The sequence below is a fragment of the Poecilia mexicana genome, unplaced genomic scaffold (assembly GCF_051168715.1).
Source record: "Poecilia mexicana isolate PSO_F unplaced genomic scaffold, ASM5116871v1 scaffold_22, whole genome shotgun sequence".
NCBI classification, from domain to species: Eukaryota; Metazoa; Chordata; class Actinopteri; order Cyprinodontiformes; family Poeciliidae; genus Poecilia; species Poecilia mexicana.
In genome coordinates, this window is record NW_028263391.1 from 19,083,780 (window position 1) to 19,205,675 (window position 121,896).

At 39.0% G+C, this 121,896-nt stretch overlaps 6 protein-coding genes across 6 annotated transcripts; 4 read left to right on the plus strand and 2 right to left on the minus strand.

Annotated features, from left to right (window-relative positions):
• Positions 1 to 13,993: 13,993 nt before the first annotated feature.
• Positions 13,994 to 47,039, plus strand: gabrb1 (gamma-aminobutyric acid type A receptor subunit beta1). The gene is made up of 9 exons (XM_015000738.2): positions 13,994 to 14,590; positions 14,693 to 14,784; positions 14,861 to 14,928; positions 29,642 to 29,862; positions 37,391 to 37,473; positions 42,940 to 43,083; positions 43,296 to 43,448; positions 44,360 to 44,613; positions 44,989 to 47,039. The coding sequence occupies exons 1-9, from the start codon at positions 14,496 to 14,498 to the stop codon at positions 45,328 to 45,330; spliced, it is 1,452 nt and encodes a 483-aa protein (XP_014856224.2). The 5' UTR covers positions 13,994 to 14,495; the 3' UTR covers positions 45,331 to 47,039.
• A 5,251-nt stretch (positions 47,040 to 52,290) lies between these two features.
• commd8 (COMM domain containing 8) lies at positions 52,291 to 55,701 on the minus strand. Its single transcript, XM_015000735.2, has 5 exons — positions 55,495 to 55,701; positions 53,494 to 53,649; positions 53,261 to 53,413; positions 52,804 to 52,959; positions 52,291 to 52,411 (listed from the first exon to the last, which is right to left on the minus strand). The coding sequence occupies exons 1-5, from the start codon at positions 55,537 to 55,539 to the stop codon at positions 52,391 to 52,393; spliced, it is 531 nt and encodes a 176-aa protein (XP_014856221.1). The 5' UTR covers positions 55,540 to 55,701; the 3' UTR covers positions 52,291 to 52,390.
• A 16-nt stretch (positions 55,702 to 55,717) lies between these two features.
• atp10d (ATPase phospholipid transporting 10D) lies at positions 55,718 to 83,620 on the plus strand. Its single transcript, XM_015000732.2, has 23 exons — positions 55,718 to 55,938; positions 60,035 to 60,384; positions 62,511 to 62,705; positions 68,896 to 69,100; positions 71,596 to 71,681; positions 71,782 to 71,888; positions 72,807 to 72,938; positions 73,073 to 73,185; positions 74,267 to 74,519; positions 74,635 to 74,852; positions 75,781 to 75,972; positions 76,047 to 76,716; positions 77,045 to 77,151; positions 77,297 to 77,423; positions 77,872 to 78,056; positions 78,144 to 78,414; positions 78,497 to 78,573; positions 78,689 to 78,814; positions 78,977 to 79,177; positions 80,833 to 80,913; positions 81,015 to 81,119; positions 81,231 to 81,418; positions 82,738 to 83,620. Exons 2-23 carry the CDS (start codon positions 60,116 to 60,118, stop codon positions 82,931 to 82,933), a joined length of 4,104 nt encoding a protein of 1,367 aa, XP_014856218.2. The 5' UTR covers positions 55,718 to 55,938; positions 60,035 to 60,115; the 3' UTR covers positions 82,934 to 83,620.
• A 1,943-nt stretch (positions 83,621 to 85,563) lies between these two features.
• Positions 85,564 to 95,968, plus strand: dapp1 (dual adaptor of phosphotyrosine and 3-phosphoinositides). Its single transcript, XM_015000734.2, has 9 exons — positions 85,564 to 85,722; positions 90,503 to 90,625; positions 90,885 to 91,018; positions 91,927 to 92,057; positions 92,731 to 92,778; positions 92,948 to 93,010; positions 93,158 to 93,243; positions 94,769 to 94,856; positions 95,395 to 95,968. Exons 1-9 carry the CDS (start codon positions 85,664 to 85,666, stop codon positions 95,416 to 95,418), a joined length of 756 nt encoding a protein of 251 aa, XP_014856220.1. The 5' UTR covers positions 85,564 to 85,663; the 3' UTR covers positions 95,419 to 95,968.
• Positions 95,969 to 96,179: 211 nt separating this feature from the next.
• Positions 96,180 to 99,222, minus strand: lamtor3 (late endosomal/lysosomal adaptor, MAPK and MTOR activator 3). The gene is made up of 7 exons (XM_015000736.2): positions 99,117 to 99,222; positions 98,860 to 98,897; positions 97,938 to 97,972; positions 97,801 to 97,859; positions 97,535 to 97,668; positions 96,533 to 96,596; positions 96,180 to 96,460 (listed from the first exon to the last, which is right to left on the minus strand). The coding sequence occupies exons 2-7, from the start codon at positions 98,866 to 98,868 to the stop codon at positions 96,387 to 96,389; spliced, it is 375 nt and encodes a 124-aa protein (XP_014856222.1). The 5' UTR covers positions 98,869 to 98,897; positions 99,117 to 99,222; the 3' UTR covers positions 96,180 to 96,386.
• Positions 99,223 to 113,107: 13,885 nt separating this feature from the next.
• dio2 (iodothyronine deiodinase 2) lies at positions 113,108 to 121,399 on the plus strand. Its single transcript, XM_015000739.2, has 2 exons — positions 113,108 to 113,464; positions 117,537 to 121,399. The coding sequence occupies exons 1-2, from the start codon at positions 113,240 to 113,242 to the stop codon at positions 118,110 to 118,112; spliced, it is 801 nt and encodes a 266-aa protein (XP_014856225.2). The 5' UTR covers positions 113,108 to 113,239; the 3' UTR covers positions 118,113 to 121,399.
• The last annotated feature ends 497 nt before the right edge of the window (positions 121,400 to 121,896 follow it).

Below are 121,896 nucleotides of genomic sequence, written 5' to 3' on the forward strand. Positions count from 1 at the left end.
ATTATACAGATGGATTACATCACCTTTGTCTGTCTATCCTGCAAATGCTGCACTTTAAATGAAAGATTACTCTAATTATTTACTTTTCACAGAGGGTTGAAATATTTTTTCTAAATATTTTTAAATAACACATGTAGATCCGGGATGTTCACCGCATAGATGATTTACGGTGCAAAGAATTATTTGTGTGGCCACATCTGCATTTGAAAAATTATGCAATGGTACTGGATCTTAGCCCAATAAAGCCCTTATATCATTCTAGCAGTGTGAGATCTTCAAGTTTGTAGTTGTATCCACAAGCAGATTAAAGTAGCATCATGTTAAGAAGATGCAAATGAAAGAATACATGAGAGAGAAGAAAAAATATGAAAGAGGTTTTCCAATTTACCTTCCACCTGTTCAGTTTACTCAAAATTTGAACATCTATATATAAATGGTATCATATAAACAGTGTTTTGTATTTCTATAAAGAGGCAGTTGGAAGGGTTCCAGTTTCAGTTTCGAAATACCTCCAATCTAATGCAAACTCGTTTTGACTGCAGGACCAGAACAATCCACTGCTATGAGATAAAAAATGGTGAAACGGGGAAAGGTCAAATGCTGTGTCATTTAGATAAAGTCAGCTCTGCATCTGTGGCATTTCATAAAAATATTTAAGGTCATAAAATGCAGCTTAATTTCCAAGGAAACTAAGCTCCCTACTCAGTTGTACTGTAGCTGGGTAAATAAAAATTGACAAGACATTGAAGCAATAAACACAACACCCTGAATGATCAGAGACATTCTAATAGGCTGTGTGGGTTTTTGCATTTGCCTTGTGTTTGTATCCTTATTATTTTTTTTTTTTGTTTTGTTTTTTTAACTCCGACTCATGGCCTGTTTTTGAGAAATATGGTTGAAAATAACATGCCTAAAATTAATTGAATGTATCTCAAGAACTACAGAGTTTATTTTAATTGTTTTTGTATCAAAATAAAGGCAAGACCCTAGAGAATATGTTACAGCTCTAAAAACCATCCTGCCTGTTACTGAGGAAAGTGAATAAATATGACACACTGCAGAAATTAAGCAAAATATCTATTTCCGCCAAAAAAAAAAAAATACAGTTCAATATATGAAGATTCCTTTCAAAGCATGTAGTATTGTTTACTAAGACATGTAGTAAACAATACTACACAATCTGACCTTTTACTGTGCCAAGTTTAATTAAAAAAAAAATTATATGAGTTCTAGAGAGGTACTACTTGATAAAAATCTAGGCGGACCTTCCAAATTAGCCATTTTGGCACAATTTGTGCCATTTGAACTTTCTCAGGTTTTTTTCTGTAGGTTCTCTTTCAATTATTTATTCTTACTTGTCATAGATAAGTAATTACATCGAATAACAATTGTTTTTTGGGGTTCCTTTGAAAAATCCACATTGCATTCATTCATAAAACGAGAACAAATAGACAAATTGCAATAAAATGGAACAGATTTATTCACAATAACATTTCAAATACAATGAAAATGCAAATAGCAATGAAAACTGATTTGTCAAAATGATATGATCACAGGAAGAAACCGATATATCTCACAATTATATTACAATAACAATGCAACAGCAATAGGTTTTCTTTTTTTTTTCCTTTTTGTGGCTCTAGTGGTTTTTGTTTGACTATAAACATATGGAAAGTGGAGGAAAAAGCCTCCATATATTGGTTGCATACTCCATATCTCTGCCACTGACACATCCTTGGACTAACAAATACAAACCTTCACTGTGACAGCACAGTTGTAAACAACAAGTCAAAAGTCAAAAGCAGCGCGAAAAAAATTCCTGCTGGACTCTCTGTCTGCGCTCTGCGCGTAAAATCATCCAGTTATCCATTCAGATATTCGAAATTACGCTGGACAGTTTCTCGGGAACCCATTGGCCAATTTTGATGATTGACATGTCTTTCGAACCGTCAGAGCCAATAGAATCCGAGGACGTTGACATTAATACGGAACCTAAAGCCATTCACCAATAGGGTATATGCCACGAGAGGTGGTGACGTATTTCCGTTTGAATTTATTCCACATAGGTTGGTTCCAGGTCCTGCTTGCTCCTATTGTTCTTGGCCGAAGCTGCAAGATCTGTACCATGAAAAAGATGCAAAACTTAAAATATCTGTGAGCTGCTGGTACAACAACTGAGTTTTGTGGTGTTCCATTGTGTCCAGTAATTAGTCGGTACCATCCAGTGCTTAGTTTTTTCATTTTCCAGCTGATATCAGACTGTAGCCAAAACTTAGCCACTACAACACGCGGTTTGTAGCTGCCTGCTATTTCAAAGCTTGAGGATATTGAAGATCCAGCGTCAGAAATGGGAAGATGGGGGATATAAAGGGAGTTGTACGTGGCTCGTTTAGTGGAATAATTTGTTGGAGGAAAATAATGCCAGAGGAAATCCACTGCAACGGGAACAGGCTGAGAACAGAGGCAGCGATTCGGCACAAGGTAAGTCAATACGTGTGTGTTGATGTGCGTTTATGTTATATGGAGTATGAAATAATTTTTAGGCAACTCCTTAGTTTTTGTTTATGTGACAGTTATATAAAATACATTTAACATGCAGTCGGAGCGATACTGAGCACGGTAATTTAAAAACAGCCGAGAGCAGCAACGCTCCAAACCACACAAGAAGTCAGTCAGATTAAGGTCCAAAACCTTCGCTTTACAGCCGTTTAATTGGCACCGACCCACATAAAAAACCCACAGAACAAATGGTGCAAATCACGTATTTCGCGAATCCCGAATATATGATTAACTACCTTTGCTGTTTCATCATTATTATCCACGTTAGAGTGATTTTTTCCACTTGGCTGCTATAATCTGTTCTTGTGTTAGACAAAGTAATTTCTCTTTTTCTCCCTCTGAGATTCTGCTTAGAAAATAAGGTTATGAAGTTGCATCCTCCTGCTGCTTTTTGTTTTTAAAATGGTTAACGGTTACTGTGGGCAAATCCAGCAAGGACCAAGTGAAAAACTCCATCTCTAACACAGAGTGACCTGTGCACCGGAAGCAGGCTAAGTGGGAAAAAAATGCGAAGTGCTAAAACGGAAGTCCGTGGCATATACCCCATTACAGCGAGGAAAACGAATGTGGCGTAGATTGACGGTGTTCGCCTCTAGATTTTGTTTATGGTAGCTAGGAGACGTAAAGGCTCTGGGCAGAGCCAAAAACAATGTGAGATGGACGCAGGGAATATGGATTATCAAACCAAGTGGAAATATTTACTCTAATAAGGATTATGACCACGAAACAGCAAAGGTAGGACTGGATTTATGCTTTTAGCTTCGTGAAATTAGCTTTTTTTTCTTCTTTAGCTGCTGGTTCAGTGAGTTTTGCACGTAGCGTGGTGACTCTGGTATTGTTGGAAACGGCAGAGCTTCGGCTTTACTCTGATCGGTAGTTTGTGGGCATTGAGAATCGCTGCTCTTTCACTGTTGCTTTTTTACCGGGTATGCCTCGTTAGCCTCGTTAGCATCTAATTACGTTTCTTTTTATCAAGCTGCTTCGTGTTCAAGCTGGGTGTTGTTGAGGTAGAAAATATTGTTTCTATCATTTAGAAGAGCTTTTCCCCGATCCGTGGATATGCAATACGTCTATATTTATAAATGTATAGCATGTGTTTTCAACCGATCTTGTTGCGGCAAGCGCCGAGGACCCTGACTAGGTTTTAATAGCGCTTGTGTGTGTGTTTTTTTTTTTTTTTTTTTATATCTAAGTTTTTACATCTTAATATATATAATGATAGTTTAGATTCTGTGTGAGACTTATTTGTCACAGAATATAGCGGAGGACAAGCAAGATTTTAATCTAGATACAACAGTAACGGCCAAAAGCGACAACTTGTAATCATTTCGTTGAGCTGAAAATTTCTTTTTGTTTTATTGTTTTGCCATCTTATTTTCAGAACAACAACCAACATGCTTGTGCAACATGTGCAAAAAAATCTGAGAATTTTGGAGCAAACAGACATCAAAAGAAATACAAACTCTTCTGCAGAAGAGAAACACTTCTTCTGCAGAAGACAAATATGAATTTGATGATCACGTTTGAAGAAACTATTGCAGATAAAAATCCAGTGAGCTGACTTGTACCCTGACTAAACAAAGTGTATTACGACTGCAAATCTCCTTGGGATCAGATACAGAAAAGTGTCTAAAGTCTGGAGATAAACTGTGCTTTAAAACCTGCACACAAGGTTCCACAAGAAAATGATAGATCTGGTTCAGCCTCGTTTCTCTACTGATGACTGTTAGCATTCTGAACTGCAGGTTTCTGTCTTCTTACAGTAAAGCTTTACTTCATGGAGTCACACATGGTGGATCCAGGCATCCACAATGTGGATGCAACTTTATCAAAGATGCAGTTACAGCGACCTGACCTGACAAAAGACAGCAAGCACCGGATGTGAAAGTGTTTGGGTGTTGAGGCAATGATGGGAAAATATTCCATAGGAAATGTTTTTTGACCTCATCTAGAAGACATTCCCTGTGGTAATAAATTCAGTTTTATTCGTAATGAGCAGCTGGAGCTGAAGATGTGATTCCGTTTGACATCATTTTTAATATTTATACTTTGCTGTCTACCTCAGCGAAACACAGCTTCATTTCATCTTTAATATCTACACTCCTCACACAGAACTCATGTCTTCAGTCTGAGTGAGTCATTCAAACAGGAACACAACGCATTTGCATTTTTCCACATTATTCAAGTTATGTTTAGAGTCATAATGTTCCATAGACTGTGAGAACGGGTTCATGCAGAATCAAAGCTATACTGACTTTCTGCCAGAGTAGCAGGAAGTCAATGTAGTCTTTTAGACTAAGACTAAGACTACCTCAGGTTAAAACTTCAATCTCTAACATATAAATGTTTACTTTGTTTACCTGATAAAGACAAAATGAAAGTAGTTATGTGAATGATTATTAGTTAATGCCCTTTGTTAATAGATAAATTTAATTAATTAATTAATTAACTTATTTCTTTATAGAGTTTATTGATCATTCTCTATATATTTTTTATGTACTTGTTTGGTCTTTTGCATTTGTATTTTAACAAAACTGTACTGTTCGAAATGTTTTGAGTTTATAGTCCCGTTTTAATAATTAATTGTCTATAAGATTCAATGTTTTCTTTGCTTATTTTCGTTGTGTATTATATTATCTATATTAATTTGGATTTTATTTATTTGCTACATACAAATAAATGTTGTAGTTTATTTGTATGTAAGGTTTGCTTTTCCTTTATTTAGTCATTTATTTTCATTAGTTTTTAATTTGTCATTTAATCATTAACTCAAATTTATACAAACAAAGTTGTACAACACGATTTGTGTTAATTTTGTGTCATAATTATTGTTGAGAAAATAAATTTAAAATAAGCTAGTTTTAAAACTTAACATGTCTTGATTCAAATGGCCTAATTGTGGTTTTTAATTTAGTAATGTATTCTGGCCTATTGACCTTTATTTTACCTGTAGTTCCAGCAGATGGTTTGCTAGGATCGTTTGAACTGCCTTTTGTCTGTGGGAAAACAATACAGTAGAAGTTGTAGCTTTTCACACTCATCTGTGAAAGGCCGTAAACACGGCAGGGGTTTCTGGCTTGAGAGAGGGTCAGAGATAGCTCCTGGTTGGAGGAGCAAAGATACGCCTTATTTGAATAAATTAAAGATAAGAATACGCCTTTTACTATAAAACTTTCTACACAGAAGTGACAAATCAGATTTGCTCTTGCAATTCTCCAAAGATGTCTTTGCACGTCTTTGCTTTTCTTCCTTTCCTTCTTTTCCAAGTCTGTCAGGTAAATGAATGTATGTCTCCGTTGTTCTGCAGTTTCTGGTGTAAGTTTGTGCATTGTCTTACTTCTAAGTTTATGCATTGTCTTATATTGGATTAAACTGTAATTCTGTGACATCAACACACATTGTTGTTTTCCTTGTGGCCACACGTGGCCCGCTGAGAGGACCTGGGATCCAGAGGAAGAGAGAGCCAAACTTTTTTCCAAAGTTAACTATTTAGAAATGTCTTCCTTAACATTATCTAGTTGTTTCATGTATTATATAGTTCTAGTCTGTTTTGTCAAATTGTTTATTTGGTTATTTTGAGAATGTTTTTTCTCTTTTTTCAGAAAGAGCTCTTTTTATTTTGCATTTTGATGTTTTATTTTTGGTCATTTGCTAATGCAAATAGAGTTTTTTTTTCTTTATTTGAATTAGTCTGTTGCAAATAATAAACAAATTGTAGATTTAAAGGTCAACTATTACAATGACATCTCTACTGTCAATGATTTGGACCATGGGAGGAAATAAGATAAATGTTGGCTTTGATATCAGATTGTAGGATTTCCCCTTTTATGTTGGTGGGATTGACTAAATTGTGTTTTTGTGTTCAGATTATTAAAAGCAATTGTTCAAGATACTTTAATTTGGATATTAGAACATAACATGATGGTCATTGAAACGTGTAACATGACCTTCGTGAGCATTTGTTAACTAAGTTGGTCCACTTTGTCATTGTGCTAAACAAAACTTCCCAGAGTTTTGCTCTCAGATTCAGTATCATTCTTAATTCTAGCAAAACCTTTGAGTGCTCTCTAGAGCCTGTGAGTGTGGTTGAAAATACCTGAAACACACACAAATTCAAAGAAGACTTAACACACTTTGTCATGCTACGTAACCCCTGCAGGGAGTATATTATATCGGAAGGAATAAAAATACTACTGGTTTCATTATTAGTTAGATCGGCTGTGATGAATGAAAGGATTTTTCTTGTTTCTGTCCTCCACTGGCTCTCTCACTACCACTGAGTCACATATTTACTCTGACCATCTAAACATGTTTGACCTCTGGTGGAGATTTAGCCCCTCCACATCTTTAGAGCCTTGTGCATTTGGTCCACTTTACCCCAAACCAGATGAAATCCTGTTCCTCTGGGCTCTAAAAGTTCACATTCATGAAAACAAGAGGACCCCAAAGGAGGGCAACACAAACAGAGAGAGAGAGAGAGTCAAGAGTTATTTACAAAAACTGGACAGTATGAAGAAAAATTGAACGCTTGAGGCTGAATTACAAAAACTGCTTTTTGACTCCATGAGGTGAAAGTAAAAATGTTATCCCATCTTTGATGGCCTTCATCTGCTGCATTAAATTGCGATCCATTCGTTACATTTACGGCACTGATGAGCTCTGATTTCTCAACACAGCTCATCGTCACACTTCCGAGCAGCAGACAGATGATTTTCTAGTTATAATCTGTTTATGCAAAGTGGACATTTTTAATGAGCTTTATGTTTTAAAAAATGGTCTAAAGATCTTTTAGGCCATATCAGATTTACAGTTTTCCTCAGTCGCTTTGGAACATTTTTCAGAACAGATTTGAAAGGTTCAAAACTACTCGCTCAATATCATTGTGCCAAAGAGAAGAAAAGGAGGAAGAGGTGTGAGGCCGTGGCGGAGGAGTTAGGAGGCAAAACAGATGAAGAGGCAGGAGAGGCTGACGACATAATCCCAGTTTCCATCGCTTCAACATCATTACGATATGGTTGGTGACCCACAAGACACCCTACTCCTCATTTCTTAAACCCACTGAGGAATTTTTCTCAGCATATTCATTGAGACATATGGTTACTTTTGATGACGTAAGAATTTTGACAAAGAGACTTTGTTTTGCAGGTAATCCATGGCGTTTTGATGTTTGTACCAATTGTTTTGAGACTCACTGTACTCACTGTTTTGTAAGTTTCGAGGATGATTTGAAAAATCCAACGAAGCAACTGAGAAAATCTGTAATCAAACAAGGAGGACAGGAAACTGGATGTTAACTGGACTGAAGCACTATAGTGGGATCTTCCAGAAGCTGTGCAGAAACAAATGTTGCCAGATTCAATCAATAAGCAATTTCTCTGATAAGCTCTGGTAACATCGAAGACAACAACTACTTGGAGATTTTTCTGCTGAATGTTGCCTGTAAGCTCTTGCATTGTGGTGTGCACTTTCTTTTTGTTTATTATTATATTTGTTTAGTTCCGATATTAATGTTTATTACTTAGTGAATAGTAATAACACATAGGCAGATTTAGTTTCATTCCAAAAAGCAGCACTTCTTCTGTGAGCCGCAACACTGATGTCATCTTAAAATGAAAATCCCACAATTTATCTTCTGCCCTCTCTGCTTTCCCCTTCACACACACACACACTAAATTTTGAACACCTTTTTGCAAAATAAATTGATTTTACATTACGAGCTGACTCATAAACAACCAAGGTCCATTTTCCACCATGAGGTCCACTTCCTCCCCTCCCCCCTTTTCTCTCCTCTTTTACTTTTTCTCCCCCAAACACTTGAATCCCTGCAGATTTTCTGAATGGCACTGTATGTGCCCTTCATGTGCGTGCATAAATAACCATTCTGCAAGTTCTCTATGGTTTTGCTCTTCCACAAACATGTTTATGTAAGAGGAGTTGTCATGGAGATGGACAGATCCATGACAACATGTTTTTAGCTTTCACATAGTCTACTCTCATTTAATCATGCTAGAGTCAGAACAGGAATATTTAGTGATTCACCATATCTGTGATAGATTTATATGATTTATTCTTGTTTTTAGTGTCATTTTCTAAATTATTTGGTTAATCCCCTATTGGTTAATTCAACAAATGATGTTATAAAGAGATAAAAAATAAATAAATAATAGAACACTATTTAAAAACCAATTTCTTTTGGGTTCCTGAATGAGAATCTCTGTTTTACTCTTTTTCTATTGATACGTTTCTCTTTTTTCTCAAGTATACTTGTTCATTATTAGCCTGGTACACTTTGCTTAGTACAGAGTCTTTGGGCTGTAGCCTATGGCTGTAGCCTGTTAAGAAACGATTGGTTCCTGGAGGTGTGGACTTTGTTGCGGGCAGACGACTACAGTTCTAAAACGGCGAAGAAAATCGACGTCATCGTTCACAACTTCTCTTTCCGTTCGCTGATTGGCCTGGTCAAAAAATCGTTCGTAGATAATCCGAGGCTGGGGGAGAACGTAGAATGTGCTGGAAGCAACATTTTCTTTTCTTTGCTCAAGGAGGCTAGTAGATTATGAGTGTCCAAAGTTTTTCTGGAGACCATTTGTGATACTTCTAGGATTTTTATGCAAAAAACCCATAGATGACATGTTTGCAGGTTATTGCTATTACTGTGATATGTTCTCCCTTCCTTCTGGTAGACTCTAGGGCGCGTGGCTAAGCAGGGAGCCGGTGGCACACCTGAATTTAATCACTTCCTGCATATAATGAGCAGTCAGACGAGCCTATCTGTTTGAATGTTGAACCACAGCGGTCGCATCAAACTACTTGTCTCTTGGAGCAGTGTTTTTATGCCAAGTCTTTCAGGGGTTCAGTTTTCAAAACATTGTGCACACAGCTCCCCCTGCTGGACAAAGACGGTTTAACATCCAGAGACATGACGGGTAAAATGTTTCTTTAACACACTGAAGGCTTTTTTTTTTTTTTTGTGGTTGTGTAGATATGAAAACTACGGAAAATTAAGCGAAATCAATAAATCTTAATAAATGCTATTCATGGTTCGTTCATTCATATGTGCAGAATTTATTAATAAATTTGTCAAAGACTTAATGACCTACAAGGACAAAGTTTAGGTAAGGTCAATTAAATAAAATTGAGTTGTATTTGTTGTTTTTTTTCCTAGACAGAAGTGATTTTGTTGTCCTTGTTTAGATGTTTTTACCTCACTGAGTGTAAACCACACGATGCCAGTGTTGCGTAAGGTCTTAACTGGTGGCAAAATTCTTTAGATGAATATGGGTTTTGAAAAAGAAAATATTTTTTTTAGATAAATAAGACAAACTAAACGAATGAATATGGAAAACATAATATTTCTATCACTGCAAAATCTAACAAAAACGGGACAAAATGTGTTGGTTAGCTGTAGTGAGCTACTTTTATCACAAGATGGCACCAACGACGCATCAAATTCCACGCATTTATCCTCATCAGCCGTGAAAATGTAATCATGTAAAAATCTTGTACGTTTCAAGTAAGACGTTTTGAAAGGCATTTAAAAATTGCTAGACAAACTTAAACATTTTAGCAAATCGATCTTCTTTGGCTTCTAACATTTTAGCTCTAACACATTTTGATTTGCATAAATTTGGGTACATTTTAAATTAAAATATTCTGATCTTTAGATTCTACAATTATGTAAGTCTAAATATTGCTGAACAAAAACACAAAACGGATTCAATGCTGTCATCATTGAATTAGCAGTGATAAAACCACAAGTTGAGTTAGAAAGTTTTAATGACCTCTTAAAGCCACTGGGTAACACTAATAATGAGTTTATTCAAAAGGCAAAGTGAAAATCAAACATGCAAATAACCCAGCAGCTCATCAGGAGTGCTCTGATTTACTGCAACAATCACATGTTGGTTCTTGTGTGGGTGCAGAGAAAATCTGTTGATTGGTAATGATTAGAAATGAACAGAGCGCGGAAAGAAATATTAAAGGGAGAGCAGCAGGAGAATGGCGACAGCAGCTTCCCAGGGACGAGGAGATTCCCTGAGAAAGCAGGCAGCCGTGCTTCCTTGAAAATCAAAACTGCTTCAGATGTCATTATCGCAAGGATAAATAACAGGAAAAACACCTTAATTTCATATAAATATTTTCTAAAGCTTGTAAGTCCTGAATATCGTATTGTCTAACCTACAAGTAAAATAATGAATACCTAACGTTTATTTTTAGAAAACAACTTCCATGCACTTTTAACCGTAAATGAACTTAAAAATACAGCAATTCTAAATCCTTATTTAGTTTTTCATCATTTTAGCACTAGAGGCAAGAGGCTCTGACAGTGTTTTGTGGACAGAGAGAGGACGATCAGGAGTTGACAGATGGAGGAAACTCAGCAGCAGAAGGACGACTGAGTGGTGGAGAGCAAAATGATGAGTAGCAAATGATCTGGTTATGTGGGTGACACGTCGAGGTGACAACTCGGGGGGTGACACTTCAGGATAACACCTCGAGGTGACATAGCGGGATGACATGGATGAAGAGAAGGGAGAAAAAAAACACTCCATGCTCAAAAAAAAAATAAAAAATGAAGTCTTCAGGCTCTGAAGAGACTGCTGCTGTGACACGTGCAGAAACAAAATGTTTACATTTCTCCACCGAGTCTGCGCTTCACCGAATCCTGAGGACTTGAGAAGGGGTAGGTGTCTTATTGTAGGATGGTGGAAGGAGATAAATCATCTGCAGAAGAACCCTGCTCCAATCTGTCAAGGAGTTGGATGAACCTTGAGATTTACAAACTTCACCTACGATCAGGAAATATGGAACACGATCAGATGAACGAGATCATTAAAACAGATTGATGGACCACTTTTATTTGCCTGGGGATCATTTTGCACCTTCTGGTGGTAGCTCATTTCTGGATTCTGAAAGAGTTTGGTTTAAGTTGGGGCTATGAAAAAAAAATTATACCTACTAAATAAAAAACATATTTTTTTTACTCATGCACTGTAGCCTTCATCCTCCAGGGTTGCACTGCTAAATACGCTTAACTCAGTCTTTCACACCTGATCTCTGCTTTGTGTCAACATTTGACTCACATAGTGCCAGAAAAGTTGAATGTTCCACGAGATCAAGCAGAAATTACATTTTATATCAAAAGAAATATCTGACATTTGAAGGGTATGTGTATGATCTGTCACTCCTTCAAAGGAATGAGTGTTCCTAGTACAGCTTTTTACTTCCACTCAACTTTCTATGAATATGCTTTTTTTTTGGACAATGTTTTAAATGCAGTTAGAATGAAAATGTTTAGAAAATCCAATTTAAAGTCAATTTAAATCTAAAGCCAGAAAGATTTTTTTTTCATTAGTCTGAGAACAATCAAAGCGCTCGTGTGTGCATTTTGGGTGACAGATATTTTCCACATACCCACTGACCTTGCTGATGGTGGTGAGTGAAACTTTCTTTCATCTCAGCACGAGACACACAATGCTTCTGCTGCTGCAGCCTTGGAGGCGTGCTGCCTGCTGGGTAAGTGCTGTTGTCAGGGCAGCTTCATCTCAGTGTTGGACACCTCCCTACAGCCAGCAGCAAACCAGACTCCTGCTGCATGGCTTCACTCAGTCATATGAGAGAGCTCTGGCTGCAGTGGCGCTTGGCTGTGGACACGCCATCATGCACATGCAAGATATCGCTTTGAATTGTCTTATTCCTGTGTTTAGGGAATATTCAGAAATTTACAGAAAACGTAATTTATGTGGGGTGATTCTGTCGCATTTGGTCTGTTCCAGTGTGTGCCAATTTATGAATAAAGATGTGCTCAATCCTCTTGTAGTTATAAATCTGTGAACCTGGCATTTGCAATATTACTAATTTCATGAATTTGAAAATGACTCCTTATTCAAATTGTCACGGTGTGACAATTTGTCAGTGAAATATTTCACAAAAAATTGTGAAATTCTTTAAAAACGCAAAAAAAGACATCAGGGTGATGCTTTCAGTCTGTCCTGGTGAAGAAGAGGCAGCTGCATGAGCTGAAAAGTGATGGATTGACTGGTTCATCAACCCCATCCCCAGGTTAAAAAGATGATCATTTAAGGAATAAGATCATGGGTGCAAGGAGCTGAAATTAGCTTCCTGAATAGGTGGGCTGGGAGCTGAGCTCCTAATTTTCCACAAAGTATTGCTGAAATCTGGTCTTGTTTTTATAAACCAAATGTTGTGTGTTGTATTGGATGCATCTTTACCAATTCTTCACATGCAGTTGATGTTACCCCGGTACATAAGAAAAATATATGTTTTTTTTTAAATTTTTTTTTAATCGTGGTTCTTCAGTGCAGCAATTTCTCTATTCTCCTATTTTTTATATTAAATTAGATTTTTTTTTTTCAGTTACTTTTTTCACATTTCCTGCTGTTAGTTTTGCTTCCTGTTGCTAGTAGGAAGCAAGATTGTAACTAACCTGGTCTGTATTACTGACGATCTTCCTCTTTATAAAGTCTGACTCCTCTCTGTGGTCGTGGTTTAGTTTCTGTCTGTAGAATAGCTTTTGTTCTGCATGTAGGAGCTCTTATTTAGTCAATTTCATTTCCTCCCTTTTTTTCTTCCCTGCATCAAGGTTAATGAGTGAGTTCACCTTTTGCTTTCTCCCTTTATCCTTCAGTCTTGCTGAGGTTTCTCTACCTTCAGGCTCTCACTCATCACTAGGCTGAGCAGAAGTGGTCTTCAGTTTTCTAACATGCCAGGCCATGCAGAGAACTTTATACGGTTAGCAAATTAAACTAAAAAATATATCTTTAAAATAATGTTTTGAATGAATATACACAATGATCTATTGAATGAAACAACCCACATGAAAACAGATAGCAAACATATAAATGCAAATGTTCCTGCTATCTGTCTGTCTTCTAAGCTTTGCCAATATTTTAGACATTTTCTCTTGATTTTTGCTGAGATTCCCTTCCTTTATTCAATCCCAGTCTCTGTGTGACTAAACTAAAGTAAGTAATTTATCTCAATTAAACTAATTTGTTTCACTCTATCATAAACGGAAACTGGCTTATCCATTTTTTGTCTTTATTCATTGATGTGGATTTTTTTTCCTTCAAGATGCCCATTTTTGAACATCTGTCTCTCACTTCTAGGACCACACTTCAGTCTAAAAGTCCAGAGATAAGAAAGTGGAATAAAGAATGTTCTGAAGTGCCCAATCTGCTGATATTTTTTGCTTTACCACCTCTTGAGAAATGAATAGATCAGGTTGTTTAAAGAAATAATAAGAAATATTATTTAACCTTAGTTTTAACATATACAATTCCCAAGCTTCTACTATAGTTTTTGGTTTTCTTGCCCCCCCCCCCTCTCCTCCAATCCCGTTCTGACTACCCCTTAAAAACTTTGTGGATGTGCCCCTGCTCAATAACTGATTAATCAGGTTATTAATCGGTAATTAATAACCTGATTCCCTGTAAGCTCCCATGGTCGATCAGTCACAGATCAGCGTGCATCAGTCCCTTTGCTATTTCTGTGCATCCCGCCACGCCGCCAGGAGTTGTGCGCAGCTCCCCGGACGTGCTCGCGTCGCGCCGCGCCTCCCCCTCCTCTCCTCCGGTTCTCTCTCTCTCTCTCGTTCCCTCCCTCCAAAGGTGACCGGGGAGTCGCGCTCCGTGCCCGTTATTTACCGTGCCGAAGTTGAAGCGGAACCTGACGCAGATCAGCTGATGGAGGTTCTCTGCTTGGCGTGCAGCTCCTCTCTCCATCCTTCCCCTCTGCAGGTGAATCGTTCCTCACATGTTCGTCTCTGCGCTGCCGCGCTCTTCTTCGCCGGGGCTTCGTCTTCATCCAAAGTCATGTCCCCCCTGACGCTCAGATGTTGGTGAAAGGACGCGCATGCGTTGATTTATTTTGGAATACTAATTTTGCCTCCTAAGTTGCGTCCCTGCGAGGATCCGATGTGGAAGCCGCTGGCCGCATCAGAGTTGCCAGCAATGTGGATTACAGTCTGCAGCGTGTCTCTGCTCATCACTGTGGTCTGCGGTGCGCAAAGGTGAGATCTGACAGCAGCACCTCTGATTCCACACAGCCCTGAGCTTATTTTAAGTAAATCTGAACTGGAAATGCTTTCTCTGCTCCCCTCCCAATCTTTTAGCGCAAACGAACCCAGCAACATGTCCTACGTGAAAGCGACTGTTGACAAGTTGCTGAAGGGCTATGACATCCGTCTGCGGCCTGATTTTGGAGGTAAACTGCAGCCGGTTGCCATGTGGGGCTCAGCGGGGCTGCTGCGCCGCCTCCTAACGCTCTGCTGTCTCCACAGGAGCTCCGGTGGATGTGGGAATGAGCATAGACATCGCCAGCATTGACATGGTGTCTGAAGTCAACATGGTAAGTTTGAAAGCAGCGCAGGGTGGAAATGTGTGTTTTGCTTTGGTGCAGCGTTGCTCCTGAAGGAACTCCCCTCACTGCCCCCATCCGCCCCCACCCCAAAAAACAAAAAAAACAAAAAAAAACAATTCCCCTCCCTCCTTTTCCTCCTCGTCGTCTTCCTCCTGCTTTTCCCTTCAGCACCGTGATGAGATCCGCAATGTGTCAGCCCCAATCCGCATGCATCAAGTCCTTCCCCGCGGTGTCACAGCCGGCGGTGGCTGAGAATTAACAAGGCAGGCAGCTGAGAGGCTGCTTAGTGATTCCACGCACGATCTGCGGCCTCAGCGCGGCGTGTGGGACAGAGAAGGTGATCAGAACCGCACAGACGGGGTGGGGGGTAAAAAAATAAATACGAATCTTTTTTTTTTTTTTTTTCTGTGCGTGCTCTGCTTGTTTTTAGCCTCAGCGCAGTAATTGCATAACGGCTGTCAGACAGCAGGCAGCGGGGCTGCAAGTCTGTCTGCAGAATATGATGTGACCACTTCATACAGAGCATGAGTACAGCGCTGCCAAGGTGCACAGAGGCTGAGAGAGTCTGACAGATTCACACGTTTCCCCTCCCCACGCACTCTGGCATAAACACACTTTGACTGCTGCATGTTTGACTGAATGGAGATGTAACCCAAACACACTCACGCACACACGCACACACACGCAGAGTTGAAATGAGGGTGAATCGGACAAAAGTTTGAAGTCAAAGCTGATGGGCTGGTTTATTGAACCTTTCTTCTAAGGTTGTACCACTGATGTTGACCAAATGACTTGAAAGGATAAAAAAAATGAAAAGTGGCAGGCTTCATAGTTTATCTAAACGAACCTGAAGTAACACTGTCATAACTGTGCAAATGCCTTTTGCTTTTTTGCATACTTCTCACCTTAGTTCTACTTACACTCCACATATTTATGTACGCATCTTCAACCCATCTAGGCGTGATGAAGAAGTCTCACTAAATTTCAAGTCTAGTATCTGAAAAATGGAATACAATTTGAGCAATTCCAAATGAAGGTGGTTTTGAATCTCTCATGTAACAACCAAAGCAATGCTACTGATCTGTCCTGGTGAAAACCAGCCCCTTGTTCGAAGTTATCGGGTCTGAACCCTTGGCACTTGAGAAATTATTGCTTCCTCTATTGAAGTTTTAAATGTTACTCAACTGCTAATATTTGCCTCTGACATGTAAGGCGCCACTTCAACGCTACAAAACTTACTGAAAATTGCCTGCAGTTTAAACAACCATTGTCCACCGTGAAACTGAACCAGATGGCTGTTAATGTTATTTCAATGTTTGGAGGCGTGGCAAATGTGGACTGGTTGGCTTTGTTCACTTCCTCCACTGGTTGACAACAGTGAGCCAAATAACCATGTAAGATGGTTCTAACACCACCACACTGCATGTCACCAATACAATTATAATAGTAATGCAGTACCAAGTAAGTATTGTCAATTGATAAAATCTATTTAAAGGAAGCTATGTGGATTACATTAAGTTATCAACGTTACAGCAGTTCCTCATACTGAGCAAGTGTCAGTAGAAAGCAGCAAACCCCTTTCAAGCACTTTGAAAGCACTTTGAATTGCCTTGTTGCTGAAAATGTGGTATATAAATAAAATTACCTTACCTTGCCTTACCTTTCAACATTAGCAAACCTTCATTCATTTGAGTATTTAAGATGTAAAAAAAACAAAAAAACAAAAAAACAAAAAACAAAACTGGTGACTAAAACTCATAGTTCAGGAGTACTTTCTAAGTTCTGAGTACAAAGAGCAGTAGATGCTCCAGTAATATCAAGGAGTAAAGTTGTCCTATCCTACCCCAATAATTAACACATGTGGACAATAGGAACATTGTTAATGTTCTCAAACCCTGCCCTCTGATAGTTTAAGCAGTTGTTACCTGACTGGTTTGAAAGAATTAGTAACTTCAGTAGTGCTTTGATAGCTCCCAATATTTTCCATTTTCAGCTTTGAATTCAGAATTCCAAATTAAAGGCAGCAACTGTTGACTGAATTTCCCTCCTAAGTGGAGATGTTGACTTAGAAAAAGAGACCTCCAAACCCCAAATAGCTGCTTTGGGGTTTAATGTGTAAAATTCAGTAATAAACGGTTTATTTGCTCTGCTGCCAGTTTGAGTCTCATTATATCATCACGCTCACAGTGCTGTCTAACCTTAGTTAGTGAACATCTTGTTTGAATGCATAAAAAGCAGAGTAATGTGCTATTACTTGTTTATGCTGCTAATCGTTGCCAACTCCATCAACACCTTATGCTGATTTTCTGACTTGCAACTGCAAAACTGTTGTGTGATTCACTTCCACAACTGATGCAGACGTGAGACTGTGAGTGGTTTTTACAGTCTAACTTTGGAACGAAGAACTCTAACCTTGATTTTTAGAGCTTTTTAATTGCTTGTTTTTGCAAAAAACTAGACTGTTTTCCAACCTAAAAGGTTTTGGAGAGGAAAAGGGAGTATGGTTTGTACAAGAAGATATGGGACAGACGTTCCTTTTGCTAAACTTTCTCTATCCTTTGTCTGTCCTTCTCTATTTATCCCCTGGGTTTGTGATCCGGCGCCCTGCCAGGCTGCTGACAATAGAGACGAACAGTCAAGGGAACCTCATGGAGATAACTTATGTCGGCTGTTAGTCTTCCATGATTCTGCCTCCTGTACCCCAGCTGGAAGTTCTCCTAAATATCTTTTAATGAGTCTGGAAAAGTGGCTTGTAATCTAATTTTATCTAATCTGATTTCAGGGTTTTCTTGGATGCATCTCTTTAAATGTTTCTTTTTTTTTTTTCTCCTGGGAATAACCCGTTAAGAGGAGGATCAGGAACTCTGAAGGAACTAGAGTGCTGTGAAAATTTATTTACATACTTTTTCTGTTTGTGGTTGTTATGTTTAAATTTTAAGATCACCAAAGAAATGTCCATTTCAAATTTGAGTAAGCCTTGATGCAGAAAGGATTTTTGAATTTTTGATGCTTTAATTCATTAAGGGGGAAAAAAAAAGTTTAAACCAGTCGGGCCCTATTTGAAAAAGTAATTGCGCCACCGTTCATGGGAATGACTTCCATCATGTGTTTGAGATAACTGGCTGTGTGTTTTTTGCATTTCTGTAAATTAATTTTGAGCCACTCATCTTTGCAGAAGACTGGAGAGTAAATTTTGACTATGCCACGCCACATGATTATTTTACTCATTGTGCTTTTCTTTTCCTGAGCCTTTCAGAGGTGAACTTGCTGGTATAGTTCAGACCATTGTCCTGAGGCATTACCCAAGCGCTGTTGAGCTTAAGGTCCTGTAATGATGGTCGAACAATCTGGTGTAGGAACTAGAGAGCATAAATCATGGTTCCATAGTTTACTGAAAACTGTTTCAATGTGAAGACAAAAAGCAGCTCCTGTCTATAATATTACCCTGAAACACTTGAAAGTTTTTGAGATGTTCAAGTCTCACCCAAGGATGCAGTTCTTACCCTCTTTCTTTCTTTCTTTCTTTCTTTCTTTCTTTCTTTCTTTCTTTCTTTCTTTCTTTCTTTCTTTCTTTCTTTCTTTCTTTCTTTCTTTCTTTCTTTCTTTCTTTCTTTCTTTCTTTCCTTCCTTCCTTCCTTCCTTCCTTCCTTCCTTCCTTCTTTCTTTCTTTCTTTTACTTTTGGTGCACCATAAAGTTTTCCCAGGCTGGAAGACATGCACAGTCTCTCCAGTGAGTTCTCAGTTTGAGCCATCCCTGTGTCTGTTTTTTGTAGAAAGGTGCAAGGAAAGATACCGATTTCAGTTCAAAAATACTTTATTGATTCCAGAGAGCAATTAAATTAAAATAAAATACATCCAGAGTGCAGCTGGGTCCTAAACCCTAAAAGAAAACTCCTTTTTATACCTACATGAAAGCAGCCACATGTTTCCTTCAGTTAAAAGATTGCTAAACTTGTGAACAGATGGGGCGCTTCAGTTTTATTTTTAACAGAAAAGAAATGTGACGAAGGTAGTTTTATCTAACCTTCTCTGTCCTTCGTACATTTCGAAGAACTTCAGCAGGCTTATTACTTCAGGCTTTTGGAACAAAAGACTTTGTAGTTTTTGTATTTTATCTCATGCTAGATCTGTTAAAATTTTTCTTCGATTCATGCGAGCTGAAACAGTGATTCACAATTCTTTGCAAGTCTTGATTTACTCATCATCACTTTGACTCTGGTGCACAAATATGGAAATGAGCTACAGTCAGTTTCAGCTCACGGAGCCTTAAAGAGTCTCGGTGGCGAGTTCTAGCAGCTACTGCCCGGCCCAGCCACGAAACCAGGATTCATTAATTCATCCTGCTGCAATTGTGTGGGCTTTTAACGCTGTTTAAATTCACATTTGCACCTACTAAGGCTGTGATATCACAGTAGTTTCTGCACGTCTAACACCACCGCTGCTGTGCGAGTTAGAACAAACCGTGAGTGAAACTGAGGTGTTCGTCAGAAGATGTTCAGATAGGAAGAGTTGGGTTTAAATCCGATTCTGTTATGGTTCGTACCGGGCATAAATCCAGTTTGTAAATATTGTATTACGCATTGCTAGAAAATATTATAGCAGTCTGTATTGGGCTGCATGTGTGTTTTTTTTTTTTTTTTTGCAGGGGGGGTTCCAATTCTAGTGGAGCAGTGAACTTAAAGGATGTAGGTCGGCATTTTTACTTTTTACCTTTTCTCTTCAGTTGTCTGTTCAGTTTATGACTCAGTAATATTCAATAGAGATCAGAAACACATCAAAAAGAAAAAAAAGCAAACAAACTAGCACATGATGGCCTAGAGTGCTGCTGAAGACTGATTGGTTTGGTCTGGATCTCGTTTAAGTTGTTAAATTTAATTTGTTTCATAATTCAGGAGAAAAAAATATATATTTCCAACAGTTTTTGATGGGTGAGAAGAAATGAGCTCTTCCTACCTGTGTTTACTTGTATGCAGCTAAACTGTGTTTGTTTACTTCAAAATAGGATCTTCACACCTAAATTGCTCATGCCATCCTTTTTCTGTCACCAGTAAGCAGCCAACCATTCATCTGACATATCCTCATTAAAGTAGCATAATTTTCTCCATGAAAACAATCTGTTCTGTCAGTACTAAAAGACACTGCCAAACGGTCTGTTTCCAGAGCTCATAGCTATATAAGGTAGTGCTTCGCTGTTTTAACAGGTGTGGTTCAAAATGTTTATTGTTTTTTCTAACAGGTTTTAAGATCATTTTCCCAAGATCACTTTCTTTCTTTCTTCCATGATTTGTTCGTTTTCTGGTTCCAAAATATTGTGATATATCCTTTGTGATGGAAAAAATGAATGTGAAGAAATATGACTTGCCAAATAGCACTTAAGATTTTTTTTTTTTTTTTTTGCTTTAGCACCCTTTAATTTATACTTGGCTTCTCATGCACTTATTTGGTGGTTACACCTCATCACTTGTTCAGCCGAAGGTCAGCAGGGAAAGAGGTGGAAGGTTCAGTCCCTGGCCTCGCCATGATTTAACCTTTCTTGGCAGTCTCAGGTTATGCATGTCTAAAATAGGAGGTCTAATAATCCTCTAATAAACTCACTTCACTCTTAGACCTAATATGTCTGGATTTGACGCTACGTCTGCAGTTAATGCAGATCTCATTTCCACAAAACAAAACTCAGCAGGTAAGAGATGTTCAAGGAGAATTTGGGAGAATTTGTTTCAGTTTATTCCTCATTTAGGAAAATGAGTACAATACAAAAAAGAAAAAAACAAGTACATGGACAAGTAGTCTTTTTTTGTTTTGTTTTCCCTCTTCCTTATTTTCACTAATAACTTTACAGATGAATCCTTTAACATATGGACAAAGGACAAAGCAGCTCACTCAGCGATCCCTGAGGACACGTCTCATGTCATTTTGAGACAAATCAAGCACTCTCGTCCCTGACACTGACGCGACCCCGGTGGACAGGGCCTGTACCAGTCGTGAGGCACAAGTGGACCTGGCAGTTAGTGAACAGATTACAGGCGGGTTTTCAGATCATTGTCAGATCTCTGCTGGTCTAAGTCATCAGACATGGTGTGCTGTCAGAAGAGAGGGCAGCTGGGGAGGTAAAATAACAGTGATGCAGCGTGATGTTTGCCTAAGAGTGATGAAATGTGGCACCCTGTGGGGGGTACAGGACTTAAGAAAAAGACATGAGCATGCAAATGTGTTTTAGGCTTGCAAAGGCATGTGCATCCAAACATTTTGGTCCAGCCATGTAGATTCGGTGTGAAAAGCTGAAGAGTCTGGGAATACATTGCAACTCTCCGTCTAATCTCAGTTCTCAGATGTATTATTGTCACCAGTTTCACATATTTAATTCATTAATGTCTTATTTTCAGAGATGTGTGTGTGTGTGTGTTTCAGATATGTGTGTGAAATACAGTGATATGTATTTTAATACACATCGCTGTTTTTGTCATTAAAAGATTTTGGACAGTTTTGCGACCTGTTTATCATTTTAATCCACACCATATGAAGATTTTTATTTTTTGCTAGTGCTGAGGAAAATATCATCCAGGAGGATTTAGTGTGTTCTTGTTGTTTTGGCTGCTGTGTGAAATGACGAAATATCCTCTGGCAGAAAACCTCATCCAAGATGCTTTAGGAGGCTTGCGTCTGAAAAAAAAATCGATGCAATCAGCACATGGCCAATAGAAAACTTGTTAGCTGCTAATGAAAATTACATTAAGTCAGGATCAAATTCCCACTTTTACTGCTTAAAAGCAAAATGCATAAAATAAATTTGAATGCCTTCTACACATTTCCTCTCGACATTTTGAGAGTGTGCATTGTTTTCAGAGCGAGTCATGGGTTTTGCGTTCATCCACCCAGTTGGTGCTATCGATCAGGACAGAGGAGTGATGGGTCGAGCGCCGCTGTGGGATTAGGATTTATGAGAAGCGGTGCGGACCTCTCTTCATCTCTGCATGGAGAAGATATCAGGGTGTCAGAGGAAGATATCAAGGTGTCAGGATTTGCTCAGTTAGACACATGAGGTTAGGGGCTGGGGGGGCGACCAGGCACGAGTAGTTCTAAGGCTCTGAATAGAAACTCATGTCCTTTTGTTTTTTTAAGTTTAGAAATGTGTGAACATCCACATAAAGCATGATTTCATTTACCTTTTGTTTATCAAAGGGTAAGTAAAAATTATGCTTTAATCAACTTTATTAAAACATCTTATTTTACCGCAAACACTTAATTGGAGGCAGCTGAGATGGAACAAAGCCACTACTCTAATGTCTAATTAGGACTTAATTTCAATAGATATATAGTAACTTGAATATATTCTTACTAAAAATAAACCTTTTTAAAGAAAACTTTTTTCTATAAAGAACTCGACAGTCTCAGATTTACACACAGAAGAGAAACAGGTCAAGTCAAAGCTACCAGTGTGATAATCACAGCCTCATATGTCACTGCAGCTCTGCTTGCTCGGAATAAAGATGCCGTGCCTGACCACCTGATCAAATGAAGCCCCATTAACCTCCTGTTTAACGTCTCTGTCTGTCTGCTCAGACTGGAAAGTGGAAACCAGAGAACTCAAACCAGAGCATGCAGACTGAGAGCCACTTTTCTCCTGGTTTTAACAACTTCATTTGTCAACCATATGAACTATAGAATCTCACATTGTCAATGCATGGTCTTCCACAGTGCTTAATTTGTAAATCAAACAGCGGTCCATGTGAGACAAGGATTAACTGAGGTCAACACGGACACCGGAACTCACCAGCAACAAAATGTTTAGGTTTACATGATGCTCTAACGTTTAGAAAAAATTTTTTCAGGCTGTTCATTGTGATTATTTTGTCGCTCACCCACACCTCTCGCACCTGCTCCAGATCTCTATTCCCACTGCCTTTGTGCCCAAATTAAGCCCTGGTCTTCCACTACAAGATTGGCTTGTGGGTGTAAAAGGTTCAGGTAGGAAAGTCCTCGCCTTAAAACTTGCCTTGGACAATCGCTTAAACGGTGAGTTGCCAGTTTGAACATCCTCTCCGTCAGTCTTAGTTGTGTTCTTAGACAAGCTTCTTCACTTGACTCGTCTGCTGATGGTGATCAGAGGGCCCAGTGGTGCCGGTGCATGGCAGCCTGGTTTCTGTCAGAGTCCCTCAGGGCAACTTACCATCGAATGTGTGAGTGAATGACTGTAGTGTGATGTGGTTTGGAGGAAGCCCAGTGCTACTACTTACCATTTCATAACCTGAAAATAGTTGTCAGTTTTTGAGGCTTGCATTACGAGTCAGTTAGGAATCAACTTTGGTTGGATTGCATTAACATGCAACCACCCATTCTTGGTTGGCCTTCTGTCGGCAGTGAAATAGCTGCCTCAAGGTTTCTACATGTGGAACCTTCTCTATGGTGGCAGCCACTGAGTATTTTCACCAGATGTCCAATCTGGCTCCTTGTGTAGAAACAGACTTGACTTTGAGCTCCAATCCCTAAGGTGAGATCAGTCTAATTTCACCTCTTTGTATTTATCTCATTCTTCTGGTTGTTACCCACAACTCATGACTACAAAGTCAAGTTATGACCCCAGTCTTTCTATTGGTATCCTGGTTCATTTTTCTTCAATCATGGACACTTTCCTGATCCTTCCTCAAATCGCCAAATTCTCAAGTAACAAGGGTCTCTCAGCATTTTAATTTCTCAGTGAAACATCAGACAAAATGTAATTCAGTTATTCAAAATGTCAAAGAAAGTTCCTTTTCTGGAATAGGCATATTGGCATCTCATTCTGGAGACCGTCCAATGTGAAATCATGCTGGTAACGGATTGTGTGTTCACCTTCAGTCTGAATGACCTCAAGAGACCACATTCGTGTGAACTCACCACTGATAGCAGGCATAGTTGGGACTACTGAAACTTTGACTGGATAGCAGTCATTTTGGGCCTCGGTTCAATTGGTAGTTGTTGAAACTTGGTTTAAGACAGACGTTTTAAACTTTTATCTGTAGTTATTTAAATACCCAACAAAAGGAAAAGAGCATGCTCTTCTTTTGCTGTGGGAGTGATATCAGCAGGGCTTTTCTCCAGCTTCTGTCCCAGAGCCAAAGTGTTAAACTTTGCTTTCAGCAAACTGTCTACATGATTAATGTTTTACACTTTGCTTTGCATGAGCAGCAAACTACAAACTCACTTTATCCGCTAACTAAGAAACGTAGTCGCCCTAGGGGACATCTGATTGACACAAATGTGTATTGATTGATTCCACCAGTGAGTAGTGGAGTAGAACAGGGAAATGGGTGGCAGCAGTCATGGGAGCCAATGTGATTGGGCCCTTCAGGAAGTCACAGGAAATCTGTTTGGCACACAGGAAAGGTTCTGTGCTAAATTAATCCTACAGAGGGCTCAGCACTAATTTGTTAAACTTCAAGGATTCTGGTAATAACTGTAAACTATTGACTCCTATGTATTTAAATCACTTAAGACACTGGTACCAGTATAAACAACCAATCTCTCAAATAAAACACATTCCTTTTTGCTTCATATTTGGACTAACTTGATTTGTCCTTGTGATTGTTTCTTCCAGAATCTTGATTTGTAGTGATTTGTCTCTGTCTACCTGTATGGGAGAGAGCTGGGGTTGGCATGGAAACAAGGAAAAGGATGCTGGTTGGTTTGGCAACAGTGAAAGCCCTGATGGGTGGAAGACAGCAGATGATTAGCATCTGTATTCTTATTGATTTTCACATCACTGGTTTTTGCTGTGTTAGAGGATTTCTGGATCTTTGGTCCGACCACAGGATTCAGGAAGGCAACATGTGCTCTGTTTACTATGTTATCATTTATGGTAAAACCGAATCAGCCGGTCACGTCAATCCAAGCTTTATTTCTTGTGTTGTTTCAAGAGCCCAGCATGGTTGGACTGACATGTCAAAATCGGTTCTCATTATCGCAGTTGTGTGATGAAAATTGTCATTTTGTTCCGAGCTTCATGTCATCCACTCCTTCTTTTCACAACCTTTCCAATGAGCATTTTGCCCCCCTCTGCATGCAAAACAATTGTGTGATTGACCTGAATTTTGTGGGTGTGTTTATGCAGAAAATATAAATGGACGAAATGGTGGGATAAACCTACTGACAGGCTGGCACCTACAAACCGACTACTAGAAGTCGGTTTTATCATCTATAATAAGATGGATCATTTGTGGAGTCGTTGTCGGAGGCAGTGAGGAATTGTGAACTGTTGAACCAAAACACCAAACTACCCATGCTTTCTGTTGTTTTTTGGCTTCCAGTAACATGTAGAAAAATAGATTTTCCAGCTTTTTACATTCAGCTTTTTGCCAGGAAGTGTTTATGTTCCAGAGCTGCAAACCCCTGGTTATTACTTTGATATGTCAGGAGTTCATAGTTTCATTTGCCTGACTTGTGATCGGGATGTGTTTTACATCATGTGCCCTGGTCCTGCTGTGGCTTCAGTATTTTTCTGATTAGAAAGTGATGTTGCCTTTCCTCCTACCTCACTTTGTAATCCCTTTTCTGATGTTTGCTCAGTTTCCGCCAAAGATGGTTATAGATAAGGAGGAATTAGGTCAAACCGTAGCACACTGCAGTGAGGTTATTGCAGCACAAGACCCTTTGCCGCATTAAGATGAAAATATAAGGGTAAGTCAGACCCACAGGATGAAAGAAATGGAACAAGTGTAATAGTGTTACAGAGACATAAATGTGTAAAAGGAAGCAAGGCTTCAACATTTGGCCTGCCCACGAGGTGCAGGTCAGTGTGGTTTCACTGCAGTGAGAAAGCACCTCCTCTCCCTGATTCTAGACTGTAAATACTCAGTATTTGGTTCACGTTTAGGCTATCACTCAGCCTCCGAAACACCAAGGTGCCACCTTGATGATGGACAAGTGGGTGCTGAGGGGAACAGCTGCTTCTAATAATAGTTCCATCCCCAAAGAGACTGTAAACCCACCCTCGCATAACACCAGCAGGTCGCTCTGCTTCATATTCTGTGTTCTCAGCTTTATGAGGCAGCACTTTCCCACTGCTGCCTCATGAGACGTAATGTCATCTCTAGTTTATTATTGCAACTAACAGTTCCAGTGGCTGGCTGAATGACTAATTCTTGTTTTATTGCTTCTATTAAGCTGGATGTTTGGATGTAACATTCTGTCGGTTTAAACTGGATCCCAGTGCTGAGACTGCTCAGGATTTACAAGCTCATATTTGCGGAGTTTGACAGTATTGAAGACTACCTCTGCAGGAGTCAGATGGCATTTGACACACATTGATTTAAAAGTGCAGAAAGGTTCTCACTGCAGGAAGTGTTCTTGTGCGTGCAAATTAAAATCTGAATCAAAAGCAAAGTTAGTAAAAACATGGTGACAAAAATGAAACAGAAATAAAACCTTTTAAAAGTTTCATTTTAGATTGATACCACATCAGTTTGCATGGATCTAACCAGACTAAAAGCAGCAATGCAACCTCTCTGTAGATGTCTGGTCCTTGGTGGTTGTAAAAATAATTTCTAAAGAATGTTACCGTCACATTTTTTCACCTCTTGGACATCTCTATTTCTAAAAAATGATAGGAAAACCAATTTAGTTCTTCCACAAAACATTGGCTCATGTCTTGACTTTCAGTCCTTTCTAAAAACTCTGAAAGACCTTTGAAAAGCACAGAGAATGACAGATCAAGAGCAATTATCCTCACCTGTCTACTTGTCCAGAATTTCACACTTCAAACCTTTTTGTTTCGCTTCACGAATTATAAATGTTGTTTTATCTTTTATTTGAACTTGCAATTAAAGTTTATTTTAAAATGACAACAAAGTAGAAAGCTTTAAAAACTACACACTAGTTCAGTAGAGCAGCTTACCTCATTCTCCCTTTGTATTGTCATTTGCTACACTCCAGTTTTCTATGTTGGTCATTTATTTATTTTTTTACCTTTTCACTATGTGTATTTGACATGTTTTTATCACCTGCTTTCACAAAACTGGCTGAAGATTTTCTTTTGATTGAAGCTTCTGCTGCTGAGAAAAATAAGGACATTCAGCTGACTTCCTACTATATGACTTGCTTTTGATTAAAATTTTTGTTTTATCTTTGCAGCCATGTAGTTTAAATCTGCAAATCTGTTTGTTCTACAGCCTGCAATCTCCCTACAGTCTCTGTGTTCTAGTTAAAGTATTTATCAGGCCAAAGCAGTTGCAGTGGTTGCCTTATTTTTTGCTATAGCCACGCTCATCTTGGTGTTGAACGGTGACCTCTGAAGGTACAGATGGCCCTCAAACACACACATGCATTTTTTTTTTTTTTTTCAGAAAGTTAGTTTCCCTCGAGCTTCCTGAGAAATGCACACATAAGCATCTTGGCAAAGTGCAACGGATGCTGAAAACGCTGAATAGCTGTGAGAAGAATCTCAACGGCTGCTCGTCTCCCAGATTAGATCAACCGAAACCTGGTGATTTTTCCTCTAAATGCTACCAGCTCTCAGCTGAGACATTTTGATGACTTGTTTGTTGAAACATTTTAGATGGTCTGAATCCCTGTACTATCACAGGAAATCGAATTACTTGACCTTATCTAACATGGACCACTGATGTTCTAAAGTAAGATTCATCCATCCAGCCATACACATTTTTCCGCTTATCCGGAGTCGGGTTTCAGGCTTCCGGTAAAGTAAGATTGTTGATTTTTAAATCAACAATCAACATTTTTAAATCAACATCTGGTAGCAAAGTCTTGCTACCAGATGCATGTATAGGTGCTACTGGAGAGACTGGGCTCCAGACTTGGCTTTGGGGGATGTGGTTACGTTGCTGGGTGAGGTGTCAGGTGCCCTGCCCGCTGCAGACCTACCACTGTGTCGGACTCATCGCCATCCTGTGTAGGTGCCTAAAGTTTTTCTGCTCAGGTATGCTGCAGCTTTGTGGGTCAAAACTGCATCCTGGTGCACTCTGGCACATGGTGGAAATCAACTTATTCCTGTGGTAAGCTATAGCTAAAATATAGACAGTGGAGATGCAAAAAAAAAAAAAAAAAAAAAAAAAGCCAGATAGTATTGCAGTGTGGCTAATTAGTTTGTGATTTAACATTTTGTTAAATCACATAGGCCCAAGTTGGTTTGGGATAGCTTTTATCTCCTCAAAATACCTAGGATACCTCAGGAGAAGCTGAAGGATGCTCTCTTATGGAAAGGATGTCTGACTTTTCCTCTTACCTCCATTGTACATAAGTAGAAGATAATATATGGTCAGACAAGAAACATTAGATTTGCCTGTTACGTAAACATGCCTTAAAGAAGTCTACAAATCTTAACATGTTGTTAAATCAGATTTTATGACTCTAGCCTCTTCTTTTCATGACATCACTTCCCTGGCTTCCTCATTTGTTCCAGTCAGCAGCTAATTCGAATGCTTGAACACCTCGTGGATTCAAAGCCCCAACAAAATGCAATTTGAAGGGTTAGAATTACATAAAAGGAGGAAGCGCACAGGACTCCACCAGCATTTTAATGGACCCGGCTGGAAAGTGAGAACATGAGTGGAGTGCCTTCCCGATGTTAAGATGTTAACTCTGAAAGCAAGAGACAGCAATGAAACACGTGTTCCCCGAGGCTCAGACATCAACCCTCAGCAGCAAAAAAAAAAGAAAACAGACGATTCATCCCGTTTAAGGTACTTCTAGAAGTCCTACTGTTGAGTGTTTTATGTATCAGATGGCTTAATCTGGTCCAACTTCATGCAAATGTTTATATTGTCTGTGTCTTTGAATGCTCTTTGACAACTCTTATGTAAAATGGGTTCATCTGACATTAGATGTAGACTAAGCTCAGTGATGCTGTAAAAACAAGAAATCATCCCAAGTTATTTTTATTCACATCGAAGCAAATAAATTCTTCTATTGCATTATTCCACCATTCCTGACTGAGTCACAGCAAGAAATGACTGGTGCAGCGGTTGCAGAGTCGAGGCTGATGCAGGAACGGGAGCCTCTGAGGAGCAGGTGAAGCTGGGAGTTCCAGCTGTCTGAGTCTCAGAACTGGAGCATGGAGGCCAGTGACTTTCCCCACTGCTTAATAAGAGCTGACATCACACAACATAACTCGCTTCTGCAGTCTGTTCTGCTGCTGGAACACTTTGTGTTTTTTATGAGGGAGGAACAGTGGGAGCTGAATGGTTTGGATCCCACATTGTGTGTTAGTTGCACCGATAACCCACACAGCTGTTTCAGTAATTAAATACTCGGGCTAGTAAACGTTAATCCTTCCATGTGAACTTTGACACAGTTCAGACTAGAAGAGGAAATCAATCCATGATGTTTTCATCTGGCATAAGGCTAATTATTTTAAACATATATCTGGAGATGTCAGAAATATTCAGAGAAGAGCTGAAAAATGCCTGGCAAAGTTTTCACAGATTACTTCTGTGTCATTTTGAGTTTTATTCAGTTAAAAGTAAACATAAGAATCAAGAGTAAAACAGAGATCAAAGCACACAGTTTCTCACAAGCTGGAAAAGCTAGCTGCCTGACAGCAGGTTTTTTTTTTTCCAACACTGCTATATTCTGAGAAATAAGTTGAACTTATTTGAATACAAACCAGACTCTCAACACTGGAATAGACAAAAAAAAAAACGCTGCATGCTGGTTGGATGTCAAACGGATATTAAGGAACTAAAGTCCTTCTGTCTCTGTGCCCCATCAGGACTACACCATCACCATGTATTTCCAGCAGTCTTGGAGAGACAAGCGGCTGTCCTACACAGGCATTCCCCTAAACCTGACCCTGGACAACCGGGTGGCTGACCAGCTCTGGGTTCCTGACACCTACTTTATTAATGACAAGAAGTCTTTTGTCCATGGGGTGACGGTCAAGAACAGGATGATCCGGCTACACCCTGACGGAACTGTGCTTTACGGCCTCAGGTAACAATTAATTCTGACCTTTTTGTTGAAAGCTTAAAAGGGTTTTCAGACTGTCGCCTTCTTTTTGGCACATTTTCCTCTTGGTCCTCTGTAAAACATCCTGCATCATTTAAAACTGATGCTTTTGACAATAACCAATCTGCACCTCTCTGCCAGTTGCTTAAAAAGAATCTTAGATATTTTTCTAGCTTTCCACAAAGGAACCTATTAGGTACGTAAGAATAGCACAAAGAAGAAAAAAATATTACTTTTTGTAATGACGCACATAAAACATTTCAAGTTTAAAGCTGTCAATTACGTATGGTGCAGTATTGCTCTAAATTCTTAGGTTTTCTATCTTCTGGGAAACATGAGATTTTGAGAAATGTTGAGGATGTTTGTACTAAAGACAAGGTTTTCTTCCAACGACATAAATGCATTCACACAAATCCCAGATTGGAAAATATAAGATATTCCATATTTCAACAAGCTTGAAGTCTCTCGCTCTAACAGAGGTTGATTTAAAACTGTAGATTGTACATATAAAAGGGATTTAGGGACCAGGTTTTAATGAGGAACAGTGCTGCCTCCGGGATGTTTGTGTTTCCAAAAGACTTCTGTTCAAAGCATGCAAATCTTTCCTGGGGAATACTAAGCCAATTAATTGCTGCAATTGTTGCAAAACCCAAATTCAGTTTGGATCAATGTGTTGGTGTTACCAGTGTGTAGCTTCAAAGAGATGATTAATCCACTAAGAATCCGTGAGGCTGAAACGATTTTGCTGCAAAAGACGGGGACATTTAAAATGCCAAATTGTAACAGAAGGTCAGTGGATTTATTTATTTTTTTTTGTGCTTTTGTGTTTGGGTTGTAACCTCTTAGACCAAAGATAATGCAAAGTTAATGAAAAAAATAAATACTCAGACACAATATCAGTCTTTACTTGAAATAAAAATGGTGAGAATTAGTTCTTTAAAGGCTGAGTAATCTTTTATTTAGTTTTTTAATGGGCACAAAGATTATTCAAATAGAGAGTCAGGTTTGACTTTTAAATGTTAAACCCATCAGCATTGTGGGTACATATTTTTGTGTTCACCTTTTTCAGATCTAACTTCATAATTTCCTCCTCAGTTACAGAAGTTGTGTTTATGGTTGTGGTTAATATATCATCGTTAAACATTTCTCACAAGATGAAACTTGCCTGTTATCACAGAGCTTCCAGAGCAAAATAAAACATTCATTTTGATTCTAAAGAAAAATGATTGAAACCATGGATATTTCTGTCAGCGATGCACCAATCCTAACCCATACCATGGAGGATTTGGTGAAGCGATGCCAGGTGGCTGAGCAGCAGGGCTCTGACTGTTGACCAGAGCAGGATACAAAACCAACATGGTTTTCATGGCAACCCTTCATTTAACTGGAAATCCTTTGGTACACTGCTCCCCGGGACGCAGAATAAGGAAAGGATGCGAATGCACTCGTAGACATATGCCTTTCAGTATGGTTCAAGTCAAACTGCAACACTGGCATACGGCATCAGCTGCCCAGTGAGTAATTGTTTCCTTAGTCTCATATGTTGTTCTGCTGTGAATAAACAGATACAGAACTATATATATAGTCAGCATAGATACATTTTGGTATAGTAAAGAAAAATCCATAACAGTTATTTAATTTGAAAGACTTGTACTTACAATTTCATAACATTTCTGTTGAGATTGGCTGTTTCCAAAGCTTCTTCCTAACCTCATTGATTCTCCTCAGTGGTCAGTTTGGTTTTTGAGAACTAGTCAGATGGTTGAATAAGATCAGGGAATTTTTTCTGATCACAGGTGCAAAATGTCAACGTTTGGATATTTGAGCTGCTTCTTTGTCTTGTCTCGACACGACGGTTCGTTGTGTTGTGAAATCAGCCAATTTGGTTTGTCCTGATCTTAATTTTTGCCCCAATACTGATCCTTTTTTTTTGTTTTACAAATGGGCACTGGAAGATACAGACTCTCAGTTTAATACCTGATTAAAGTTAATAAATGTGATGCCAGGTTTTGAAAGACACATTGCTTTTCTTTTGTAACACACTTTCTTCCTTTGCTAATGGGATTCAGGATGCTGCAGTTTATCAAAAGCAACAAATATGTTGCTTTAACAGTTGTGGAACATCTGTAGTATGCCTCTTCAGCACAGGTTACATTTGGTAAGAATGTTATAATATCCTAATAAAACTTCACCTGCAGAGCTCAGACACGACTTGATTTGTTTTTTTGGGGTTTTTTTTTCTGACTTTACAATCATCTAGAATCTTGGTCCTACTTACAGGATTTGCTCTGAGAGCATTTTGCTGCAATGCAAGGCTAATTGATGACTCCTTAGCATAATGCGATGACTCTTTCGTAATTCAGCTCGTAACATATGTTTCGACACGGTTTTATTTAATTGTGTGCAGGTAAAACCTGAACATTCCCTGCTTTTTTAAACTTTGTTTTTAAAGTTTTAAAGTGTTTAATTCACACTAAGCACAGCTTCTTCTGCTACACAAGCCCCTTTCACAAAATATTGTTGTGATAACCCCTCGAAGACAAGCTGCCTCTGAGCTCCCTCTGGGCATTTATAGATCACAAGATATTCCACATAGCTGTTCGCTTCCAATAATAAAGCCAGCAGTGCTGGACGACAGGAGGTGTGGGGCTACATCGCCGTAAGCACTACTCATAAAATATGCATTCTTAGTTTTTGCATCCTATCTTTTTTTATTTTTCAAAACATTAACTCAGACAAAATATGCATCATCCTATAGTGGCAGAGGAAACGCTTAAAATTAAACCTGTATATCTCGCCTTTTTATTGTTTCATCTAATGAGTTCTGAGTTTTAGTTACAGTTTTAAAACTTTCTAGTGACTGGTTGCACATCAGTGAGAACTTCGCTTAGCAAGTTAGGATGCAACAGAGGTGGGTTTGACGTCTGTATCGTTCCATTGACAAAACACATGGAGTCCAAAAGACAGCTTAACCCTCCTTGAAGTGTTGTGTGAAGGGGGCTCTGGCCTCCGTCTGTATATGTCCTAGCAGCTGGCAGAGAAGATTATGAACAAACTGTGGAACAGATGTGATTTACAGTGACACCAAAATACAATAAAACAAGCTATAATAAACATGGAATTCGAAACATGCCATGCAGTTGACAAAATCACAGACACCAGACTAATGATTAGTGGGTTTTTAGTCAGGGATAATGATTTGGGGGGATCCAAATCCCATCAAATTGTTTTGTTACTTTAATCTCTTTATTTTCAAGTCTGTACGGTTCCATCATGGTGGAAAATGAAATTACAAGGGGTCCAACAAATTGGACCAGATTGTTGGTAGAAGTTGCTCTTGCTTAGTATTTTCATCGGTTTTCTTACCAGTCGGTCTCATGTGGCAGCATTCGCCTTCTCTGCTCTAGATGAACCAAACAATTTCTCTGTTATTCACAAGAGAAAATAACAGGTTTTAACTGGACATCCTTGAACTTCCTGCAGCTGTGATGTATATTGTTGCTGCCCTATTCATTTAAAAGTCACGATTTGTGCACACTTGCACAAATCGTGACACCGTCACACTTGCTGACGGTGTCAAGCAACCTTGCGCTGTTGGCAACACTCGACAAACAGTTGCATTATTGTGCTAATAAATGACACTATGTTACTGGAAAATACATAAGAGAACCAGTGGCTGTGGTTTTTCTCCAGGTATGCCGTCAACAAGTCAGATTCTGTGCAATCCGCTCTAATACATTAACAAATTTCATTGAATTAGTTGATTAGTTTGTTCGGTTTATTTGGTCCAAATGCCTTCATGCTTCTTAGGTGTCATTATCCTTCACATCACATTGTTACTATTACACTTTTTTTTTGTACACTTTAGCAAACTTGAAATTTGTGGGCTTTTATGGTTTTTAGGAGCATTTAGCCTGAGACGCTGGTGTTATTTTTGTGTCTGGAGGAGCTGTCTGCTCAGATCAGGGTTTTTTAAGGTCCACATAGAAGCAGCTTTTCAAAGACAGAAACAGGGATACAATGAGAGAGGAAAGCAGAAAGCATTAAGTCAGACCTGAAGCAGGCCGATGAAAAGGACAGGGAGGCCGGATTTACCCAGAAACAACTCTTCTTTTGAGGCTGAATGAACATGGGCCTTGCGGGCTGTTTTCAGCACTCTGTCCCTTCCTAAAGTGAAGCAATTCTCAGTGTATTCAGATAGACAAGACTTTACTTCCCTCTAAGCTAGTTTCCTTCCTCCGTTTAATCTCCAGTGCTCATAGTTTTCATTTCCCTCACTCTTTTTGACCTTTTCACCCCAACCCTGGACCAGAATTTCCATCTTAAATAATATGTGTGTTTCCAGAACAATATAAAATGTAATTATTACAGAATATTTCCACTGTTCTAATTGTTTGGATGAAAACCATGAAACCAATTTGTAATCTTTGTAAGCACTCAATTGCCATGCTCTAGATCATGGGTGTTAAAGTGCAACCCCTGCCCCCGTGGTTGGGGTTTGTCATATTTCTTTTTAAGCTTTAAGCACATGCAAAATACTCACAGGAGATTCAAGTAAAGGTTTAACAAATGTATTGAATGCAATGAATGGATGACTCAAAGGTCTTGGTCCAGGAGGTTTTCCCTGCAATGCTGGGAGTATATTTCTCCTTTCTTCTCTACTTTGGCCCCAGAATCTGAAGGACTGATGATCATATCTTTCACACTGCTCTGCTGCAGAATCATTATCCCCCAAAGGCTCCGACAATTATTCATCCAGTGTTCTCGCTGCTGAGACAAGGGCTATATTTAGGTTTCCCAAAATGACCTCAGCTTTGATTGGCACTCTCACATCCCAATTATTGGAAATTCAGCACCTTGGAATAATGAAGACAACATCAAAGACCTGTTTATCTCCTCATCATCGTCAGCGGCAGATCTTTTGTATGGTCACAACTAAGAGAAAGCTCTTCTCGGCAAGGGAAAGAAAAGATGACACAGAGGCTAAGTTTAGTCTGCGCTGCTGGGCCTGAGCCGATGCAGAGTCTGAAAAGCTTCTGTTTAACGAGTCATTGTGATCACGAGGCCACGTGTGGGGAAATCACAGTAAAAAGTCAGAGGTTATTAAATAAATACACATTACTTTACAACCACTGCACTTGTTTTGTCATATAACAAGCGCAAACATGCATTTTATTTGTTCATTTATAAGATAGAACAACAGAAACCTGTGCATAATAGTGAATTGTTAATGATAAATACAGGGTACATGGCTCAGGAGGAGGATGTGTCCAGCAGGAGTTAATGAAGAAGTTTTCAAGACACAGCTTCTATTTTTGATTGTCCACTTCAGCACATTAGCAAGCAAACGTGCATGCATTTAGCTATAAACTAGCAATTTAGTTTGTAAATCAAATATTTGGCTGGCTAAGAACTAAATTTTTAGCTTGCTAACATTATATTTTGTTAGGACTCAAATACTCAAGTTGAAACTGTGACATTGATAAATGAGTGGATAACATGCAGGACCCCATATCAGACTGGCACCACTTGCTGGTAGACGAAAATGTATTTATTTGTATCATTTATTTGTGTTTATTTGCAATTTTATTATGGTTTCTGTCTTTGGACGTTTTCCTAAGGCTTTGTGCTTCAGAAAATATTTTCTGAAAGGAGGCTGAAAATAGCATATCCAGGGATTCCAGGATGACTTGTGAAAATGAAAAATAATCCTTTAATACCTCCTTTCTCTGACAGTTAAAGTTCAGCTGTCTTTACGTTTTCCCAGCTCTTACACTGTCATGGACGCTAAAAGCCCATAAAAACATAAATATTTATCCCTTACCTTCTGAATATTCCTGGCTGTTCATCTTTTTCTTGAACACGCTGAACACTTTAGGAAGCTTTGGACGCGTCTTAAAGCTGGTGGAGAGGCATGGACAGACAGTACAAATGGAAAGTGTCCATTCACTGACTTGTAAGGAGAAGGCTGCAGTTCTGTTTTCATAGTTGTGAATCCCTTAGAGTCACGCAGCTGGGTGCACAAACTAGAGCCCAAGAATGTTTTAGAGTTTATGTTATGCCAGGACAGAATAGCTTTTTCTCCAAATTAAGAGAAAACAATGGGATCTTGGAGAATTTGTTGCAGCTCCCCTATTATTTTTGTAAACATTGTGGTTCTGTTGGTGTTTTGAAGTCTTGATTGGATCACAGTTAGTTGAGCATTAAGCAGCAAGAATGAGACAACACTTCCCAATATGAGATACAGATAATGACAGAACAAAGACCTAAATTCAGCGGTCAGGTTATACATGGGAACCTCCTGGTTGCTTCTTTTTAAAATGTTTGTAGATGTGACTGATCGGAAGAAGAGACGGGGGCAGAACCAGAGCTGAATGGAGGTATTAAATATATTATATACTGACCCGTGAACCCTGTAGGATTACCCATTCCATTTTACACATTGAACAAATCTACAGGTGACAAGATGAGGTGCAGCGTGGAGGATCTCTGACGAGACAAACCTGTTCAGCCGCCACCAAATGTTGACCAAAGTGGAAAAAGTTCATTTCCACAACTGCTTTGAACCAAAGTGCTTACTCACATTATTGTTTTGTTGCATTTTTACTATGAAAAGATAATCAGGACAAAGTGAAAAGAAGTTCATTTTCTCCACAACAAAGAAAAAACGAAACCAAACATTTAAATGATTATTCCATTCATATAGTGGTGTATTTATTTTTTTTCCTCATCTTGGGGTGGGGTTGGCTCGAAAATGTTGTCTAAATAGCTTCATATCTGCTGCCCTAATTGTACATTGAGGATTCCCAAATGTGCATGTCAGTAAATAACCATAAAAAAAATGAATAGGAATGCTTTATTTTGTACAGAGTGTATTTCAATTGACAATAAATACTTTTTAATAAGCTTCACTGGGTATAATGCAGTTTTACGTATGTCTAATTAAAGTCTATGAAGCGTGCAGGGATCGTTTGTGTGCTCCACGTATTCCCTACGCCGCCAGATTTTCTGTCTGAATGAGTATAAGTGCAGGTCACCCAGAAAAATGCCTGTAATTTATCCTTCCATTTCAGCACATTAATTATAATCTACCTACATGCTACAGTGGATATCTGGGATGACCTTTAATCGTGTTTTCTGTCGTACACACAGATTATGAGGCTGTAAATAAGGTGTGGCTCCATCCGTACGGAGAACAGTTTGTGATGGTTGTTGCTTCGGCTGTAAAACTTCACTGAGAGTTTCATCCGGTTTTATTGTTAACTCCTAATTACTGCCTGCTATAATTGAGATTTAAACACAAAGCTTTACAAAGGGAGAAGAGCTGCAGACGTCAATTCAGCACAGCAAAGGCAATTATGGGAACGAGACGGATAGTTTCGCTCCACTCAAGGTTTAAAAGGATTTGTGTAATTCGAGGTTTAGAAGGTCGGTTCTGTGAGTTAGGCTCTACCCTTAAACTTCAAGAAATCAAATGAACATTTCTTTTGTTGTTGTTGTTGTTTTCACCAAGGATCACCACGACAGCCGCCTGCATGATGGACCTTCGCAGATACCCGCTGGACGAGCAGAACTGCACCTTGGAGATCGAGAGCTGTAAGCAACACAGTCTTTGTGTGCAAACTGATTCAAGAGATGCTGAGTGAACCTGGACAGATCGGTTTGTTTTCAGACATCACACAACTCTGACACAAGAACCTGTCATGATCTTCATGTGGTGAAGACACCTGATTTTCATCAGGCTAACCAGAGATGAAGAAAGCCACAATAATGTAAAACAAAGGATCAGTTCACAGATCTAGAAAGAGTTTTATGTAAACCTGTCACTACATGCTCCAGGAGCTAAAACCAGGTGTTAGGGAAGCTATAGAGAATCCATGTGATAAAAACTGACAAAAGTCTGAAGATAAAAGAATCATAAAATCCAAAGAAAACACAGCTTGTCAGAGCACCTCTTATAAATCTGATATAATCATAATTCTGATTAATAAAGCAGGAATTTAACTACATGGTCAATCATATAGCTTAACTGCAGACGTACAACATTAGGATCTCAACTGCTAGTTAATAAACACACATTACATTTGACTGTCCATCCAACCATTTTTCCATCCTTGTTTCAGTCTTGGTCCAGCCATGTTTCCATCCATCCATTCTTCATTTTTCCATCTGTCTGTATCCCTCCTCTTGGAAATCCATAGGTGTTCATGACTGTGGGTCCTCCCTGTGTTTTTTTTTGTTTGTTTGTTTTTTTCAGTAAATTGATTATACCACCCAGACCATATTTGTTCTGGTTGTGGTTCTTTTTCAGTTTTTCTATTGAAATGTTTCTCAACCTACACACTAAAAGAGGCTTGATGATATTGTATTTTTTTTTAAAATTAAAATTAGCTTAAACATCAGTTTCGCAGGTCAGAATCATCTGAGATTGTTAAGGTCACATTCAGCTTAAAGCCATCTAATGTGAACTGACAGTTCCTGTTTGACTGGACCTGTCCGGAGTGCCTCAGTTAAATAATTAACAATGCTGACATGAATAGTTAAAGTCTCACACATTATACAGTATATGTCTACATTTAGAGAGGGTGGAGCGCCTTTCTGCCTGGAGCTTCATGCATAAGTCATGCATATGCAACAAAGCCTCATGAGCTCTCCAAAAACTCACTAATATACATCAGTTTATTTTATGATTGTTTGTTTTTAGTTTTCTATAGACGTTTGAGCCATGATCAGGTCTGCAAATTAACCTTTGGCTAGACACGATGTATAAAGCAACAGATGAAGTTGAAATTCTGGCAATGAGCAAATCTTTATTCTAATGGATGATGGAATGGATTACAGCTGCTTGCATCTTAGTCAAAATCTAAATTTTATGAATGTTTTAAGTTAGTTTGGGTACAGATGGAGCAGTTAAATCAAAGTTTACCCTTTCAGATGAATTTTTTTGTTACCACCACAGACTAAAGCAACAATCTCCCTACACTCCCTAATCATCCACATATTCCTGATGTCTATTAAAGATAAATAAAATGGGTTTTCTCTAATGGTAAGAGGGAATGCTCACTAGCTGTACTTGTGCCTGTTAAATTATAACTTTCTCGCTTCTCAATTCTCTAACAGATTAAACTGATGCAGGCTCAGAATTTGTTTTATGCCATAGTTTTAGAGCCTTGTTCTTTGGTAACATTGGGTATAGAAATAAGGCTCTTTGCCATGGTCCAAGTTCCTCAAATTTACTGTGTCTAACAGATATCAGCTGTCTTTAATAATCGAACAGAAGCATGCTCATGCATGCTCCTCTGGGCTGTCTTATTGAATCTAGTCAGTGTAAAATAAAAAAGATGTTACGTTTGAGCATGAAAATTAAGTGTGCAAACGTGGTAGCTCTGAATCTGAAGCACACAAACATTTCATACTCAAATACAGATTGAATTAGATCAAAATGCCCAGGTCTTAAATATTAATAAAGTAACTAAAGTTTTAATTGAACTATTAGCCATTCAATGTTTCATGCCTTTATTGGAAAATAGAAATCTATTTGGCTTTCTATTTGGCAGCCAAATAGCTGTCAAATAGAAACTTCCAGTCATGAAGCAGCCATTAAATGCTCCACTGCAAACATGTGGAAGGATAAAACCATAACTTAACTTTTTGGTCCATTTGCAAAACATTGTGCGCACTTTTCTTCACACTAAGACATCACTCTCAAAAAACCAAACCCACAATAAAACATTGTGGGTTTGCATCCTGTAAGGGTGCAGGAGGGTCATTAAAGTGGGGTAATTGATTTAAAGATGCAGTGAATCTCAGACTTTTAATAACGAGCACCTAAATACCAAATTTCCCAAGTACTGCCACCATCACATATTTCAAAACAATACCACCTTTTTTTAGTTATGCCATATAAACAAAATTAGCCATTTTTAGTTTATGATCGATTGAATATTTCGATTTTATCATGTTTTCTTATTTAGAAGGTATATTTTTTCAGGTTTTGAGTTGAAAATTAATATAAATGTCCCTCATTATACATTTTGAGCCGAAGTAGACAAGGTGTCTACCTACTATTCATGAACATAATTAGGAGATGGTTTCACAAAGGAAGAGATTATATTTGAAAAAAAAGTACTCAGGTGTGAAGATATGGAGCCTTTTTTATTTATAATACATGCTGTAGGTAAAAACACAAACTCAAGCTGAATTTAGTTCAATAAATCAGGAGATATTCGATTCCCTTTGGAAGAACTGACATTATAATAGGCAATTCTCCTTTTGAATCATTCAGCGTGTTCAAATTATTCTAATTGTTCACTTAAGCCATTTCTAAAATGCTCCTCTTCATACTGAAAAGGGATGAGAAAAATGAAGTAAAAGCATAATGAAGCTCTTCCGCTCTTGATAAGCTGTTAATTCCCAGAAATCCTTCAACTGCCTGCAGATAAGATGGAGAGTTTGAAAAGAGAAACACATTGGCCCAATTAAATGGGTCTAATTACCGATGGGGCATTGGGGGCCGGGTCACTCTGTTTCAGCCTGTAGATGTAGCCCAGAGACCTGCCAGGGAAAGTGAAGGGAAAGGCTTTATTTCTTGTCCAACTCAGCCTCTGGGAAACTGGAGGATGTCCAGCAGCTGGAAGGAAGCATGAATTTATTAAAATACAGTCAGTTTTGAGTTTAAAGGACAAATGATATGAGATGCCACATTTAGCATCAGATCTGCAGCTTTTGTGTGCTGTTTTAATGCACAGAGCAACTTGGCCAATAAAAAAGTTAGCACTTAGATCAAGTATGAAATGGAATAAAATGTTCTCCTTTGGAATAGTTGAGGAGTCGGTAATACTTCATCTGGTAGAAAATTATTTAATCAACACAGCATCTTGCTGTGTGTGTCACCATAGAGATTGCTACCATGTTTTTTTTTCTTCTTTTTTTGCAAACCTAAACCTTTTAGGCAATCAAAGAAAATCTAAGAGAATAGAAGATGCAGTATTAAAATGATTTCCTTTATTAGGCACAAAAAAGCAATTGCAGCAGTAGCTATCACTTATTACAATGGCTGGTAATGAGCCTTTTTTTCATTTCTGTGGAGGAGTCTTGAGACACTATTCTGTACAGAGCTGCTTTATTTCAGACACAGCGAAGGATTTATGAGGATTTATGAGCATATTTATAGTATTGCAACAGAATCACAATTGGATTGTGGCCGGTTCTTTGACTAGGTGACTCAAGAACCTGATTTTTCCAACTAATTTGTAGGTGGGCTTGTCTTGTACTTCCCTGGAATCTCTATGGAGACTTTTCTACTAGTGAGAACTATCTGCAACATCACCAAAAAGTAGGGCAGAACAAATAGTTGTTAAAGTGGGTCCCTCCTTATTTTCTACAAAAAAATGTGTTTTAAATGTATGTCTTAAGATCGAAAGGGAGGTTGATTACTAAACAAGAAAAACACAATATCTGTGATGGCGACATGTATTGTTCAGTCAGTATTTATGTTTTTTCAGCATTGTGCATCACAAAGTCTTGGGTAAAGTAATCACTGCAGTTACAGTGATTGCAGCCACATTTGTTCAAAGTTCTGCTGCACAGCATCCACCAAAACCTACCTGGCTTTAAAATCTAGTACCATTGACCCAACATGTGTTATACTCCTGCCTAACAAATGTCACCATTTGCTCTTCTCCAAACTGGTTGCAGCTTTCAGATAAGTTTTTTTTTTGTTCTTTTTATGTTATTTCTTAAAGGTAAAATGCTGTGCTGTCCTGCACAAAGCTGGGGCAGCATGCAATCCTACCAAACCAAAAGTTAGTTGTGCAGACCAATTTTACTTGAAATTATTTACTTTCTGGACCAATTAAAGTAAATAAATACACTGGCCTTTTCAAAATTTTTGGTTGATTTGCACATCACAATAAAAATATTATCAGTTGCAAGTTGCATGAGATAATTTGACCCTAAAGACTTCTGCATTTCCTTTGTCTGCTGAGGATTTATGAAAGTTTAATAAATCATACAAAATATTAACTTTTATTCTTTTAGACTATAGCAAATGTGAAATTTGGGGGCAGCGGGGGATAAAGAAAAATCTAGATTTCATCAGACCTTTGCATATGTTATGTTCAATATTGTTCTATGATCAAGCAAAAAGAGTCAGTGGAAGGAGGAAAGTCACCAAGCCTATAACTTATAACCAGGCTTTCACTTTTGAAAGCCAAGTATTGCAAGTACTGGTATACTTACAGCACTTGTGGTAGATTTAGAAAGAGACAGTACACAGGTTTGAAATGTTATTCTTCAGTGTCATCAATCCACCAGTAAAGGTCCTGAAATTGCTCCTCACTAAGACCAGGGACTATGCATCACTGCAAGAGCTGCCTCTGTTAACTCCTGATTTGTATCTCCAGTGAGGTGTCACATTTTTTTTTTTTTGAAACTCTTCCTGAAAGCAGTTCGCTGACTGATGAGCACCGTAAACAGTTTTCATTCTAGCTGATTCATTCCAGACTTCATGTTCTCTGAGTGTGAAAGTATTTCCCTCGAGTCATGTTTCTTAACCTGCAATATATTTTCACTCTCCTTTTTATGATGTGAAAGAATTACACTAAAACAGAAATAAAAGAGAAAACTCTGGCAGATGTTCCCAAAGGATCTGCAGCTTATGTGGGTTCACATCCTGCTGAATAAATCTGTTGACAATCCATTCAGGAGGTCACCGACAGTTCAGGTTGTTCAGTCGCTCACTAACACAGCTGTGAATCTCAAACATCAGAGAGATGATGTCAGAGTGACTTTCCTACTTCCCTCACCAGTTTCTCTTCCTAACATCCTGCTTGTTGTAGAGAAGATTGGAAAAAAGGACTAACTTTTGAGTAGAACTAGGAATGCAAACTCCCCTTCATTGAGTTTCACTGGCCTCTGGTTGTGGCCTGTGACTACCATGGGAATTGTTTCTGGACGTTCTTAAGGGCAGCTTTAATCTCTCCTTTCTTACTTGTGCAAGTAGGACAGATATCGTTGACTTTAGCGTTTTTTAAATTGTTTGTGTTTCCCTGTTTTTCCCAGATGGATACACCACAGACGACATTGAGTTTTACTGGCAGGGTGGAAGCAATGCTGGGTCAGTCACTGGAGTGGAGAACATCGAACTGCCTCAGTTTTCCATCATCGATTACCAAACCCTGTCCAAGAAAGCCGTGTTTGCCACAGGTAGCAATAAACCTTTTTTAATAAATTAAAAATAAAAATAATTGTACAATATTTTGTAAATCTTGACACTAATATTCATTATCTATACTAGAAAAGTATAATCTATGGGAGATATGATGTCATAAACATTATGTTGTGTCATTTAGTACCCATCTTTTTACCAGTCTGTAAAAAGATCATCACAGACTTATACTATATTCCTTACCATACAGGTTCGTATCCACGGCTGTCACTGAGTTTTAAACTCAAGAGGAATATTGGCTATTTCATCCTGCAGACTTACATGCCATCCATCCTGATCACCATCTTGTCCTGGGTCTCCTTCTGGATAAATTACGATGCGTCGGCTGCCAGAGTGGCTTTAGGTCAGTGACTTTTATTCATAGTTTCTCTCAGGTTCACTCAGGTTCACTCATTTTTGTTAGCTCTTATTATGTATATAGACAGCAAACTTCTATGTGTCTATGTAGAAGACAACATAGATATAAGCTTACATGATATCCATATCTCAGATTTGGAGAGCTTAAATTTATGAAGGTAGAACCAGTCTTAATGAGCAATTGTCACGTGTAAAGTCTGTTCTGTCAGTTTTTGACTTGAAAAAGCAAAATCATGCCCTGAGTATTTATTACTTTCCATCAGAATTCTCCTATTAAAAGGGGAAATATTACATTGAATTATTCAGTATTTTCTATTTCTCCAAAACAGTTCAATTTGTCAAATGTTAGTCCTTTTTAGATCTTCGTGTCTATTTTTTTTTATTTTTAGCTTGCTGTATCAATTCTCTTCTTTTAGTCATGGTCCCACATTAGATTTCATATTATTTCTCAGAAAATACTTCTAGGCTAAACTTTAAATTTCACCTTATGTGGAACAACATCTGATGACTTAAAAACAATATCACAAATTAGTATTATAGCCTCAAAATCTTTCTGAGAGATTAATTCTTGACCTCGCCTTGAAATGACCTCAACCACATAAAATCTAGTGGTCAAGTGAACCTACGACCTTACAATTTATACTTCACTAAAACTAAATCAGGAAATCCTACTTTGTAATAGTCACAAAGGAAGTGCACAACAATATTACTATGCTACTTCTACTCTACTACTAAAGAAAATGAATGAGCAATGTTGGCAACATGTTTGACTTTGGAGGAATAGCAAAATCTTGCAAAGATTGATACACAAAAAAAAAGAAAAATAGCTCTTATAAGTGAAATGTCGAATCTGAGATGTTTGCATGTCCTACTCTGTTGACTTTTGCACACCTGCAGGTATAACCACGGTGCTGACCATGACCACCATTAACACCCACCTGAGGGAGACCCTGCCAAAGATTCCCTACGTCAAGGCCATTGACATTTACCTCATGGGCTGCTTCGTCTTTGTGTTTCTGGCCCTGCTGGAGTATGCCTTTGTTAACTACATCTTTTTTGGCCGTGGTCCTCACCTACAGAAGAAAGCAGCGGAAAAGGCTGCTAAGTCCAACAATGAGAATAAGGGGCGACTGGAGAGCAGTAAAGTGCAGGTGGGTGAAGATCTGAGTGGAAAATATCAGTCACTTATGTCTAAGGCAGTTTAAAATAAGTCTGGGGCAGTCTGATGACCTATCAGAAAGGTATGAATGCTTTAAAAGTCAAATTTAGAAAACTTTAAATTACTTTTTTAAATGTAAATCTTGAAATTTAAGCCCTAACATCTAAGCTTTGCATAATGATTATTAATAGTTTAGAGATTTATGGTGGATAAGGTGTTGTTCAACACAACCCCCTCAAATTGAAAGCAAGAACTGCAACAATGACAAGGCAGAGGCCTGGAGGTGATTAGCAGATTTATTATTTTTTTATTTAACCTTCTTTTTAGTTGAAAATAAAAGTGAAATGTTGTCTTGTTCCCTTTTAAGGTCGACGCTCATGGCAACATCCTCCTGACGAACCTCCCCACTGAGATGGGGGGACCGGATATGATGGGCGCCCTCAACGATCCTCGGGCCACCATGTTCTCCTACGACAGCGCCAGCATACAGTACCGCAAGCCCATGACGAGCCGGGACCTGTATGGACGGCCAGCCCTCGACCGGCCAATTGGACACAAGAAAAGCCGCCTGCGGAGGAGAGCGTCACAGCTGAAAGTCAAGATCCCGGACCTCACAGACGTCAACGCCATAGACAAGTGGTCCCGGGTCGTCTTCCCGATCACGTTCACCTTCTTCAACTTGGTCTACTGGCTGTATTACGTCCACTAGGGCAGCGGTCGTGAGCAGGAGTGGTAGCTGATGGGTACTTTTTTGTTTGTTTGTTTTTCAAGGGAAGCTCAATCCTGTACAGTAATGAAAGTAGAAGAGTTCAGCCCATTTGTACAAATCCTCTTTTTGGAACGAGTAGTTCTGGTCTTTACAGTGTAAATACAATTTAATATATGAAATATATAAATCAATATATATATATAAAGACAGAGATATAATTTATTAAGAAATTCAATTTTGCTGTGTACATACAGTTAGTTATAGAGAAAGAAGTAGTGGTGAACTAAAGACAGTAAAGTTTCTGTATTTACAGGTTCAAAGATGCCAAAAACACATTGGTGGCTTTTGTTTGTCTTCTTTTTCTTTTAGCCCTCCTTTTGCATGTTAATAGAAGTCAACTTTTGTTTGCTCACAATGCAAAAAACAAAATAGAAACCCAACAAAAACACAAGGTAACTCAAACAGGATTAAACTCCAGCTGATTAAGGTTATTGTGGAAAAAAGAGGGACAAAACATAAAACTGATGCAGAGACAGATTAAACTCTCCATCCATCCATGCAAACTTACTACATCCGTATAGGTAATCAACCAATCCATCAATCCCTCTCTCGTCTTATAAAATCAGTGTTGCCAAGTCAGAAGGAATATACAATCCTTTCACTTCTGTTTCTGCCTCCAAGGCTCCTCCCAGTGAGTTGTACCTGGAAAGCCTTCCAGCCGAGGCCTCCTGATCAGAAGATCTTGTCTTTTAGGACATGATCCGTAACTAATGACCAAGGGTGAAGGTGGGAAAGTGGACCAGTAAATCCAGAGCTTAGCCTGAAGTTCAGCTCAGTTTGGTCTTCACCATGATAGACAGCAACAACACCTTCATTACTCCAGGCAAAGTCTAATCCATCTGTTCATTTCCTGCTCCATCTTGCCATCACTTGGGACAAAGTACCAATGTACTTCCTGAGTTCCCAGACCCAGGATCACTGGGGTACCCAGGTCCCTCCATAACATTAAAGTGGTTCTGCTGAAGGAATTTTGTGCTTGATCGAGTTCTCGCTGGTCACTGACCTTTTTTTTGTTTGTAGAAAATTGATGCACATTGAAGATTAACTAGAATTGTTAAACCTGCTAAAATTAGGCTTTTAGCAGGTTTTTAGATGATAAAAATCACCTAAAAACCTGGGCAGAATAATGCCGGCAATATTCTGCCCAAGAGCTGGAAGTTGAAGTCTGGTGTCTCACCTGACGACCTGCTGAATCAGTTCTTCATCAGGGAACCATCTGAATCGAACTTAACAGATATGTGAAAGTCAAACATTGAACCAGACTCCAGGATTTAGAGTACACATGGATGCAAACCTCTACTGTAAATTAATAACTCTGCTGCTGCTGTTTGAAACTTAAACGTCAGCTAACGTTTTGATCCCATCCAGTGAGCTTTGTGCAATTTGTGCGTTAACATTTGAGTTGCAGCTGTAGAAGGTTTCCCAGCTCAGGTTTTTCCCAGTCTATATGGTGTTTCAGTAAAGATCTGTTGTATTTTTGCCTCTCTTTCTGCTGGCCTTATGTTTATGGAGACAGTACAACTAAGTTTCATTTTATTTACAAAATGGAAACTTCTCTTTATTATGCCGCTGTTTAAAGATTTCACAGCCAGACACAGGGATATATTGGAAAACTGGTGCTTATATTTTCTACTGCACAAGTCCCACAAATTTTTATGGAAGGCGCCAAGTCATCTGCCTTTTTCAGTAGTAAAGGCCTCTTTTGGCATTTAGAACTGCGTCACGTGACTTTGGATTCTGCAGCAGAGAGAAGCGATTCATTTTGCTCATCTACATAGACAAATACTTCCTTTGGAAAAAGTCCACCGAAATAAATTCTACTCTGGTTATGCTCATATATTTTAGTTCATTTGGAGATATAGAATAGACTTTTATCATCTAAAAATGTTACTTTTTAAACTTTAAAGCGACAAATTCCAAACTATGCTTTTTTTTATCTCATTAATTTTACACTTCTTGACAAAACAGTTTAGCACCCAGGGAGTGGTGGAAATTAAATTAACTGTTGTATTGCTGTATCTCTTGCAGGGTGTGGACCTCCTTTAGGCTTGGATGTAAGGTCTGATACAGACACTGTCTTCTGCTGCAGCAGGGGGGTCCACATCTTTGCTTTGGCACTGATTCTTAGCTGATTCCTTGTATGCTTCCTGGATTGCAGAAGCTCAGAGTCCCTTATTTATAATATGATACAACTTGTCTTCAGCCCTTACCTCTCTGTGATCAAACCACTAAAAATTCAGCCGTCTTAGCTCTGTTGGTAATGCCACTCTATGCATACCATAAGACAACACAAGGTGTTGTAAAGAGTGATTCCAGAGAGGTCGTTATAATGTTTGGAGCACAATGGAGTGATCCTCATTACTGTGGTTAGTCTTGGATGACTGGAACCTTCATTTACTCTTCCCAGAGCCCATTAGTTCAAACATCTGACCACTGAAAGGTCTGTTTACTGGACTAGGTTGAGAAGACTGTGGGCCTCTGGGCTACACACTTACTATAGATTAATGTTTCTTACGTGTTTGGGGTTTGAGGGTTAGGTTAGAGCAGGGGTGGGCAACTCCAGGCCTCGAGGGTCAGTCTCCTGCAACTTTTAGATGTGTCTCTACTTCAACACACCCGAGTCAAATAATGAGGTCATTAGCAGGACTCTGGAGAATCTGACTGCAATTAGGAGGTGATTCAGCTATTGGATTCAGCTGTGTTGGACCAGGGAGACATCTAAGAGTTGCAGGACACCGGCCCTCCAGGACCAGGATTGCCCACCCCTGGGTTAGAGTCAGTGATGTGACATCATTGTCTTAAAATTGTTGCACATTGCTTATCTATATGAAAATTCAACTGATGAAAAGCACTTCATTTGATATGAGCTTAGAAGTTAAAATTCAGTGTTTGCGAAAAATCTGTTGAGTAAGACCCACCTTTTCTGAATAAGAAAATGTGGGTGATGGGGTGAAAATCTTGAGATGCTTAGCTAATCCACCTTTTAGCTCCTTTTTTTATTATCCAGCTCAGTCTTTACCATTCACATGCTGGTAATCTACATGCTACGGTTGCCTAAACTCATGCAAACAAACAATGCAAATTCATCCAGTTGTAATGCATCAGTCTTTGTCTCTTGACCTTCTCTCTTTGTTCTGACTGTCTTGTGCTCTGGTTAGTGCCAGATGCCAGCACTTATGCTCTGTGGTAGCCATTCGAAATGTTCCAACTCCATAGGAATAGAATCATGTCCATCTGTCACTGTTCTGCATGTGAACCAAATTACACCTTGATCAGGCCATTCCTTCTGGAAGCTGATCTGTTTTTTGTCAGTCAGCTTATTATAAAGTCTTTTAAAAATTAATACTTTTTTAATCCTGTTCTGAGTTATTTTTTTAATTCACTTTTCTGCATATGATTTTTCTTAAGAATCACCATTCAGTTCAAAGAAGGTAAAATTAATCCAAACATGTTTTTCTTTGTTGTTGTTTTTGTTATGTGAAAGTAATGATCCTCAGATGAAAGGCTGCAAGTTTTATGAGGGCTTTAATCACAGAGAAACAAATAAAAACCAGACAAGCTTCTGCTGGACTCGATCACAGCGGTGTGCTCTTTCTGTATGGCTGAACTTTGTGCCTTTATACCAAGAATCTCAACATTTTACAGGGTTATCTTATGAGAGGTAAGGAAAACATGTTGAGCTTTTTCTAGAACAAGATGAATTGGAAACAGAACTCATTTCTCAGACTCCAATGTATGTTACCATTATCTAAGCGTAGATTGTAGTGAGACATTCCAGCATTATGACGACAATCTTTCAAAGAAAAAAGGAACGAATGCTTGGCTTTCCTGACGGAACAAAGGAAGCACCAGAGATGGACCTCTTTTCTGTGGACGGAGGAGCTAATGGATGCAGCAACTGGTTTCCCTGCAGGCTGCAGCTTCAGACAGAGGATGAAGCTTCTGATCCTTTAAAGTGATGTTCCACGTGTGCACTCAAGTGGAACGGCCTGTGCGGATTTCAGCCAACGCCAGACACCATGTGTGACTGGCTGTGTGTGGAAGGTGAAAGAATGCCATGGACAGGCATCGTTTGTGTCAACTTACAGAGAATTAAGAGTTCAAATAAAGCTGCTGAGATCTCTGCATACAAACTGCTTTGTGGTTAATTTATTTTCACTTTGCTGTGCAAGGCCGTGTTTTTCAGCCAATTTTCCAGAAAATATTTTGTCAGCATATGCCCTCAGTCCATGCATCAAATGATTAGATGCGTCCTAATAGCTGAGTTAATGAGGCTGCTAAAAGCCTAAATGTGTCCCTGTGCACAGCTGAATGAGCAGCTTCAGCACGTTAAGTAATCATTATCTGGAGGGAGATGACGTCAGAAAATACTTGTAAAGATCTCTATTTCTCTTAAAAAAAAAAGACCAATATCACCAGTTGTGTTTGGGGTTGTGCTGTCTTGTTTCATTCGAGATGGTGACCACTACTGCCACCTGCTGTCCACAACCCACGGGTCAGGTGATTCACCACAATTCGGGAAGTAAGCCCAAAAGTTTCTTATGAGTTTGTCTGTTATATGTAACAGTAGTCCCGCCTGTATCACAGAGACAGGTTTGCGTGTGTGCTAGTTGTCTTTTGCAGAGAGATTACATGATATCAAAATAACTCTCATTCAATACAGTTTATTTGATGTGTAAGTTTTTTTATTGTTGTTCTTTTGCCATTACTCAACCAGGAACATTAAGTGTTGAAGTGTAGGATAGAAAGTGCATGCTAGATCAAAAGAAAAAAAAAAAAAAAAGAACCAAAAAATATTCTGAGCCAAAACTTGGATTTGTGCTATCAAATTGTGCTAGTCAAGGTTTCAGAGCTATTTGTTTTTATTTAAAATTTTAACAATAACTCTTTTAGAAGGGCATCTGTAAGTATTTTATAGTGAAACCTGCGGCTTGGATTCCAGCATGACTCTGCTCGTGTGAGGGGTCAGGTCTTTGCAGAAAATGAGGCAGCGTGCTGATGCCATTAGCCCAGTTAGCACGTCTGCAGCTGTCAGCACTCAGGCTCTTTCCCATGATTGACTGGACACTCTGGAGTGAAGACTAACATCATTACCACATTTAACTTGGCTCTGTCTGTCAGCATTTGTTCCAATTCTCATTAATAATCAGTCAGACTAACCGGGAAACTTTAAACATTACCTCCACCGTCTCATAGCTCCTCCTAGCTTCTACCCCTTCTTCTACCGTGTTTCCCCGAAAGTAAGACAGTGTCTTACTTTCTTTTTATCCCCAAAAGCCCCACTATGTCTTACTTTCGGGGTATGTCTTATATTGGAAAAAAATTGTTTTATAAAAGGAAGTAGAGAGGGGGACGGCGCATGCGTGGGCAGGAGGCGGCGCTCATTTGGATCAGACGGAGGCGGCAGACGCGGTGACGTATGGAGGGGGGGCGGCGCGGAAGTGGGCAGGAGGCGGCGCTCATTAAGATCAGAGGGAGGTGGCAGACGCGGCGACGTATGGAGAGGGGGACGGTGCGGACGTGGGCAGGAGGCGGCGTGCAGCTAGATGAGAGGTGTTTCCCCGAAAAGTAAGACATATGTCTTACTTTCGGGGTACGGCTTATATTAGCCGACCCCCCTGAAACCCCCGATATGTCTTACAATCGGGGAAACACGGTACTTTGTTTTCCAGCATGTTTCTTAGTGCTGTTCTTGCTGAGATCTTTGCCTGCTCTTTTGGCTTTGAAATATTTGATTTCCTTGCATACAGCTACAGTTTGTTTCCAAACCAACGGCAATTCATCTGCCAGTGGATTTTCTTTTTCTAGTAGGGCCACAATTTAAGCTCTATTGATGAATCAGTTTTTTTTTTTGTTTTTTTTTAATCAATGACTTCTGATAACTCAAGCTTCATTTAAAACATCCCAAACTGGCAACTCTGCCTCTGTGCTTCAGGTTGTACAAGGTTACTCTTTTCCTTGAACCCCATTGTTGCTTCTGTAGCAACTCTGTTGCTGTTGACCTTTTGGTTCTGTGAGCCATTACACCTTGACACATGCTTTTAGTCTGAGAGTCAGAGATCACTGTTGTTAGGGTTACATTTGTTCACTGAAATTCCTCCAAATTTCTCCCTGAATATGGTTTCATCATATTCAGGATTGTTGAGGAAGAGAGGGAAAATCCAGTCCAACTTTCTTTGACAAACATTGTTGCCAGATTGGTTTGTCAACACATTGGTTGTCTTAACAGGCAGCATAGTGGCACAATTAGTGGCGCCGTTTCATTGCAGAAAAAAGGTCCTGGGTGAATTATGGGTACGCTGGCAGCCTCCCACAGTCCAAAAAGCTGAGTTAGGTTAATTGGTTTCTAAATTAAGAGAAAGGTGTGTGTATATAAGGCAGTGTGTCCAGGATGTATTCTGTCTCTCATGCCTAATGACTGTTGTAGATATACACTGGCCTCCCAGAATGGTGATATTCTGAATAAATTTCACACTTGTGTCATTATTTCACTTTGTAATTCTAACAATCAGGACAAATAATTTTCCTAATTGTCCATTCCTTTAGATCAGGCTGATGAAAATTTGCAAATGAGTTGACGAGACGATACATGGAATATATTTAAAAATCTCTCAGTAGGCCGGGACATTCATTAACAATGGTTTCAACGTTATTTTCTGGCCAAATCTTTTTTCATATTCAAATTTCTAGAGGTCTGAATTGTTATTCAAGCTAAATGGATGGATTGTATGAAGGATGATGGAAATTTGATAAATTACAGGATTGATGGGTAGATGAATGAATGAACTGATGGAGCAGGTGGATGGACGGGTTACAACATCAATGGATCATGGAAAAATGGTGTGGATGATTGAATGACATCCTAACTTTTCGATTGATCTTCGACAAACATCCACCGAATCAGAAAGGAAAAAAATGGATTTTATTATGGAACAAAAGGCATCAAAAACATTAAGTTATTATTACATCAAAAACATCAGCTTCTTTTTGGATCAGTCCATCATTTCAGCTGCAGCACCACCTGAAAGACATTTAAAAAAAAAACGGTCACATCACTTAGGACTAGAGATGAATTCCAAAGCAACAGCTTCTGCCTTCACTCTCTTCCTCAAGAAAGACTTAGAGAGAATCTTGTGATAATGCTGCCCCCTAGTGTTTAAGCTGCATCAGTTTTCAGATGACATCGTTTAGGCACTTTAAATTGCCTTGTTGCTGAAAATGTGCTTTAAAAATGAAATCGCCTTGCCTAGGTTTAAAACCTAAACTCCATTAAGCTGAGGAGCGACATGAAAGTGTTAATCATGACTGGAGTGTTCATCAGCATGAGCCCATGTAGAGCTGCACTCAGGGTAAACAGGGTGTCATGTTTCGCAGTCACACGTTGATAAGGTGTCATGTTCCCTTTGTGCGTACCTTGTTAGCAGCCTCTAGTGAGCTGATGAGCGTGCTCACTTCCTCTCTGTTCAGCTCCATGGTGATGGGCCGAAGCGCTCCGTTCTCCCTCACATCCAGACAGAGGCTGAGGAGCGGCGTGTTCAGAGACGAGATCTTATCGCTGGACAAAGCCAGCTGCAGAGGATGAAGGGAAAGAAAGGCTTTGCAGAAAACTCAAAGCAGGCAGATTTGTGCAAAGGTTTTGTTCATTTAGTGTAAGTTTTCTGCAAGACAGTGTAGGGGATGCTTCAACATTCCTAGTGTTCCTGGTTAACGTTTGGGTTTAATGTTGGCACAAGGAGCAGAGAAACATGCTATAAGAGCCTACTTTTAATAACTAAAATAGCTTTGTTTTGAGGTGTTGATTATTACCCAAGACACCCAGTTTAACTCATTAGGGATGCAGACCAACACCAAATGCTGATGTCTGACTGACCTTCAGCTGCCAGTCAAAGTCCTGCAAGGTTGCAGAGGAGATGCTGCTGGTTCTGTCCAGCAGAGCACGCCGGATCTCCTCCCATCGTGCTCTGAGAACGCTCAGCACCGCCTCGGCGTGGCTGTGATCTGCATCCGACAGTTTAGCCAGGACCTGCACAGAACCAGCAGGACAAGATGTGACGGCCTGAGCCGAGGGGCGAAAAAAACGCCGGCCTCGCCTGCTCCGCTCACCTCTTCATCGGGGATGTCGTTCCCCACCGCCAGGCGGAACAGGCTGGTCAAGAAGTCTAGTAGCTGCAGCCACTCCTCCAGGCTCCAGGTGGTGCTGTAATCACTCCTGCATGGAGGCTCCCGCCCACACAGCCCGTCCACCACTCTGTGACACAGCTGGAAACATCAACAGCAGATCAGTGTTTCCCTTTGACTTTGGCTGATTTATATTTTAAAAGGAGAATAAAGGAAAGTTATTTTTTGCCTTCAATCTCAACTGTTCAATATTCAGAAAGAAAAAAAATAAATAATGATGCATCAAACAATCAGTCATTTTTTTCCACATGTGCTGTGATGTGCAGGTGAGACACTGAAAAACTCTTCACTGAAAACGTTTTTTCACCCTTTAATGCAACATGTTTTCTGTTGCTCAAGGAACAAATGGGACTGGATTCAAAACTACAACCACTGATGAAGTAATCTATAGCACTTTTTTAATTATTTATGTTCATAACATTAACATTAAATTAAATCAAAGTTTACATATGACTTTGAATGAGTTGTAGTTGATTACAAGAAGACCTGAAATCAGTATCATTTGGTAAAACACTGATCAGTTAATCAAAAGACACAAGCAGGTGTTTCTAGAAATGTAGATGTTTTTATTTTCAACAAAATACCAAGTATCAAGTCTGTGTACATTTTTACCCATACCTACTGTGCTTGGAAAGGCTTTCATACTGCTTCAACTTTTTCATAAGGTGTCACATTATATCCACAAATATCAGTACATTTTTTTTAAAGAATTTGTGTCTTATTATCACCACAAACTAATGCATACTTATGAATTAAAAAGAAAATCAAGATTGCATTCAATGCAACTCACTGCCTTGAATGTGAAATTTAACCTCAGTAAAAAAAAAAAATACAGATGTGGATAAAGTTGTGGAGAAATTTAAAGTTGAGTAAAGTTGTAAAACAATATCCCAATTTTTGAACGTCTCACAGAGCTTTGTTCAATCTACCATTCAAAAACAGAATATGGCACAACTGCCAACCTGGCTAGACGTAATCGTCCACCTAAATGAGGGAAATGATGTGTTTCTGCTGCTTCCACACAGCTTATTCAAATGGGTGAATTTATTTCTTCGCATGTCATTGAGATCCACAGGAATCTGGCCCATTTGTTTAGGAAAACCTCTACAAGATGCAGAACTAACTGTGAACACCTCACAAAGGGCAGGGAAGGAGAGCATTATTCAGATAAGCAGCTAAGAGGGCCATGGTGACCCTGAAAGAGTTTCAGAGATCCACACCTCTGGTGGGAAAATCAGGGCAGCTATTAGTGATCCATGTCTCAAATCTGGCCTCTATTGAAGTGATAAGAAGAAAGGTTCTGTAGTAAAAAGTAAACAAAATGCAACATTTTAGCATCCACGAGTCGAAGTAATGAAGAATACACAAAAATCTGAACACTGATATCTTTAGGGTGACGTCAGCATTATGTCATCCGAGACAGTTAAGCAGTTAAGATCATCCAGGACAATCCTGGTAGACCACAGAAGCTACACAATATTCAAGACTTGCACTGAGGTTCACCTTCCAACAGAACAACAACCCTAACAGTAGTCAGAATGACAACTGCATAGATAGATCGTGGTTCATTTGTGCGTTAGAATGAATAAACTGCGATGTATGGACCAGTCAAAGTCCACACATACATCTCGTTGTTGTTTTCCGGCAGTCTGACTGAGCTGTAGATATTTTGCAAACAATACTGGCAAATATTTTAGTCTCGAGGTGTGCAACACCGTTTGGAGATGTGTCTAAAAGCAGAACAGATCATAGCAGTGAAAGGTGGTTCTGCAAATACTGACTTCGATCACATTAGATGAGAAACAAAACGTCAGAATCTCATAGTTTAAAGTATAAATCAGGTTAATAACATTGCATTTGGTTTTGAATCTCTTCACACATATTTTATCAAACATGAATCATAACTCAAATAAGTTTCATGCTCACTTTGACACAATCTGTTGCTGATATTCTGCTCAGAATCTCCATCATATTTTCACCCTCTTCCGCCAAGCTGCTTCTGGTCAGCTGATCTCTATCACGTGACTGGACGAGCCGCGTTCACTTGCAGTAGGAAAAATACTGTCACCCCCCGTCAACCTTCAAGTCACGGGAAATAGAGCGTTGTTCAGTTCCTCTCCGAACAGAGGAGCTGTCTCATTGCCTTTTGAGACAAAGCGCCGGATGTACCAGTTCAAGTAGTTGCAAACCCGCCCGCAAAAAGAGGAGAGGAGCGTGTTCGTCACCACTTATTTACCAGGGGACGTGTCTTGCATCCTGCTTCTTTTAGTTTCAAGTCTTTTGTTGCGGCTGAAACTCCAGAGATGTGACCGAAAAGATCCAGCCGACAGCAGTCGTCGAGCCCGGCCACGGATGGAAACAAACAGCTGGGTACGTAAAGAGGAATAAGGGGTAACGGGAAGCTGGTTTCCAGGAGGGAGACATGAGTGGAGGCTCTGTGGTTTGTTTTGTTCACAGCTGCAATTCAAGTGATGCTAGACAGCAGGCCTCCGTCTGTCCGACTGTCCTGGAAGTAAACAGCGTCTTTTAGGTTCAGTAAAGCTTTTATCATGAAAAAGTCCTGACATCTTTGAAGGGGGTGCGAGGTTTACAGACTTCCTGTAGGTCTTTTAGAGATCTTATTTTCTTTTCTTTTCTTTTTTTTTTTTTTTCTTTATTTGGACTTTGGCAAATTGATGCGTAGTTTCAGTTCAGTTTCTTTAATAGATTGTTCGGGGTTTTTCTGTCAGGTTTGTACATGAAATCTTTGCCCCTTCCTTGTTTGCAAAATAAATCAGACTCAGCTATACTGGATGGAGGATGTGTAAACAGTCATTTTCAAGTGTTCTCACAGATACTCAGCTGGATTTAGTTCAGCACTTTGACTGGGCTATTCTATCGAGTAGGCTCTTGCCCTAACTGAAAGTACGTTTGGTGGAAGGGAAATCTCCAGCTTCCCTATTGTTGCTTATGAAAGGAATAGTGTTTTTTCTTAAAGGCCAAAAATGTAACGTTTTATTGTCATCTGGCCTTCTTTTATTTTGTCCCCAACATGGCTTGTCACTTTCTTTTTCAGCAATGCCTTTCTTCTTGCCACTCTTCCTTCAGGCCAGGATTTGTGGAATTCGCAACAAATACTTGTAGTATCAACAGGTTTTTACATCTGAGTTGGACATCTCTCCTCCAAAGGCTATCCTTGCCTTTAAACATCTGCAGAGCTTAATCTGTAATGTGCCTGCTGTATCTTTTGGCCGTCAGATGTTATTTGCTCACTAATAAACCTCTGAGACCTTCACAGAACGGCTGTAAAACACATCAACTCTATTAATTATATGATTTTGGAGGGACATAAAGGGTACGAAATACAAACATGCCACACTCATTCTATTTTTATCCACGAAATAGATAAGTAAAATACACATATCATTTTCTTTACAATTATGGGCTAACTTGTGCCAAAATCCAGATGAAGTAAATAGAAATTTGTTTTTATAACATGACAAATTGTGGAAAAGTTCAAAAATTACTATTGCAGGGCCCATCCCTACTATTTAAATGTCTATCTATCAAATTATTTTTTTAAAAACTTAGAAATCAAATATTCCTCAGTAATTGTCCAGGTATTATTCTGAAACTGAGGGGAAAAGCATCCATAGTAAATAACATGCATCTAGTTCATAGCTGTTGTAGATGTTAGAGCATCCAGAACAGGTTGGTATACTCTGTAAATGACATAGGGTGTGCTGTTTGCTAATGCTGAACCCTAATCCCAATGCAAACAAATGTTTAAGAAGAACAAAGACCCGTTGCTGAACCTTGGATTATGTTGAATCAGAAAAATGAAAGAACTAACCTCAGATTATCCGGAGGCTTTTATCTATCAGCTAGCCTTGACTTCAGATATGTCAGCCTCTGTTATTTAAGGAGAAATACACCAAAATCGTCTTTTGATTCAACCTTTTCCCAATGGCTGTTTATTTTCAGCTTCTCCTGATAATAAGCACGAGAAGCTGTGTATTATCACCAGTTTTAATAAGTCAGTCTCAGAACTGCACAGATAAACCCAACTGATCTTGTGACCACACTGGCTTCACTTCTCAGAAATCCTCTTTCAGTTCTGCTTTACGTCCAGTAAGCCTGGTTTGCCAAAGATAGAACTCACATCCTTTACTTAGTGCTCAATGGATTAATATGGTTTAATTCTGTCAACAGAACTTCACCTACTGCCTTTGACCTGAAACATTTGAAACCCAAACAGTGAGTTGGGGCGAGGAATTGGTTAATAATCATGATGACAGTTTCTCTTCGTGGAGTTTGACAGCATTCTTTCTGCTCAGCCAAACTCACAACAATGAAAAAGTCAGAGGAACTTGGTGAAGATCTAAAAAGGAACATTTTACATTAACACAAGCTGGGGAAAGTTTGATGGAGCCATTTCTGTGATGATCAGTTCATCCAATTGAACATAAGGGTTACAGTTAGGAAAAGTCTCCTGTTCTGGAATTGACCCCTTCAGCTTGACTAAAATATTTCAACTAACCAAAATGGAGAATTCAAATTCTTTGTGGACAAAATGTTAATGGTCAGATGACACTAAAATTGACTGATTTGGCAGTGGCCCCCCTTTGGAAGAAGACAAGGTGAGGCCTTAAACCTAAGGACACTTTACCAATTCTCAAGCAAGGTGGTGGAAGCTTCATGCTGTGGGACTGTTTCACTACTAGTTGCATTGCCTCTAGCTCATGGAATATTAAAGAAGGAATACCTCAAATAAACTGCTAAATGGGGAAAAAAACAAAAAAAAAACTGTGTTATGTGTGTAACTGGACAACATATGCTAACATACACCCAAACTTATTCAGTTCTGAGATAAAACCTTTATGGACTTTGTTTAAAAGCTGAGCCAATGCCAAGAAACCTGCCAATGAAATTGAACTTTACCATTTCAACCAAAATGAGCGGTCAAGCATCCAGCCAGAATTATGTCAGAATGTTAGCTATTGCTACATAGCATGAAGTAGGGGTGCAAATTTCTAGGAGATATTTGACCTTATACTTACAGGGATGTATACATGTTTGTTTAAATATATATTCTTAACCACATGGAAAAATCTCTAATTTAATCAAGTTTTTTTAAAATAGACCTCAAGACATTGTAAATCAAGTTAACTTCAATGCTGTGTTATTTTAGGTTTTAAAATACTACAGGGCTAGTATTTTTACAGTAAAGCATTTTATTGACGGATCCAAAATATTCCAAAGTTTAAACATTAAGCTGTGCTGCGAATTGGGGCTGCGACGTTTAAGCCCTCCTTTCCTGTGATCATCACAAACAAGAATTCTCCTTATGTCATCTGTAAATAAAGCAGATGGCATAAGTGAAGGTTAGCAGGTTTGGCCTGTTGCACGGCTGCAGAGAGTTCTGACCTAGATGAGCTTTGGACTTGAAGAAGAAAATGTCATTTGTTCTGCAGCCAAGATGGCAACTAAAGGCATTTGATTCTCATCATATGATATGACTGAAAGAGCTGCTGCTATTCTGTTCATACTGTCACCGCTGCAGGGAAAAAAAACAAAACAAAACAAAAAAGACTGCAACCATTTCCCACGTGAGAAACAGATGTTTCTGTAAAACGTGAGAAAACGGGAAAAATTAATAAAACTGATGGAATAATTTGAATATAGAAGGGTATTGGAGCTTCTGGGGAAAAAATGAATTCTGACAGTTTTCACAGAATTCTGAAGTTAATCTCAGAATTCAAACTTTGACCTTAGATTTCTAAGAATTCAGAATGTAATCTAAGGATTTAGACTTTAATTCCAGAATTATTTTGTTAAATTACCCTAATCCTCAATTTTATTAGACGGACAGTAGACAGGGGCATCTCAAAAACTTAGAATATTATGAAGTAAAACTCATTTTACAGAGATTGCAAAAAAAAAAAACATCAATTTTCTCTGAAAATGTGATTAGTATGCAAGATTGATTAAAAATAATTCAATACAAAATGTTATACTATAAAGTATGTATCACAGTACAGAATATGCATTCGATGCTTGATCAAGCCTACTTTAAAAATGAGATCTCATGTTTTAAGGTGGAGGACCTGTATCAAGATGGTTTCCTTGCTTGCTTTTTGTCTCTTTACTGTAGCTCAAACCTGTTTGCCTACATTGTTTTTATTCTAGGAACTGTCTTCCTCTGTTGGATGCAGAAATAAACGAAAACACCTTTTGTTCTAGACGAGGTCATGCTGTCATTGTGCTGAAACAAGGGAAGAAGAAAAGGGGAAATGCATCGTGATGCGGATTGTATCACATCGCAATTGAGGCATAACTTGTTATAACTTTGTGTTGTCTTTCTTTGTGAATATTCTCTGTAGGTGACAATGTTTGTCAGTTATTTAACACGCAACCTTGATTTAGACCAGGTCATTCAAAATATCGGAGAGGATTTTAAACAGATTTATTTGTTCTACGTCCGCAGAAGCACGTCATTGAGAGAGTTGAGGAAGAAGCCGGAGTTCCACGCGGGAGTGGGAGCCCGGCCGCAGCTCGGGCTGCGTAGATGGAGCGCTTCCACTGGGTGCGACATCGCTGTCGGCAGCTTCTGGCCGTAGACTCGGAGCGAGGCTGGTACTCTCCGCCTGATGGCCTTCTGAGCAAAAGCTCCCCTCACAGGGTCAGCGGCAGGAGGAGGACAGTGTTGGCCCGCCACGGCCCCCACCAGCAGGAATATGAAGCCTTGTCCCAGAAGTACAAGGGCAACGGCATCCGCACGACGAAATACACTCTGTTGACGTTTATCCCTATGAACCTGTTCCAGCAGTTCCACAGGTCAGTAATTCAAGATATTGATATTGAAAAAAAAGTGGAACCATGTTTTCTCCGATGCTAATATTATCAAGATTTATTGATAATATTCTAAAATGAAATTACTCTATGTATAAAAGGTTTGTGCTAACTGTTGACTGCACAAGCTTGCTCGTACCGTTGTTTTGGCGTACAATTTCCATTTAACAAATACAGAACACAGGAAGTTGTAAAGGTAGCATAAAACATGTAATTTGATAAAGCAGTTACTGTAAATGAAGGAAAAACGGCAAAACAATTTATGATCTAGATGAGATAAGCTTGGAAGCTGCACTGGAAGGTCTGTCTGAACTACTTGGGTAAGAACTTATTCTGGGATCTGAACAGATAATTAGCTGTGTCAGAAAGTTAGAAATCCAACCTTGGATTTGATTTCTGAATTGAGATCCTCACCTTATCTCTGAGGTGAATTCAGTCATCCCATGGAAAATCTTTTTTTTTTTTAATCCGTATAATATTCTTTCTGTTATGATCCACATCTTATGACCGTACTTGCGGGTTAAAATGTAGACTAAACAGAAATTTCAGAACATTTTGTCTCAGATCCTTCTTTATCAAGACAGATCAGAGAAATGTTATCCAGCAATCCATCTCCTGTCCCATCATGCCAACAATCAGGATTAAGACACCAAAATACTTAGTTCTCCACACAGCCATTCCAGAACCAACGTAGAAGAAGCATTACACACTTGACTTAAGGAGACTTTAAGTTATGTACAAACCCACAGTTAACCCTTAAAAAGCTAGGTGACTGCTTAAAGAAGGAGACTTAGGAAGGGAAACGTATCTCCAGTCTGACCTGAGAATGCCTTGTGAACCGGCAGGAGGAGCTGGAGTGTCACTGCAGCTCAGGATGACCCGAACTCCTTCCTAGAAACTGAAAGTTTCACAGATCTGTGTTCTTAAGGTAAACTTGGACTTTGTCAGAAAGGGGAAAAAGTGTTTGTGAACAGCATTTCCAAGTTCTCCCGCATATTCTCGGTTGGATTTGGGTCTGAACTTTCACTAGGCACAGGAAAATGCTTTGATCTCTTGAATGTTGAAGAGTGTTGTCTTGAAAGATGAACCTCTGCCCCAGTCTTATGTCTTTTAATCTCTTAAAATCTTACTTTCCAGGATTGCATTCCATTTAACTTCACTCATCTTCCCAGTTTTGAATGTAGGCCAAAAATGCAGTTATGAACACCTTCCTGTGTGATCATGTCCCGGAAGGTTTGTGGTTGTATCATACCATGTCTGTTTTCAGAAGATGGCTCTGGAAGAAGAAAGCTTGTAATATTGTTTTTAACCTAACTATGCTTCAAACCTCTCCACCACTGTCTCTCCATTGTGTGCTATGTTCCTAGGTCTTTGAGATCCTGATTGTTAAATAATGATCTCTAACAAAGCTCTGAGGCCTTCACAGACTGTTGGATTTATACTGTGATTAAATTACACACAGTTGGACTGCATTTACTAATTAGGTGACTTCCTAAGGGAATTTGCTGTACTGGGTTTTGTTGAGGGCATCAGAGTAATGATTTCATTGAGATGCACACCACACTTTTCAGATTTGTTTTTGTAAAGTACATTTCTGTCATTTAGTTCTAATATTTTTTTTTTCTATTTGATAACGTTGTGATGTTAACAACAATTTGTGGTTGTAATGGGTAAAATGGCTTGCAGTTTTCCCACAATAACATTTATCATATGATACGACTCAGCTGTCACAGCCCTACAAATCCAAATACTGCTCTTGAAAACATGGATTTGTAAAAAGGTTCTTCAGGACAACAAACCATAGGGTTTAGTGAATTTGTATCATTAATTTGTATCATTAAACTGCATACACTAGCTGTATTTAATTATATTTTCAAAATTATCAATATTTATTGATACTCCCATTGAATAAACAGCCGAGAAAAGAGCATAAATAACAATCGATAACACAGACAATTTTACGGTTTTCTATAAATTGGAATTTGTTGTGACAATGATAAATCAAAATTCTTACCATGACAAGAAATTGATCATGATAAACAAATGTTCTCCTTGATGGTCCCACTGACTACACAATCCTTGAAGATGACGCGTTCCTTTGGTCTCCACAGGGCGGCCAACCTTTACTTCCTGTTCCTGGCGTTGCTTAACTGGGTTCCGGTGGTGGAGGCCTTTGAGAAGGAGATCACAATGATCCCTCTGCTGGTGGTTCTCACGGTCATCGCCATCAAAGATGCACTGGAGGACTACAGACGGTACTTGTTCGACAAGAAGGTCAACAACAACTTGGTGCGCGTGTTCTGCGGGTGAGTTTACCCAAACTCAAATCTTCCATTTCCCTCCATCCAAAGCATTTGCAGTTTAGAAATGCTGCAGATGAATGAGCCTGTGTTATTTCAAGCAGAAGTTTAAAGTAACATGGTTTAAATGAAAGTGAGACGACTGAATTAAAACATGAGCCGAAATTGAAATTAGTTTGTTTCATTTTGATATTCAACAGAGCAAATAAAATAAAATAAAATGGTGGTTCAAACAAATCTACAACAGGAACTTTAAGATCTTAGGTGATTGTTTGCTGTCTGACAATGTTTGGGGAACATGCACACATACTTTGTGCATGTGATTAATGAAATGGCTGAATATATGCACTTGAAAAGATCAACTTTTCACACTTTTCAAGTGCATATGCTCTGTTAGGACCATATGGAGCAATCAAATCCCTGATGTTTTATGGAACTTTATGGTTAATGACTTCATATGTAAGAAAGAGAATTTTAAATTATTTTCTCAAATGAAAAAGAAGCCAATAAAGAGAAGCTGAAACTAGAGTAATTTAATCTCTCCTTTTACGGTATTATTTTTAACTTCCTGCTCGCATATGTATGCAACACTACTTGAAATAGTTTATCTGGATCTGAATTTTACAGAGATTAAAAAAGGAAGTTCTGGAAACTCACCAAGTTCAATGTCATAAGATCAAGGTTCCTTACTTTAATACTGAAAGACATGTTAATGCCATCTAGAGTTTTTTTCTTTTTTTCAGATACTGCCGTGTCTGAATTTAGCAGCAAAAAATGTAAAATCATCCAGGGTTTTATGCCACCAAGAAGATAAGCCTGGTTTTATATTGCAAATTTAATTACAGTTCTTGATAATATTTGCTAAATTTGGTGTGACGAACCTTTTATTGTACTGATGTATTACTTTTTGAGGTGAAATACAGGAAAAATACAGGATGCACCTGCAGCACTCTTGGAAGTAGTTTGTCATATTTGCCTGAAGTTTCACCCATTTTATAAAATAAGAAAAGTTTTTTGGTTGTATTCTTACTGTGTGTGCATTTTTCTGCTCCAGAGATATTAGAATTTAATCAAAGATTATGGATTGGTTTATGTGGTTGACAAAGGCTGTAGCTTCATTACTTTAGGTCTGGACAACATATCCCACAATTTCACAGCTCAGTGCTGAGAGATGTTTCTAATGGTCTGTAGGATTAAGCCAGAAAAGCACTTAAGCAGTCTGTGAGAGCTTGCTTATGGTTTCAATTAGTTTTAAGTAGTTTTCACCACAACATGCAGTTTGCACTGTAATCTACCACCTTGTTACAATAAATGAAACTGCTCTTGGCTGAATGGGCAGTATGGCTAATCCAGTTTGCTAATAGAGTTTGCAGTCTCACCATGTATAATTTTATATGAGAAAAAGTCTAGAAAAACTAATATTGCTGGTATGAAATGGTGGAGCTTGAGTTGCTTTAAATCTGATTTAATAATTATATTTATTTATTTTTTTCTGCAAATTGATTTCAATATAACTTCTGTTTGCTTGAGGTAAGGTACCAAATGGCCAGGTATGTCCTGGGACTCAGCACATACATTATACTTGCCACAGCACATGAAATTGTTGATCATTTTTTTCTGACAACTTTTAAGAAGAACTCGACACTATAAGTGCTATCACTGGAAATTCAAGTGACGTCAAAGTAACTTTTTTTACAACCTCTGTGCATGCATTTTGAACAATCTAATCTTTTTAATGAGAGAGTGCAATTTGGGTATCAGCATGATTTCCCTGGACTCCTAATTTAAGGTAATGTTGCAATATCTGTTGTGCATTGAGGGTGTCTACAAAAATGCTTTTATTCTCTCTGGACTGCTTTTCTTGAGAAGTTCTCTTGGTGGGGGTGAAAAGTGGACTCAAGGAAGGTTAGGGTAAGGATTCAAGGAAGTAGGAAAGGATCCAGATGGGCAAGATCTGGATCTTGCTTGTTCAGTTTTAAAGAAAGAAAAGACTTACAAAGTGGTCCTTAAGCATACCTTTATCCCCATCTAAGCTCCCGGAAGTTAGTTTTCCTTTTTATCTCTATGTTGATCAGGAAGTCACAGTTGATCTACAGCTTTGTATTTAATGAAAGCCATTTCTGTAGATCTGCATCTCTGATCTTTGATACGTTTCTTCAAAGTAATTGGAAGCACGTGGCCTTTTCAGCTGCTTGACACTCCCTGTTTGTTACGTTTGGTTGCGTTATCCACCAGTCTTCGGAGGTGGCTGTAAAAGTTGAACCTTGGTCTTGCTCTGTGGAGGAGTGGCATCGAAGCGCGTCATTCATGCCAGTAACTCTTCCAATCCAACCTTTTCCCGGTGTTTCTGTGCTTCAGCAGGATGTGGTGGACAGACCAAAATAATCTGATCCGGATAAAGGAAGAACAAATTCTAGATGACAACTACTCCTTTGATAGAACATTGAGAACAAGAGGGTAGGATTTCAGAATCACAGACCTCTAGGTTGGATTTTACTGCCGCAGTAGACCAATGTATAGCTTGGAGCGGCCGACTGGGACATACAAGGAACACCTGAAGAAGAGGAGGACCGTAGTACCTTCTTTCACTGAAGATGAGGAGCTGAAGCAACTTCTAAAGTTATACCAAAGCAACAGGATCCGGACCACAAAGTATTCCTTCCTGTCCTTCCTTCCCAAGAATCTGTTTGAGCAGCTCCATCGGTTTGCCAATGTTTACTTTATCTTCCTTGCTGCCTTAAACTTTATCCCGATTGTGGAGGCCTTTCAGCCAGAGGTTTCACTGATTCCCATTGTACTGGTGCTGTCGGTCACAGCCATTAAGGACATCTTTGAGGACCACCGCAGGTTTAAATCGGATCGCTTAATCAACAATTTCCTCTGTCAAGTCTACTGCAGGTTTGTCCTCTTTCAAACTTTAACAGATTTCCTGGAATTGGAAGTAAGAATCTCCCCCCTTTTACTTACCAAAACTTCTCTCCAAAAGTTAAAGACTAACTCTTCTGGCTTGAAAAGTTCTAGAAGGTAATGACAAAAAATGTATGTTTCTTAGCACAGTTAGTGCTATAAACGTGGTTTATTTTTTAACAAAGATAGCCAACAGTCCTCCACTAACCTAGAGAACAAAGGTACTAAAACTAGTTTGATCTTTTAGAGAGTCCAAATAAGCTGAGCTTGAATTTAAATGTATACAGGATGTTGATGTCTTTGATGCCAATTGAATTTGTTCTAGAAATGAAAGTATTGAAAACTAAAACTTTTTCAGCTGTTTTAGTTTTGACTCTTCTACGAAGAACAAATATACCAGAAAATAAAAGGTAAGACCGTAAGGGAACTTCTACTTAGCTATTTGTAGTACGGTCTAAAATTAATCAGACAAACAAAACAGGAAACCTTAACACTGAGTTATGAAATCTTTAGAGAAATAGATGGACCTGGACTCATTCAGTAGCAAAGTCATGCATAAATTTTTCTACTCATGATTGAAGTGTGAGCTCCTAATTTATAAAAGAATTATAGAAATAAATGACTGCTTGGAATAAAAAATGGAATAAACTATTGAATAAAAATGGAAAGTACCACAGCTATTGAGCACTTTCAAATGTATTTAGGTCCTAAGACAGTATGACTTTATTTGACCTTAAAAGTAAAATACAATTCATTTCATCCTTTTTTTTTTTTTTATAAATACACACAGCAGGACTTTGTTTTGTAAGTTGCAAGCTTTATGTTGTTTCACTGATAAAACCGGGTGTCACCAGCATCAACGTGGAAGTGAATATTAAATTTGCTGATAAGAGCAAAGTGGGAGCATGCAGAGAGAAATGTTTTCCAGGCCTTGAACTCTGAGGATCCACATAATTACCTTTTAAGCAAGAGGGAAACTCTGTGTCAAAGCAGAAAATAAAACTATCTTAAAATATTTGTTCAATGCAGTAAACAAGCCGTATTCATTGTGGACCGTCTTGATAAAGCCCCAAATGAATGGGGCTTGACCTGAGACCTATTTCTCCAGTATGTCATGGTAAATAAGTAGTTCAGCTGGATGGTGAAGTTCTGGATTTACTGGTCTTTCTGCGTTCCGACTCTCACCTGTGGTCATAAGGACTGAAAGAACAAGATCCCAGATCCAAGACCCTGAAAGTAACTTAATCTGTGGACTGCCTGGACAGTTTAGGGAATAGATGAAAAACTCCATCGTCTGGGGAATATGCAGAGTAAACCAACTGCTTATCCACATTAAAATTAGTTGTAGAAGTTGGTTCATCTGACTTTTAGACCAAAGATAACTTTAGAGTTTTTGTAAGGCACATTCTGCTGGGACTCAGTGGAAGAACAGAACTATGCTGCCAAATATATTCCCTCAACCATTTAGATGCTTGAATTGAAATGTTTCAATCACTTCCATTGAAACAGGTGTATGAATCCAGTGACATGGCTTTTTCTAAGAACATTTGTAAAAGAATGCATTGTGCATTAAGTGATTACTTTCTGTAGTCAATAGCTACAGACCTCCTGACTATACAGCACTAAAATACATTCTCTGCAGTGACAGAGCCTTCTCAGTTTGACAATACGATGGACATTTCTAGCTTTGGGTTAACAATGCAGCTTGGATCCATTTTTAATGTATTGACATGTATTTTTTCAACGTGCTTAGAAGTATCTTATAGTTGCATGCTTTTAATGTTTTGAGAACTGTTTTGGAATGGTCCCTTCCTCTTCTTCCTCTTCTTAAGGATATTTATAAGCAAGTTTAGTGGGGAAGAACTTGAATAGGATGCTCAGGGTGTTGGCTTCAGATTTATAGGACTTCTTTAGAATTAAGTGGAGTGGAGACTGGAAAATACTTTTTTTTTTTTTGTCCAACATCAGTGTCTGACCTTACTAATGCATTCCTGTAAATGCACTCCTAAATCTTATGTTTCTTAGTAGAGTTAAAGCTGTTGTAGTAGTGTGTGAGGTAAACAATTTCAGTTCATCCATAAAGTGGAGGTGAAACTATTGATCATAGTCATTCATTGATCAGTGTTTAGTATGTTTATTGGTCTTGCAGTAAACAAGAACATCCAGGTCAGTGTATTTAAAGTGTCATAAACAGGCATAACATGAGCAAACATGCACTTTGAACATACTTACAGTCTGTCCTTCGGTTGCAATGCATATGGCCGGCATGTCAAAGAAGACCTGGAAGTTTATTATCCTTACAAGATGTCTGAAGAAATCCGGGGAATGTCCAGTCAGAGCTGGACTTCCATCAGTCTGTTTTTCTAAATGTTGTTTTTGTGTTCAGTGACAGATATGTCATTGATTATTAACAAGAAGTTATCGCTGAATAACTTTGAACATCTTATCTCCACACTAAATGGTATCTGTGCGATAACAGTCTATCATCCGGCTGTGCTATTGCCTGGAAACTGTGTCAGAGAGCAAGTATAAAAATGCTCATTGATAGACAGCAACAAATTCCTTAATAAATTGTCATTACCCAGCTTATCCAGTGTGATGTTTTATAACTCTTGTTTAGTTCCTAATGTACATCTAGACTGTGATGTACATGTATAGAGTTAAGCTTACGGGCGTGGTTGGTTGTATTCATAACATTATATGGAAAACAAACAGATAAAATCAGGATGATAACCTCATTCAGCTGATGGTGATGATATGTTCTTGTTTTGTTAGTCACAGGAATTGTGCACTTTCCAGTCATGAGTTCAATATGAACTTCTCTGTGTATCAAACCATTCTAGAATAAAATGTGAGTTCATCCATTGAACAGCTGAAACTCGTCCAAGCAAAATGGGCAACGAAAATAAAATAAAGCAAAATCAACAACAAGACACAATGTGTTCCAATGTGTCATAAAATCATTGTACAGAAGTGAATGTCAGAAAATTTCAATCGACTGAAGCAACGCTGGGAAGAAGAATAGGCAGAGACAGCCAAAATACCCCATAACAATGGGTTAGGCTTTAAAGGCAACAGAAAAATTAGCTATTGAGTATCTGCTTTTGTGTTTTAGGTTAGTTTTGTGAAGTTGTGACAAAGGGCAATATGTCTTGTTGTTGTTCTGAGGTTGTATTATCATAGATATTTTTCTTCTGTTGGATGAGAGCATTTCTTTTCTGATATTTTAAAATGAGAATAAACATGTCACACATTTCTTAAATGTCTTTTTTTCTTTGTTTTACCACAGCAAGCAGAAGTCCTACATTGACCGGTGCTGGAGTGAAGTGCGAGTCGGAGACTTTGTCCGTTTGTCTTGTAATGAAATCATCCCAGCTGACCTGCTGCTGCTGTACTCCTCTGACCCCCGTGGGGTCTGTTACATTGAAACTGCAAACCTGGATGGAGAGACCAACCTGAAACAAAGGCAGGTTGTGTCAGACAGTTCTCTAGAGGTAACAACCTATTTTAACTTAATCTCTTATAGATGACTTTACTTTGAGGGGTTGTTGGTGGCAGGTTGGTTTTTAATAGTCCAAAAACTGTTAAAAGGAAATTCTTCCTTAATGAAAGTGACCAGAGAAGATAATTATTTTGGCTATACAGGGATGATAAGCTGAAAGTTCTGAGTTAGTTTGCTCAGAAAACCAAAAACATAAATTGAATGGCACTTCTGACATCAGGGAACAGAAATTAAAGTTGGTAGACATTACAAGATCTTTAATTGTGGTTAAGTCTGAAAGCTGTGGCTTTTTTGTAGTCAGCCTCTCTTCTGGACTAAATACATTGTACAACCACCTTTTATTGCAGTTACAGCTGCAAGTCTTACTTTGTGTCTTGACATCTTTAAATATGCAGCAAATACATTTTTGGTCCTTTTATTTTTTGGCAAAATACCTCAGTCTCAGTTGGATTGCACATAAAGCATCTATAAAAACACATAGGTATTTCAGTTGGATTAAGGTCTGGTTGTATGCTTAGGTTTGCATGTTTTGCTGGAAGGTGGACTTCTGTCGCAGTTTCAAGTCTTGTGCTGCTTTCAGGATTGCCCTCTATTTTGCTCCATACATCTTCTCCTTAACTCAGTCTGATTTCCTAGTCCTTGCTGGTGAAAAGCATTCCCGTAGCACTGTGCTGTCACCACTATGCCTCATGAGGATGTCGCATTCAGGGTAATTTGCGATGCAAATTCTCCGCCACACATGCCATTATAAGACTAACAGGTCAGACAGGAATGCTTGCGGGAGACGGTGTTTCAGCAGAAATGTGATAGCAGTGATACATTCCTGTTTATTTTTTTTATTTTTTAATCTTAAGTACAGTTCATTTCTCAGTCATCTTCTGTTGCTGTTAGTTTCTCTACATGACGTGAGGTTTTTACAACATTATTTTTAACACATGGGGGTTTTCCTTCATTTTCACTTTTATCTGTGTCACAATAAATGGTATTTTAATTGCAAGCAACACTAATTTATTTGTATTTTTCAGCAACAGGCAATTCAAAGTGCTTTGCATAATAACATAAAGCAACAAACGGAAAACATTGCATCGCACTGCCACAATAAAGACATTAAAAAAAGGACTACAGACTATAATTATTAATGCTCCTGTTGTTATAAATTGGAGGCAGCCCAAATTAAAGGAGTTTTTAGCCACGATTTAAAAGAACTTATCGTTTCAGCATCTTTGCAGCTTTCTGCAAGCTTATTCCAGATTGGTGGAGCATAAAAACTCAATACTGCTTCTCCATGTTTGGTTCTGAGTCTGGGGACACAGAATAGATTTGACACATTGATTTGTTCTGTGTATCTAGCCAACGGTTGAATATGTTCATAGTCACCTGGTGACATTGTAATAAAGACCTGCATATCATCTGCATAATTAAATGCTAGTTTTAGCAATTAGTCTCTCTCTCTTTTTTTTTATAAAAATAATTTGTTGTTGCTTTCATCCCTGTCATGCTGAGCCTTTGTGTATAGTTGATATAACTGTCACACGTTTTTGTTTTTTCCTGAAATTACTATTTCCATTCCTTATATGCAGGTTGATATATTTACAGCACATGAAAAATATCTGCACCCAGACTAAAACAATAAAACCTGAAATTTTAAAGGGATTTCAAGGAAACAGAATAAAGAAATTTATACAAATAGAAATTGCAATGTCTTTAGCAAAGGCATTTTCAATGGGAGTCGGGGTCACTTGAAATCATGTAGAGCCAAAAACTGTATTTCTAGAGTAAAGCAACAGTTTATGTGACAGTTCATGTGACCCATATGTGGTTGGTTTACAGTAAACATGGGCTCCTAGATTAGACTACTTTCTATACAGGCGGTTGAATTTTTTTTTTTTTTGCTACTACAGGGCTAAATTTAAAAAAGTAAAACCGAAAGCCAAACTGTGGGACATGTTCTCAGTTTGCTGGATTTTTTTTTTTTTTGATCTTATATAATATCAGAAACTAACTTTGGGATTTTATTAACTGTAAGACAGTCAGCATAAGAACATGCAGCAAAGAAGAAACTAATATTGTTGCAATTATTTGTATTTTCTTAGATAAGCTGATGGTTATCTAAGAAAACCATCAGCTTTTCTTAGATAGCTGATCTATCTAAGATCAGCTATCTAATCTTAGCTGATGTGCAAACACCAGAGGTGTTTGCACAAAGGTTCTTTGCAAACACCATCTAGTGGTCATTGGGGGTGTTGCTCTCAAAGGCTTGCTCTCTTCCCACACAGGAAGATTATATACAACCTACTAACGTAAACTTCAATTTGTATTTTTACTAACATTATTTTAGTCAGTAATAAACATTTGGATTGGATAAATTTTAAATTCTTACATATCAGGTCTCAGATTGAAACTGCCTCTCAATCACTTTGTGTTTTATTTTCTGCTTCTGCGGGTCAGACATGAACTATAGCAACCTCTGATGTGCTTATCTTATAGGGCTCAGACTTCACACCGGAAAGCTTCCACAGTCGCATCGAGTGTGAGAACCCCAACAATGACCTCAATAGGTTCAAAGGTTACATGTGGGTCTGATTTTTATTTTTTATTTTGGAGGGTTTGGAAGGGATCTGACAGGTACTGTAAACTTTATCATCGTGTCTATGTGTTTTATTTTGCTTACAGCGAGCAATCGAGTGAGGCTCGGGTGGGCCTTCACAGCAGCAACCTTCTTCTGAGGAGCTGCACCATCCGCAACACTGAGACGGTGGTCGGCATCGTGGTTTACGCTGGTGAGACCACCGCATCCCTAAAAACAGCCTCTTTAACTTGTTCCCATTTAGTGACTTTGAAATACTTTTTTGTGACTTCCTACAGCCATGAATCGGAATGAATGTAGTTTTCCCAGCTTCTGACAACATGATTACGTGCTACACTCTACCTGCTCTGTGGACTGTAAAGCATTACTGTTTGTTCTGAGAAATTCTTGACTAAATACTTACTCCACTATGACTAAAGAGGTTAAACCAAAGAATGGCTCCTGCAACTCTGAATGCAGTGTACAGTCTAAACACGACAGAGGTCACTCAGTCATGTCCTCTTTGCTGTAACCAGGCTGTTTTCAGGTCTGCTACAGATGCCTGAATACAGAAAACCTTGTGTTGGTTGGATTTTCTGTCTCAAGTTATCAATGTCTTAAATCATCGTGGAAGAATGCAGCTTATTCTTTTCACCAGTGTTGCTCATGGCGGTAAAACACTCCTTTCTTCAGGTCCTGCAAGTCTTTTAAACAGAACTTTTACAGAGCCAGTACAACAAACTGATACTGCAGATGACTCAGTTTGGACCAAGTTTCCACTGTCAGACATATTCCTCTGGAGTAGTGTATGGTCAACACATTGATTGCATGGTGCCCTGGTCATGTGGTTCTAAAAACCAAGACCACATCATCAACCCACCATTGCTTAGCACCTGGTATCAGGTGTGTGGTTAACTCCAAGTATAATGCTGCGCATTATATACAGGCATTTTTACTTTGATCTCATCTGTCTAAAGGACATTGTTCCATAAGTCTCAGGGTTCATTCCAGTGCAGCCAAAGGACTTTTTGTCACTATCCTGACATATTAATTCAAAAATACCCTTGCCTTCCTGCTTAACATTCAGAATTGCAGAGAACCAAATTGTCTGCTTTCTCTTTGTGTGACTCAGGTCATGAGACCAAGGCCATGATGAACAACAGCGGGCCGAGGTACAAGCGCAGCCAGCTAGAAAAGCGTCTGAACACAGACGTCCTATGGTGTGTTGCCCTCCTCATCGTCATGTGTCTGACTGCAGCTGTAGGTGCGTAGCAACACGCAAAACACAACACACACTGAGAACAGTGGGTTCTGATTTCAGATTAACTGATATTAGTTTCTTCAGCTATTGTCCTTTAGTGTGACGAGCTGCTCTGTGTTTTCTTTTTGCATTTTCAGGTCATGGCCTCTGGACGAAGAACTTTAGACATTCAGTGTTTCAGGTCGATGGGGAGATCTCTCCAGCCTTGGCTGGGTTCTACGTGTTCTGGACTATGATCATCGTACTCCAGGTGCGCCCAGAATGTTTATTTTAACTATCATCAACCCGTTTCAGGATAATCAGATACGCATTAGAACATTTTAAACGGTTCTAATTAAACTTAATGAATGCTATTCTTTTTCAGATCAAAATATTTTACACATATTTGGCACCAATAAATGAATAAAAACTGCTGCCAGTTTAAGTTTTTAAAGGTCAGACTTCTATTAGAAAAGTTAATAACTGAGTACATGCTGAATGTCTGGGGGTGTTTTTGATAGACTGCTCTTTATTGCATTGTGCAAGGGAGATAACGATGCGGCTGCTCTGATTGTTATTGGAAATAATCTTCTGAGAACTCTGCCAAAAGGTAACCAGAGGTACAATCTTGGACCTAAACAAAGGGAGGAGTGTCAGAGCAGTTATTGATCTTCTGACAGAGCAGTGTTTGGTAGCAGAAGGACCATCTCTGTTCCCTTGCAGTTTGGCTGACAGTCATGGAAATTGTGATTGTCAAGTCTTAATGATTTGTTTTAACCACCTGGGGAAGGCTTGTGACTGCACAAAACACTCTTTTTAGGTAGTTCTTGGAGAAGAGTAAGTGCTGGCATTGCTTTTACAGGCTCTCTTGATCCATGTATGGCAATAAGTGTATTTATTTTATTTTATTTTATTTTATTTTTTCCAGTGATGGTTGAACAAAGTCTGAAGGTAGAGTTGTGAATATGGTACCTTTTTAGAAACTTCATGGTTTCATCAGCTTTTTGTAGAGGATGTGGAGTTCTTTGGCTTCTTCTGCTTTGGCCCCTGAATCATCTCACACCTGAGATTACATTGAAGAATACAGGAGAACAGTTACCTCTTCTCAGTCTGAGGAAATAGTTTTTAACTGAACTGGGGACTCATGTACAACGTGGAAGCAGAATCCCTCCATTTTTCGATTGATTTTGGTCTTGGACCAATAAACCAAATCTATCAATTACAGTCAACTGTAATTACAATTACATGAACTGTGTTCATTAAAGACTCAAAACTGCTTTGGATAGCCACATGATGTCAGGTTAGAAAAATCATTTTTCCTTTAACATTCATCATGTTTTTCTGTCCAACAGGTGCTGATTCCCATTTCCCTTTATGTGTCCATTGAGATCGTGAAGCTGGGTCAAATCTACTTCATCCATAATGACTTGGACTTTTACAACGAACAGTTAGACTCCAGAATTCAGTGCCGGGCCCTCAATATTACAGAGGACCTGGGTCAGATCCAGTACTTGTTCTCGGACAAGACGGGAACACTGACAGAAAACAAGATGGTGTTCCGTCGATGCAGCATTTTCGGGGTGGAATATCCTCACGTGGAAAACGGTGAGATCTCTGGAATGTCTTTGCCACCTGTTGGTGAAAGATTGTTACTGCAGTGAGAAATGCAGTTGTGCTAGAAAAGCTGTCTGTTTTGCTGACCTTTGTTTCTGTGTCTCAGCTCGGAGGCTGGAGGTGTACGAGGCAGAACAGAACGAGGCAGCCGGACACACTGTGACTCTGAAGTCAGCCTGCAGTGGGAAATCTCTGAGTTGTCGCTCCCTGAGCTGCAACCGTAGCTCTGTGTCTCTGCACACGCTCACTGCCGAGTCACCTGAGGAGGAGGACCAGCTGTCCAATCATGCTGCGGCGAGGACCGGTGCCTTCTGCAGCCGCATGGTCAGACTCTTGATCGTACCATTCTGAGTTCATGATGTTTCCCAGCTCAGACGGGAGGATTTCATCTCTGGGTTCCTGTCATATGCTGATTTATTTCACAATGAGATCCTACACACTACAACCCAAATGTTTTGAAGCAACATTGAATTGCTGTACCAGGAAGGATAAGCTTCACTGTTATCCTTGGAAACAAAATAGACATAATTAATATATAATTATCCTTAACATATGCTTGGATTGTTTTTTCTTAAACTTTACTTTTTCATAATAAAGTTATTTGGCTTTAACAGCAGAATGTCTTGTATACAATGATCAAATTGTGGTTTCCTCTTGCACTTTTGTTCTGACCCTAATAATCTAAACTATAAAATTAAGTCATTCATTCAATAATTATCAAAAGCATCAAGATGTAAATAAAGGTAAATTGATTAAATCAGTGCAGATCCATGAAAAAAAAAACAAAATCAGAATTCTCCATTTACGGTTGCGAAACTGCTTCTTCTTCCTTAATAAGCATTGAACTGTCATGGTAACCATCATGGTTACTGTGTTGGTAATTATCAATCATGTAGTTATTCATTAACCTGAAAAGTTTAGTAAGAAGTCTTTCTGGGCTGAAGAATGTAAAGGGCTGTAAAAAAAATATTAACAGGAAATTTCAAAATAAAGCTCACAAATAGCCTTCAAAAACAAAGATGAGATGTGCTGGAGGTATGGTGGATTAGTTGATGTTTATTCGTATTAACATCTGTAAGAATTAGTTTCAGGTGTGTTGTTAGAATATTGAAATATTACAAAACTTCTGAAATGTCCTTTTCAAGTGTCAATTTCTTTTATATATATTTTCTTAATTTCAATTGCAAAGCAATAGATTTGCTACTTGGATGACACAAGATGCTAACGTAGCCCCTGCTGGGTTTTTGCTCAGGCGAAAGACGTGGTCCCGGACCCTGAGTTGGTGAGGAAACTGAACAGTCTTTGCTCCTCCACTCTGCGACTCAGAGACAGCTCCACTGAGAGCCTGTCCAGCCTGGAGCTCACCTACATCACCGACTTCTTTCTGGCTCTGGCCATTTGTAACAGCGTGGTGGTGTCCTCACCTAGCCAGCCCCGCCATGTAGTGAGTAGAAACTGTCCTGATTAAAGGTTTGGATCTTTTAAGAGTAATGACTAAATATTCTGTATTCCTTACAGGTTCCAGAAGCCCAAACACCTCTGAAGTCTCTGGAGGAAATTAAGTTGATGTTTCAACGCCTCAACTTCTATTCATTCTCCACTCCCCAAATCAAAGGCAGCCCTCGCAGTTTCACCAGCAAGTTGTTCAATCGTGGGAAGACTGGCTCCTTCAACTTCAGCACCCCTCCCAGCAACAGCATTGATGGGTCTAATCTGGCTCTGGACACCAGCCAAGAAACTTACACACTGAAGAGTAAAGTGGACTTTCCCGATAGATGGGACGGGGAGGATTCTGCAGCGAGGCGGAGCTCGGAGGATCTGGAGAACTTAAGGGACTTAAAAGGAGATTGTGACGGGGCCAAGCAGAACGTGGGCCTTGACAGAGACTTTCAGTCAGACGAGGACAGTGATGATGAGCTGCTGTACGAGGCGGAGAGTCCTGACGAGGCGGCTCTGGTCCACGCAGCCCGGGCGTACCACTGCACCCTGAGGGGCCGCTCGGCCGAGAGCCTGCTAGTGGAACTGCCAGGACTCGGCTCTCTGGTTGTGCAGCTGCTCCACATCCTGCCCTTTGACTCCAACAGGAAGAGGATGTCTGTGGTGGTCCGCCACCCCCTGACAGGACAGGTGGTGGTGTACACTAAGGGAGCAGACTCTGTCATCATGGACTTGGCTGAAAAACAGAGAGGTAGATAAAGACTGAAGAGACGGCCGAGAAAGATTCTGGTTAGAGTTACTTTATGAGCCCCATAAGGACTGCCTGCAAATGATGTCCAGTACATGGACCTACTTTAAAGCAGACCGATGTTTCTGCTTTTACTCTTTTCACTAATTATCATAAAAACTGAAGCTTGGGTTTTAATCAGCTGTGAGACATAATTCTAATCTAAAACCCCTAGAAAAAAACATCACACTATTAAATATATATATAAGTTCCACTTTTGTAGCTGAATTCCAGAAACACATCAACTTTTCAGTTTCCTCTTCTTCTTTACTGTGTACACTTTTGTTTCCAGGTTCAGAACAGGCTCAGGAGATCTACAAGCACATGAGGCAGCAGACCCAAAAACACCTGGATATGTACGCCAGAGAAGGCCTCCGCACACTCTGCATCGCTAAAAAGGTGACGTCCTAATTGAAGGATAATGATTCTGTCTGATATCAGGTCTGTTGGTAAGACATGTGATGTTCTTTTATGACAGAAGAGGCTTCTGATAGCCATCCAAACGATGGCCCCTTTGCTAACTTTATCTTGTTTGCATAAACAGGTTCTGGAGGAAGACGAGTATGAAGTTTGGCTTAAGAGACAGTTGCTGGCAGAGAGCAGCATCGAGAACCAAGAGGAACTGATGCTAGAGTCGGCTGAGAGGCTGGAGAACGACCTCACTCTTCTGGGTAGGAGACCTGACATTTTGACCTAATCTGAAGCAAAGCTGCAGCAGAATGATGAGGGGAAATTTTCTCCTTGGTTATCATTGAGCTTATTAAACCTACTTACTCTGTAAAGACTTTGAACATTAATGTTCATATCTTGTAAAAAGTGATTGCTGCAAATAAACAAAGGGCTGCCAGTCTTTACAATTGTCAGGCTGGGATACATTGTGTCATCTTTCCTCATCAAAAGTTTTACGATATAATGACAAGTTTCGTTTGCGTCTTTGTCTGCTTGTGCAGTTGAATGCACAGCACCCACCATATGACCGGCTTTTGTCTGGTTTTTGAACGGCTTTGCAGAAGTGCGCACACAGATTGTTTTGATGTCCGTCATGGCTGCTTTCTGAAGAGCATGGCCTTGCGTGCAGAGAGTCAGCAGTTTCTGTCTTCTAAACCTGTGTGTGCGCAGGTTGCACGGGGATCGTGGACAGGCTGCAGGAGGATGTCCCGGAGACAATCGAAGCCCTGCAGGAGGCCGGCATCAAAGTGTGGGTTCTCACCGGAGACAAACAGGAGACGGCCGTCAACATCGCCAATGCCTGCAAACTCCTCCGCTCCAACGACCGACTGCTGACCGCCAACTGTGGAAGCAAGGTCTGGGACTAAACATCTCCTGCTTGGAAGCCCATTTCAGACGTTTAAACATCTACATCACTGTTCTTCTTCTTCTTTTTCCTTCAGGATGCATGTGCAGCCCTGCTTGAGGAGCTTTTAATAGAAGTCCGACGTGAAGAAGACGGGGAGGAGTCTTCCTTCCACAGCACCGGCAGCTTCATCCTGGTAATCGACGGCCGAACGCTGGAGTGGGCTCTGCAGGACGAGCTGAAGGCCAGCTTCCTGGAGCTGAGCTGCAAATGTAAGGCGGTCATCTGCTGCCGGTCCACGCCGCTCCAGAAGAGCAAGGTGGTCCAACTGATCCGGGACAAGATCGGTGTCATGACGCTGGCTGTGGGTAAGGACACAGATGGGGCAACAAAATATAACTATCAAAACAACAGGAGAAAATTCATCTCGAGATGTTTTTGTGTTTTAAGGTGACGGAGCGAATGATGTGAGCATGATTCAGGTAGCGGACGTCGGAATCGGGATATCTGGTCAGGAGGGGATGCAGGTGAGAGAACGACGGCCGTTCAGCTGCTGCAGCTTTAACAGACACACCATGGCGGCTCTGCCAAAGAGTCTTGAAGAAATGAAACATATTTCTATCCTTTGACTTCACTCCACAGGCTGTGATGTCCAGTGACTTCGCCATATCCAGATTCAAACACCTCAAGAAGCTGCTGCTGGTTCACGGCCACTGGTGTTACCACCGCCTTGCAAACATGATCCTGTACTTCATCTACAAAAATGTGGTAAGAGTTGCTCACCAGCTATGTGAAAAGTAGCTTCATTTCTTTTTAAATTAACAGTGTCCTCTGCCTACCTAATTATGACACCCTGTCACTGGCTTTTAAAAACTTATCCCAGAAGGGATTTGTAGATTTGAGTCCAAATGCCCCTGTGTTTGTGTGCAGATGTATGTGAATCTGCTGTTCTGGTATCAGTTCTTCTGCGGGTTCTCTGGGAGCGTCATGATCAACTCCTGGGTGCTCATCCTCTTCAATCTGGTCTTCACCTCAGTTCCTCCCCTCATCTACGGCATCCTCGACCGAGACATGCCTGCAGACACTCTGATGAAGCTCCCTCAGCTCTACGGAGCTGGGGGCACCACCAAGGTGATCCCATACATCTGAGAAACAGAGAGAGAACAGGAACAGGCAGTTTTAAGATTTGATATTTCTCATAAGCCTACGTGTTTTCCTCTCACTGAAAAACTCAGATTTTTTTAAATTTCAACCAACATAAGATGAAGTTTGATCTATCTACAGTAGATCAGGTTGTTCTTGTGGGAATAAGAATTGTTTGTGTCTCTATTGGTAGTTCCGAAGGTTTTTTTTTTTTGTAAAATAAAAGATTTTAAAACTTTTCTACCTTCATTGTGACACATTTTCTATAGAATTAAAATGAATAATAACCAAAAAGGCTACAATAACCTGGTTGCACAGCCTTAAACTAATACTTTGTTGAGGCCCCTTTTTTACTCAGTTTTAATATTTAGTCTTGCCAACAGATGAGCAACAAATCTTTAGATTGCTCTAATTGTGAGGACATTTCTTGTCCATGGCCTTGTTCAGACCATAGTAAACTTTAATTTTCTACTGTTGAGGCGATTCTATTATTGTTGTGGAGGAAAACTTAAAATACTAGTGACGCTGAAGAATAACATTTCTCCTCATTTTCAGCTTTCTTGCCAGCTTTCTTGAAAAAGAGACTCTAGATTTTAATAAAGTTTTTTATCTGGTTAAATAAAGATTATTATTGGTGTAGCCTGAATGTTTTGGGTCAAATTTGATTGATATTAGGAACCCCACAGCATGATGTTGCCAACACTATACTTCAGTGTTGGCATGTTGTTCGTCTCCTGATGTGTTTTTGAAACTGCAGTTCGGTAGTTATTCCTGGCTGAACCCCCTGCAAGATTTTTGGCATATTTTAGTTGTGCTTTGATGCTCTTTTTTTTTTTTTTTTTTTCCTAAGAAAAGGCTTGTTGCTACCTTTCTCCTTTGCATTGTCTAGACATGTGTGGAATGTATAAAATTGTTGGACACCCTGAAGCTCCTTCATTGTGGTTGCCAGTTTCCTGGCAGGTTCACAGATCATTTGCAATCTCATCTTTTCATCAGTTTTTTTTTAAACACTTTATTTTGGTATTTAAAATGTTCCAGTTTGTTCTCCAGCTATTGCTGGCCGTCTTCACTTTGCCTGATGTAATGGATTTGACTCATACCTTTGTATAAATCATTTTGTTTTGTAAACTTTCATCTTAAAATAAAGCTTAACATACAAATAGTCATATGCAAAGAAACTTATACTGGAGCTGTTCAACTTTCTATACTGTTAATCAGATTTCCTATAAGTGGATTTTAAATGAATCTTCAGTTAAATATTTCAATGACTAATTCAGTTATGCAACTAGAATATTGCAGGATTTCCTTCCTCTATTACTTTAGGTTTTTTGAGCTGTACTAGATCTGTGTCACACTAAAAGTGGAAAAGTTTGGTAATGATTTCTCATCCTCTCCTTTAACTTATGCAATGAAACCTGTAATTTTACAGCAGGGAAACATTTTAAAACCACTGTAAATGTGGAGAAAATCGTAACTTAATGGATTTATTATCCAGCTGTCACCTTTCTGTTTTTGTTCATTGTCAACTTTCTGTTTTAGTTGAAGTCATGTGACAGTGTTGACCCACTTAAGAATGAACTCTAGTGCACGTTGTTTGTTTTACATTGACAACAAAATAGACTAACAGATCAGATTTCCTACAGATCTACATTCCAGCCACGCTCTGGATCACCATCCTGGATGCCTTTTACCAAAGCGTTGTTTGCTTCTTTGTCCCTTATTTTGTAAGTTTTCTCTCTAAAACCTTTCATTGGTGAGTTCAACTCAGGTTGCTTCTCACACTTAGGGTTTTCTGGATTTTTTTTTTTTTTTTTTTTTTCCCCAGGCGCTGGCCGGATCAGATGTCGGAGTGCTGTCATTTGGCTCGCCGATCAACACCTCAGCTCTTCTCATCATCCTGCTGCATCAAGTCATTGAGAGCAACACCCTGGTGAGAGGCTCCACGATAAAAAAACCCAACTCCTCTCTGCTCTCCTCGGGGTCTGTGCAGGAATGTCTCTGCAGACTGTGGATTGAACCGTGTCCTCTTTGTGTGTTGCAGACGTGGATTCACGTGCTGGTGTTGCTGCTCAGTGCCGTCCTGTATTTTGTCTTCGTGCTGCTCTATAGTGCCTTCTGCGTGGTTTGCAGCCACCCCACCAACCTGTTCAGGGTCGAAACAGTCCAGATGTCCCAGCCTCTCTTCTACATCATCTGTGCTCTCACTACCTTCACCGCTTTGTTACCAAGGTACTGAGCTTCCAGATGTTTTGAACATCACCTCACGAGCTAATGAGCTACGGTACATGGTTCTACATCATCGTTCACATTATGAGCCAAAAACAAAGCAGCACAGTGATTAACAACCTGAGGAGTGACAGAGAGATCAAAGCAGGGTCAACAAAAATACATGTAACACTGCTGTTGCACAGAATTGTCTTTTACAGGTGTTTAATGGCCAAAACATGTAAGAAAAAAATAAATTTAACAACTTTACATGTATTAAAGACCATCGAGCTTTAGTGGAGCATTCCTTGCAGGAGGTTCAGTCATGATTTCAGCATTATGTGCTAACTGAAACAGTTGGGTAAATGTCATGTTTGGAGTTAGAAGGCAGGTATAAACATCCCACAGCTTACAGTGAGGGTGATTAAATAAAGATTTTGAACATGCTTTGGGAAATTTAACCGTATTAATCAGGAATAGCATTATAACCACCTGCCTAATAAAGTGTCGGTGCACTTTTTGCTCACAAAGCGGCCCTGACCCGTTTCTTAGCAACCCCCTGAATGCATGCTTTGGTATCAAGATGTTGGCACAAGATCTATTAGCTTCTGTAAGTTGTGAGAAAAAGAATCAGAAAACAAAAACACTGCAATGCATTCCATTTTCTGACACTTTTTAATCAAAACAAGCCTTTATATCTTCAAAAATCTGAACTGCAGTAGCTCTTCTTGAATCAGAATTAGTTTTGTGATTCTAATGTATTAAGTATGAGAATAGAAATGCTCTCATTTGCTCCTTAATATATTGTTCCCACTAACAGGGTCTATGATGAAGACAGTATGGGATTTGACTTTAATCTGTCAGGGGTCATAATCTTATGCCTGATTGGAGTAAATATGGATTTCATTGTGAGGACCTTCTTCTCATGTCCAGTCACATAATCTTGAAGATTAGGCCATTTTAAGTGTTGAGACAATAGTGCCACCTAGTGAGTCAAAGTTGTCATTTTATGGGGATTTAAAAATTTGCTTTTATCTTTTTTCTAAGGGAAATAATAAACTGTAGGAAAATATATATTTTTCCTTTATTCTACTTAGTAATAGATTAAAAACTCAAACATTGATTCATGTTTCATATTGCATACTTCTACATCTTTGATTTCCCACATCAGAGCTTGACTTTAACATTTTACCCATCATCTGTAAAGCATGAAGACTGTCTATGCAGGCTGCCTTGATCTGGAAAATAAATAGGAAATTTTGATTTGTGATTTGTAGTATGTGTAGAAAGAGTCAGAGAAAATTGATGCTGAGCCTCTCCGTTCTCCCTTTTCTCTTCTGCAGAATGTTGTTCCGGGCTTTGTTCAACAGCCTTCACTCCTCCGCGGCTCTGAGATCAGCTCAAAGGGATGAGGAGGCTGCAGAGCGGTACCGCAGAAGGATGCAGCGCTGGAACTTAAAGCACACTGGCCCCAGCAACCTGCCGGCCTGCGCAGATAATCCCGGACTGGAGCCCAGCGGGGACGAAGTGGTGTCCTGACCCCACTTCAGCAGACAGACGCAGAAGCTGACACTCTAACCAACGACTGAGATTTTTGGTGCAGTAAAGTGTTAATCTTGGCAAAACTCTACGGCTTCTTACAGCTCAAAGAGGACTGATTCTGCCACGAGCTGTGAAATCCAACCAGCGGCTGAAAACCAGCCTCAGGTTTCAGCTACGAGGGAACTGGAACTGGAAAGACTGGGATGCTAGTTGGATCGTGTTTACAGACATTCATCCACACAATGTAGGAATGTTACAACTGTTTACCTGCTTGGTTCGGGTAAATGAGTTCCTTTTGGAGTCTGCCATTTATTTATTCCTGTAAAAGATTCAGGTTTTATGAGAATCAAGGCTGAAGCTCAGCTGGACAAACAAGAATCCAGTTGAATGAACACAGTCTGAATTATCTACACTTAATTCAGAAATGAAGATTTTCAAAGACTGACTGCACCGTTCCGGTGTTTATAAGTGCCTCATCGCTACTTTATCGAGAAGAATAAAAGCAATAATGAATTAAAGTGAATTGTGCGACATTTCAGTGACCTTTCAGCATCTGAGCTCTTGACATTGTCTCTTCTTATGCCAGATTGAATGCAGTTTTATTTCATGTGATAATTCAGCTTTTGTACTGGACTTTGGTTCACTGATTAGTTTTAAACTGAAATAAAATTTTCACTCACTAAACTGCTCCAGTTTGGTCAATATTTCAAGCTAATGCATGTAAAGAGCTTAACCCAATTTAAAAATGATGTATCTAAAACCATTTAGGGCAGGGGTCCCCAAACTTTTTCCTGTGAGGGCCACATAGCTGTTCCTTTCTCTGGTCGGGGGCCGGTCTTAGTTTTTGGAGAAAGAAACCTTAGAAAATTCTTGTGGGGGGGGGGGGGGGGGGGGTTGCGACGACACATTCGCGCTTTTAGATAGATTTTTACCCAGAATGCAAATGGAAAAAACCGTGAGTGAAACTGTGACTGGGACTGACTAGTATATATTCCATTGAGGGAAAGTCAATTTCACATCTGCTCAAGCCCCCTGGTGGTTGAAGAAAAATCCACATATAAACCGGAAAATACAATATATGAAAAAAAACACTGAATGCTCTCTGGTATGAGGAGGCGGGCCGGATCCGGCATTGTTCAGGGGGCCGGACCAAATGACGTGGCGGGCCGGATCCGGCCCGCGGGCCGTAGTTTGGGGACCCCTGATTTAGGGGAACAATAACTAACCTGCTGTGGTTTATCAGATATATTTATAGTTCTGGTGAGAAGTTTGTTCCTTCATCCTGTAAATAACTTTAGACTTGTTATGACTTACTTTCCAGGATGGACAAATTTTACTATATGCAGCAGCAATTATTTGTAACATCTAGAACTAACAAGCATGAATTATTTTGAGAACGTTCTCCAATTTGTCCAAGCTTTAATACATACCAAGCTGAGCATCAACCATTCACTAGTGACAGGCTTCAGTCTTCTTGTCAATGTTTGTAGAATTCATTTATACTTCTTTGTTTCCTGGAATGACTTTGACTTTTAAGCATTGCTTTGTAAATTTTCGAAAAGCTTGAGATTTGGGTGAAATTGTTGATGTGTGTTTGGCATCATTTTCCTTTTTGGAACAACTGAGTACAAAACCATTAATCTGCTGATTTATTAATATTCTTTCCACCTAGTGCAAAGCAACTGGCAGCAAACAGTCTGACAACATGACGATACTACCATCATGCTTGATAGTTGGTGAGATGTGAACCCTTAACTCCTCCAAACAGATCTTGCTGTTGTGCCAGAAGAACTCCGTATCTGTCATCTAAACACAGCTTATCTACAGAAAGAGTTGGATTCTGTATGTGGGCAGCTGTGCATTTCTGCTGAACTTACTTTGCGGCAATGTAATAAAAGAGACGAGCCTTTTAACCCTTGTTGATAAACATGTAGGCGGTCTTCCATACCTTTCCCAGGAATTACCGGAGGGATTGGGGATGGCAGTATATGTAAAGGAAATGGAAAATGTTTGTGATACGCAAGATAGATTTTGAAAATGTGACTAGATGAAGGAATTCCTGGGTTTATTTCTTAGGCTTGGAACTGCACTCCTGGGCTTTGCTTAGAATATTTTGATATTTGAGTTAACATTTCTAACATCTATGGACTTCATGTGAAGTGTGCCTTAAATGTTCCTGACAAATTATTCCAAACAAAGCCTATAATCTGAAACATTCCTTGTTAAAGTTTCACTTTAAAAATGTTTTAGAAATATTCTTGGAAATTTCTCTGATGCTTGTCTGGAGTTCACGCCAAATATAAACCTAAGGTTTTTCTTCTTCTGTTTTTATTTCTCTGTGGGTTGGTATTGTTGATTGTGTTTATTCTCAGCTGTTCCCGTCTGAGTGGTTTTAGGTGGGCGGAGAAACAGACCTGATTTAACTCGCAGGCAATTTATTTTGTACAAGAATACACATCTAAGGTTTGTGAGAATTCAGAGGTGTTTCATGGTCACAAATTATACAAGGTGCCTCAGTGTTTGCAGAGTTAGTTATTTATCTCTCGGCCAAGCTCCACCAATAAGAGCTGTGTAAATATTGCAATGTTTAAGAAGAGGGCTCTGCAGCTTCTGTGAGCTCATTTCCCTCCTGGGCGTGCCGGACTTACACTGACTGCTTTCACTTCCCTGTGCAGCTGCAGACCTTCCAGAGGATCTCAGAAGCCCGGCGTGACGGCAGACCCAGAGATGAGTGTCTATAGCGATGCTTCCAACGAGGACCTGTGTGACGAGTTGGAGACCTTGGGGTGAGCTTATTAATCTCCTGACTTTTCCTTTTACTTCATGTTCAACACAGCAAGCAGCTCAAAACTGGCCTGCCTTCTCACAAACGAATGATTTTACCCTTTGTTTCAGCCACTGAATATGGATCATATGTAGACTTGTTTTGAATACAATAATTTGTTTGCATTTGTAGATGATGTGTTGTTTTCTTTCAAGAATTGTTTTAATAAGAGGATAGCATAGGACCATGGAGCAGTGTTTTTTGTGATCATAATATTCTATGGATTTTGAAGAAATAAATCAAATTCAACTAACCAACCAAAGAGCGGTGTTCTATAATTGTTTTCTCCTGAATGAAGGAGAGCGTAATTACCATCAGGTTGTTTAAACTTTAAACCGAAAGTCATTCATTAACTCCTCTGACATGGGAATTTGGCATCTTCAGTGTGGCAGGGAAAACTAGATTGTCCTCTGAGGAGTTGTGCACTCTGGTTTGTCCTCAACTTCAGAAAGTGTTTTGTAACCATCAGATTTACACACTACTCAGCCTGCATGGAAATGTTTTCGCTTGGAAGTTGGAAAGGAGGCTCTGACCTGTTCTCAAACCTCAGATTCAAGAACAACAACAATGCCTTCGCACAGGTGCCTAAATCAGAAAAGTCAGCTGTGGTTTCTCAGGCGTCATAGATGCCTCATGACTGCCTTGATTTAAAAATTGTCCAGGTTGTGACTGATTCACCTTTGCTCAAACACGGATTTATACTACTGCTTGTAGGACATAATACTGCTATGAATTTTTCCATTTGATCTGCAATGGCTTGTATAATCACTTTTTTGTTTGTTTTGTTACATCAGAGCAGCCTGTGAACTTGTTTATGATATGAAAGTGATTCTGACTGTGAGATGTTGGTACCCTAAGTAGCTCAGCTACAAATATTAATCAGCTCTAAAACAGGCTTTTCCTCCGGATTAGTGGCATTCCTCCTCTGGAATGCTGCTCCTGGAGGATTTTCCACCTATTTGCCACTTTCTATTTGTAGCTTATATTAAAATAAAATACCATTCTTGTTATTCAATAATATAATAAGAATGTTCATCCATACACTGCTCAAAAAAAATAAAGGGAACACTCAAATAACACATCCTAGATCTGAATGAATGAAATATTCTCATTGAATGCTTTATTCTGTACAAAGTTGAATGTGCTGACAACAAAATCACACAAAAATCATCAATGGAAATCAAATTTATTAACCAATGGAGGCCTGGATTTGGAGTCACACACAAAATTAAAGTGAAATGTTCCCTTTATTTTTTTTGAGCAGTATATATTTATTTTTTTTGAGCAGTATATATATAAAAAAAAAAAATTCCCTTCTCACCCTCCGCGGGTGGTCTCTTTCATCCTCTGAGCTCGGGTCCTCTACCAGAGGCCTGGGAGCTTGAGGGTTCTGCGCAGTATCTTGGCTGTGCCTAGAACTGCACATTTCTGGACTGAGATGTCTGATGTTGTTCCTGGGATCTGTTTGAGCCACTGCTCCAGTTTGGGGGTGACTGCCCCGAGGGCCCCGATGACCACAGGCACCACTGTGGTCTTCACCTTCCAGGCCTTCTCCAGTTCCTCTCTGAGGCCCTGGTATTTCTCCAGTTTCTCGTGCTCCTTTTTCCTGATGTTGTGGTCACTTGGTATTGCTACATCCGCCACAACGGCTTTCCTCTGTTCTTTGTCCACCACCACAATGTCCAGTTGGTTCGCCATTACCATCTTGTCTGTCTGGATCTGGAAGTCCCACAGGATCTTAGCTCAGTCATTCTCCACCACCTTTGGGGGTGTTCCCCACTTTGACCTCGGGGGTCCAGTCCATATTCTGCACAGATGTTTCTGTACACTATGCCTGCCACTTGGTTATGTCGTTCCATGTACGCTTTCCCTGCCAGCATCTTGCACCCTGCTGTTATGTGCTGGACTGTCTCAGAGGCCTCCTTGCACAACCTACACCTTGGGTCTTGTCTGGTGTGGTAGATCTGAGCCTCTATTGCTCTGGTGTTTAGGCCCTGTTCCTTGGCGGCCAGGATGAGGGCCTCTGTGCTGTCCTTGAGTCCACCTTTCTCCAGCCATTGGTAGGATTTCCTGATATCAGCCACTTCAGTTATTTGTCAGTGGTACATCCCATGTAGAGGCTTGTCCTCCCATGATGGTACCTCCAGCACCTCATCCTCTGTTCCCCATTGTCTGAGACATTCGCTGAGCACATCGTCTTTTGATGCTTTGTCCTTGATGTATTTATGGATCTTGGATGTTTCATCCTGGACAGTGGCTCTCACACTCACTAGTCCTCTGCCTCCTTCCTTACGGCTCGTGTACAGTCTCAGGGTGCTGGATTTGGGGTGGAATCCTCCATGCATGGTTAGTAGCTTCCGAGTCTTAACATCCGTGGTCTTCATGTCCTGCATTGGCCAGCTAATTATTCCTGCAGGGTATCTGATTACTGGTAAGGCATAGCTGTTTATTGCACGGATCTTGTTCTTGCCATTGAGCTGGCTTATCAGGACTTGCCTTATTCGTTGGAGGTATTTGGCTGTGACTCCTTTCCTTGTGACCTCATCGAGGTTGCCATTTGCTTGTGGTATTCCCAGGTACTTGTAGCTGTCCTCAATGTCTGCTATTGTTCCTTCTGGGAGTGAGACTCCTTGAAAGCGGACGACCTTCCCTCTCTTTGTGACCATCCGGCCACACTTCTCTAGTCCGAATGACATCCCAATGTCAGTGCTGTAGATCCTGGTGGTGTGGATCAGTGAGTCAATGTCTCGCTCGCTCTTGGCGTACAGCTTGATGTCATCCATGTAGAGGAGGTGACTGATTGTGGCCCCATTCTTGAGTCGGTATCCGTAGCCCGTCATGTTGATGATTTGGCTGAGGGGGTTCAGGCCTATGCAGAACAGCAGTGGGGACAGAGCGTCTCCTTGGTATATGCCACATTTGATGGACACTTGTGCAAGTGGTTTGCAGTTGGCTTCAAGGGTGGTTTTCCACAGCCCCATTGAGTTTGCAATGAAGGCTCTTAGAGTCCTATTGATGTTGTACATCTCTAAGCATTCAATGATCCAAGTGTGTGGCATTGAGTCATAGGCTTTCTTCTAATTAATCCAAGCAGACATGAGACTCTTTCTTGGACATCTGCCACAGTGATGGTTACCGGGGCTTGTTCCGGGAGGTTGCTGTGGTCCTCTCGTAGAGAGGTAAGTCACTGTGCATTGCTGTTGTGGGACACCTCCCTTTCCCGTATGCCTTTCCAGTATTGTTCAGTCTCCAGCCTTGGTGGGTCTGCTCTGTTGTTAGTACCCTGACATTGAGAGTACACTTTAGCTGGTTGGGTGGAGAATAGCTGGTTAATCCTCCTGGCTTCATTCTCTCTTGTGTATCTCTTTAGGAGGCTGGCCAAGGCTTGGAGCCTTTGTTTGGCAGTTTCGAGTGCTTCAGGTATGGGCATCTGGCTGTACTTCTTGGGTTTCAGTTATGGTGTTGGTAGGGATCGTTCTCAATGCTGCATTCACATCTTCAATGAGACTTTCCGATGGTACTTCACTCAGCCGTTGTAATTGGCGTCGGGTTTGCCTGGTGTTCATTCGGGCCACGATTCTCTCTCTCAGGTCAGTTGCTACCTTGTTCAGCTTTGATGGTTCAATCATTACTGTGGCTACATACCCAGTTTCTGGGCAGGTAGTTGTATTTAACTCCCCTCTGACCTGGCATCCTGACTCCTCCCCTTTGCCATAGCACTTGTGTTGTACCTCGTCAATCTCAAGTTGTGATAGCAGTTGCCGTTTGCGGATTTTGGAACACTGAGCTACTAGTTGTTTGGCAGTTTGTGTTGACTGGGGATGTTGAACCAACCATTCCTCCCACATTCTTTGCATGTAGTCTCTCTGACTAGGGTTACTTGAGTAGTAGCATTCCAACAGATCCATGTTTTCACCTCTCACCCACTTTCATCTTGTTCCAGACGAAAGTGGAACAAGATGTAGCCCATTTATATATATATATATATATATATATATATATATATATATATATATATATATATATATATATATATATATATATATATATATATATGTGTTTAATAAATGTTTTTTTTTTTTTTTCGTCTTCAGACTCAACCGTTGCGTTGGTGCCGATAGCTTCTAAAATAATGAGAAAATCAACTGTGAGCGGAGGAAGGGGGACATGGATGGACCAGTAGATTGTATTTGTTTTAATTTGCCTTAATTTACTTAGACTGTCATATTTGGTTATAGTTGGGGGTAAGTAACTCATAAGAAAAAGTTTTTTTACATTCAAGTTTACAGACAATATTATGAGCTTATAAATCCGTGTACGACTGACCCAAATCAGATGAGTGTGGTTTTTTTATCGTCTTTTTCTCAAGCTAGAAATGACAGTTTGTCTTTACAGAACTCCTCCCAACCTTTGATGCAAATGAAGAACTTTCACATCCCTTTTTACCGGTTTCATTTACATCTGTGGCACATTCACACTTATGAAATCTCTCCAAATGTCATAATGGTTTGATGTGGACAAACAATTGCAAATCAAACAATATTGAATGTCCCTCGCTGTCCTGGGATAAAAAGCATCTTAAATCTCCAATCAATTTCACTTTTGAATATTTGGGATTAAACTCTATCAGGCTTCACTGTGTCTTATTGTTCAAAACTTGGTGCTGGGGAATCAGGCTGTTCAAATCAAAGTGTTTATTTCTATGAAAACAGTTTTTTTTACTTTCATGATTTTCATTGCAGGTGGTACCACTATGACCTGTCCCGGCATGCTGCAGAGGCTCTCCTCCTGTCCAATGGAGGAGATGGGAGTTATCTCCTGAGGAACAGTAATGGCACTCCTGGCTGCTTTGCCCTCTCAGTCAGGTCAGTCGCATGCCAGAACTAAAAAGAAAACACTAAAGGAGATTGTTTCTCCTAAAGGTCAGGAGATTACTAGATTACCACTAGAATGTATTTCATGTTTCTTTGTTAAACTGGAAAGAAATAAGTCTGAGCCTAAGGGCTGTAGACATTCAGGCAGTATGTACTATATGTGTTGAATCTGCGTGTTTGGCAGATGCAAAACATAAAAAAAAATCCTAAATTCTGAAATGTTTTTTTTTTCATTCTTTGAAACACACAGAGCAAAGGATTCAGTGAAGCATTTTCATGTGACACGCAGAGACAATGTCTACATCTTTGGGTTTAACGAGTTCCCAAGCCTTCAGGACTTTGTCAGCCACTTTGCCAACCAACCTCTCCTGGGAAGCGATGCAGGTATGAAGATCTAGATTTGTGATTCACCAGAGTCACCAATAAAACACCTTCTATTCCATACCTGATTTCAGTCAGTCTGAACCCCAATTTTTATACCAACAGGAAGGAGTTTTATAGGAAGTGATGCTGAGTATTAAGTGTTTTTTTTTTTTTTCCCCAGAAATTATTAAGGAAAAACAAAAATATAATGAAGCCAAACCAACACAACAAAAACTGTCTATACAAACTTACTTTCATGGTTCTGTTTATTGGTTCACCTTGAAGTATCTGCTGCAGTAAAGTTTTAAACTATTAGTATTTAGACATAATCTTTCCATGTTGAGTTTTTCCAACTTTAATGGCATAGTCTGAGTTAGTGGTGTCCGGATTAGCTTGACTCTAAACAGTAATTGGCTCTAAAACATGTTTACTTCTGGTTTAGTGACATTCTTGCATGGGAATGCTGGTGGAATTTTCCACTTTCTAACTGTAGGTGGTGTTGATATTGATCAGCAATCCGATGAGAACAATCCTCCGTCCCATGTGCTTTATTTACCCAACACTGGGTGATAAGGTTTAGGTGTTAGAAAGAACAGTCCGAGTACTCCTCTTCCCATCGGTATGTGCCTCGGAACATCGCAACCTCCTTTTAGTCGCTTGTTTCCACAATTTCGTTCCTAAATCAAATCCTATATAACTCATGATCACTCATCCATCGTGGATGGATGTATGGATTGATAGATGAGGTATTTGGAAAATTTAGCAAAGAAAACAATAATTGAACTGACAATCTCACAGTAGGCAGATAGTTACTCCAGTTAAATAATGCTATCTTCTTACAACTTATTTTGTAGAATCAAAAGTTGAGTACAAATGTATTATGGGAAAATTATGTAAAACATTTAACTTGCCCTCTGTTTTTGAACCAGGGACCCTCATCGTGCTTAAGAGTCCGTATCCGTGGCGTGTGGAAGAGCCATCCATCTATGAGTCGGTGCGAGTTCACACCGCCATACAGACGGGTCGGACACAAGATGATCTGGTCCCCAAAGCACCATCGGTATGAGGAGAAGCTTTGTTTTCATTTGTATGCATTGTTTAGGTTTATAGACTAGTAAGGTTGTGTTTGATTTAGGTGTGAAACCTTATGATTAAAAGATAACATAGAAATTAACTTTTTCACTCAATCCCAACTTGTAATAAACCTTTCATCCCTACGTTTACCCAACTTTTTGTGTATTTCAAGCTAAATTTCACGGCCAAAATATGCAGTGTCAGTCAGTCAGGCGTTTTTAAGGAAATTATGTCCAGAGGAAGTTCTACATTTGCATGTTCCTCATGTAGTCGGTGTGAATAGATGTAGAAGTGGGTTTCAGTCCTGTTTATTACATTCTGTGCTTATCTCTAATGGATCCAAGCTGTAAGACCAAGCAAAGCACCCAGATGGAGGTTCAATCAAATAATGAGTGCAGAGAGATGAAAATGCATTTCTGAGTTCGACTATTTTTGTTTGAAATATATTTCTTTGTTTATTTAATTTGTAAACCATAATAATGAATACCACAAAAAACAAAGGCTTGAAATGAAATTCTATCATTTGTGGGTCTTGGTTGGTGAATGAAATTGTCTCCAAACATTGCTTGAAGTTCATTTTACTGAAAAAGTTTTTTTTTTTTTTTTTATCTTAAACTATTACTCCTGCCTTTCTACTGACACATGGTATGTCATTACAGCTGGGCACCAAGGAAGGGTACCTGGTGAAACAAGGAGCAATTGTGAAGGTGAAATCAGGCCATCTCTACACATTAGAAAAACAATCATCAGATACTCAGATACATTTAGAATCCAAACTCAAATTTCAGTTTTACTGAGTTGGCTGCTCATACTTAAAATCTAGCATCACCTTTAATTTACAGATATATTTGAAACTTGTTTTTTTTTTTTTGACAGAATTGGAAACAAAGGTGGTTTACACTCCATAGAAATGAACTTAAGTACTTTAAAGACAAAACGGTAAGGTTATTTCACATTCCTGGTTATAAATTTGACAACTATTTGACAGGTTAATTATTTGATAAATGGTAAATGTTAGTATGTGCTATCTATTGATCAAGTTAATCCATACTTGCATCTAATCAGCTACGTTGTTCCTTGTTGCAGTGTGAGGAGCCCATACGGACGCTGGATTTAACATCTTGCTCTGCTGTCCAGTTTGACTATTCTCAGGACAAAGTCAACTGTTTCTGGTACGTAACTTACTGTGTTGGTATGAATCTTTTACTTGAGGAGCATTTGTCATTAACGAATGGAAAGAAATAGCACAATAGGGTCAAACACAAGATTTAAATAAAAACGATAATCAGCTGGAAGTCAAACGAGTTTTACAGAGAAGTACTCTGGTGTTTTCCACAACATCACAACCTTTTGGGTTTTGGGAAAAGCCCTCATTATGTCAAGACTTTTAATGATCCGACCACATATGACTTAAATAAAGACACGCCTTTCGGTGTACTCTATGTTAATACAACAGTCTCAAACACAGTGCTTCTTTGTGTGATATCATGAAAAATATCTAAATAAATCAAACAAGATAGCAGGAAGAGAACTGTGAGCTTTGATAAGTATAGTTCATCCTTGGACACAATTTCCAGATGGCTGAAGGTGCCATGTTAATGTACAAATACAGTCACCGTGGGATAGGTTCTCTGTCCTAGAGATGAACATGTTCTGGTGCACAAATATTCATCTCATTCCTAGCAAAAGAAAATCCTGACTAAAGCAGGTTGCATAGTGTCATTAATAACAAAACAAGTAATAAACTGTTCATAAACTGCAAAATAAACAGAGAAGGTTTGTGCTGTCAGTAAGACAGGCTTCACATTGTGTTACTGTTACCACTTCTGTCTCCTTAGCTGTGCTATGTTTTCTATTGCTCAACTCATGTTAAGCAAAAAAAAAAAAAAAAAAAAAAACAAAAATAAAAAGTAGCCACATTGTTTCAGTTTCTCATGGGAAAAAAAATACTTTATTTTCTTTTGGTCTGTGCTCCATCATGTGTGTTATCCTGATTGCTATCTATTATTTTACAGCAGTTTGAAACCCTCCAAAACACCTGCAAATATAAACAAAACCCTCTTCTCAGTTCTGAGTTGAACTTCCCCATATTGACTTTTTTTTTTTCAAACATTGATGTTTTTTGTGCTAATAAAGGGAAGTCTAAGGCGACAGTGGAGGAAACTGACCTACGTTCTAGATGTTGGCACAATCATTTAAATAATTTCACATTCAACCCATCTGTCTAAACAGGAAAGAACAGTTTTGTTTTTTTGTCTAACCCAGCAAAAATAGTTTGTTTGGTTTTATTCTGTAAATTGAAACATAAGAACAAGAGAAAATGAAAAACGTAAGAGTTAACAAAATTGAGAAATCTGTTGAGAAAAAAAAAGTGACATAAAGCAAAGCTGAAACTTAAAGAGGAAGCTGATGAAACAGACAAAAAACCGACAATTGAAAGAGGAAGACAAGATGACAAATAAAGTCCAAAATGAGCAAAATGTGAGAGGTGAGGAAAACAGGGCAGAAACTTTTACCAGATGAACATTTCAGAAATAAACTGGAAACAAACTGCAGCTGACTGATTTTATAAATTTTTTATTTACCATTGTTTGTTTTTACATTTCAACAGACATATTCTACTTGATTTAAAACTGCTATATTTGCTTGACGTAACTTTGTGTGTGTGTGTGTGTGTGTGTGTGTGTGTGTCCACAGTCTCGTGTTTCCCGATCGAACATTTTACCTCTGCGCAAAGACAGGAGTTGAGGCAGACGAATGGATTAAGATCCTCCACTGGAAGCTGGTGAGTTCCGTCAGACTGATTCACACGGATTATTTAATCTGTGGTACAGTCAGCAGGAAAAGAAATATAAGAATATGGACATCATTCATCTGTTTTCACTGCCAAAACTTCCAATTTCTGGGAAAAAGAAGACAATAAGAAATGCAATCCTTTGCATGGCTTATTGCAAGGGATTGCAATAAGCCATAAAATTGAATCATTGGTAAACAATGATTAGATGTTTACCAGATTTTTGTCAAACAGGGGGGATTGCATGGATTGAGCAGCTGAGGGAAAGTCAATTATTACAACACATTGCTTTTGGGTCTGAAACATTTAAGCTTACGTACCATAAATCTACTTCCTTATTACTGTAATATGATTTCCTTTCTTGCTGCTCCTCATCTCTTCTGTTTCACAACTAAATTTGCAACCATTGCTGGAAAAAGAAGAAAAAAACCAACTTGTGGCTTTTATTTTTTATTTTTTTTGAAACCATCACCATTTCTGAAACCAGTGTTCTCAAATCAGCATTTGTAATCTTTGCTTTTGCTTTCAGTCTCAGATAAGAAAAGGGCGATGATGGTCATCCATGAAGAAACAGGACAATAGCTCCATTCTCACAGAAGATGCCAGGATATCTGAAGGAATGAGGCAGATCTGGAATGTGTTGCACAACACATCTTACAAGAGGTCTTTTACCAACCTATTGAAGGATTTTGACAGTTCTGTAGAGTTCCTGGATAAAAAAAAAAATTATGGTGAACAGCAGTGCTCTCACTGAAGAAAAAAAAACAAAAAAAAACGCAAATATGTTTTATGTAAATATCAAACTAAATTCTTTTGTTACAATGTGCACTTTCAAAACAATGTTAGCTGTGAACTGAGACATGTCAGTGTAGTTTTGATGGACACACTGCAGTGCAGGAATGGTTTTGGTTATATTTGCGTTATGACTGACTTGTAGCTTTATAGACTCAACATAAATGAGGGTAGAAGCAGAATAACAGGTGCTTGAAGTGAATCAGAATGCTTTATGTTATGTTTATGTATATAATTATTTTTTTTAATTCACCTCAAGTGGGAGTAAAGCTAATTGAAATGTATCTGATTAAATAAAAACTCAAACTGTCTGTAGTATATCTATCTTTAATCTTGTTTTATAAAATGTTCACTTTTTTTCCAACAAACCTCCATTGAAGGTTTAAATTCCTGACTTTCAGTTATATGTGCTCTTTTAATTCAAAGTCCAACATACATTAAAATGTAAAATATGTGAAATATAGTACAGTAGACAATTTTAGTGACATATAGGAAGGTAAGAGAAAAAGAGGCGGCACCATATTAGTTGTCAAAATGTGAACATTTATTCAGACTTTAACTCAACAGAAGAATGAAACCTTGGCAAACGGAGCACAAAGTTTATTTAAACTGATCCATAAACAATGAGAAACTACAGAAATCTCCCCAACATGACATGAACATCTCAGCAAACCGACAGGAATATGATGAGTTGGGAGCAATTTGGTGCAATCTGCTGCCGATCTGAACTCATGTCACCTCGACCACCTGCCTCAGATTCTCTATTAGTGGAGCCAACTCCTTCTCCAGACTCATGATGAGGCCTGAGGACACAGAAACACGTCTTAGCTCAGCTGTTATCCACCTTTCAAAATGGCTGAAACAATGCATTTCACCTGTGTTGGCGTTGCTGCTGGCGATGAAGCTGATGACCAGAGGGAGCCGGTTAAACTGCACAATCTGTTCAGCACAAACATAACACGGCATCATGGAGGCAGAATATCAAATCCTATCAACGTGGACCAAAATCAAGTAATCAATATTATCAACTAAAGGGTAAGATGTGATCGGAAACTGGAGCCTTGGGTGCTGATGTGACACAATCACAAAACATTTTTGAAATAAAAAAAAAAAAACTAAATGTTTTTTGTCAATTAGGAACATTAAATGGAGATTGCACGACATCTAAATGTGCTTTTTCAGAAGGTTTTAAGAAAACACAAAATAACCACATGCAGATTTACGTATTTGAGTATTTCCAAGAAGTCATAGTTGAATCCTGACAGAAAACGCTAGGGGTTAATACTATTTGTGAAAAAAACAACAACAAAAAAACATTCACTGTTTCTAGTATTAACTCTACACTATGATTTAATCTAGTTATGGGAAACCGTCCCCCTTACAGCTACCGGTACCACCTCGTCTAACGCACTTTCAGCACAACATTTCTCTCTGACTATCAGTTTCAAATCACTATGATAGAATTTTGGCCCGCTCTTTTTCCTAGTATTGCTTGACCTCATTGAGCCTTGGAGACCCATATATGTACACATCTCTCTTGTTGTGCTCCCACTACAACATTTCATGCAGAAAGAGGTCTGGTGGAGTGATCATAGCTCATTGATGCTATTCTTTTTGCAGCCACGCTGTTGATGCTTCGTTCAAAAATAATCATCATGTGAGTAACCCACATTACGTCAAGCTTCAATTGTCAGACAGATGGCCTCACATTTCACTCGCACACACACAAGTGTTTGCGGTTGACTCAGTGGCTGCTAAACGAGCCTGAGTCTCCCGTCGTTCTTTTTGACATTGCGTAGACAAGACATTAAGAAAAAAAAAAAATGAACTGTGTTTGAGGAAGTTGTCTAACACCAGAATATGATGCATCTTCTAACCTGGTAGGAGTTGTAATAGCAGATGATGCTCTTGTTTTTAGAGAGGCCGAGCTTGCTGCCCTGATCCGTAGCAAGAGCAAAGGTGGATAAGAATCCAGGTCTCAGGGCATGGACAGGGGCGTTGTCATTGGCAACTGCAGGGACACAGCATTCATCCACATGAGAGAAAGAGAAAGAGAAACCATCTCCAGAGAAAATATATGCAACTCATAGAATACATTTAAAGGTTTTCATTACAACGGCTGTCACAGGAGGCCCGGTCTTACCTTTGATAACTGGAACGCCATCTCTGTCTGTGACAACAACAGCGTGAAGACCTTCAACACTGAGGAGAACAAATAGCTGATTTAGCAACTTTGAAGAAACCCCGAACTGCCAACCGTGATTCTTCAACACCACCAACCTTTGCAGCTGTTTGTACAGGTATCTCTTTAAATCCTGTAGAAGAAAAAAACATGTAGGTAACTGGATTAAACAACATGGTTATTAGGTCTTTCATGGGATCTAATCACAGTGAGTAAACCAGCAGAAGTGCTGAATGTCAAGGAGCAGACAGCATATTCTGTCAGTGACCACATAACAAATGAAAGATCTATATAAATTTTCTTTCCTTAAATATATGTCAGTTCAAAACTCCTGATCTAAACTAGTCCTTTATATTTTACTTCTAAGTTAGTTACCAACCTACTCTGTAACCATTTTTACACTAAATTAAATACAGACTTTTTATGGCCCCATTCTGAATCACGGATAATAATATATTAGATCCTTTGGTTGGAATTTAAATTGACTCGGTTTGAAATTCTGATAAAAAGAGTCTAGAACCCAGAAGTTCAGTGACATTGTCCCATTTTGATGGGGCTACATGGCAGCTGTGTCCTATAATGCAGTAATTGATATCATAAATTGTAATTCATCATCCTTTTTATTAATTTTTTTATGTTTCTGAAAAAAATATTTCCTTGATTCTCAGCAGCAGAGTTGAAGACTGTGAATGTTTTAGCTACTTCGATAGAGAACTCTACAGATGATTTTGCTAGAATGACTGTTAAAACAGTTGGATATATCTGGTCTGCTCTGTCTACAACCCATCATGAGACTCCTGACTGACCCAGTGATTCACGTAAACAGAAGCAAACAGCGGATTAAAGTCATTTCTTTCATGCCCCAGCATTTAGTTTTCCATCTTCACCTAAACGCACCAGGTTTTCAAGCTTAATCCCATCAGACTAAATGATATTGACGATCATTTATAGAGTTAACATATTATTATTGCGTAAAATATCTGTTGAAGCTGCTATTAGAAGTAAATAAACCATACTCACATCTGCCATGATGTGTTTTTATCTCCCTCTCTACGACTCTGTGGAGAAAGAAAATGTTTTAACAACAAGATATTATAATAAACGAGGAGAAGCTGTACGTTTCTTCTGGTGCAGCGTTTATGTTAAATATAACAAGCTAACAAGGCAGCTAAGTTTAACTTCGTTCGTTAATCAAGTTCAGCCACCAACAGCTGCTTAACCAGCATGTAGGTTTTTACAACAAAAAACAAAACAACGATTTAAAAGATTTTACCTACCTTTAATGATTTTATCTCCGATTTCTACATGCTAAACCAGAAGCTAACATCACATGACACCCTGGGCTTGTTTCCGGTATTAGAGGGTGGAGCATTTAAAGACGCTTTTCCGCATAAACGCTGAATCTTACGTCAAACCCGCACCATTTTGTGAGTGGCATTTTCAAAGCAACATCATTACAAAAATAGTGTCTAATCTCAGGCATTCACTATGGGCTGCATTTCAACTTCTGCTATCAGGATAGAGATGCACGATGACTGCGTAAAACCTATAGGCCGCAGTTAGACTCATACATTTCTTCGGGGACAATGAACTTAATTGAATAAATCAGATTATAACACGCCTTTGATTAAAGTTTGTGGTTGATTACACAAAAAGTATACAATCACGTTTTAGCCACTAGAGGGAAGTATTTCTCTGCTCTCATATGCGCACCGCGGAGGCTGAAAAGACTGGTAAAATAAAAATGCACGTATATATTTTTTTCTTTACTGCATTAGAATTACCTACTAAATAATTTTATGTCACATGAATACAGTTTTCTTGTTGTTTGTTGTTTTCTTGTTGTTTGTTTTCAGAAACATGCAAAAGGAAGCAAACAAGCAAGCAAAAAAAAAAAAAAAAAATTATTACCTGGTGTGTTCATCTCTTTTCTACTGCCTAAAAATTCTCAGGCTATTCTCAGTACATTCTAAATGGTAAAGAACCATGCAAAGACTAGTCAGGTTCTTACTTATGTTTTCTGTTCTACAAGGGTCTTTATCCACTGTAAGGAGAAAAAAAAAAGTGATAATATACCAGACATTTTATGTCAGCAAAGTTCAAGTGAACTTTTAGTTGCACATGGTTTTACTAAATGTTGCAATGCTGGAGTTTCCATATAAAGGGTAAATACATGATTACTAACTAATATTTTTTTCTAGATAGCAACAAAGTTGTAGGAGTTAAGGCTTTTTGGATTCCCATACTGAAGACCACAACATTTTATGTAAAACACTTTTTTTCTCTGAGACCATAAGCTAAAATAAATATTTATTTATTTATTTTTTTTTTTGTACAGTCCAGGTACCAGTTGAAGCAGGTAATTGTATACAATACCATGTGAAGGACACCTCGACCAGACATTAAACCAAATACATTCGATTCTCATCAAACAAATAATCAGATATGTCCGGTTGATTTCCTGCTTGCTCTGTGCCTCAGCGATATCTCTGTTTATTTGGGTGTTTGCTGTCTGTCTGTACTCCCAGACTGGTCGATATGCCTGTCATAGTCTCTGCTAAGTGCAGAAAGTATGACAGAGTTTTTCTGCTTTGAGACGATTCTTTTCTTACATTGTGATTACTGTGTCACAGACACGGTGAAAAATCTAGTATTTCCTTCCCGTTCTAACTCTGCAGTCTGATCATTTTAACAGTTATTTCTATTCCTACACTCTCAACGTGTAAAATAAGTGAGCCACTCCCACACTATCTGACGGTTCAAAAGCTGCAAAGTTTACACTACTGTTTAAAGTCTATAAAAAGGCATATGCCCACACTCTAAAGTCCAACTGTGTTTGGTTGTATCTCCACTCTGCTTATCATATGATAGCCCAACAGAAATGGAAGTTTCTAGACTAACAACATACAACAGTAAAATAAAATTTAATCAGGAAACCACAGTTCACTCAAAACCTTGAGTCAGAGTTTGGATCAACACCAAAAACGCATAGAATATTCCAGCAGCACTTAAATCACTTCACTGACTTCCTGTATGAAAAGAATAGCTTTTAAAATCATATTTGTCTATAAAGTAATGAAGAGTCTTGGGCCTAAGTCCATCTAAGATTAACAAACATATGGGAGACATATTTCCTATTGAGTGGTTTAGGAAGATGCACGATTCAAGAGAAGCTCATCCTGGAACACTCAAGGAAGAATGAGATCCAAGCTCCAAGTAAAGATAAATACCCAGACATTTTCATGTGAATTGTTTGACTGGACTAAAGTTTTACATTTTTTTAGCATTATGTGTGATTAGGATCCTGCAACTGACAGTAATAGCTATTCAAACACTTGAAAAGTTTCAAAGTTTGCGTAAAAAGTTATGACAGGAGCATAAGGCGTTGGTGCAGAAACACAGGCAGCAACGTTCACAATTACAAGTTTCAGGTTTCAGCTACAACAAGTCAAGTGCTGTGTTTGCATTTCGTGCATGAAGTCAAGCTTGTTTATTCTGCACTAACGTCTCAAACCTGGAGGAAATAACTTCCATGGCCCTGGGAATAGAATTTAAAATGCCTTATCAACTTGGTTTTAAGCCTTGTACATGCTTCATCCAGCAGGTCCTGATCTCAGTAACAGATAGACCTCCAAGTGAAGACAAAACAAAAAACAAAAATCAAAAAAGTGGAATATTGAGAACTTAATTCACATTGTCAATAATCTAACAGCTGTGCTTTGAACCAACAGCAGCTGCACCAGAGCAGCTTTGTTTAGTTAGTTGAATGATAAATTATAAGAGTTAAAAATCCATTTAACAAGTTTCAGTTTCAAAGTTAACACAATGGGATTTGATTTTGCAAAGCTTCAGAAAAAATAAAACCATGAACCCTAACCCTAACCCTATGTAAGACCTTGGGCCAAACTGAAGGGGGGACTCAAGCATGACTGATTAGTGTCTTTGATACTGTCAATTTGCAGTCTTGGAGAGGAGGGTGACTGTTCTTTGCTTTAAGCAGATGATGAAAGGAGAAATCATACGGTAGTATTAAAGTATATTATAATAAACATATAATTATAATGTGAAAATAAGAAGCTGCAGGTGCTCTAAAAATTCCTAGTTGCTTATGGAAAATTAATGTTTTTCCTTCTGTTGCATGAACAGTCTTTGTTACAGCATATGGACTCCTGATTCATCTATTCAAGTCCCATCACTCAATTACAAGACACTAAGATCTTGTAATTTATTCAATTCCTCCATGTCTCAGACTTGGAGTAACTAACAGTAATTCCAGTTGCTCCAGTTCAGGTGAAGGTCATGGTTTGGCAACAAATCATATGAAGAAGACCATGATGAGACCTGAGGTTCCTACACCAGACATCTTCAAATCCATGATAGCACCTTCTGATCTACTCCAGCAACATTTCAAAAATTACTAGGATTTGACTCTCACTCTCATACACCTATCATTCATATCAACCCCTGCTAAGCAGTTCCTTGATGCCATGCTTGTTGCCACAACATCCTGACCTGTTGAGGCATGGACTCCTCTAAAGCCATGGTGTGGTGTGGTTTCAGACAGAAAGACATTAGTGCAGATCTTTTAAGTCCTATAAGTTGCAGGGTGGGGCTTCCATGGATTGAAAAAGTCAATTTAGCATCTGTGGGATGCTGAATTGAGATGTGACCAGGGGGATTCGGAGCGCAAGAGATATAAACGTGTATGCATGCGTGTGTGGATATTTGTCCTACTTGTCTTGCTATCATAAACTTGTTCATATTCTTACATTGTCCATTTTGTTTCTACTTTTAACACAGCTTCAAGTTAAAAAGTACATTTACTGCGTCTTTATGCTGCATTAGGTGTGAATGTGGAATGTGGTTGGTCACAGTTCTGACCAATTATGAAGGCAGATTTACTATACAGCGAAAGCAGCACTTTTTCCACGTCACCAGTTCACCCAGTCATAAAATGTGTGCTGTGAAATCTCTGCCAGCGACTGAGGTCAAAATGCAGACAAACACAGAGCCGGTGTTGTGTGAATGAACTCTTCCAGTCTGGCCCCACTCTTTTGTAACATTATATAAGGTTATACCACCTACACTGACTTACTCGTTGTTACATATTTGCCAGTCGGTTCTGTAATGGAGTTCAAAGCACAGTGTCACAGTTATTGATTTCTTCTCTTTAAAGTACTGTCTCTTTATTCAGTGCATATCCCAAAAGGAGACAAAATTCCTAAAAAAAGAGCATGCACTAAAACACATGGATATTATAAGTGGTATAGTGTTTCTACCATGTTTAGGTTAATGTTAATTGTTTGGTTATGAAAACTATTATACCCAAATCTTACTTTAATATTTTTATCACAAAAGGATTTTATATTCATGAGCAAATAATTTACAAAGACATTTTTTTTTTCAAAACAAAACAAAACAAAAAAATAATAATTCTGGTGACTACTCTAGAAAACAACTGGAAATTATTGTGCACAGAAGGATTCTTTATGAGATAAAGGAAATTACAGACAACTGTGAATATTCCCATGAAAGTGCTTTACAAACAGTATCTCTAGTCAGAGGCTTTTTCAGAGTCGCTGTAATTCAGACTGCTATCCTTTGTCAGCATCTATAACAGCTCTTTGGAGAAAATTCTTAAATGTGAGTTAAACCAGCATTTAGTTTCCCTTTTTGGATTACTGATGTATTTTTGAATTTAAATTAAATAAATACATTTTTAAGTAATTCCCAGCTTTCATAACAAACAATAAAGCAAAATTTATATATATTTTTTTTAAACATTAATTTTATTTGCGTCATGCCTAAGATGATTTTTTTTCTCCCCATAAACATATAAACCATGATTGAAGTTCTCTTATCTGAGCAGAGGAAAATTTATCTGGAACAATCACCTGACTGCATTTTTTAAGCAAGTTGAAAACCCTCAAAGAAAATGAAATAATATTATTATCATCACCCTAACTGCATACTGTACCAGGAAAATACAACATTTCCCTATATTAGATTAAACTTTTTCTGGGATAAGGAAAATTTTCCAGACAAGTAAAGGATTGATTTAGGTGTTCTTACACGTCATTTGGAATGGCTGTGGCTCAGAGGGAAGAGAGGTTTTCCAAGTAGATGGTTGTGTGTTCAGTTCCAGCTTGGTGCTCCACCACAAGGCCAATTGGACGTTACTGTTAATCTGTTTGTCACCGAATTTGCATTTCTGAATGTGACTCCAATGTAACTTGTTTGAGTGGCTGTATGACTAGAAAAGCACTAAAATGGTAAATCAAGTTCATTTACCATTTGTTATGAGCCCACAGGTGAAAGAAACCAATAAAAACCTCATCACTGTAGCAAACCAAAGCTTCTCTGGCAAATTCTCAAATTGATTTTTCATTGGAAACTTCCACTGTGACAGCACTGGTAACTGACAGTAAACATGAATCGCCAACATGTTGTGCAGACATAAATGATTAACACATTAACTGATCTTTGGTTAGATAGAGTCTGATAATGGGTACCTTAAGCCTGTTTCTGCTTTTAGAGAAGTACTGGCCTATGATCTGTTTGCTGGGTACACATCCGACTTTGGTTTAGAGCCTGCCGTTACTCGATTCTCTGAATTAAATGTCTTACTCAGAATTTGAGGTATGCTTGGAAATAAAAATCTACTACAATACCAAAATGTTCCTTGACTTCATTTCTATGAACAAAATCAGTAAGCGGCAATATTTTCTTCACAATAAGTGATTTTAGAAAAATATTAAAATTGCAGCATAAACACAAAGAAAATCTTACAGAAAGCTTATTATTTGAAGGTAATTTTGCTCTTATATGTGCAGACAACAGCACAAATAAAAGTGTGATGGTATTAGAAATTTGTGAGTTCACTCATGAGAAATGAACACTACATGCTACAATCACAAGAAAATTTTGGGAAAAAAATAATATGTCGAAGTAGACATGCCCCAAGTCATGTACGGTTTGTTTACGATGGAGTCTTTTGATCAGTGACCTACTCTTACTCAGTCCCCACTCCATGTTCTGGTTCCAACTTAATGAATGCGTTTATTGAAGCAAAGTTCATCAGATGGCACAGGACGGTGGAGTGGAAACAGAAACAGGAAAACAACGTTGATTCAGTTCCATCTTGGACAAGATCAGTGTTGGTCCTCCAGCCTGTTTCATTGTTGAAGTGCAAAACATTAATTACTTTTTCAGTCAACCCCCTAACTCATGAGGTTAATTGGGTTGGCCCACAATTCCAGAAAATTTTATGAAAAGCATTTTTCCTCAGAGAAACAATTTAAAACATTTGCAGATTTCTTCTTCTGTAGGACAGAACTCATCTGGAAAAAATAAATCTGGAAAAAAATATCAAGATGTTACCTGGACGGCTGTGATTCCCAATTCAAAACACGGCACAGCATCAAGAACCAACACTCGTCAATGCCTGAAAGAAACACAGAAACAAGCAAATGCTTTGGGAAATCTCTGTCAAGCTCTACAAGCCTTGTCCAAATGCAGAATCCACCTTTGTTGCTTGGAGAAATCTGGGATAAATGGAAGAAAAAAAAAAAAACAATTTCAGTGTTAAAGCCTCCTGACTATTGGGGGCTAATAATGAGGTTGTATCAATGCTCATCTCCACATCTGTGATGGAAGAATGCAGAACATTTCTCTAGACATTTTAGAGTCCTTTCCTCAAGAGCTGTCATGCACTTTTTAGATGCATCCCTTTTCAACACAACCAAAGCCAATGAATAGGAGAATAACAGGCCTCTGCAGAACTGCATGATATGCTGATGAGGGAATTCAGGTCTGTTGGGGAAGGGATGCATCAAAAGGCCACTCAGGCAACATAAGCTGTTTTGAAGACCACAACTGGTCCACTGAGACAATGAATAACAACATTTCAATTGGATGACAGAGCAGGAAGAGGGTGGTGCTGCAGGTTGTCCTGTCCATTCCAAGTCAGGACCTGCAGTCCTGACTTGTCCCGTGAAGGGTGTCTTTCCTTCTAGAAGATGTTTTAGGAATTCAGAAAAGAAATATCAACATTAGAAAAGTTGTGTGACATTGTTTGGCTACAAGAGGTCAACAGGGTCAAAACAATGGAAATGGCACACTTGGATTTGGAATTTGGTCTTGGTGGACATACCATAGAAACTAATGACGTCTAGAGAGTTTTTAACAGTGAAATGATCAATTCACAGTACCAATCAAAGAAAACAGATAATGAATGAGCTGATTGGACCACCAAAAAACAAACAAAAAAATACTTGTTTATTCAGGATCTGGATAATTAATTTACTTTTTATTTCTTAATTGTATTAATTTGATTACTTTTAAAAAGAAGAATAAAAGGTTTGAGAGACCAAAACTTTCTTCAACTTTCATGTCAGCCCTCCTTCTTTTTTTTTTTTTTTTTTTTAAGCCAGTGGTGCATTGCTGGGTTTTTTTTTATCAATAGCCTCTTGTTAGAGAATAATAAATGGAAGATTTATCTCCTTGTCTGGGTCATAGGGTGCATTTCCCCATTTTCAAGGAATTTAAGGTCTGCTGATCATATTTGCTTTGGCGAATCTGCTTGTACCTAATAAGCAAATGGGGAACAACCAACAGACTTTGTTTAGTGATTTGATGATCTTTTAACTGTCCAAGGTCTTTCCTCAGATGAACAGGGGAATATTGGTTTTCATTACCACACCAACAGTAATCATGAATATCCAAACACCAGACGGAAGACCCAGGAGCGTTAACCAGAAAAAACAGCTCCAGACTTTCAGCCCTCTTTTGGAGACCTCCAGGTTTGAGGAATAATACTTTCACCAGTGATACCTGTAATACTTTTCATTCAATGGCCTACGTTTAAGTTAGAGCTACAAAAATACTGGAAAGGGAAGACTTTGTCTGCAGAGATCAGATAAATCAGAGGCATCTACCATTTCTTACTTTCAAATTTGAACAAACAACATGTTAGTGTTGTTTCTAACTGAAAACATATTTAACATTTAGCTCATCTTCATGACAAATTTTCACATTTTAACAACAGATGTCAAAGAAAGACCCATGTTGAGTCATGGTCACCATTTTACTTTTTTTCCCTAACAACTGCAAATTGGTATTTCTCTGTTTAGCAAGAAATCATTTTGTGAGTAAGAATGTCAGTTCCCTTACTTTTTCACTAAACTTGAAGCCAATATGGATAGAATAGAAGAACTGATGTTTAGTCTACTGGGCATATAAACACAATGAATGTTGATTCATGAGGGTCAAGTTTTTTAAGTGATAGTTTGGAATGCTTGAGGTGGGTTTTGTAGTAATTTTATATGCAAACATTGGACTTTTTTTTTTAATGTTGTGCCAAGTTTGCCTTCCAGAATTGCCACAAAATATGGATTGACAATCAAACTGTTTGCTTCTTTTTGAATTGGTCGGTTCATTTACATAGAACTTTTTGGTGGTTTGAACCAAACGCAGTGTTGTATAATCTGTCACCATCTATTTCCATGTGAAACACTTCCTGCAAACAGAACATCTGCAAACAGAGCATCTTAAGCATGACCAGACGGAGTTACTGTCTGATGTGTCCAATGTGGTGTAAAAAAAATGAAACAAATATGTTGTTTCATAAACAATTGCTTTTTTCACCATTTTAGAATTCAGGGTATATAATAATTTAACTCAAACATAAAGGCAGCTTGCAAAATAACATTACAAAGAATCACTAGGTATGTTTTGAAGACTGAAGTTATTTTAAGGTTGCAGAATTTTGCTTGACTCTTTGTAACGTTGTGACCAGGCATGCATTCATGCGTTCACTCATGGAATCTCAACAGGTCATCTATCAGCATATCTATTGGATGTAAGACACGAACACCTTTAAAAAGTCTCAGAGATGTGAAGAGGGTTTGGGTTATGTCAACCCAGCTTCATTACATAAGCAGATATTCTTATGAGATGAAATACATGGTACAAAATGACACATAAGATGAACAGGTGAGTTATGTGACCTTAACAGTCTTATTTAGTATGGTTGTCCTTTCAGCAATTTATAAGTCTGTAACACTTATCACACGATGAGATGATGAAAACTGAAGAAAGACAGATGAAATGTTTCCAAGAAACAAGGGAAGAAACCCAATTGCGTTCCATCCGTCCTCTCATCCATTTTTCCAAATGAACATGTTTTTCCCTTTTTCCAAGACTGGGCAATGGAGGTCCAGAATGGAAACAATTTTTTTTTTCTCCGCTCCTCATGGAGGATATACCGAAAGTGTTGACAGTAGACAACCACGTGGAGTCAAGCTTGAGCAGGGGTGGAGGATTACTTAACATAATTTAAAAAATGTCTACCCGTTTAGAGCTTGACCAGGACAGAACAAACGACCTTCAGAGCAACCAATTAGCGACTGGTAAAGGGGGGTGTGGAGAAAGTAGAACATGAGAAAATATTTTGCGTAAATATTACAACTGTCTTACTGCTGGCTCCTCACTGTCTAATGGTGGGCACAGACCTACAGAAATCATTGTCCAAAGCTGAAAATCCACTCAGCCATATAATAAGTTAGTTTTGGAATTTAATGAACTACACCACATCCATGTCAAAGGAAACCGTCCTGGTAGGATAACAAAACAAGTAAACGTCATCTCTGTCCTAATTCTTCCTGTCTTTGTCTTCTATTGGCTTCGTATGCATTTGTTGCCTGAAGAGGAAGTTTCTGGGAAGTCCGAACAAAGGGAAGACTATGAGGATAAACCTCATCAGCGCAAATTCATTTCGAAAGTGTGAGATGCTATAATTAAAGTGGATTTCCAAGAGAATCTGTTTGTCAAGTTGTAAATCATATTGCATGGAAACTTGTGCTCTCACAGAAAGCAAGTTTCTTCAGTTTTTTTTTGACACACCTAAATGATTGTGATCAAACAAAGATTAACATCAGACAAAGATAAATACAACAAATACAATAGCAGTTTACAAATGAGGATTTTATTTATCAAGAGAAAAAAAAAATCACCCACCCAGGCCCTGTGTGAAAATATAATCCCATTTATTATATCATAAATTTGGTGGGATTAACCACATGTTTAGTTTCAGCAGGCACACCCAGGACTCATTACAGCCTGGCATGTACAGTCAATAAATCACAAATATAACCTGTGAACAGGCTGAAAAATGTCTAAAATGAACACATCATAGCCTGATCTAAAGAAATACAGAAAAGGATAAGAGAACAAAGTCACTGTTTGGAAACTCTTGCAAAAGTATTTCTAAGTCATTGAGACTTCAGCAGCTGCAAGAGTGAAAAAGCACCAGCAGAGTAGTGTCATAAAGTAGTGTTTGTTTAATAAGAAGAAATGTAGTCAGCTACAATGGCCTCTATGCTCACTCTGGAAGGCTCCACTGCTGAAGCAAAATAATGTTGAAGCTTCTTGAAGCTTGAAAGATTTGGAGAAGCCAGTGAAATAAAGGAAGAATAACATCTGGTCAGGTCAGAGCAAACCTGATCTCTGCATGTGTCATTGCACACACACAATGTGGAATGACACACAGTGTGTCATTGCACACACACAATGTGGAATGACACACAGTGTGTCATTCCACATTGTGTGTGTGCAATGACACAGAATGATCAGAATGATCTGACTAGTATCAACTTTTAAAAAGTTAAAAACTTGGTACTAAGCGGCACATGAAGGATTTTCAGAACAAGACGCAGAAATTCTTTGTAACAGAGTGTGAAAAAATTACACCAGAGAAATGATGACTAGAATTTATTATTACCAAGAATATTTCCACAAATTATTAACTAAATTCTAGTAATTGTAATCAACATTTTTTTACTTGTACCATGCATTTTTTATTTTTTTACCCATATACTCATTTGTGGACTAATTTGATTCTATTTCACTGTGTGCGAATTATTTGGGTTGGTGCCAATATGTGGTAGGAGTTTAATGCCAATTGACACATCGGACATATTTACGTGCTTTTCTCACTGTACATGATATGCTGCTCAGACAAAACAGACCCGAATTAAAGCAGGATGTTCAAAGACAAGAAAAGGATTTATTTTAATAAAGCAAAACAAAAGCCGCTCTCTGCGGAGCCGGATGTTTGCAGGAACACTCTGACCACAGCTGACAATGAAAACAAGACCTGACATGACAAACCTCACAATGCAAGCTAGAACTAGATCTGACTGGGAACACCTTAAGCCTGGAACTACACACCCTGAGGAGGCGTGAGACTGATTCAGAGCAGGATTTGTATCCATCGCCATAGCTGCCCTTTCAAGATTATTTTTTTAAGTTACATAAATTCAGTTGGAAACTGATCATAAATCTTTAGTTTTCCCACATTTGTCACATTCCAACCATCAAGTTCAAAGTATTCATTTTGGTTTCAATGTCACAAACCAAAGCAAAACACTACATAGTTGGGAAGTGAAAGGAAAAAGATCCATGGCATTCAGAATTTTTATGAGTAGAATAAAAAATATGGCCTGCATCCAGCCCTCTTTTCTATGATGCCACTTAAAGGGGCAGTATAATGTATTCTCCAGGCACAGAGTGCAATTTAATAGCACAAGTAACTGTCTTACCTTCACATAACACATATAATTTGACTTTGTCTCTTTAAGAACCTCCTGCCCTGTCTAACACTCTCTGTTCAACACGTCATCACAACAATCCCTTTCCACTATCCAGCTTGCAACCATTTTAAGGGCTGAGATGTAGTTTATGCGATACACTCAGAAAACACGCAGTTCCACAAGATGCTTGCTAACTGCTGCTGCCACTAGTCTGGTGGAGCTCTCACAAGCTTTCGCTCTCTGAGGCGAAAGCTTGGCTGGAGACTGCAGCTCAACGGAGGAACTTTGAGGAAACAGGCAGCACTTTGTGAGAGGAAGTACCACCAGAGATTCATGGATTTCTTAAACTTGTATTAAAGAACCAAAGCAACACCGCAGGTATTTTATTGATGAGGGAATGACATTGTAACATGATGGTAAAATGGTAAATAGCTTGTACTTACATGGTGCCTTATTGAGTCCACAGGACCCAAAGGTTGTTCACATTACATTCTCATTCACCCATTCACACACACATTTGCATGCTGATGGTGGCAAGCTACTGGATTGTAGCCACACCTGCTCTATAGGGCAGTCTGACAGAGGCAAGGCTGTCGTGGGTGAAGTGTCTATATCTTATCCTGAACCCTTCCCCTTTAAGAAAATCTAGAGAAAACATCTTCCTTCAGACTTCAATTAATAGAGTCCTCCAGTGAGTTAGTAATCAAAATTGATGTTTAGCCTATGAAATTATTAATAATTATGATTAACAATGTACTATCAATGACATTATTAATAAAGTTAAAGGGGGTTGGAGGTGTTCTGAGCTTTACGTCATGTTATAAATGGTAAATGGACTGAACTTATATAGTGCTCTTCCAATCATTTTGACCACTCAAAGCGCTTTACACTAGAGTCACATTCACCCATTCGCACTCACAAACGCTCACACATTTATACACCGATACGCAGATCGGTAGGCAACTTTAGGTATTTCCCTTATCAAATACCTGAAGTGTTGCTTTGATTCTTTCATGCACGTTTGAGAAATCCCCATAGCAGCCATTCGGAGGTGCCTGAACGCTCGAAGCTGAAGTCTCCAAGCCGAGCCTTTGCCTCACAGAGCACCCCTCTCCCTCGCCTCCCCTGCTCAGCTCCACCAAACTACTGTGTTCGATTTCACCCGTGTGTCTCTGCTGTGAGAGGCTGGGCCTCAAAAGACGACTCTTATCTGTTCAGCTCCGGGTTTTATTGCAGGGCTGAGTTCTTATCTGTGACGTCTCCGATGCGATGAATTCTGAGGAATGTGATTCAGTCAGTCTGTGGATAGAATGGAAATCCAACAAGTGTGTAGCTTTTTGTAAAATCTTTTACAAACCATGTTTCATTTTCATCCCACGTTGCAATTAGAGAGTAGTTTATGTTGGACCGTGGAATAAAAGTTTCTGTTAAAAACAAACAATAACAAAAGGATGAAGAGTTCAAAGCGTTTGAATACTTTTGCAAACCACTTATATCCGCATGAGCCACTTTGCTTTGTTGAAGTTTAATAATAGATTTCATGTAAATGAAAAGCAAAATAAAAATAACTCAACCTGGCAGCAGCAAATTAAACTATCTGACGTTCACCTGGCGTCATCAGGGACATGCATTCGGTGCTGCTTTGCATGTTACATGCAAACCAAAACAAATTCTTTGAAAGGAATACACACACACTTTGTAAATACTTTTAAAAAAGCTTCCATTATACATTTTAGTGGTATATCGTAAAAAAAAAACTTTGCTCATTCTTTTTATCACAACAGTTATTGCACAGTCAGATGCTGGACACGTCATAGCCTTTTATTTTTTGATTTTTTGATTTGCTACGAGTTTATCGTGTTTCAAGTAGAAATGTACAAATGATCACAGCTTATTCTACTTTGTCTGAGCTAATCTACCTCAATCAACAGCAAAAATGACCAATCAGGAAATCGTTCCTTAGTAATTGCAACAGCCAAGAGCTAAAAAATGATCCTTTGTTGGCTTCACTTGTACATTCAGATACTGCACTGCTGTCTGTGGCATTTTATTATCTTTTCCATTGACACTAATAGCCTGAAACATGTCAAATATAATAACCTAATATTCCTTGGTATGATATTGAAAAGCTTTAATCACAACAAAACAATCCTTTGATTAAAGGTTACATGGTCTGAAAACAAACCAAGACCTGAACATTCTCCAGCCTTTATCAGGTGGACCCATTCAACTGCTTGTTGGTTGCCAATCACTAGGTGGTCTCTGCTACAGGGTCATGCAGATTATACAATCCTCAGACTTGCAAGCATCCGTGACAATGAATGTTTTGTCCCCAAAGGACACCTTGTAGACGGGAAAAGCTGGGACCAAACTGTCCAAACTGCAGATGGCTGCAGATCAAAAACTTTAATTAACAAAAGGTCGTCACATTTCTTTACTGCGACCCTGTTAGGGGGGTGCCCACAAAATTAGATTAGGAACATGGAGACCCTCTTTTATGAGATCTTTTCTTCGGTGTTTGGACAAAGTGGACAAAGGAAGGAAATCTGTTGTTTGATCCAGTAAGTCTGGACGCCTCTGAGGGAGGAGAGAAAGGAGGAGACTGGAGGTCTGCGCCGAATCTGACGTCAGGATCATTCAGCAAAGATAAGCCGTGGGACTCAACATTAACTACAGAGTCCATCCTTTCCAGGGAGGTGCTGGATATCAGAGGGGTTCGGGCGCAAAGACTGGCGCAGATCCGACACTATGAGGGCAGCAGATCAGAGCCGCGGTCTTCAGCCTCTCCACTGAACCGTCAAAAAGAGAAAATGGGAAGTGCGAGTGAAGACCTGCTTGTCACACTCCAGATCTTGCCCGGCTTCTTCTCCAACTGTCTCTTTCTGGCTCTGTACGACTCCGTGGTGCTGGTGAAGCGCGTCGTGGCGCTACTGAGCCGGTCGCGCTCCGCCGGCTGCGGAGAGTGGCGACGCATGCTGACATCCGAGGGGCTGCGCTCCATCTGGAACAGCTTCCTGCTGGACGCCTACAAACAGGTAAGACTCCTGACCCGGGTCCGGACCGGACCGGACCGCTCTCTGTGGTGCTGCACTCCGCTCAAGTTGTTTCAGCCTTCAGATTTGGGGTAGCGACACAGTAGTAAATTTCAGTTCTTCTTGCACAAAGTTTAACGTTTTTTTATTTTATTTTTTTTATTTTTAGAATTAATATTATGAGTCATCCTGATAAGATTTTTTATTTTATTTTATTTTTTTATTGAACGGTTAAAGATTTTGCTTAACTATGCTGATTTTAATCTGCGTTTTCCAGTGCAGTCACATGGAACATCGTTTCCTCACCAAGAGCCTTAGTAGTTTTGTATTCTGATAAAATCTACAAATTTGATTTTTATGTTGTAAAAAGTTAATCTTAATCGCTGCCATGTCCCCGCCCCCTCCCAACCTTCCTCATGTTGTAGACCTTCTGCTAATTAACCTAAGTATTTGTGATATGTCTGTGTAATTATTGCTTCCTGCTTTTTGTACTATGTATTCTGAAGAAACTAAAGGCAAACAATTCAGCATTAGTTTTATTATCTAATTTTTATTATCTAAAAAATGCATTGCAATGAGACTCGTTTGTCAGATTAAAAGTGAAATAACTTATGCAAGTGCTAAAGATAATTTTCATTAAGCCCACATTTCCCTACTAGATATGTTTTTATTGGGCTGACACAGTATTCTAATCTTAATATTACCATTTGTTTTATCAGAAGTCATAATTATCATGGATAAACAGGGCTTGAAAACATTAGTCAGTATGTTGTTAATCTATAATCACCAAGTGTGTCACTTAGTAAATTGAGGTACTTGTAAACGAACTTTTAAATATTCAAATTTATTAAATATGACTGCATCAGATATGGGCATCAGGCACAGTTAAACTTCACCCATCTGTTCAGATATAATAGTAATATGCTGGACATGAACGTCTGGTGCTTGAAGTATAGTATCTTATAAAGTTTGGATCCTAGCGGTCCTTTGCAGCTGTGCGATTACACACACTGATATTCCATGACGACTGCGATACTGTGCACCTCTCATCCTAATTACCCCCCTGTAGCTCAATGACTGTGTTTTGGGTCTTTGTTCTGCTCAACGATAAAATTTCACTCCTACATCCAATTTTGCAGTCTCTAACTTCATCCATGTTCCTACTACTGCCTGTCCTCAGCATCCAAACAGCATGATGTTGCATTAGCCACCACCATGTTTCATTCCGGAGATTTCTGCCAAACAGCGTTTTGCATGTTGGCCAGGTAGTTCAGTTTTCATCTCCTCCGACCAGAGCACGATCTTGTGGTGTTCCTCACATGGCAAGTGGCGAACTGCAAACAAGCCATCTTATACCACTCTTGAAGGAATGGCTTGGCATGACGCAAAGCTATGACAGATGCTCAAAGCTTGATATATTTTATTACCTAAACCTCCCTTAATCTTCTTCACGTCTTTATTTTGACATATCTGACGTGTTCCTTTATTTTTATGGCATTGTTCTCTGGCAAACTTCATGAAACAGCTGGATTTTAACTCAGATGAAATTACACACAGGTGGACTCTATTTTCTAATTAGACTACTTTTAAAGGGAATTATTTGCGGTGGATTTTATGTTGGGGAGCCGTATACAAGTCCATGTCAAACTTTTAAGATGTTGAATTAAAAGTTATGGATCCAATTATGTGCTACCTTTGTGCTGATCTAGCACATGTATTTCTATGAAAATCCACTAAAATTTGTGATTGTGGCATGACAAAGTATTGAAAACGCACTTTATATGCAACATTTTTTCTTAACCAAGAACGGATTCATACCCATAATGCAAAAAAAAAAAAAAAGTATTTATCACACATAAACGACGATCCATTTCTGTGTCCAGTCCAGTTCATTCCACTCTGTGTTTGAACTGAACTTTAGCCTGAACATAGTGTTCTATGGAATGAGAACATTGAGAATCTTTTGAGCCTGTAATGTTAGGAGCAACCTGGCTCGGATGTTAATAAACACTTTTGCAAGGCACTGCAATATGGGTATTTTAATCAGTTTCTCAACTTTGAAACACTCACAACATGGTCTGTTAATCACATGTTGCGTGATTAACAGACCACACAACATGACACTACTCTGTAAGCATCAGTATTGTTTGTCATAATGACAGGTTAAGTTTGAACTCTTAATCATTGCCATGAATCCAGTCATTCTCAAAGAGGATACATCTTAAAATTTACCCTTAGGTGTTAGGTTTTTTATTTGTGTGAAGCCCTTTCCAGTTACTCCACTGACACCATAAAGCCCATTTAACCTTTTAGCACTTCCAGATCATGGAATGTCACATCTGGAATTATATTGTGCTGAACCATTTTTTTTATTATTTAAAGCAGCCAACTTTAACACATCCTTCTCTGTGGACCAAAACAGTCACGGAAAACATTCCTTAAGGACCAAAACACAAAATCTTACCAAGTATTTTTGGTCTAGTCTCTAATGCAAATATCTTAGCGCATTGAAATAAGTCTAAATTACAAATACATTTTCAGTAAGATATAAGCTTGCTTTAGACAATAATTGCTTAATACTGATAAAAGTACTACTTCTGCTGGCAGAGTATTTTACTTATGGGAAAAATAATCTGACAGTAGAACTAATACTTTTTCATTAATAGCAAAGAATTGTTATTTTTTCTATGAACAGCTAGCCATGGCACAATGAAGCCTGGCACCTTTTTGACAGTGGAACACAGTCCATGTACTTTTTCTGCCACAGTAGAGGATCTCACATCTGGATACATCAAATCAACCTCATAGTTTCCACTGGTCTAATTTCCATCCCTTCTGATTGCAGCCATTTTTTCTCATCTCAGCTTCCATACATTGTGGTTTCTTTGTACAGGTTTTCCCACAAAGGTCTGTTTAAGCCATTCTCAAGTAAATTCCTTTCCGGAATTGACTGACTTTTATTGAATGTTAAATACCTTCATAAAACCTACAGGAGTACAGTCCGTCTGTCCATCCAACCACTCATTCTCTTCCTCTAAATTAAGATCAGATCATAGCTGTAATAGGCCCAGCAGGTAAACCCAGACATTTTCCAGCTCATCGGGGTGGATCCCAATGAATCCTGATGTCACAAAGAGTTATAGTTCCTCAAATAAGTGCTGGCTCGACCCACCCAGTGGGGCATACTTGCACCACCTCTGCTAACACCTTTGGAGGAGCTTCTAATTTCAGCTCTAAAGCAGGAATGTTCAACTTCAGTCGTCACCGCTCCTTGTCCAACATGCTTTAGATTACTGCTTGTACCAACACAGGTATTGGGAATTATTTCTTCAGCATTTCATCAAGTTCTGCAGAGGCCTGTTATTGAACAATTTTAGATGTGATGAACGAAATGTCTTAAACATAACCAACACTGGCAATGGTGGCCTGAAACAAGACATTGTTGTTGTAAGGCAAAGGCCAGTCACACTTCAGAGGGACATCATTTTATCTTCCTGTATCCAGGATTATTGTCATGATTCACATCTCATAGCAATAGCTAAATGCACTATTAATTCCACAGATTCATATTTTAGTTCAGCTTCTTCTCAACTAAAGACCAGGCCAATTAACCCATTAAGGTAGATAAGCGCTTGATCCCTTAATCCATGGCTGGCTTCTTCCTGGCATCATTTAGGAACAAGACACTGAAATTCACTTGATGCAGAGAACATCTCTGACCTGCAGGCAGTTCCTTTTTCCATTTTCCATGTGTTTGTCTATGATTCTGACTTAAAACGCTTAGGCTTTACAGATGTCATGTGTGTCATCGTATTGGTGTGAAAATACATACTGTGTCGACAAGCAAACGGTTAATATATAGAAAGTTAACCACCCAAGCACAGAACATCGTGGAGCTCTATTAATTGTTGAGAGAAAGAAACTCAAACCAGTGACACAAGTAAGACCTAAACAGTGTTCAAAACACTGCAGTGTAATAGTGTAAGTGTAATACAGACCTATGATCACACAGAATATGAGTGAATCAGAGATTGTTGTCTATAAGAAATAAATGTTAGCATTTGTACCTCCTCAGGTGAAACTTGGCTGTGAGGCACCAAACTCCAAGGTGGTGAAGGTTCCCGATGGACCTCGGTGGAGCAGCACTGTTGTCCCATGTGGGTCAAGGATCCAGACTGGAGGTGAATGTCGCCTTCTGGATTTCGAGTCAACAGATCGCCCTCTGGTGGTGAACTTTGGCTCGGCCACCTGACCCCCATTCATCAGCCACTTGCCTGCCTTCCGGCAGCTCGTGGAGGACTTCAGCGACGTGGCTGATTTCCTGTTGGTCTATATTGATGAGGCCCATCCTTCCGATGGCTGGGTAGCCCCTCCCATGGGGCAATGTTCTTTCAGTTTCCGGAAACACCAGAACCTTGAGGAGAGAATAGGAGCTGCACGCCAACTCATCGATCACTTTTCCCTACCACCACAGTGCCAGCTAGTGGCCGACTGCATGGATAACAATGCCAACATTGCTTACGGGGTGGCAAATGAACGGGTCTGCATAGTGCACCAAAGGAAGATCGCCTACCTGGGGGGAAAGGGACCATTTTTCTACAACCTGAAGGATGTGAGGCAGTGGCTGGAACAGAGTTACGGCAGACGGTAGGAGTTATGAATGACATGACAGAGGACACATGAACACAGAGCCTCATGGCTTTGTATAAGGTAAAACTGAAAAGGGTTTGTCATAAAGATGTCAGCCATCGGGCTCTAAACAACTATTTCCTGGAACTGCAGAGCACTTTTTTTTGTTTTCATACACACCGAGTGTGTTTTGTCCGCGTTTGTACCGATTTGCTGCTGAAAAACATGTTCTAAAGAAGAAAAACAGAAATTTCCAAATTTGAAAATATTTAAGAAAGATTTTGTGATTATTTTTAGAAGGATTGTATATTTTTTACATCTTTTGTAGATGTTTTTTGCACTATTCCAACAAGTTAACATTTATCTGCACCTTTACCTTCTTGATTTTCCATGCAGGACATGCTACAGCATTGTTCTCATTCATGTTTTGATATGAAACCAAAACAGATTTAATGTGGCAGACATTTGACTCAATGTGGCCTTTCCTTTTCATCCCATTGTTATTTTAAATTAAGTTCCTTCTTACAATAACTGCATGCAGAGGACATTATTCCATTGGTTAAAAAAAAAAAAAATCTAGCTTAGGGCCACAGGTCTTCATGGTTTGTCTGTATCTTATTTCCCAGTTCCACTACTTTAATACCACCTCAGGGATTCAGGGTAGCAATTGTGTGCTTTTAGTTTCAGTCTATGTGTGCTTAACTAAAACATAAAGCCCAGCTTTAATCTTATCTGGCAATTAAAACTTTCCTCCAGCTGACATGAAGCTTTGCTGTGCTCACTAACATTTAGAAACACTTCTATACGCCTTGCTGTTTTGGAGAGATTTTGTGATTTTGAAATTCCCTGTTTCCACAGGTTGAATTATGCAGAAAGTTCAGGCTTTTGAAATACCTCAATGCTGAAAATTACATTTGGACTAGACTAGATAATGAGGATTCCCCTTAAAAAAAGCTGTTTGTAATTATTTAGGCATGACAAAAGCTTTTGGTACGTTTACTCATCAGTTATAGGTTATACCACATTTTTATTTGACAAAGGGACTCTTTTTAAATTATTTGTCTTTTGAATGATTGCTGGGGGGTTTGGAAAGAGATTTGGTTGGATTTTGGAATTGGTAGATCCAGCTTACCACTTTGTAACATTTCAACAGTGGACAAACACACTGCTGCAGCGCACAAATCCATCTAAAAGTAGGTGATCTTCACAGGGTGCTGGTGAGGTCAGTCAAGCATGAAGAAGTCAGTGCGCTCCCCGTTAGAGAAAAATGGATCATGGTAAGTCATGGAGGGTTTTGAGCATGCATGAAAAGTCAGAAAAGAATAGAAACAACTTTTATTGTCCAGTAAAGGGGAAATCAGGGAGATAACAGCAGCAACAGATATTGCTGTATGGCACATATTGATTTGCTAGTGATGATTGGGACAAGATATATTGTTTTGCTCTACTACCTAAATCCTCATCATTGATTGAATGAAATGGCTCTTGTACTGGATGTCAGACACAGCTTTAGAAAAAAACCACGTTAGCCTGGAAAGATTAAACTAAAAACATTTTACAGTTATGTTATTTTTAAAGATACACCAATAAGTTTGATCCAAAGATTATAAATGTTCAAGGTTCCTTTGATCAACACACAGATTAGCTAAAAAGAAGTCAGAATTTTATATTTACTTTTTTACAGGCAACATAGCTAGCAACTCTTTAGTCTAAAAAACGCAGATAATTTGATCCATTCTTTTTTGAATTTACTATACATCTGGTAAGAGTTTTTGACATGCTATTCTGTACTGGTTTCAATGCTACAATCACTATCAGAAAGTGCTATTTTTGTGTGTTGCAGTTCTCAGAATTAGCAAGTAAAGAAAACTGGAAATCAGCATCAGTCAGAAAAATCTGATCGGTCCAGCTTTTATTCTTATCTCAAGATCTCCAAACATTCACAACATGTGAATAAATAACTTCCGGACTGCTTCAGTATTGATAGAACTAGAGGCATGATTTACTGCACAAATCCTTGGCATGACTGTGATGCTACAGAGTAAGCAGTGCTGCAGTAGGCAGACCTCAGATCATATATCTGTTCTGTATTCTGGAACAGAAAAGCACCTGGAATTCTTGAGGAAACAATGAAAAAAATATTTTGAAAGGGAAAAAAAAAGAGAAAATAAGCCCAGATGCCTTTTGTTTCAGCACTTTTGCACTAAAGGGGGTCACATGATTAGTTTGAAAGCCACATTAAATCTATTTTGTTTCAGAGAAAGATTTACCAAGGCATGCAAATTTTTTCTTGTTTGTTGGAGATAAACCACAGTTTACCAGGACTATCTGTTTTTACTTTTGTAAATTACACTTGTTCAGGTATATGAGATGTGACAATCAGTTCAGGTTTAAAAAGGACATCAAACTCTACTAAACTCCTGTGTTAACAGCTCACTTTAAGCAATATATATATATATATATATATATATATATATATATATATATATATATATATATATATATATATATATATATATATAACTTTTTGCTTCAGGATCAGACATGCTGCCAACCAACTATAACAAGAAAAATCTTTTGCACTAACGTGACTACCACCAGCTCCTAAACTACAAGAAAAGTGACTCGTTAACTGGTGCAAACCTTTGTAAATTGGCCTGCAAGATTACAGATAGAGATTTATATTGACACAACTCATGCTACCTTCATAGAACATTTTAATGTTTTGCAGGATATCTTAAAGATGACTGGATTGCTGCAGATGTTTTAGTCAGGCGAGGGGGATTTGTATTCCAGCAACAGAAACTTGCTTCCTGAGTTAGGCTGAAAAAGTTTAATTTAGGATGCAATAAAAGCCAGCAAGCTTCCAGGTTCAGAATTCCCTTTATACAGCTCCTAATGCAGAGTTCATACCTGTACATACAGCGATTTTTTAAAAAAATGTATTCTCTACCTGTTAGGATGGACAGATAGATGGCAGAAAATAAATGAAGGAATATGAAACAAAGCCAGGCAGAATTTTTTTCTCCGGACAGATGATTTGTCCTGCCCACAGTGATAAAGGTGTGCAAATGAAAACCTTTGACGAAAGAGTTAGCGGCTCAGTCTCTGGTTGGATAATAGACAACACTTTGTCATCATGTCGCAGGTTCATTGCATCTGTTTTCATTTTCAAGTTCTGTCTCGTGTTACGGTCTCATGCAGACAGCTCTGGTTTCCATCTCTGTTTAAGTGTAACACTTATTTTTATATGTGAAATGGGGGGAAACACCAGTGGTGAAAAATAAAGTTTAATGTTTGATTTGAAAATGTTTGATGTGTCATCTTTGAGCTATTCTGTTGGTTAATCTCAAGCCATTACTAAGACATGCGACAATAAACATGTTGTCCTCCCAACACCATTAAGAAACTGATGTTTGGAACTTTGTTTTCAGTTGTGTCATCTAAATAGCTGTTTTCAGTACAGCTTTTTCCACTTTGCAATCTTCCCAAACCATAAAGTTAGAACTTTTGAGGAGTTTCAAATGTTACTTTCTCCCATTTATCCTTTGGACATGTTTTAGTTTCATCATGCCATTTGGGGTTTATAAATTCTCCAACATTCTCTGCTGGGGAAAGGTCAGTACGGCAGGCATTTCCTCTTCTTTCTCAAGCATGCCTTTTAGAATGTGAGCAGAACGTGGTTTTCCAATGCATCCAAGTTCCTGGAGGAGGTCTGGTCTTTCAGACAGCAGCATGTGTTACATTTCTGCATTAATGCTGCCTTTAAAGGAATGGAAATGAGCTTAGCACTGATGTAACCCCAA

What these genes read in the sequence shown, in the direction of transcription:
- atp10d (XM_015000732.2), top strand. Translation starts at nt 60,116, where the DNA reads ATGGAGCGCTTCCACTGGGTGCGACATCGCTGTCGGCAGCTTCTGGCC. An exon ending in TGTCAGACAGTTCTCTAGAG is followed by an intron (nt 69,101 to 71,595) that starts GTAACAACCTAT and finishes CTTATCTTATAG; the next exon opens with GGCTCAGACTTCACACCGGA. An exon ending in AATAGGTTCAAAGGTTACAT is followed by an intron (nt 71,682 to 71,781) that starts GTGGGTCTGATT and finishes TTTTGCTTACAG; the next exon opens with CGAGCAATCGAGTGAGGCTC.
- gabrb1 (XM_015000738.2), top strand. Translation starts at nt 14,496, where the DNA reads ATGTGGAAGCCGCTGGCCGCATCAGAGTTGCCAGCAATGTGGATTACA. An exon ending in ACTGTGCTTTACGGCCTCAG is followed by an intron (nt 29,863 to 37,390) that starts GTAACAATTAAT and finishes GTTTTCACCAAG; the next exon opens with GATCACCACGACAGCCGCCT. An exon ending in CACCTTGGAGATCGAGAGCT is followed by an intron (nt 37,474 to 42,939) that starts GTAAGCAACACA and finishes TGTTTTTCCCAG; the next exon opens with ATGGATACACCACAGACGAC.
- commd8 (XM_015000735.2), bottom strand. Translation starts at nt 55,539, where the DNA reads ATGATGGAGATTCTGAGCAGAATATCAGCAACAGATTGTGTCAAA. An exon ending in CAGCAACAGATTGTGTCAAA is followed by an intron (nt 53,650 to 55,494) that starts GTGAGCATGAAA and finishes TGATGTTTCCAG; the next exon opens with CTGTGTCACAGAGTGGTGGA. An exon ending in ACGACATCCCCGATGAAGAG is followed by an intron (nt 53,414 to 53,493) that starts GTGAGCGGAGCA and finishes GGTTCTGTGCAG; the next exon opens with GTCCTGGCTAAACTGTCGGA.
- lamtor3 (XM_015000736.2), bottom strand. An exon ending in TGGCGTTCCAGTTATCAAAG is followed by an intron (nt 97,669 to 97,800) that starts GTAAGACCGGGC and finishes GTGTCCCTGCAG; the next exon opens with TTGCCAATGACAACGCCCCT. An exon ending in CAGCAGCAACGCCAACACAG is followed by an intron (nt 96,461 to 96,532) that starts GTGAAATGCATT and finishes CTGTGTCCTCAG; the next exon opens with GCCTCATCATGAGTCTGGAG.
- dapp1 (XM_015000734.2), top strand. Translation starts at nt 85,664, where the DNA reads ATGAGTGTCTATAGCGATGCTTCCAACGAGGACCTGTGTGACGAGTTG. An exon ending in AGTACTTTAAAGACAAAACG is followed by an intron (nt 93,011 to 93,157) that starts GTAAGGTTATTT and finishes TCCTTGTTGCAG; the next exon opens with TGTGAGGAGCCCATACGGAC. An exon ending in AGATCCTCCACTGGAAGCTG is followed by an intron (nt 94,857 to 95,394) that starts GTGAGTTCCGTC and finishes TTTTGCTTTCAG; the next exon opens with TCTCAGATAAGAAAAGGGCG.